We start from the raw sequence: 132,308 nt of genomic DNA, 5'->3' as shown, positions 1-132,308 counted from the left end.
TTTTCTCACCAAAAATATAAGGCAGTGGCTTAACAACAAAATATAACATCCCTACCTAAAAATAATTGGGCTTCCTATATTTATAACCCCTTTCTGCAATTTTTAAGCTTATCTGGCCTTTATACCCCCTCTTGGTTCCATCTCCACAGTCGCTGGGACATACTTACACCACTGGTACTTGGCTTTCAAAAAATGAATTATTATAATTTACCTGATACCGATTACTTAAAATCCAAGCAATGGGCACACGAACTATTTATAAATACATTAGGGTTGAAACAAATACTGGACAGATAAGTCTGACATTTATTTATCACGTAGAATCTGTCTATTGTTGCGCAAAGCGTAGAATCATTGTATCTTAATATTAATATGCAACTACATTTTTCTTGCAAGTAAGCGTTATAATTATAATTAGGACGTATATATATACATACACATATTAAATTTGAATGAGCTAAATTTATTGTTTTAGAGTATACCCACAACACCTCATTCCATTCATAAATATTTTCTTATATTTCTCCATTTCTAAATAATTAGTTATTAATGAACTTCAAAATCACATGATGAAATATGAACATTTAATTTAAAGAACTGAGTATGGCCTTAAAGGGTTAATATTCCTGTAACGTTTCTTCTTCTTTCAAACACTTTTCAACCTACCGTCATTTTTTCGTTTATTGGCAGACTGACTTGAAACTTTGTAAGGTTGGACCTTTGTCCAACAGTTTTATCTTTCTTTACTTAAGCCATTTTAAAATGATTTTATGGAGTGAAAGGTCAAGTAACACAACAATGTATATTTTGAGCTCCTGTGCGGTCATATTTACAGCAATGAAAATTGGCAAAACAGATGTTTTCATGCGCCCAACACATTGACCAATAATAATAAAAAAAAAAAGAGTTCGATTTGAACATTTAGTTTTTAGTCGAGCTACAGCTCACAAAAAACATTATTTTTGAGTTTTTGGTCAAGTACTCTGTCATACTTTGATTTATTTACACGAGAATTGGTACAATGATACACTTTTGCAGATCCAGTGATATATCAGTTTTAGATTTTTCTCTATCACAATTTTTGGTGTCAGTATTTGTCATGTTGGGTTTGCGTTGTGGAGACATGTTTTCACCCACGAATGTTGGCCTCTCTAATTATTTGTTTTTTTCCATTTGCCACTACAGATAATAAAATAAAATGTTCTTAGAAAACGAGGTATTTTTACATCTTAGCTAATTCACTTTAATTTTAAAAAGTTTTACACAGCTGTCTGACATAAATTGAACGAAATTAACACCAGTACTATGCTATAAAAAAAAGACATAAAAATTAAACTTATTACAATATACAGACTGCTGTACATGTATCTTGGACGGAAATTATGTAAATTCATGATAATGAAAGCTTATTTTAGTACATGAAAAGTCGTTTCCTTTATATATAATTAAAAAACACTAAAACGTCCATAAAAACAGCAAACTACAAATGTGAAACCGTAAATATGAGTTTATCTCCCCATGGACCCAACAAATCTTCATGCCAAATTTGGTGAAGCTCCATCAACAGGGGCAAAGTCGTGGCAAAAAAAACCCAACAAAACCCCGCAAAAATACTCGTAGAAACCGCTGTTGTTTTGAATTATGCACAAAGCTATACAATGGCCTATTTGTGCTCTGCCCACCACGGGTATCGAAACCTGGTTTTCAGTGTTGTAAGTCTGCAGATATATCGCTGAGCCACTGAGGGGGGCAGTAGAAACTGCAAAATGCAAAACTGTTTTTTTTTTTTGTGTAACTCCCCATGGACCTAATGAACCTCCATACCAATTTGGGTGAAGATCCATCCACACATTTACATAAACATATAGCAAACAGTACTATTATATTTATATAGGTGACACCAGTAATTAAATATCTGCACCCTGAGAATGGAAAAAAAAAGTTAAGTTCTCTGTGACAGAAAACAGAGATAATTCAGAAAAATAGTGACTTCTATTGCAAATCTACATGCACACAGGAGAAAAATTTTGCAAAGTTGGGGGTTGCACATCGCATAATAAAAGAGTTTTCCAGTATCATTCAAGCAAGTGTTCCGTTATAGCATGATATGACTTTCAGTTTATCGAAGTATTTTACAAATATTTCAACGTGTATACACCATGAATAGTACATAGTACATGCTGACTGAAAAGTGTGTATTTTACAAAAAATGGAGTACATGTAAATTTTTTTACAACATGTGATAATGACGAAAAAGAATTATGTTTGTATGTGCATTATTAGTATTTCCTATAAAAAGAATAAAGTCACTATGATATTGTTAGCCTAAAATAAGTGCTAATATAAGTTGTAAATTGCTTGTTTGGCATTTAACTATGCCCTATCTAGAATTTGTATTTGTTAGCCTAAAAAACTGGAATTACAATCAACGTTATCGGTTGGCTGTCATACGTTATGTTGGGTGTTTAATGTACTGTCAGTTTATGTCAACATTTAGTGAAGTAGAACTGTTGGCTGACGAAAGTGTTATCTCAGAATCTGAGTATCCATTATTTTGATCTCAATACAACAAACCTAGCACGTAACTCTTATCTTGCCCTCAACAAATCAAAAGTTACAACCTATGAAGAGTACGTGGTGTACGTGAGAAATTTCAGAATGCAGTCGCCCTTGAAGGAAGAAGCCCTAACACTTGGCATTGTGGCAAGAGTTAAATATAGTCTAAATGAGTCTCACGGCCACGGAACGAAAAACATAGACTTTGCATTGATCTAGTTGGACTATGTTTCAGTTATTTTATTACTTTTGCTTATTGTTACCACATGTGGTAGTTTTAGGTCGTAGTTTCAAACTACGTATTAGTACTTCAAGTATTACTGCATTGTTTACAATTTCTCTATAATTTATTTAACAAATAGTATATATGAGAATGTTTACGACTTGGCATAACGAAACGTTTTAGTTCATAGTCATTTATAGAAAGAAAATTAGAAATGTCTTTAATTACAGTTTATTTTCCTAAAATCCCAATACAATATGAACTGCACTAAAAAGAATGACGGTCTATTCCATGAAAGGTGTATACCACTGGTTGGAGGATGAGTGTTAGCAAGAGAGAGTCCAGACTATGATTAATGCCAAAAGTGGGTCCACTTTTCTCTTAAAATGAAGTCCTGATGGTTTTGACTACAGTTAATATCCTCCTTTCTTGCAATATGTTGTTCCATTATATTTGTTAATAGATTGTACATTCATATGGACAAATAAGCAGTCTAGGGAATGAAGTATGTGCTAAATTAATAAGAACATTCAAGTTCATACGTTACTGGCCAAGACGATATAATCTCATACAAAGTTATTAACCACAATAGCACCAACCGCAGGTAACATTTACAACCTCTTAGTTCCACCATTTGAATGGTTTTACATGTGACTTGAATTGTTTCGCGTTGCAGAATAAGTAAAAAGTGTACTCTTATTTGAACATTACGTAACGAACAATTACTAGCTGAAACTATGATTAAAAGTCGAAGCGTCCGAACAAGAATAATACTATTCCTTTGCTCTATTTGACCAAAATAATGTTTATAGCTTTAGGAAACATCAAAATCACTTATGGAAAAAAAGCTAAATAAATATTTTTTTTCGCAGGAAATTAAGGATATTATTACATTGAATCAATACTTATGTGCTGAATTACATTTTCAATCTTAAACTTCTACAGTTCTTCGTTGTTTGATTTTAACGTTTAGTTATTAACCAAATAAACATATCAATTTATTTATCATATACAGCTACGTTTAATGTATACTGTTATATAAAACAAATCCATCAAAACCAGACGAGAGATGTTTCTACAAAACTCCAAGACTTGTCACTTAATTATCTATAACGAATAATTGTAATATTTTTCATCTACAAACAATTTTCAATACAGTCATACAAAACAATCGCCAAACATTTAACACAAGAGCCAGTGGTTTAACTGAAACACCAAGAAAACTAAACTGCCACTGAGAGACAAAAAAAATAAATCAGAAAAGATTCTCTTATCAAATATAATGTTAGCTGTTTTCAAGTTACACACTGAAAAGAGTAACAATTACAAGCTTTTAAAACGATTATATAAAATATCCATGTATCTCAGAACGGCTGGTATGGGTATTACACTTTTATTGATAAGGAGAGAACAACGTTTTGACCTTCCTAGGTCATCTTCAGGTAAAGAAAAAGTGGGTTTCTCGTCATCAAGAATAAAAAATATCCATGTGTAAGTATCAGAACTGCAAAGTCAGGATAAGTCAAGTATTTATCTTCAGTTTATATTGTCATTTAATTCTATTCATTAATTTTCTTATCCTAGACAAAATTATGAGCATTATTACTTTAATGACTAATTATTCAAATTAATTTCAAGGTGTTTATTTTTCTTAAACGTGCGTGTGTGTATTTTCTTATAGCAAAGCCACATCGGGCTATTTGCTGAGTTCACCGACTTTCTTAAGTTAGAGCATATTTAAACAATCTGGATATGATCAGACATTGATGGAAAGGAATTATTCTTACACTAGTATTAATTACTAGTCAGCCTGGGGCAGTATTTCCACTATGGAGGAGGGAACACCCATTTATTTACAGGTAGGCAAATGTTGAAAACGTAATTAAAATCAGTTAACTCGTAATTACTTCTATTACACGTCAGTGTACATAAACTAATAAATCATATCAGCAGATTATTAAAAACATTTCCATAAATATACTTCCCGAATTTTTTTATTTATTATTAATATTATTACTTATTATAATTATAAAAGCACTGGACATATTTAAGTTTCAGCTACTTATTACTATTATCCCATTTTAATTTAATTAATTTTTCATTTCTACTTGCTATAGATTTTGTATGTGAATTTAGAATTTAAAAGTAGAAAAACCTCAAAATCTAAACTGGACAGGAATGGCCCTCCCCCATCCTTGTGGCTCCAACCATGCCACTAGTTCGTCATATGCAGAAAGTGATTTGTGACTTTTTTATATTATGTTTCACGCAATATGAAAAAGATCATGTAATGTAGCCTACTTTAGGTTTACAATGAAAAATTTGCGCTTTTCAACATCAAATAGTATTTTTAGTAGTTAAAATGTTTGCTCACAAAGATATGTTGTTGGAAAACGCATTAACATTGTCAAAGCTCTGTTACTTGTTTCAGGGTATTCCATGGCCATTTTAATCCAAAATTATGTAATTTCTTCCTGCTGAAATTTTGTTTTTAGGGTGTAATCAGTTGAAATTTCTATAAGCTGTTCTTTCTCTTTCAGAGGCAAATCGTTGGTATTTGCAGAGTCAACAAAGGGATTTTGAATCGACAATAAATTTTCTAAATGAGAAGGGAAGTACTCCTCAATAATTGTACACAAATAAGATATGTTCTGCAAGACTGAAACTTTTGCATCTTCACTCAAGAAAATTTCATTCATAAGTAAAAAAAACAACACTGAGATCTTTAAAGCAATCAAATTCTTCCATAAGTATACATTCATCTCAAAGTTTTAGCTTACGTTGAAGTGCTTCCATTTTACTCTGAGCTTTGTAGTACGTTACCCTGGTATTCTGCATTGTAGCATTCATTTCATTTAGGTAAGCATATATACTCTTCAAAAAAAAGAAACGCAAAAGGCAAAATTTGAGACATATTGTTAACAAGTTTATTCCGGGTAGTTCTGTATGACATGTGTGAAACTTTGCACATTCACTGCTGAACATCCAAAGTCTGCAAAGGCGAAGTCCACACTCACTAGTTGACGTTTAACGTTACTCAACGTCAGTAACGAGTATGCCCCCCGTGAGCATCAATAACTGCTTGGCATTTCCTGCCCATTGAAGCGATGAGATGACGAATCACATTCTGTGGAATGGCTGTCCACTCAGCCTGCAAAGCTGCTGCAAGCTGAGGTAGAGTCTGCGGTTGAGGTTGTCGCCGTCGCAGACGTCGGTCCAACTCGTCCGAAAGATGTTCGATGAGGTTTAAATCTGGTGATCTGGAGGGCCAGGGAAGAACATTGATGTTGTGGTGTCTCAAGATGAGTCGGGCTGTGTGAGGACGGACGTTGTCGTTGACGTTCACCATGATGGGTTGCACATGGGGCCTAAGAATCTCGTAGACGGTTGCGTACGGTCTGATCGGAAATCCTACGCAGCCCTGGTATGGTTGAGACAGTAGACGTCGCAGTGGTGGTCCTATCCCAGAGGTGACGTAACCGAATGTAGCGATCTTGTGCGGGCGTGGTCACACGAGGTCTGCCAGATCGTGGGCAGTCACAAGTTAATCCATGTTGTTGGTGTGTATTCCATAGCCTTGTGCTGGTGCTTGGGTGGGCATTCACAGCTCTGGCAACATCTGATCGAGATTCACCTGCTTCCAAGCGACCAATGGCGTTGTTTCGTTGTGCTTCAGTCAGTTTTGGCGTGACTGTATTGCGTGTCAGTGGCTTAACACTGAGCTATGGAAACCGAGAACCCGCCACTTTTATAGGGATTTTGCACATGTTGCACTTGCAGAACATGCAGATCTCTCAAACAAATTTATTGGACACGCATGCGTTTTGGCGAAAAATCCGATGTTTTCCTCCGTTTTCAAAGTGCACAACTTTTATTATCATTTTGGTCTGACAATCAGTGCCTTAACACGTGTAATATCACATACTCTGAGCTTGTAACGTTATTACATATATTTCTTTTTAAAATAACAAAAATATCCCTTTTGCGTTTCTTTTTTTGAAGAGTATATGTCCGAAAGGTAAGCTACTTTCTATATTCAGCATTTGCCCGTTAATTTGTATGCAAGTTCAAAATGGCATTCAGATAAAAAGAAACCTATCTCCTCACGCATTTCGTAAAACCGAGCAAGAATTTTTCCCCAAGAAAGCCATCGGACTTCAGTATGAAGCAACAAATTTTTATGCAAACTTCCCATATCCTCACAGATTAAACTGAAGATCCTTACATTGAGTGGTACTGATTTTATAAAATTAACTGTTTTATAATATAACCCCATACATCTTTGAAGTCTTCTGACATTCGTTTCATTGCAAGTACATAACAATAAATACTCTCGATGTCAGGGTTTTTCTTTTTTGCTTAGCGTACAAATTGCTTTAATGTAAAGAAATGTCAATAGTAGGCAAAAATGTGGAAAACTATCAAATTGATATTAAGTGGTACTGTATCCCTGTAATATGTCAAATATTTATAATTATTCTATTTTATAAAATTCACATTAATTCTGTAAAAGACATTTAATATTTATTTTATTGGTTTACATCCTTAATTTCAAAAAGTAAAAGATATTGCAATAAAAGATTACCGTAGTTTTGGTATTAACAGAGTTATAAAAAAAATGAGTAATTGGTTTTATTAAATAGGTTGAAATGCACAAAAATGATTCTTAAGATGAAAGTTGTCGGTAATGAAATTAAAAAAAAATGATCAAGGTGATTTTAAAGTTAACAATCGGACATGTACTATATTTTGTTTAGACAGTTTTGTTTTATGCCGCTTTACGTTAAAACAACAACATACATATATTGTTCTTGGATAGCCCGTTATGTAGTTTCACGTTCAAACAACAAAATAAATTCTTTGATAGATTGTTTAGGCAGAGTATTCATGATGAAACTTTGTAGAATGTACGGCAATTCCCTGTTGTGGAGACAAAAGTGTAGAGAACGACGTTTCGAAAGTCTTCTGCCTTTCGTCTTCAGTTCACTGACCACTTTCGAAACGTCGTCCTATAGACTTGTGTCTCGACAACAGGCAGTTGTCGTACATTCTACAAAGTTTCAACAAAATACATTGTTTTTGAATATCTGTGTAAAATTACTTAAAAGCTCTCTGTGAATTTCTTTCTTTAGACAAAAAAACATGAACATCATATTGGACTTTTTTGTGGCATGGTTTAGTTATTAGTGCACAATCGAGCACTGCACTATGGAATTATAGGTGCATTAGAATTGTTATGGTTGAATCCCACTATTCGGTCAGATACGACCAACCAAACATTTGGCGTTGGGATATGCTGACTGACTACTCCCTATTATACTATAATTTCAAAACTCATAGCCCTTTGTTTTAGTTTGAACGAAAATTCAAAAACAAACTAAATTCAGTTAAAAAGAAGTAAAACAACTGTTTAATTAAAAGGTAGGAAATAACTTAGATTAGAAAAAGTTGAAAGCTAATTACATTAAGAAAAATGTCAAATAACTTTTTAGATGGAAATCTTCAAAAAGAGTAAAATAATTTTATTTAGTTAACAAATTTTATTATGCAGCTAAAAACAAGATATACATACAAAAATTAAACTTCTTTATTTACCTGTAATTTTATGTATTCTGATATATATATTTTACTAATTTTCAAAGACTGTATGTGTCAGTCTCTTTTACCTTTAGGTGTTAAAAAGGAAAGGTAATTATTCAAACAAAAAATGAAGGCTGTTCTTTGAATAGACAGTGAGAGAGGGGGCTTTGATTTAGTTTATTTGTTGCCAAGAAAAAAAAAGTCACACAATGAGCTTTTTGTGCTCTGCATACTGCAGGTATCGAAACCCAACTTATAGTATTATAATCCATCAGATTTACCTCTGAACCATTGGATAATTCTCTAAGAAAGATGATGTTTAAGGCGGTTCTTTGGAAAAAAGAAAATGAGGATAGGTTTTAGAAATGTGAAAGTGGAAAGACGTACATAAATGAAAGATGGAGGAGTTTTTCTTAATCATGAAGGAGAGTGATAGTTTAGAAACATTTTTTCACTGCGCAATGCAAACAAAATAAACAGTTCTTCTTACCTTATCTTACGTGCTGGGTGATTAGAGTACTTGACTCGTAATCTGAGGGTCGCAAGTTCGAATCACAGTCAGACTAAACATGGTCGCTCTTTCAGCTGTGGGGGCCTTATAATGTGACGATCAATTCCACTATTCGTCGTTAAAAGAATAGCCCAAGAGTTGGCGTTGGGTCATGATGATTAGCTGCTTTCTCTCTAGTCTTATACTATAGAATTAGGGATGGCTAGCGTAGATAGCCCTCGTGTAGCTTTGTATAAAATAAAAACAACAACAACAACCAAATAAACTTGTCTTATATTCTGTTGATATTTCAACCTGCTTTAACCAAATACGAAATTCGATTAATACCCTCCATTGTTTTGTAACTGATAGGCCAGCTGGTTGGGGAGTACCAATTTTGGGAGTAAATTACGAGTTGTGTCACTTAAAAGAGTTTTATGAATATTCAATAACAGTTTCGCGAATGTAGCTTCTTTGCTAAAATAAAAGCTGGCTGTCAGATGAAAAATGAGCAATATATTTGTTCCTATGCCATCAGATTTAATGGTCTAGGAGCTATCTTCTTGGTTTGGAGAAAGGGAAATAATATCACTGTCAAAATTACTCATTAACGTTCTACGACTACCATTTTATTGGTCAATATCGTAAAAGATATCATAAGCTCATACATTTAATAAATCATTATTAAAACTGTATTGGCATTGATAATTGTTACATGTCCCTTATGAAGACTAAAATAAGATGTTATATTTTCATATACATAGATAGACAGTATTAGCATCTTATTTTAATTTTCATGAAAACTACACTTTGAGCTGTTTGTTTTGTGGCCACCACGGATATCTAATCCCAATTTGTTGTATTGTAAATTATTTCTGAAAAAAAATGAACAAAATACCACTGTTACCCTTAGATACATCCAATCAAAATGTAAAACTTTTGTTTCAGTATAAAACAATTATTCTTTTAGTTTTGTTTTAATTGTTGTTTAAAACGGACTTGCAATGATCATCTATGTATAGAATTTGGGGAGAGTTGAAAATTATAAGTGGCGAAATTTCATATAAAGTTACATTATCGAATCTATTGTTTTGTTTTTTCTCACCAAAAATATAAGGCAGTGGCTTAACAACAAAATATAACATCCCTACCTAAAAATAATTGGGCTTCCTATATTTATAACCCCTTTCTGCAATTTTTAAGCTTATCTGGCCTTTATACCCCCTCTTGGTTCCATCTCCACAGTCGCTGGGACATACTTACACCACTGGTACTTGGCTTTCAAAAATGAATTATTATAATTTACCTGATACCGATTACTTAAAATCCAAGCAATGGGCACACGAACTATTTATAAATACATTAGGGTTGAAACAAATACTGGACAGATAAGTCTGACATTTATTTATCACGTAGAATCTGTCTATTGTTGCGCAAAGCGTAGAATCATTGTATCTTAATATTAATATGCAACTACATTTTTCTTGCAAGTAAGCGTTATAATTATAATTAGGACGTATATATATACATACACATATTAAATTTGAATGAGCTAAATTTATTGTTTTAGAGTATACCCACAACACCTCATTCCATTCATAAATATTTTCTTATATTTCTCCATTTCTAAATAATTAGTTATTAATGAACTTCAAAATCACATGATGAAATATGAACATTTAATTTAAAGAACTGAGTATGGCCTTAAAGGGTTAATATTCCTGTAACGTTTCTTCTTCTTTCAAACACTTTTCAACCTACCGTCATTTTTTCGTTTATTGGCAGACTGACTTGAAACTTTGTAAGGTTGGACCTTTGTCCAACAGTTTTATCTTTCTTTACTTAAGCCATTTTAAAATGATTTTATGGAGTGAAAGGTCAAGTAACACAACAATGTATATTTTGAGCTCCTGTGCGGTCATATTTACAGCAATGAAAATTGGCAAAACAGATGTTTTCATGCGCCCAACACATTGACCAATAATAATAAAAAAAAAAAGAGTTCGATTTGAACATTTAGTTTTTAGTCGAGCTACAGCTCACAAAAAACATTATTTTTGAGTTTTTGGTCAAGTACTCTGTCATACTTTGATTTATTTACACGAGAATTGGTACAATGATACACTTTTGCAGATCCAGTGATATATCAGTTTTAGATTTTTCTCTATCACAATTTTTGGTGTCAGTATTTGTCATGTTGGGTTTGCGTTGTGGAGACATGTTTTTCACCCACGAATGTTGGCCTCTCTAATTATTTGTTTTTTTTCCATTTGCCACTACAGATAATAAAATAAAATGTTCTTAGAAAACGAGGTATTTTTACATCTTAGCTAATTCACTTTAATTTTAAAAAGTTTTACACAGCTGTCTGACATAAATTGAACGAAATTAACACCAGTACTATGCTATAAAAAAAAGACATAAAAATTAAACTTATTACAATATACAGACTGCTGTACATGTATCTTGGACGGAAATTATGTAAATTCATGATAATGAAAGCTTATTTTAGTACATGAAAAGTCGTTTCCTTTATATATAATTAAAAAACACTAAAACGTCCATAAAAAACAGCAAACTACAAATGTGAAACCGTAAATATGAGTTTATCTCCCCATGGACCCAACAAATCTTCATGCCAAATTTGGTGAAGCTCCATCAACAGGGGCAAAGTCGTGGCAAAAAAAACCCAACAAAACCCCGCAAAATACTCGTAGAAACCGCTGTTGTTTTGAATTATGCACAAAGCTATACAATGGCCTATTTGTGCTCTGCCCACCACGGGTATCGAAACCTGGTTTTCAGTGTTGTAAGTCTGCAGATATATCGCTGAGCCACTGAGGGGGGCAGTAGAAACTGCAAAATGCAAAACTGTTTTTTTTTTGTGTAACTCCCCATGGACCTAATGAACCTCCATACCAATTTGGGTGAAGATCCATCCACACATTTACATAAACATATAGCAAACAGTACTATTATATTTATATAGGTGACACCAGTAATTAAATATCTGCACCCTGAGAATGGAAAAAAAAGTTAAGTTCTCTGTGACAGAAAACAGAGATAATTCAGAAAAATAGTGACTTCTATTGCAAATCTACATGCACACAGGAGAAAAATTTTGCAAAGTTGGGGGTTGCACATCGCATAATAAAAGAGTTTTCCAGTATCATTCAAGCAAGTGTTCCGTTATAGCATGATATGACTTTCAGTTTATCGAAGTATTTTACAAATATTTCAACGTGTATACACCATGAATAGTACATAGTACATGCTGACTGAAAAGTGTGTATTTTACAAAAATGGAGTACATGTAAATTTTTTTACAACATGTGATAATGACGAAAAGAATTATGTTTGTATGTGCATTATTAGTATTTCCTATAAAAAGAATAAAGTCACTATGATATTGTTAGCCTAAAATAAGTGCTAATATAAGTTGTAAATTGCTTGTTTGGCATTTAACTATGCCCTATCTAGAATTTGTATTTGTTAGCCTAAAAACTGGAATTACAATCAACGTTATCGGTTGGCTGTCATACGTTATGTTGGGTGTTTAATGTACTGTCAGTTTATGTCAACATTTAGTGAAGTAGAACTGTTGGCTGACGAAAGTGTTATCTCAGAATCTGAGTATCCATTATTTTGATCTCAATACAACAAACCTAGCACGTAACTCTTATCTTGCCCTCAACAAATCAAAAGTTACAACCTATGAAGAGTACGTGGTGTACGTGAGAAATTTCAGAATGCAGTCGCCCTTGAAGGAAGAAGCCCTAACACTTGGCATTGTGGCAAGAGTTAAATATAGTCTAAATGAGTCTCACGGCCACGGAACGAAAAACATAGACTTTGCATTGATCTAGTTGGACTATGTTTCAGTTATTTTATTACTTTTGCTTATTGTTACCACATGTGGTAGTTTTAGGTCGTAGTTTCAAACTACGTATTAGTACTTCAAGTATTACTGCATTGTTTACAATTTCTCTATAATTTATTTAACAAATAGTATATATGAGAATGTTTACGACTTGGCATAACGAAACGTTTTTAGTTCATAGTCATTTATAGAAAGAAAATTAGAAATGTCTTTAATTACAGTTTATTTTCCTAAAATCCCAATACAATATGAACTGCACTAAAAAAGAATGACGGTCTATTCCATGAAAGGTGTATACCACTGGTTGGAGGATGAGTGTTAGCAAGAGAGAGTCCAGACTATGATTAATGCCAAAAGTGGGTCCACTTTTCTCTTAAAATGAAGTCCTGATGGTTTTGACTACAGTTAATATCCTCCTTTCTTGCAATATGTTGTTCCATTATATTTGTTAATAGATTGTACATTCATATGGACAAATAAGCAGTCTAGGGAATGAAGTATGTGCTAAATTAATAAGAACATTCAAGTTCATACGTTACTGGCCAAGACGATATAATCTCATACAAAGTTATTAACCACAATAGCACCAACCGCAGGTAACATTTACAACCTCTTAGTTCCACCATTTGAATGGTTTTACATGTGACTTGAATTGTTTCGCGTTGCAGAATAAGTAAAAAAGTGTACTCTTATTTGAACATTACGTAACGAACAATTACTAGCTGAAACTATGATTAAAAGTCGAAGCGTCCGAACAAGAATAATACTATTCCTTTGCTCTATTTGACCAAAATAATGTTTATAGCTTTAGGAAACATCAAAATCACTTATGGAAAAAAAGCTAAATAAATATTTTTTTTCGCAGGAAATTAAGGATATTATTACATTGAATCAATACTTATGTGCTGAATTACATTTTCAATCTTAAACTTCTACAGTTCTTCGTTGTTTGATTTTAACGTTTAGTTATTAACCAAATAAACATATCAATTTATTTATCATATACAGCTACGTTTAATGTATACTGTTATATAAAACAAATCCATCAAAACCAGACGAGAGATGTTTCTACAAAACTCCAAGACTTGTCACTTAATTATCTATAACGAATAATTGTAATATTTTTCATCTACAAACAATTTTCAATACAGTCATACAAAACAATCGCCAAACATTTAACACAAGAGCCAGTGGTTTAACTGAAACACCAAGAAAACTAAACTGCCACTGAGAGACAAAAAAATAAATCAGAAAAGATTCTCTTATCAAATATAATGTTAGCTGTTTTCAAGTTACACACTGAAAAGAGTAACAATTACAAGCTTTTAAAACGATTATATAAAATATCCATGTATCTCAGAACGGCTGGTATGGGTATTACACTTTTATTGATAAGGAGAGAACAACGTTTTGACCTTCCTAGGTCATCTTCAGGTAAAGAAAAAGTGGGTTTCTCGTCATCAAGAATAAAAAATATCCATGTGTAAGTATCAGAACTGCAAAGTCAGGATAAGTCAAGTATTTATCTTCAGTTTATATTGTCATTTAATTCTATTCATTAATTTTCTTATCCTAGACAAAATTATGAGCATTATTACTTTAATGACTAATTATTCAAATTAATTTCAAGGTGTTTATTTTTCTTAAACGTGCGTGTGTGTATTTTCTTATAGCAAAGCCACATCGGGCTATTTGCTGAGTTCACCGACTTTCTTAAGTTAGAGCATATTTAAACAATCTGGATATGATCAGACATTGATGGAAAGGAATTATTCTTACACTAGTATTAATTACTAGTCAGCCTGGGGGCAGTATTTCCACTATGGAGGGAGGGAACACCCATTTATTTACAGGTAGGCAAATGTTGAAAAACGTAATTAAAATCAGTTAACTCGTAATTACTTCTATTACACGTCAGTGTACATAAACTAATAAATCATATCAGCAGATTATTAAAAAACATTTCCATAAATATACTTCCCGAATTTTTTTTATTTATTATTAATATTATTACTTATTATAATTATAAAAGCACTGGACATATTTAAGTTTCAGCTACTTATTACTATTATCCCATTTTAATTTAATTAATTTTTTCATTTCTACTTGCTATAGATTTTGTATGTGAATTTAGAATTTAAAAGTAGAAAAACCTCAAAATCTAAACTGGACAGGAATGGCCCTCCCCCATCCTTGTGGCTCCAACCATGCCACTAGTTCGTCATATGCAGAAAGTGATTTGTGACTTTTTTATATTATGTTTCACGCAATATGAAAAAGATCATGTAATGTAGCCTACTTTAGGTTTACAATGAAAAATTTGCGCTTTTCAACATCAAATAGTATTTTTAGTAGTTAAAATGTTTGCTCACAAAGATATGTTGTTGGAAAACGCATTAACATTGTCAAAGCTCTGTTACTTGTTTCAGGGTATTCCATGGCCATTTTAATCCAAAATTATGTAATTTCTTCCTGCTGAAATTTTGTTTTTAGGGTGTAATCAGTTGAAATTTCTATAAGCTGTTCTTTCTCTTTCAGAGGCAAATCGTTGGTATTTGCAGAGTCAACAAAGGGATTTTGAATCGACAATAAATTTTCTAAATGAGAAGGGAAGTACTCCTCAATAATTGTACACAAATAAGATATGTTCTGCAAGACTGAAACTTTTGCATCTTCACTCAAGAAAATTTCATTCATAAGTAAAAAAAAACAACACTGAGATCTTTAAAGCAATCAAATTCTTCCATAAGTATACATTCATCTCAAAGTTTTAGCTTACGTTGAAGTGCTTCCATTTTACTCTGAGCTTTGTAGTACGTTACCCTGGTATTCTGCATTGTAGCATTCATTTCATTTAGGTAAGCATATATACTCTTCAAAAAAAAGAAACGCAAAAGGCAAAATTTGAGACATATTGTTAACAAGTTTATTCCGGGTAGTTCTGTATGACATGTGTGAAACTTTGCACATTCACTGCTGAACATCCAAAGTCTGCAAAGGCGAAGTCCACACTCACTAGTTGACGTTTAACGTTACTCAACGTCAGTAACGAGTATGCCCCCCGTGAGCATCAATAACTGCTTGGCATTTCCTGCCCATTGAAGCGATGAGATGACGAATCACATTCTGTGGAATGGCTGTCCACTCAGCCTGCAAAGCTGCTGCAAGCTGAGGTAGAGTCTGCGGTTGAGGTTGTCGCCGTCGCAGACGTCGGTCCAACTCGTCCGAAAGATGTTCGATGAGGTTTAAATCTGGTGATCTGGAGGGCCAGGGAAGAACATTGATGTTGTGGTGTCTCAAGATGAGTCGGGCTGTGTGAGGACGGACGTTGTCGTTGACGTTCACCATGATGGGTTGCACATGGGGCCTAAGAATCTCGTAGACGGTTGCGTACGGTCTGATCGGAAATCCTACGCAGCCCTGGTATGGTTGAGACAGTAGACGTCGCAGTGGTGGTCCTATCCCAGAGGTGACGTAACCGAATGTAGCGATCTTGTGCGGGCGTGGTCACACGAGGTCTGCCAGATCGTGGGCAGTCACAAGTTAATCCATGTTGTTGGTGTGTATTCCATAGCCTTGTGCTGGTGCTTGGGTGGGCATTCACAGCTCTGGCAACATCTGATCGAGATTCACCTGCTTCCAAGCGACCAATGGCGTTGTTTCGTTGTGCTTCAGTCAGTTTTGGCGTGACTGTATTGCGTGTCAGTGGCTTAACACTGAGCTATGGAAACCGAGAACCCGCCACTTTTATAGGGATTTTGCACATGTTGCACTTGCAGAACATGCAGATCTCTCAAACAAATTTATTGGACACGCATGCGTTTTGGCGAAAAATCCGATGTTTTCCTCCGTTTTCAAAGTGCACAACTTTTATTATCATTTTGGTCTGACAATCAGTGCCTTAACACGTGTAATATCACATACTCTGAGCTTGTAACGTTATTACATATATTTCTTTTTAAAATAACAAAAATATCCCTTTTGCGTTTCTTTTTTTGAAGAGTATATGTCCGAAAGGTAAGCTACTTTCTATATTCAGCATTTGCCCGTTAATTTGTATGCAAGTTCAAAATGGCATTCAGATAAAAAGAAACCTATCTCCTCACGCATTTCGTAAAACCGAGCAAGAATTTTTCCCCAAGAAAGCCATCGGACTTCAGTATGAAGCAACAAATTTTTATGCAAACTTCCCATATCCTCACAGATTAAACTGAAGATCCTTACATTGAGTGGTACTGATTTTATAAAATTAACTGTTTTATAATATAACCCCATACATCTTTGAAGTCTTCTGACATTCGTTTCATTGCAAGTACATAACAATAAATACTCTCGATGTCAGGGTTTTTCTTTTTTGCTTAGCGTACAAATTGCTTTAATGTAAAGAAATGTCAATAGTAGGCAAAAATGTGGAAAACTATCAAATTGATATTAAGTGGTACTGTATCCCTGTAATATGTCAAATATTTATAATTATTCTATTTTATAAAATTCACATTAATTCTGTAAAAGACATTTAATATTTATTTTATTGGTTTACATCCTTAATTTCAAAAAGTAAAAGATATTGCAATAAAAGATTACCGTAGTTTTGGTATTAACAGAGTTATAAAAAAAAATGAGTAATTGGTTTTATTAAATAGGTTGAAATGCACAAAAAATGATTCTTAAGATGAAAGTTGTCGGTAATGAAATTAAAAAAAAAATGATCAAGGTGATTTTTAAAGTTAACAATCGGACATGTACTATATTTTGTTTAGACAGTTTTGTTTTATGCCGCTTTACGTTAAAACAACAACATACATATATTGTTCTTGGATAGCCCGTTATGTAGTTTCACGTTCAAACAACAAAATAAATTCTTTGATAGATTGTTTAGGCAGAGTATTCATGATGAAACTTTGTAGAATGTACGGCAATTCCCTGTTGTGGAGACAAAAGTGTAGAGAACGACGTTTCGAAAGTCTTCTGCCTTTCGTCTTCAGTTCACTGACCACTTTCGAAACGTCGTCCTATAGACTTGTGTCTCGACAACAGGCAGTTGTCGTACATTCTACAAAGTTTCAACAAAATACATTGTTTTTGAATATCTGTGTAAAATTACTTAAAAGCTCTCTGTGAATTTCTTTCTTTAGACAAAAAAACATGAACATCATATTGGACTTTTTGTGGCATGGTTTAGTTATTAGTGCACAATCGAGCACTGCACTATGGAATTATAGGTGCATTAGAATTGTTATGGTTGAATCCCACTATTCGGTCAGATACGACCAACCAAACATTTGGCGTTGGGATATGCTGACTGACTACTCCCTATTATACTATAATTTCAAAACTCATAGCCCTTTGTTTTAGTTTGAACGAAAATTCAAAAACAAACTAAATTCAGTTAAAAAGAAGTAAAACAACTGTTTAATTAAAAGGTAGGAAATAACTTAGATTAGAAAAAGTTGAAAGCTAATTACATTAAGAAAAATGTCAAATAACTTTTTAGATGGAAATCTTCAAAAAGAGTAAAATAATTTTATTTAGTTAACAAATTTTATTATGCAGCTAAAAACAAGATATACATACAAAAATTAAACTTCTTTATTTACCTGTAATTTTATGTATTCTGATATATATATTTTACTAATTTTCAAAGACTGTATGTGTCAGTCTCTTTTACCTTTAGGTGTTAAAAAGGAAAGGTAATTATTCAAACAAAAAATGAAGGCTGTTCTTTGAATAGACAGTGAGAGAGGGGGCTTTGATTTAGTTTATTTGTTGCCAAGAAAAAAAAGTCACACAATGAGCTTTTTGTGCTCTGCATACTGCAGGTATCGAAACCCAACTTATAGTATTATAATCCATCAGATTTACCTCTGAACCATTGGATAATTCTCTAAGAAAGATGATGTTTAAGGCGGTTCTTTGGAAAAAAGAAAATGAGGATAGGTTTTAGAAATGTGAAAGTGGAAAGACGTACATAAATGAAAGATGGAGGAGTTTTTCTTAATCATGAAGGAGAGTGATAGTTTAGAAACATTTTTTCACTGCGCAATGCAAACAAAATAAACAGTTCTTCTTACCTTATCTTACGTGCTGGGTGATTAGAGTACTTGACTCGTAATCTGAGGGTCGCAAGTTCGAATCACAGTCAGACTAAACATGGTCGCTCTTTCAGCTGTGGGGGCCTTATAATGTGACGATCAATTCCACTATTCGTCGTTAAAAGAATAGCCCAAGAGTTGGCGTTGGGTCATGATGATTAGCTGCTTTCTCTCTAGTCTTATACTATAGAATTAGGGATGGCTAGCGTAGATAGCCCTCGTGTAGCTTTGTATAAAATAAAAACAACAACAACAACCAAATAAACTTGTCTTATATTCTGTTGATATTTCAACCTGCTTTAACCAAATACGAAATTCGATTAATACCCTCCATTGTTTTGTAACTGATAGGCCAGCTGGTTGGGGAGTACCAATTTTGGGAGTAAATTACGAGTTGTGTCACTTAAAAGAGTTTTATGAATATTCAATAACAGTTTCGCGAATGTAGCTTCTTTGCTAAAATAAAAGCTGGCTGTCAGATGAAAAATGAGCAATATATTTGTTCCTATGCCATCAGATTTAATGGTCTAGGAGCTATCTTCTTGGTTTGGAGAAAGGGAAATAATATCACTGTCAAAATTACTCATTAACGTTCTACGACTACCATTTTATTGGTCAATATCGTAAAAGATATCATAAGCTCATACATTTAATAAATCATTATTAAAACTGTATTGGCATTGATAATTGTTACATGTCCCTTATGAAGACTAAAATAAGATGTTATATTTTCATATACATAGATAGACAGTATTAGCATCTTATTTTAATTTTCATGAAAACTACACTTTGAGCTGTTTGTTTTGTGGCCACCACGGATATCTAATCCCAATTTGTTGTATTGTAAATTATTTCTGAAAAAAAATGAACAAAATACCACTGTTACCCTTAGATACATCCAATCAAAATGTAAAACTTTTTGTTTCAGTATAAAAACAATTATTCTTTTTAGTTTTGTTTTAATTGTTGTTTAAAACGGACTTGCAATGATCATCTATGTATAGAATTTGGGGAGAGTTGAAAATTATAAGTGGCGAAATTTCATATAAAGTTACATTATCGAATCTATTGTTTTGTTTTTCTCACCAAAAATATAAGGCAGTGGCTTAACAACAAAATATAACATCCCTACCTAAAAATAATTGGGCTTCCTATATTTATAACCCCTTTCTGCAATTTTAAGCTTATCTGGCCTTTATACCCCTCTTGGTTCCATCTCCACAGTCGCTGGGACATACTTACACCACTGGTACTTGGCTTTCAAAATGAATTATTATAATTTACCTGATACCGATTACTTAAAATCCAAGCAATGGGCACACGAACTATTTATAAATACATTAGGGTTGAAACAAATACTGGACAGATAAGTCTGACATTTATTTATCACGTAGAATCTGTCTATTGTTGCGCAAAGCGTAGAATCATTGTATCTTAATATTAATATGCAACTACATTTTTCTTGCAAGTAAGCGTTATAATTATAATTAGGACGTATATATATACATACACATATTAAATTTGAATGAGCTAAATTTATTGTTTTAGAGTATACCCACAACACCTCATTCCATTCATAAATATTTTCTTATATTTCTCCATTTCTAAATAATTAGTTATTAATGAACTTCAAAATCACATGATGAAATATGAACATTTAATTTAAAGAACTGAGTATGGCCTTAAAGGGTTAATATTCCTGTAACGTTTCTTCTTCTTTCAAACACTTTTCAACCTACCGTCATTTTTTCGTTTATTGGCAGACTGACTTGAAACTTTGTAAGGTTGGACCTTTGTCCAACAGTTTTATCTTTCTTTACTTAAGCCATTTTAAAATGATTTTATGGAGTGAAAGGTCAAGTAACACAACAATGTATATTTTGAGCTCCTGTGCGGTCATATTTACAGCAATGAAAATTGGCAAAACAGATGTTTTCATGCGCCCAACACATTGACCAATAATAATAAAAAAAAAAAGAGTTCGATTTGAACATTTAGTTTTTAGTCGAGCTACAGCTCACAAAAAACATTATTTTTGAGTTTTTGGTCAAGTACTCTGTCATACTTTGATTTATTTACACGAGAATTGGTACAATGATACACTTTTGCAGATCCAGTGATATATCAGTTTTAGATTTTTCTCTATCACAATTTTTGGTGTCAGTATTTGTCATGTTGGGTTTGCGTTGTGGAGACATGTTTTTCACCCACGAATGTTGGCCTCTCTAATTATTTGTTTTTTTCCATTTGCCACTACAGATAATAAAATAAAATGTTCTTAGAAAACGAGGTATTTTTACATCTTAGCTAATTCACTTTAATTTTAAAAAGTTTTACACAGCTGTCTGACATAAATTGAACGAAATTAACACCAGTACTATGCTATAAAAAAAAGACATAAAAATTAAACTTATTACAATATACAGACTGCTGTACATGTATCTTGGACGGAAATTATGTAAATTCATGATAATGAAAGCTTATTTTAGTACATGAAAAGTCGTTTCCTTTATATATAATTAAAAAACACTAAAACGTCCATAAAAACAGCAAACTACAAATGTGAAACCGTAAATATGAGTTTATCTCCCCATGGACCCAACAAATCTTCATGCCAAATTTGGTGAAGCTCCATCAACAGGGGCAAAGTCGTGGCAAAAAAAACCCAACAAAACCCCGCAAAATACTCGTAGAAACCGCTGTTGTTTTGAATTATGCACAAAGCTATACAATGGCCTATTTGTGCTCTGCCCACCACGGGTATCGAAACCTGGTTTTCAGTGTTGTAAGTCTGCAGATATATCGCTGAGCCACTGAGGGGGGGCAGTAGAAACTGCAAAATGCAAAACTGTTTTTTTTTTTTGTGTAACTCCCCATGGACCTAATGAACCTCCATACCAATTTGGGTGAAGATCCATCCACACATTTACATAAACATATAGCAAACAGTACTATTATATTTATATAGGTGACACCAGTAATTAAATATCTGCACCCTGAGAATGGAAAAAAAAGTTAAGTTCTCTGTGACAGAAAACAGAGATAATTCAGAAAAATAGTGACTTCTATTGCAAATCTACATGCACACAGGAGAAAAATTTTGCAAAGTTGGGGGTTGCACATCGCATAATAAAAGAGTTTTCCAGTATCATTCAAGCAAGTGTTCCGTTATAGCATGATATGACTTTCAGTTTATCGAAGTATTTTACAAATATTTCAACGTGTATACACCATGAATAGTACATAGTACATGCTGACTGAAAAGTGTGTATTTTACAAAAAATGGAGTACATGTAAATTTTTTTACAACATGTGATAATGACGAAAAAGAATTATGTTTGTATGTGCATTATTAGTATTTCCTATAAAAAGAATAAAGTCACTATGATATTGTTAGCCTAAAATAAGTGCTAATATAAGTTGTAAATTGCTTGTTTGGCATTTAACTATGCCCTATCTAGAATTTGTATTTGTTAGCCTAAAAAACTGGAATTACAATCAACGTTATCGGTTGGCTGTCATACGTTATGTTGGGTGTTTAATGTACTGTCAGTTTATGTCAACATTTAGTGAAGTAGAACTGTTGGCTGACGAAAGTGTTATCTCAGAATCTGAGTATCCATTATTTTGATCTCAATACAACAAACCTAGCACGTAACTCTTATCTTGCCCTCAACAAATCAAAAGTTACAACCTATGAAGAGTACGTGGTGTACGTGAGAAATTTCAGAATGCAGTCGCCCTTGAAGGAAGAAGCCCTAACACTTGGCATTGTGGCAAGAGTTAAATATAGTCTAAATGAGTCTCACGGCCACGGAACGAAAAACATAGACTTTGCATTGATCTAGTTGGACTATGTTTCAGTTATTTTATTACTTTTGCTTATTGTTACCACATGTGGTAGTTTTAGGTCGTAGTTTCAAACTACGTATTAGTACTTCAAGTATTACTGCATTGTTTACAATTTCTCTATAATTTATTTAACAAATAGTATATATGAGAATGTTTACGACTTGGCATAACGAAACGTTTTAGTTCATAGTCATTTATAGAAAGAAAATTAGAAATGTCTTTAATTACAGTTTATTTTCCTAAAATCCCAATACAATATGAACTGCACTAAAAAGAATGACGGTCTATTCCATGAAAGGTGTATACCACTGGTTGGAGGATGAGTGTTAGCAAGAGAGAGTCCAGACTATGATTAATGCCAAAAGTGGGTCCACTTTTCTCTTAAAATGAAGTCCTGATGGTTTTGACTACAGTTAATATCCTCCTTTCTTGCAATATGCTGTTCCATTATATTTGTTAATAGATTGTACATTCATATGGACAAATAAGCAGTCTAGGGAATGAAGTATGTGCTAAATTAATAAGAACATTCAAGTTCATACGTTACTGGCCAAGACGATATAATCTCATACAAAGTTATTAACCACAATAGCACCAACCGCAGGTAACATTTACAACCTCTTAGTTCCACCATTTGAATGGTTTTACATGTGACTTGAATTGTTTCGCGTTGCAGAATAAGTAAAAAGTGTACTCTTATTTGAACATTACGTAACGAACAATTACTAGCTGAAACTATGATTAAAAGTCGAAGCGTCCGAACAAGAATAATACTATTCCTTTGCTCTATTTGACCAAAATAATGTTTATAGCTTTAGGAAACATCAAAATCACTTATGGAAAAAAAGCTAAATAAATATTTTTTTTCGCAGGAAATTAAGGATATTATTACATTGAATCAATACTTATGTGCTGAATTACATTTTCAATCTTAAACTTCTACAGTTCTTCGTTGTTTGATTTTAACGTTTAGTTATTAACCAAATAAACATATCAATTTATTTATCATATACAGCTACGTTTAATGTATACTGTTATATAAAACAAATCCATCAAAACCAGACGAGAGATGTTTCTACAAAACTCCAAGACTTGTCACTTAATTATCTATAACGAATAATTGTAATATTTTTCATCTACAAACAATTTTCAATACAGTCATACAAAACAATCGCCAAACATTTAACACAAGAGCCAGTGGTTTAACTGAAACACCAAGAAAACTAAACTGCCACTGAGAGACAAAAAAATAAATCAGAAAAGATTCTCTTATCAAATATAATGTTAGCTGTTTTCAAGTTACACACTGAAAAGAGTAACAATTACAAGCTTTTAAAACGATTATATAAAATATCCATGTATCTCAGAACGGCTGGTATGGGTATTACACTTTTATTGATAAGGAGAGAACAACGTTTTGACCTTCCTAGGTCATCTTCAGGTAAAGAAAAAGTGGGTTTCTCGTCATCAAGAATAAAAAATATCCATGTGTAAGTATCAGAACTGCAAAGTCAGGATAAGTCAAGTATTTATCTTCAGTTTATATTGTCATTTAATTCTATTCATTAATTTTCTTATCCTAGACAAAATTATGAGCATTATTACTTTAATGACTAATTATTCAAATTAATTTCAAGGTGTTTATTTTTCTTAAACGTGCGTGTGTGTATTTTCTTATAGCAAAGCCACATCGGGCTATTTGCTGAGTTCACCGACTTTCTTAAGTTAGAGCATATTTAAACAATCTGGATATGATCAGACATTGATGGAAAGGAATTATTCTTACACTAGTATTAATTACTAGTCAGCCTGGGGGCAGTATTTCCACTATGGAGGGAGGGAACACCCATTTATTTACAGGTAGGCAAATGTTGAAAAACGTAATTAAAATCAGTTAACTCGTAATTACTTCTATTACACGTCAGTGTACATAAACTAATAAATCATATCAGCAGATTATTAAAAAACATTTCCATAAATATACTTCCCGAATTTTTTTTATTTATTATTAATATTATTACTTATTATAATTATAAAAGCACTGGACATATTTAAGTTTCAGCTACTTATTACTATTATCCCATTTTAATTTAATTAATTTTTTCATTTCTACTTGCTATAGATTTTGTATGTGAATTTAGAATTTAAAAGTAGAAAAACCTCAAAATCTAAACTGGACAGGAATGGCCCTCCCCCATCCTTGTGGCTCCAACCATGCCACTAGTTCGTCATATGCAGAAAGTGATTTGTGACTTTTTTATATTATGTTTCACGCAATATGAAAAAGATCATGTAATGTAGCCTACTTTAGGTTTACAATGAAAAATTTGCGCTTTTCAACATCAAATAGTATTTTAGTAGTTAAAATGTTTGCTCACAAAGATATGTTGTTGGAAAACGCATTAACATTGTCAAAGCTCTGTTACTTGTTTCAGGGTATTCCATGGCCATTTTAATCCAAAATTATGTAATTTCTTCCTGCTGAAATTTTGTTTTTTAGGGTGTAATCAGTTGAAATTTCTATAAGCTGTTCTTTCTCTTTCAGAGGCAAATCGTTGGTATTTGCAGAGTCAACAAAGGGATTTTGAATCGACAATAAATTTTCTAAATGAGAAGGGAAGTACTCCTCAATAATTGTACACAAATAAGATATGTTCTGCAAGACTGAAACTTTTGCATCTTCACTCAAGAAAATTTCATTCATAAGTAAAAAAAAACAACACTGAGATCTTTAAAGCAATCAAATTCTTCCATAAGTATACATTCATCTCAAAGTTTTAGCTTACGTTGAAGTGCTTCCATTTTACTCTGAGCTTTGTAGTACGTTACCCTGGTATTCTGCATTGTAGCATTCATTTCATTTAGGTAAGCATATATACTCTTCAAAAAAAGAAACGCAAAAGGCAAAATTTGAGACATATTGTTAACAAGTTTATTCCGGGTAGTTCTGTATGACATGTGTGAAACTTTGCACATTCACTGCTGAACATCCAAAGTCTGCAAAGGCGAAGTCCACACTCACTAGTTGACGTTTAACGTTACTCAACGTCAGTAACGAGTATGCCCCCCCCGTGAGCATCAATAACTGCTTGGCATTTCCTGCCCATTGAAGCGATGAGATGACGAATCACATTCTGTGGAATGGCTGTCCACTCAGCCTGCAAAGCTGCTGCAAGCTGAGGTAGAGTCTGCGGTTGAGGTTGTCGCCGTCGCAGACGTCGGTCCAACTCGTCCGAAAGATGTTCGATGAGGTTTAAATCTGGTGATCTGGAGGGCCAGGGAAGAACATTGATGTTGTGGTGTCTCAAGATGAGTCGGGCTGTGTGAGGACGGACGTTGTCGTTGACGTTCACCATGATGGGTTGCACATGGGGCCTAAGAATCTCGTAGACGGTTGCGTACGGTCTGATCGGAAATCCTACGCAGCCCTGGTATGGTTGAGACAGTAGACGTCGCAGTGGTGGTCCTATCCCAGAGGTGACGTAACCGAATGTAGCGATCTTGTGCGGGCGTGGTCACACGAGGTCTGCCAGATCGTGGGCAGTCACAAGTTAATCCATGTTGTTGGTGTGTATTCCATAGCCTTGTGCTGGTGCTTGGGTGGGCATTCACAGCTCTGGCAACATCTGATCGAGATTCACCTGCTTCCAAGCGACCAATGGCGTTGTTTCGTTGTGCTTCAGTCAGTTTTGGCGTGACTGTATTGCGTGTCAGTGGCTTAACACTGAGCTATGGAAACCGAGAACCCGCCACTTTTATAGGGATTTTGCACATGTTGCACTTGCAGAACATGCAGATCTCTCAAACAAATTTATTGGACACGCATGCGTTTTGGCGAAAAATCCGATGTTTTCCTCCGTTTTCAAAGTGCACAACTTTTATTATCATTTTGGTCTGACAATCAGTGCCTTAACACGTGTAATATCACATACTCTGAGCTTGTAACGTTATTACATATATTTCTTTTTAAAATAACAAAAATATCCCTTTTGCGTTTCTTTTTTTGAAGAGTATATGTCCGAAAGGTAAGCTACTTTCTATATTCAGCATTTGCCCGTTAATTTGTATGCAAGTTCAAAATGGCATTCAGATAAAAAGAAACCTATCTCCTCACGCATTTCGTAAAACCGAGCAAGAATTTTTCCCCAAGAAAGCCATCGGACTTCAGTATGAAGCAACAAATTTTTATGCAAACTTCCCATATCCTCACAGATTAAACTGAAGATCCTTACATTGAGTGGTACTGATTTTATAAAATTAACTGTTTTATAATATAACCCCATACATCTTTGAAGTCTTCTGACATTCGTTTCATTGCAAGTACATAACAATAAATACTCTCGATGTCAGGGTTTTTCTTTTTTATGTGTGCCACTGCGCCTGAACAATTTTCCAATCATAGCTGCAGCCCCTCCAGTGCAAATACTTGAGCAAAGCTGCCATTGGATCTCATGTTTTTCTATAAATATATGTCGATCTGTTTAAATATTTCTTCGCCCGTTGTTTGAGTAGGCAAAGGTTTGCAAATTAGCATGTCTTCTTCGAAACTAGCTTCGTGAATATAACGAACAAAACACAAGCAACTTCCTATAACCTGCGACATTTGTTGATTCACCCATTTGAAGCAAAAAAGTTGGACTCGCTTTTACTCGCCTTATTAACTCCGTTAAGCAATTTGCTGACATATTCTTGATTCTTCGAGAAATTAAGTTGCCAGAAAGGGGCACAGAGTTAATGTTTTAAAGAAATTTCTCATCAATCGTACAATCTACCAAATCTTTTTTGCATGGTTTTATCAAATTTTCTGCAATTGTATGAGATTCATCTGCTTATTCAATATGGTAACTAATACGTTTTGATGCAATAAGAGCATCTTTGTTGTCCTGATGGACAGACGAACGAAATGTAGCTTTCCTTGCATTTACTTACAAACACTTTTTTTTTTTGAAATACTCGGAAGTTGGATTTCTTAATTGGGAGTTTCTGGTTTCTAGATGCCATTTTAACTTTGCTGGATGCAAACTTCTGTTACTTAACACTGTTCCACATTTAACACACAACCCACTAAATCCATCTTCATTACCTGTCCATATAAAATCATATTCAATAAAACTTTCATCATATTTTCTTCTCTTTCTTGTTTTGGTACTTCTTGTATCATCCTGTGTTGAAATGTTTCCACGAGACGATAATGCCGATGAATTCGTATTAGGCCTAGGCCTAGAAAGATTTTTGCTCGTATCAGATTTATCACTGATATTCAGCCACTTATCCATTATAAGGGTGACAACCAATTATTAGTTTGTCTGAAAACGTATTATTATATCTTTGGCAATATAAAAGTATTTTCACGGACACGGAATAGCTTCTTTATGAAAACACGTTCAAGCACTTGAGTTTTATCATCATACAATAACATGCTGACCTAAGATCAGTGTTGTCATAACGAAGTCAGGAATAAAGGTTTGTGAAAAAAAGGTTAGGTCACTAGAATAATATATTTTTCTAAAGGAAAAGGGTAACCTATTATTTTTACTTTTTGTTTTTTAACAGGAAAATGTTAAGCTAAGTAACAAAATATAAAGACAGATCTGGCGTATGTCTAAATCTTGAACGAAATTAAACAAAATGGAATATGAGGTCATGCAGACATATGACGTCATAGAGCCCATTGGTATCAAGTTTATCTAATTAGACTACAACGAATCTAACCTAACCTAACGATTACCAATTATAATTTTCATAAATATAATTATACTTTATTTTGATATACTTTGAATTGAAACAATTGATAATGCATTTAATTGCATCACAATGTTTTAGATTTGGTCAAGTTTCAGCTATGACGTCATATTTCATTTCGTTCGAGATTTAGCCGCTAATCCAGATCTGGCTTTTAAAAAGACAGTTGGCATCACTACCCAGTGTTAACTGAGGTTTCGTATGAAAATTAGAAGACTATCCTGCATCTCCAATGACACATGCGATCTGGAGATGGTACCATATCTACTAGCAACCAGTGGTGCCACTGTCAAAGTTAATTGAAATTGTATTTATACTTTCACCGCGAGAACTTTCCCTGAGCTAAATAAAATAGTTTCGCGTTAGGCAGAAGAAAATATTAAAATACCCAATATTAAAGACGTATTTTACTTTTTAGCACAGTGTATTCTGATTCAATGTTATAGTTTTAGGAAAAAATATTAACATTCTAAAATTTCCTCGTGAATCCCAAGATAACTGGAGTTTTATTCCCTGCGGTGGATAGAGCGAAGATAACCCATTTTGTAGCTATTTGCTAAAACAAAGACAAAGCAAAAACAATATCATATAAAATGTAAATTATCTCTCATTTCATGATCTGAAATACAAATGATTGGTCATTAAACTTTGGTACGAGTGCTTTCAAAAGATGATAATACCTAGTTTGTCCCTGAAAAAAAGGTCCACCTTTCGAAAGCGCTCAGATAATACAGTTTTTATTCATTTCTATCAAGACTTCTTGAACCTACATGTTTTTTCTAACATCGTGAAACTTATGGTACGTATATTGGTCTTACACTTCTCTTTTCACCTACCATTATAAAGTGAATCACACAATTTAAAGTGCTCCAAATCGTTTATGAATTGTGGCGAAAATCTTAAAGTATATAGTGAGCATGTAGTACTCACGTGGAGAGCCATTGAACGAATGGAAACCGACCAATAACCGCAAATTCTTGCAAACTGGTTTCAACTGTCTCAATATGTAATTAGTAGAATATGTCAGTTGCTGGGACACCTGGACGGATCATATCATAATTCACGATATAAACAAACAGCTGTTGCAGCCTCAGGGTACTAAAGCAGTCAGAGAAGTTTTTGAAGATTGTTTTTTATCAGTATTTTATTGTTCATTGCTCCATACCTATATTAACTAGCATTACATTGTAATGAAAGCTCAGTTATACATTCAAGGCATTGCTTTGAAATGCTGTGATATCATTGTGCGCATTAGTACAAGCGAACATAAGGAGTAGGGCGAAATGACGAATATATTTTTCTTCGTATTTTAAAGATATTTAAATTATACATGTTTTATTTAGAATATACGTGATAACCATGCTAAGAAAATATCATAAAGAATATCTTTAATATCCCTATTTTCAGTACTGAAAAATTGCAAAGAAGCTTTATCTGCTAAAAGTAGCATTATAATGAAACATTTCTCATAAGCTGTATTATAGGAATTTTAATACAAAAATAAAGGTTCACAATTTGACTGAAATTATCACACACTCATCTCACGGAGAGGGCCATGTCCGATAAAAAGCGGCCTGCAATTTCAGGTTTTCTATTTTACCACTTCATTCTGGACGTTTGAAAGCTTTACTGATATTCTTTCAACTTCCCTTAACCTTGACCATCATGCAGACAGTGAACCAACCCTAGATTTTGAAAGCATATCTTCGCTTGTTCACTCGTGCAGATCATTGATACTTGGGTTACGTGTAACTCGTAATCTCATATTTCTTTCTCTTTCACTTTGTCAATCTTACCACCAAGTATTTTGCATTTCTCTTCTAGTCCATTTGCCTTTCTTTAACTACGTCAGTATCTTCATCACGTATTTTATCTTTCACTTCCAGTTTGCCTTTTTAAAAATTAATCTAAACTCTTCATTAAATACGGTATTTTATTTCCAACCTGTCTCTTTTTTCTAATTACGTGGATCATAACAACAAGTATTTTGCCAAAAATAATAAAATTGCTTTTGTTTTTTGCCTTTTTTGGTGCTTATTTAAAAAAAAGAAAGATTTTTTTTGCAATCATTTTCTATCTCGAATTAGAAGACTTCAAGTTATATTAAAACTGGTATGTCACAGAACTTGTAGTTGCTGAAACTTCTAGCACATAAAAACTACATTATTAAAAATTAGTATGTGAATGCATCAATCTATATTTCTTGACGATGCAGTTACGAAAACTGTAACTTCCGGAAAAAAATTGTTCGATAATGTATCAAAACTAACTCATTAGTTTGGGTACGTGTGTGTGTGTGAAAGAGTGTTTCATAAAAAAGCCTATTCTGCGAACTTCTAAATTAAATATTAGAATAATAATTCCCATATTTAACTCAAATTTAGGAATATCAAACAAATAAAGAGAAAAATTTTTAAAACAGTCTTATTCAACCTCGATTATTCCTATTTTCAAACCTAATCCTCACTCATTTTTAGTTTAAAAATATTATTGAGACAGTTAACTTGAGTTTACTAAAATTATTGGAGCCAGAACTCATGATTGACCTCAGCTAAGCAATATTCTTGAAAAACAGCCCTCACACTCAACCTTAGTTTAACATTATTCTTAAAACCAATTTCCACACTCAACCTTGATTTAATGTTACTCTTCAAATCAATCTTTATGGAAAGAAATAAAACTGAAAAGAACAAAACATAAGATGCAATGGATTTAATTCAGGCAGTAATTATGAGGTTTTATGGAAAATTGATTAGAATTTACGGTTCTCTATTTACGTTATGAGAAAAACAGACTTAGAATTCGTAATTATATTCAACAAGCAGTCACGGCATCTGAAATGAAAATCCTGCCAGCATTGAATGATATAAGACTTTTGCCAGTAGAGAACTGCATATTTCTGCATGTGAACAATTGGAATCTCAAGTGAGTTTCATGCTTGTTGAAGTCAAACCTAAAAATGTTTTGAACAAATATCTGAGTTCTTCTGCCGACTCCTCAAGTTTTGCCAAGAAAGTTTCAGGTAAGCGAACAGGAAGAGCTGGTAATATAAATCACTGAGATTGATGCTCAATGTGCTTTTCTTTTGGTAAACAGCTTAGTGACATCATAACAGAAGAAACTTCTCAAAGAATTACAAACACAAAGAAGCCGAATAAAGAATTAAAGTGAAACATCATATCCAAGAGACAAGCCATCAGTAGATAAAAAAACAAAACAAAAAACAACTGCCTATATAGACTACTGCTGGTGCAACTGAAAAATCCAAACTGTAAAAAAATATCCAACTTTAAATTATGAACACTTATAAAGAGAACCAGATTAATAGCAACTTACTCTTCTCTGAACGATTTATTAAAGCTCTGAAGACTAAAACTATCTAAATTTCTTGAAGTGCACCATATTTAGTATTTCATTCTCAAAGACGGTGTACAACTAAGGAACAGCAACATGTCAGACTATTCCCATGAAGTTTCTTAAGGTTCAGAATTGTGCTTTGAAGGACGATCCCAACTGTGAAACAGTCAGGCTATTTAGCCCACTTAGACCGTATTTCCGGGTTATCGGGAATTTCAGATTTGACTATCAGCCGAATTCCAGTATAGTGGAAATGGCAAATGCCCATATTTAAACGAGTTCAAACTAAAATTAAATCAGCCAATCAGAATAAAGGTAGCATCTGAGTGCGGTGTTAATATTATTTTGCAAATTGCAGCCTCCTGTTAGCGCCAATTTCGTTGTTTTTGTAAAGATATTTGCTAATTTTTTACCATGAAGCGTATATAACAAAAAATATAAAAGAGGAAAAACATAAATAAAAAAGCCAACTCAAGACAATAAATGGACATTGTCCTGAAAAGAATTGGAGTACTGTGGGTTACTCTGGCCTTAAAGCACTACAACTACAGCATAGTAGTAGCCGACATGAAAGTTAGGGATGGACGAAGAGGTCTTTTGCACCTGACTCCCCTGGGTATCTAAATCCAACATACCCAAAAACCCACAAAAATCGAACGAACGAACCACGAAGCGTAGCTCTCTGGAACCAAGCAGTTCGAGTGAGAAAAGACAAAGATCTAGTATGTTTACAACTGCTGAGGTATTGAAACAATTAGATGAATCAGATGAAGATGAACAGGAATTCGATCAAACGTATCCTGAAAATGACTTGGAATCAGTTGAAGATGAAGAAAGTTTAGAAAAATGAATTTGAAAGTGATGATGATATGTCTCAAGCCAGGGGACGTGATCCTCGGTCGGCTAATGTTCTTTCAGGTAGGAATAATATTTTTTTCTGCAGCAGAGATTGCTCTACACTTTGATGGTAATAATGCGTGTGTTGTGTGCCATGAAAAACATCTCAGATATAAAATAAACAACCCTGACGTACTATACAAAATCATTTCCTTCACACTGGTCAAGAGCTCAATTTAGTGCTCCCTCTAAAAGAAATATCTCTGCATCAAACGCGGGTCAACAAGCTGGGAAGACTGGCACACCAAGGTCCATTATTGGTACTAGATTAAAGGTGAACCGATTACAAATAATATCCTCAAATTTTATCCGTTTTTGTGTAGTAGTTTTCATGTAATCTCTGTTTCTGTGGCACATGTGTTTTTATGCATTTTTGCTGTGGAACTCAGGCCAAGGGACAATTTGGCTCCCTTGGGTCAGGGCTAATAGAGTTGAAGAAGAGATATCGTTTCCTATATTCTGATATAATCATATTCATTAGCCAGGAAGAAAGAGCCGCCGCACAGAGGCAAGCATTTATTGTGATGTATCAGACTGTATGAGCATAATTAGATAGTTGCAGAACGGAATACGTTGATTACACTAATCTACACTGCTTGGTAGATTACAGAAGATGGTCAGGTAACTTATTCTGGAAAAAGATTCATTGCAACTGGATCTGGAAAGTATGACTCTTCGTTCGCCAGCTCTTATACAACTGATTTCCACAGAGCAGTGGAACTACTAGAATTCAAATATGTCTGCAAAACGGACGGCTCTCTGCTGAAACATATGCTGATTGTTTATAAAGAACTTGATGAAAATTTCCAATATACGAATACTTTGGTGGTCTGAGTAGATTTTTTTCCTGGTCAACTAAAGAGCTCGCCAGTCTGCTTTTAATGCAGTAGAGACAGAAATGTTTCATGAACTCAGTGAACTGATTCTTCTCTATGACACTTTTAGAAACCATCAATTGACAAAGAGATGTTGATGAAGTACTGGCTGATTAACAGTGACTTAGGAGTCACCAAACTCATTTCACCCGACTCCACATTGCTTGATCTATGCAGTTAGAAATAAAAGTATTTGGGTAGTTGAAAAAACAATAAACAGACAAAACACAAAGAAAATGATTTTTTTATGATTTCAAATCGTTCAGTATAAAAAAATACAATTAAAGTAAAGATTCAGCTTCATTATAAAATAAAATAAATTATGAGAGTTTAAAGTTTTTATTGCAAGCTGGAGAGTTGCATTCATAGTTTAAAAGATATATAAAACATGACCTATTACTCCAGGAAACATAGTTGATTTTGTTTAAACCAAAGATGCGCTTTTCTTATAGCAAAACCATATCAGGCTATCTGCTAAGCCCACCAAAGGTAATCGAACCCCTGATTTTAGTGTTGTAAATCTGTAAATCCGTAGACTCACCGCTGTACTAGCAGGGGGTAAGCCAAAGATAGGCTAACTGATTTATTCTTATACAAAAGGTTTGATTTGCCCCAGTGAAACTTTAATGTTCTATTTTTGGCTAAAACAAAATCAACTATGTTTTCTAGAGTAATAGGTCATGCTTCATTACCCGGTTATATAGGAACACAGGATAATTAAAAATCGTTAATTTGAAAAGTGAAATAGGGATCGTCAAAAGAAGTGCAGAACAAAGTTGAATAAAAATGCAAATATTATATTTTCAAGCCTACAACTAGGAACTTTAAATGAGAAAACAAACCATACTGGAAATTGCGTCAACATTATTTTCTCAACCTACAAATTCTTATTTGATTATATGTTCACAGTTCTTATTAATTTTAGGGAAGTTAATATAGTCGATTTATATTTAACTTCTTTCTTAAATTTTCATCTCATGCAGAATAAATGTTTAGTTACGTACGTGCATATGCCATTCATTTCAGTGCTACATTTTCAGCAGTTTTTTGCTGCATTGGCGGAAAGTGAAGGATTTAGAGAAACTCTTCAAGCGATAAAAACTAAGGGACTTGAATTAATTGAATAAATATCATACTGACTATTGCATTCATTACTATTGTCCAGGTTTAAATAAAATATTCGAAGCCGGTTTTATTGTAGCGGCTTTTAAAATTATAATTAGTAATAATAAAGCTATAGACACTGTTATAAGTATACACAATGTTTACTCTTATAAAATGAAGTGTTTCCAACTATTATATACAAACGGAGCATTTCCGACTGAATGACTTCTATATTTCTGCAACACTCGAATGACTTTAAGAGCTCATGTTGGTAACGAAGAATAACTCTCAAGAATCATTTTCAAAATAGCCCTACTACCTTCGCAGGAGTTTATTTAGTAGCTGTGTGTAGAATTTGGTGTAGTATATCTAGCTGTTTTTTGTTGTAGACTTTGGTGCTTAAATGACTGCAAAGAAATAAACGGCCAGTAGCAATTAGAAAATGAAAAAAAAAAATCACTACTTTTCTTTCAAGAAGAAACATAAAAATAGTCCTATGATCTGTACATGAGTTTGTTTTTAGTAAATTTGCCCACGTTTGAATAAAATATTCAAAGCTGTTTTTTTTTCTGTAAGCTTGAGAAACAAATGGATGGATTTTGTCTAACAATCGAAAAATCTACTTTTTTACTATTATCAATATGTTAGCAGCCTTACCCATTAGCATAGAAAGTCATGGGTGCTGTTTCAAGAACAAGTATTCCTTTTAAGATAGTTTTTGCCCCATGTTCAATTGGAAATTTTGTGAAATTAATTATATACAGTAATAATTAAAAATGCAAGATGAATTTTTTGTTTTACTTGTGATTTGTTCCTTGAAATTAATTGAGTTTATTTACATTTTCTATCTAAAGAGCTGTGATAATGAGTAAAAATGTTTGCTGTTTGGGCACAATCAATATCAGTTATACTGTGTCAACAAAATGTTCAATCACAGCCCTGACTTTAACGTGTGCAGAGTTCGAAGATGTTCCTTAATGTGAATGTTTATAGCGAAAAACCAAGTTGCAAACTTTTATTATAAACAATGCACAAAAAAGCGATTGAAGTTTTCCACTGAATACTCGAAAAAGCCTGATCTTCAACAACATTTTTTCGTTAGTGGAATCTAAAACAGATCTTTTTTAACCAATAAGATAACAATGTTTGGAAGAAAAAAGAGAAGGAATAAAAAAATCATTCTGCCCAATGTTAAATATGGTAATGATTGTGTGATGATATGATTTGGTTATGTCTCCTCAGAAACTGGCGACCTGTTTTGTTTGGAAAAATCAATTACTGCTGCAAAATATCAAGAATTATTTCACTCTTAATTGTTACCAACTTCCAGAAGGATTATTAAACAGAATTTTGTATTCCAGCAGGATAATGACCATAAACGTTCTGCAAAATCTGTAGTAAAATTTTTAAACAAAAATAAGAATACAGTTATGGATAAAGACTTGAATCTTATCAAAATGTTATCGATTGCAAAATAAAGTTGTACGTGTTGAAAAATAGGAAAAAAAATATTTCTGGAAAGTTGCCAGGAACTAGTTTCAAAACGAAAAAACAAACAAACAGAATAATATTATAAGCTGTACAGGAGGCGTCCGTAGGTTTTTATAGAAAAGCCAGAGCGGGCTATCTGATGTGTCTACCAAGGGGAAACGAACGTCTGATTTTGGCCTTGTAAATCCGTAAACTTACCGCTGTGCCAGCGAGTCACTAGAGGAAGCAAACAGTAAATATAAAGTATTAAATCAAGACTACCCAAATACTTTTCATCAAAATATTAAGTTAGACCTACGAGTTACTTTTCAGTTTATGCATGTTACTTACGAATTGTAGCTTTATTGTGTTTTTCAATAAAACAATAACAATTTATAGAAATTACTTTATCGTTTACGGGTGTTTTTTGTTCTTTTGAACTTTCTAAATACTTTTGTCTGCAAATGTATTTAGAGAATAAGAAATGAATCAAAGATCATGTTCAGCAGAGTCATCTGTGGATAAATAATATTAAAATTACTAGAAAAGTTTCTTGGGAAGATTATACAGTTTAGCGAATAACCGCGTGAGCACATGGTGGTTATTAGATAGTTTCATATTTGCTCATGATAGTTTGAGATGTGGTCATGGTGTGTACGTGGTGGTCAAATTACACTTTTAGATTTGATGATGGTAAATGCGTGATGGACAGAAAATGGGTAACTTTGTCATCACGAAATATATGGATGAACCCTAAGTACGACTTGATTTACTGTACTTAGTTAATTTGTTTGTTTTGAAATTTCGCACAAAGCTCCTCGAGGGCTATCTGTGCTAGCCGTCCCTAATTTATCAGTGTAAGACTAGAGGGAAGGCAGCTAGTCATCACCACCCACCGCCAATTCGTGGGCTACTCTTTTACCAACGAATAGTGGGATTGACCGTCACATTATATTGCCCCCACGGCTGAAAGGGCAAGCATGTTTGGCGCGATGGGGATGCGAACCCGCGACCCTCAGATTACGAGCCACACGCCTTAACACGCTTGGCCATGCCATACTTAGTTACCTTTCGTAACTTTATATTTTGGAAACTGACCAATGACATTTGTAACATTTCTGTGAAACACATAGTTTAGTTGTGTTTTTAAGTCATAAGAGACTTTTATGTGTAAGGTTTTGCTGAGGAACAATCAGCCACAAATTTTTTTTTTTTCAGTTCAATGAAACCGAGTCAAAGGCGATTTTAAAACACCATACTAGGTGTTATACTAATGATTTGAATCCTTTTATCTCGATTAAGTTTTAGTTTATAAACGTACGGTTGAAACGCTATTTCAAATAATTTTCAGATGTTCCTCAAGTCTGTGCACATTATATGTCTAGATAATATCACGTTTTGTTCACAAAATTTTGATTTTTTTATTTGTGACAGTGTATTTATTAACCAGTTCGCATGTGTTAGTTTTCTAACCTTTTGCCGTGTAATAACCACCCGTTTTTGTTTTATCGGTCACGTAATAGTTAGTTATCTATCATTCGACAATGTAAAACGTGCGCTATCGCGATAAATGTAAGATACCCGTTTATTCCAGACATGTAATAGTTTTACAACTTTCTTTTGTCAGCCAAGCATTTTATATCGATTCCTCATTTGTTAAGCCATATGATGCTTTACAATCCAAGTTATCAGAATGATGTTCGTTTAAATAAATTAATACTAAATAGTACATCAACGACATAGTACATAGTATTTTCTTCATAGTACATCAACGAGATACTTCCAGTTCTGTTTGCCAGTGATATATTAACTTTCTGGATTGTTATAACATTGTTATATTAACTTCCTAGCCTTTCATTTTTCGACAACTGCCCGTTTGGCAGTCGTATCTTAATGTTCTTGTTTTCATGCTGTCAACGATGTATTTCTATTTCAGAGTTTATAATTCGTCTTTTTATCGTTTAAACTTGTTTCTATGTGTTTATATTTCAATCTGATAATTTTTTGTTGCTGTGCACAGTTACAATAGGAGTTATATGTGTTTTGCCCACCGAGGGTATTGAAACCCGATCTTTAGCGTTATAAGCCCTTATACATACCGTTGAGCCATTGGTGGCTCCTTTTCTGTTTGATGGCATGTATCATCCTTCTTTCAGAGATAAAAAGTTTTCTTTTCCCATTTTCGTCTGCCACGCTAGGTTTTGTCGCTATATGATCAAGTCTTTCTTTCGTGAATGGCAACTTGTGTAAAAAGTATTCACTCATTGCTCGTGTTAATTCTTAACCATACAATAATTTTATTTTCAGTTCAACTAACTTTTCTCATCTCTTTTTGTCCCCCGCTGGGACAGCGGTAAGGCCTCGGATATACAAACCTAAAATCAGGGGTTCGATTCCCCTCACTGGGCACAGCAGATACCGGGATGTGGCTTTGCTATAAGAAAAGACACACACACATCTCTTTATATATCTAGTGCACCACACCAAGTTTCACAGAGCAGTGATGTTTATTTTCTAACAGTTCAGTAGAAACTATTTTCTCCCTTTTTAACTTTTAACGAGTGTTTTATAGTATCTTGTCCTTCATTAAAAAACAGTGTTTATTCTTATTCTTATTTCGATTAAAATTACTTTTAATGAAATTAATAACTTTTGTTTTTTTATATACTTTTTACTTAAAGAGACAAGTTAAATTATTTTCGGCCCGGCATGGTCAACTGGTTAAGGCACTCCACTCGTAATCTGAAAGTCGTGGGTTCGAATCCCCGTCGCACCAAACATGCTCGCCTTTTCAGCCGTAAGGGCGTTATAATGTTACAGTTAATCCCACTATTCGTTGGTAAAAGAGTAGCCCAAGAGTTGGCGGTGAGTGGTGATGACTAGCTGCCTTCCCTCTAGTCTTACACTGTTAAATTAGGGACGGCTAGCACAGATAGCCCTCGGGTAGCTTTACGCGAAATTCAAAACAAACCAAATTCTTTTTTCTTGTCATGCATATAATTTTTTTGGAGGGGAGGTGATTTAAAGAGATATTTTGTGGTCTGTTTTTCGTTAAATGAGTATTTCAGGCAATAGTCAACTTGCAGTCCCCCTTGTTTCATCGTAAAAATGGTTCTTGTTATAGCGGTTTGGCTTGCCATTGCTGACTCAGTAGTAACGTTGAGGCTTATAATATCATATTAAAATTAATGATTCGAGCCTCGTGGTGGGTACAGCACAGATGTCCCCTTGGATAACTTTTTGTCTACAGCAATTAAAATTTGTTTAAATGTTCAAGTAGAACAAAATACTAATAAGGAAAAAGTTAAAAGTGACAATTGAAAACTTTCGATGTTTTAACACTGTAATTTAACATGCTAGTTAAGAGAGATCCTACGTTTTAACACTGTTGATAACCTCGAACTTAGAAAAAGGTAAATTTAAAGAACGATAGCAAAACGATTTTCACTGTGAGAAAGGTAATTACAATATCTTACGTTTAACTAAACGTACTATACAAAAACGAAAAAAAAAGTTTCATAAAGTTAATTCTTCTGGAACTTTATTATTTGAAATACTACGATTTCAAAGGGTACCAAAATGTTCCACAACGCCAGTGAAAAACAACAACAAAAAGAGGTGTTCTGATAGCTTAAGGCCAGTGACTGACATGTCGCCCTTGAACATATTCATACAAGTCTTGGTGAACAAAGTACCATTCATCAAGACATACATTTAACAGTCACGTGCCTCTAAGCTGAACCAATCAAAATTCTTTTTCATTGAATATACCACAAAATGGAATTTAGATCATATGATGGCACACCCACGAATCACACACCTACACAGGGTCAGTGGAACGACTCGTATGAACTGTTAATATTTAGCCTTTTCTGTAGCTCTGGTGTCTGTCATATCCTGACGTCGTAACTAAAAAGAGTGAACTGAATAAGCAAAATCTCAAAGTAAAGGTCTAATTTGTCTTGCATCAGAACACCAATTATTTATCTTTTTGGAATGGTGCAACAATTCATTAATTTATGCAATTCTTCTCTGTGAAAGGTCAAGGAAACAACTAGTATAACATTTTGCAAGTTTTGTACGATAAATTCTTGTAATTGCCATAAAAATTAATTTAAAGCTAAAAACATATAAAAATATTATTCACTATTTTAATAAAAACGTGTTACATCGATTAACGTTTACTTTAATCACCGAGAAAACTGTTTTGTTCGTTTTATTGTTAAGCGCAAAGCTGTGCAATAAGTAATCTATGTGCGCTCACTGTTTGGATTGAGCCTCGGATTTTAGTCTTATAAACCCAGAACGTTATCCTTAGCTATTGAGGGCTCGAAAGAAACGAAAAGTATGATACACAAGTGATATATGTTACTACATAGTTTTCATACGAGTTTCATGAAATTTCAAGCAGCAAGTGATTAGTTTGTATGAAGGTGTGTGTAGTAGCCCTTATTTATGCGACTAATTTAGGCTTTATAAATAAAGTAGTCGTAATAAAAAAAATATAATGAATTCAACATTAAACGATAGTTATTAAAAAGTAATATTCAAAGACTTATAAACTCATCATCATTCATATAGTATTGCGTTATTCATCAACATTACGTTCAAGTTCAATATTGTACTATCGCGGTCCACAAACATGATTAAAAATGAGTGGGCTTTGAATATTAGTAGTTATAAAATAAGATACAACACTCTACTTTTTATTAAACCATTTATCCACCGAATAAAAATGAAACAAATAGCAATACTACTTTACGGCTTTCTTTCACTGTTGATTTTTGGTTTTTGCATAAATGGAGCTAAAACTCCAAAGTCATAAGGGCCAATTACCATGATATCAATATGGTATCGAAACTAAACATTTTTAAATGAAATAGAATAACTACGCATAAAATAAATATTCATTTCAATTTGTGGAAAGATTGTCAAGTGAAAAACAAGTTCATTTGGCTAAAGAAAAGTTCACTGATTGGCCACCTAATTAAGACTTCTATCTTATTCTCTGTTAGACCACTTTTCACTGCGATGATAGCTTGGGCTCAGCACGACTTTGACTCTATAAAATGATGTAAAAGCTCATCTTTAAAATGATAGATCGAATTAAGATTAAGTCACTGTCAAACTCTTTGAATTAATTCCGAACAATAAGTAGATTTATTAATATTCTTTTTGCATTCTACTTTGGAAGAATACTTTCTCCTTAGGTAAAACTACACCGCTGATAAATAAAGATGATTAATAACAACGCTCAGATGCATCATAGATCATATTTAGCCTTCTACGGAAGCCAAAGGTATTCAATCCCTACCAGGAAGTTCCACACTCCATTACATCTCCTTTAGCAGCAGGCAAAGTAAGATGTGTTATGCACCATGTGTTTGCCATTTTCTGTGCTGAACATACGGTATATAACATTTTTATTTTACACTGGTGCAGTTTCACCTAAAGAAAAATTATTCTTCCAAAGTAGAATCCAAAATGAAAAAAATCCACTTATTGTTCGGAATTCATCCATATCTACATTTGTGATAGGCAGATTAAGATTACCACTGGTGCTGTGCCATTGTGGCTACAGAAATTTTCTGGAATACTCTAACCATAACGCTATTAAATCAAGGTTCAGAATTTATTTAGCTAATTTAACAATATTGCCGAACCGAGAAACCAATGGACAGAGATGAAAAGATTCCATGGGAGGGACGAGGCTTAGTTTGAAATAATTTTCAGACAAATGGAAAATAGAAAAATAAGCTACTAATCTTGTTTCCAATTTAAAAGAATCAGTTTCAATAACATTAAGCAACCTTCAAGTTGAGATCTATAATAACCAGCAAGCGCTAGTAACTGCTTTATCCAATTGGTTTGAAGTAATACACCAATAGGAAATATCCAAAGTTCCAAAACAATGTGCGGAAAAAATAAGAAACCTTAGTCAAACCTACAGAATATTTGGTAAGGCTTGCCCAATTATCTTATCTGAGTGATCCTCTTGAACTGATTGATTTGTTAGGGCATGATTATTTCTAGGCCATAACAGAGGAGATTATCAGAAAATTATGTCGAAATAAAATAGGTGTACATATAAAAGAAGCTTTCTAGTTGGCGATGAGACTTGAATCTGTCAAAATCATAAATAGCGAAAGGCACCATTTAGAAGTTACGGAATCATCAGCTTAAGTATTACGAAAATATCAACTGTTGCTGCTGATAGTCTAGAATAACTGAAATTATTAGCTAGACAACTAGTTATACAGAATGGAGAAAAACCATAATACAATAAATGTTTCAAGTGAAATTTGAAAGAACATACTGCAAGGAATTGTTGATTAAAGCATGCAAAAAATAACAACTCTTCCCACATGATGTAAATAAGAGAAAAATGTGGGAAATCTGTCTACTACAGCCGAGGCTGTAAGAAGTAAACGGCTATTAATATACAACGGAGATGAACCTTCAAGACCAGTCACATCAAAAGAGCAGTACAAAGTTAACCATACCTCTGATAAAGAGAAATTAGCTGGAGTTATGGGTCGAAGTTCAGCTGGGAATACTCCTATCACAAATTACAAAAAAAGTTCATTATCTAAGGGAAACATTTACGATTTCATAGGTTATTGATGGAAAACCTTGAAGTACATTGTTTTGATACCTGTTCAACAGTTACAACTGTTCAAACTAATTTGATAACTAAAAGTGGAAAATTACCACCAGACACAAAGAAAGAAAATAGATTTATTTGAACAGTAGGTGGAAATAAAGTTTTAGCAAGAAGAACGTTGAAAGTTATTCATAGTGTAGAAAGCTTCTACATGATGTGCGAGTAATTTATTTTAAAGGAAGCATGTGTTTTGGGAACTGACTTCAGGCAGAAACATGGATGCGAGACTAGGCTAGCTTCAAATAGCTTTACAGTCTTTGATCATGAAATGTTGTGCATTACATGAAAAAATTACTACACCAGTTCAATTTGAAGTGACAACCAGGAGAGTAGTCACTATACTACTGAGAAGCAAAATACTCATAGCAAAAGTTATTTGGAGTAAACCTGCATCTAGTTTATGGGGTATAGTGGAACCAAACACTCTAGCATATCCCGAGAAGTGATTATTGGAAGATCTCTTGTGGATCTGAAGAATAAATATGCTATACAAGACTTTAACAAGAAACAAATTAAACAATTCTTAGATAAAAAGTCACTATGATGATACTACTGATAAGGGAAAGGTCTTACTTTGTATTTAAAATAATCGGTTATGTAGTTTACAGAATCTAGAAGAACTGGTTGTCCAATGTAAAGGTTATCTACTACGGTCATCTTTGAAAGTACACTGAGGAGAGGACAAAGTATTTACCAAAACAAAGTTAATCTGCTTAAGAATCCAGGGTTCATGTAAAAACATTGCCAGAGGATTACAAGGAGTTACAATCAACCAGTGGATTTGCAAGGTGTACTATTGTAACAGGACAGGACAGCAAGTAACGACAAGGGATAGGAGGCCATACCATCCGTGTACCATACTTCTCAGACAAACCCAAAAAAAAAGACAGACTTGATGAAAGGTTAGTTTAACATACCATTTTATTTTTGAACATGGGTTGTTTAAAGGACATTATAATTTTTTCTAAGGTAAAATGCTTTTAAGTTATATTTTCAATGTTTTAATTTATATATACTTGCTAGAGGAAGCTGATAATTTTGATGACGTAATAATCTTGAAATTTTGTGGAATCTGAAAAAATACGAGTATATTGTAAATACGAATAATCTGTGTGTGACGAAATCAATAAGAATTTAGCACCTATTGAGTGATGTAGTTCGGTATTTGTAATGAAAGTTATCACATCTACCAATTTAATCGATCAATTAACAGAGAAATTCTGCAAGTTTATTTGTCAGTTAAGATCATCGTTGGTCTCAACACTTCTAATGAAACGTTGTTAGTGAACTAATGCCCACATAAGCTTTAGAGTTTATAAGTTTATTTATATAGTTAGGCCTAAAAATTAACACAAGTATAGCAAAAGTTTGTTGAATAAATAAATTGTTATTGTTACATGGACTAGGCTTGTTATTATTTTAAACAAGTTATTCAAAAGAACTCGTCCAACGATATAATACGTTACAATCACATGTTCGTTGAATATTGACCATTGTTGAAATAAATGGTGAATTGGGACCTGATCTGGCGACTGTTGCATTTTCTAAGTAATTTCCTCGAAATTTACTTAGTGACAAACGACTTTCCTTTCGATTGTTATTGTTGATGTATACTGCTACAGCAAATGTTTTAAAATAGATAGTCAAAGAAATAGTCTATTTTAAAGACTTCTTTTAGAGAGGCACTTACTAGGACGCTCCTTTAAAATTAAAAATGTCGTTATCTAACCTATTTGCTTTAGATTAGCCATTGTACGACTAGATCTCCACATTTACAGAGCTCAATCAACAATTTCGTAAATCCCGTGTGTGTGTGTGTAGAAGTTCTAATAAAGTGGAAGTGAGCGTGATCTAACGGTTAGCCAGCTCAGGCTGTGAATCAGATAGTTCACAGTTTAAGTTTGTTGCGCAAAAAAACCTAAACAAACAAAAATACAACAACACATTTCCTTCTGTGGGGCTGTACTATAAGAAGAAAGGTCAAAACGCTATTTGGTCAAATAGAAGCCTAAGAGTTGGTAATGGAAACTGCTGACTATTTGCTTATCCTAGGTCTATTGGTTCAAAATTTGGAATAATTATGGGCTGTTAACTCTTTGTTATAACATTGTTACGGTGGTTAAAGAATTCGACTCGCAGTCTGCGGGTCTGAGGATCGATACACGTCACTGAACATCTTTCTCTGTCAGTCATGTGTACATGATAATGTTATAATCATTCTCAATATTCGTTGTAAAATAGTAGTACAAGAGTTGGCGGCAGGTGTTACTGACTAGCCACATTTGATCTAGTCTATCACTTGAAAGTTAAGAAAGACTAAGCTCGAAAATCAACAAACAAACCTTTGGGTGGTGTTGTGCGAAAGTTGTAAATCATAAAATTTTAATAAAGTGGCCAATCAGTGTAAAAAAACAAACAAACAATAACAAGTAAACAGTAAAGTAAAACTCAAAGATCAACGTACCTTTATATTTAAAAAAAAATTATACGTTATCTATGAAATGGATATTTTAAATTTCACATAATTAGCTATGTATTGATATTCTTCTAATAAAGGACTGCGCAAAGTTCTGAATTTTGAAGCGTTACAAGAGTGGCAGTTAAACTCCAATTTTTTTATTACAATAGCCCACAGGTTGGGATTGATTGGTGTTGATAAATCGCTTTCCGTGAAGTATATTAGTTCAGAACAAGGGACAGACAGCTCTTGAGTAATTTTGCGTGAAACTCAGCAAATTTATTGAAATAATAAAAAATGTCGTTTTGGAGAAAATTTAGTTGCAGGTTATAAAGAGGCGGATATTAAATAATGAATTTGTAATTTGCCTTTGTCTTATTGGATGTTATTTCTGTACGACAACACGGTCAGATAAAAGTTGTCTTCACTCTAATTGTCGTTAAATTTTCCTATTCCAATGAATTTTCATCTAAGCAAGCATATAATTGATTTTTTCAGAATAGCGTAGAGAAACAATGACAAACCTTATAGTTATAATAATTTAACAGAACTCTTCCGGCTGGAGTCCCAATATATATATATATATATACATACACACATAAAACGGGCGATGCAATACTTTGGGCATATAGCTATATACGAGGCTAGGTAGGTTGGTAAATATTCTAATGAGTAATAAAATAGAATCTGGTATACACGAACCCCACGTTTAGTACTTGTGCACAAAATATGGCTAATAAAAAGGAAGCAACTATAATTATAGAGACAAGCTGTAATTTGCAAGATATCCAAGGTACATCACTGTAGTTATTTTGCTCTGAGCCACATTATTTGTTTGTTTGTTTGGAAATTTCGCACAAAGCTACTCGAGGGCTATCTGTGCTAGCCGTCCCTAATTTAGCAGTGTAAGACTAGAGGGAAGGCAGCTAGTCATCATCACCTACCGGCAACTCTTGGACTACCCTTTACCACGAATAGTTGGATTGATCAAGGTTGAAAGGGCGAGCATGTTTAGTGTGACGGGGATTCGTATCCGTGACCCTCAGATTATGAGTCAAACATCCCAACCATGCCGGACCAGCTCATTATATACATGGAGGTTTAAGTCATCAAATGATATACTAATTTTAAAACGAAGATGTTTATGTATGCTCTTGTGAATTTGTTTGTTGTGCACGTTATTAATGTTAAGCAAGTTTAATTTTTGGTTAATATTTTATAAAATATGACAAACTTGTCAAAATTTAATTTGAATAATAGGACGCATTAAACAAAATCTACTTATTTTTCAATGTACTTTGAAACAGTAAATAATATACTTCTCTCAGTCTTTTAACAATGTCTGTTTGCTTATAATTAAGCACAAAGCTATACAATAAGCTCTCTGTGTATTGCCCACAATGTGTATCAAAACTTGAGTTCTAGCGTTGTTTTAAATCCAAAGACACACTGTGCCACTGGAGAACTTTCAGCAATGTGTCACTGATCCTCCTAGCAAATTTACACATCTCTTTTAATCACTTGATACACTGAGGTGACCAAAAATTGGAAACAAAGTTGACAATTTACTATAAGCAAACTAACTTTGCCTTAAAGTAACAAAAGTGGAATACAATTGCAGTTTTATGTCTTTGTATACCAATACTTACATATATGCCACTGCAGAACTTTCAGCAATGTGTCACTAATCCTCCTAGCAAATTGGGACCTCCCATTTGTGAGTTAAAAAAATAGAATCAAAACTTGTAATGTATTGGTTATATTTATCTCCTATAAAGTGGAACACAATATGTGAGGTTGACTGAATCAATACATAACAGATAACTAATCTTTCTTCTTTTTTTTTTGTCTAAATTGTGGTTAGTTTCCTCTGCTGTTTCAGATGGCACACTTTCTAAGGTCTAGTCCACTTGTATAAAACATAAGATGTTGTATATGAGTATAAAATGTTTAGGATTTCTTGTAATCCTGTTATCAGTGAACTATATTTCATACTTGCTTCTTCAGAGTTCTGCAGAATTTTTCTATATAAATAAAAAAATCTTAAAAGATTATGAAAGGAATAAAGAAGTATCATTGTAGGATTCAAGACATTTCTAAACAAATCTCTTGCAAATCCATCAGCAAACACACTGCACACTTAAGGCTAAAAGCTGTCACATAATCATGAACCACCATAGTAATTCATAATAGGGAGCAACCAGATTTTGACAAAATACTAATAGAAATAATTGAACACATGGCAAAAACCACCTTAGAAAGTAAACGTGTTCCTAAACGAACACTCATAATATTCCTTTACAATGATAAATGCCATACGCATTTAAAACATTCAGAAAAATTAAACTATCCAATACTTAGAATGACTCTAAAATCCATTCATATTATTATTTTTTTCTATTGCCAGCCTACAGAAAAATACCTTGTGATATAACAAAACGTTTTGTAGAATACCAACTAAGGTACTGTGAAGATCACATGTGTATTGAATAGTTGATTTATTTATTTTATATTTTACATAAAGTAAAAAATACCACAATTCAAGTGTAAATGACATTATCATTACCCTGTGAAGTTAGCTTTCTTACCAGTAAGTGGTGTTCCTGTAAAAAAAACTTACGTACAGGGTGAAGCAGGAATTACTTGTCAATAATAGATTAATATTACATACATTTACTCAATTGTTTGTACACTCTACAATCAATGTTATTAGGTAAGAAACTCCTATATCATGAAAAAAAAAGTAGAAAACAAGGCTGGAGATACTGTAGGTATTATTCACTTGAACAAAAAATTCCTATTTTGACTCCACCATTTGTCATGCTAAGTAACAACATGGATACACTACAAATTCATAGTTTCTGTAAATAATGTCTTCAGTACCTTCAGCCTTGTTTCCATACTTTTTTACAATCCCTATTTGCATGTTTTCAAATGTGCAGTGTTTTATTTATATTGTATGGTGCAGTTTTATTGATAAAGTTAGAAGACTATAAAATTTCCCTATTTCAATGAATTTTCATCTAAGTAAACATGTAAACGATTTTTTCAGAAGAGCATAGAGAAAAATGACAAACTTTATCACTCTAATAATGCAACAGAACTCTTTGGCTGGGATCCCAATGATCCCTTTCTTGTAGGTAAAAGGATACTAGTAGTATATATACACACACACACACAAGACGGGCGATGTGATACTTGTGATAAAGATTCTAATGAGTAATAAAATCTGGTATACACGTGCCCCACGTTTGGTACTGCTTGCACACAAAAATATGACAATTAAATAGGAAGCAACTATAGTTTAAAAAATTATAGAAACAAGCTGTAATTTGCATGATATCCAAGGTACATCACTGTAATTGTTTCTCTGAGCCACATTAGGGATGACATTTTTAATATTAAGTAACCCAGTTTTGTTGTTTTGACTTTCTTGTTATGTCAACATAAAACTGCAATTGTATTCCACTTTTTGGTCACCTCAGTGTATCAAGTGATTAAAAGAGAGGTGTAAATTTGCTAGGAGGATCAGTGACACATTGCTGAAAGTTCTCCAGTGGCACAGTGTGTCTTTGGATTTAAAACAATGCTAGAACTCAAGTTTTGGTACACATTGTGGGCAATACACAGAGAGCTTATTGTATAGCTTTGTGCTTAATTACAAGCAAACAGACATTGTTAAAAGACTGAGAGAAGTATATTATTTACTGTTTCAAAGTACATTGAAAAATAAGTAGATTTTGTTTAATGCATCCTATTATTCAAATTAAATTTTGACAAGTTTGTCAGATTTTATAAAATATTAACCAAAAATTAAACTTGCTTAACATTAATAACGTGCACAACAAACAAATTCACAAGAGCATACATAAACATCTTCGTTTTAAAATTAGTATATCATTTGATGACTTAAACCTCCATGTATATAATGAGCTGGTCCGGCATGGTTGGGATGTTTGACTCGTAATCTGAGGGTCACGGGTACGAATCCCCGTCACACTAAACATGCTCGCCCTTTCAACCTTGATCAATTCAACTATTCGTGGTAAAGGGTAGTCCAAGAGTTGGCGGTGGGTGGTGATGACTAGCTGCCTTCCCTCTAGTCTTACACTGCTAAATTAGGAACGGCTAGCGCAGATAGCCCTTGTGTAGCTTTGCACGAAATTCGGAAAATCGTGAATAACAAAAAAATTTTTTAATTTTATAAAGAAAAGTAGAGATCGATATATGTAACCTAACTAAGTATAATAATATAGATAATATTAAAATGCAAAATGTATTGAAACACGAAAGTCAAAATTACAAAACTGGGTTACTTAATATTGAAAACATCATCCTTAATGTGGCTCAGAGCAACATAACAAGCAGTTGGTCTTGGTTAAGACCAGTTCTTTGTATAAATATAGTGAATATTACAATTTTATTGTTTTTCAATAAACATTATATCCCTTTAATAAATTATATTTTCCTCATGAAGGATTTTAATAAATCAAAAACAGTAATTCTATGTCAACAAGGAGACTCTTGGTATAATGCAATTGTAGCCTGGAAGTTGTAATTAAGTACAATTTTTTTAAGGACAGAACATTAATGTTCACTTGAGACTTTAGCAGCAATCTTTATGTGTAGGAAGCACAACAGTTTTCCATTATGGTGTTACTATAAGTCTGTATTATTGGAACAAATACATTTCCATTACATAATTTGAATGAAAGAATCATCTGCAGGAGTAGTTTACAATAACGAATGAGACTAGTATGATTTATTCTGTATATTATAGACAGTAAAACAGTATTGTGTCAGTGAAGGCCATCTATATAAATAATTTTGTGACATACTGCAGTTATTTTATTTTACAAACATTGTCTGTACTAGTGCACCACATGCATACAATTAATTCAACAGCAGTGCTCTGTTATATGGTGTATATTCACTATGTTTTTTGTAACAGCAGTCTATACAGTGAAGGACATCATTAATTCTAATATTTAATAATACAGTTTTACAATCATTAAACTTGTCCGACCAACAGTTTTAATTCTTTATAAATATACTTGCTATGTAAAGTTACTAGTTAATTTCATCATTGCAAAACACTTATATCAGTTAAGATGACAGAAACTTCTATGAATTTGTGACATTCTATCATGACTTACTAAGACGTTTTTACAACATCTTTTTTGTACCTTATCTTTGTAATACAGTCCAAAACTATCTGTCACAGAGTTTTTTTTTAAATGTTGTTCATGTACTATTATCTTAATTAGGTAATATATTTAAAATTTGATTGCATTTGTGTAAAATCTTGCAGATAAAAGTATTTTGGTAAATATTTTGTTACAGTTTAATTTTTGATCCAAGATCAGTGAAAGTGGTATAATTTAAAAGAAAAACAATCTTTATAAAGTCTCTATCAGAGATTATTGTTATTAATTTCTGTTATAAAGATAATCATACTATAATATATATATATATTTTAAATCTTGAATTGTTAAGATAACACTGTATTTCTCTCTTAGACTACCTATTAAAAAACCCCAGTAAATTTACAAACAAAAAAATATTTACTTTTACTGTCACTTAATTTGCAGTCACCATACAACATGATCTATCACTGTTGTTTGCAGTTGTTAATATCTCCCTCACCTGACACTTGGACTTTGGGAGCAACTGCTTTCTTACCACCTCTAATAAGTGGTGCTCCTAATTTTTCCTCACTCAACTTCTTTGTTTCCTTTTGGCCATTTTCATCCATAATTGTTACTGTGTCATCAACAGAAACTTTCTTCATGCTGATGAGTTTTTCTTCTTGTTTTACACTGAAATTACTTTCCTTCAGAACAGTAGAGTTTTCTTGTAGCTTAACTGAATCTTCAACAGTGTTCTTCTTTTCCAGTATTTTCTGATATCCAGGGATCTTTTCAGTTTTAGTCACAAACTTCTTAGCTGTTTTTAAAGATTCTATAAAACATACCAGTCATTACTACCTTCAATGTTTTAATATAAATTAATATATTTACCAGAAAAGTTCAACTAGATGTAAAGTTGCATGTATTTAGTAGCTAAAGTCAATGACAGAGCACACTGAATAATAGTTTACCCATTTTAATGCGCATTTACTTAGTTCTTTGACAGCCCTTCTCTATTCATGGAAATGAACTTTTCTTTTTAGGTAAATTAACATTATGGAAATTGTGATATAGCAAAAATTGTTTATACAATACAATATTTTAAATACAGCTTTCAACAAGTCACATACAAATATATATTTCCTGAAAATGAAATCCGAGCAGTAATTTAAGGATAAATTCATAGGATGCTCAATCGCTTGACAATCCTTAAATCTGTAAAAATACTGGCCTTTAGGTATTACAGTACCTTTACATATTATAATAGTGTCTTTTTGTTTCTATAATATTTGCCATGATGATCATATTTTTTGTGACCAAACCCACAACCATGTAATATTTAATAATCATATTACTTCATCTTTCCAACAGGGCTACAAGTCCACATGTACCTGATTAGCTATTGAGCAAACATCATGTTACCATACCAACAAAGCAGATTCATATCCATATTGTTACTGAGACTACTCTTACATTGTTGCACATATTAATATCATTGTATACCTTGTGGTTTTGCCAAACAGTTGTGTCCTATTGGTTTTAACCCTTTTGGTGTGGTTGGCGACCGCAGTTGACTTGAAGGCTCAGCGCAGCAGGCGACCTTTCTTTATTCTTATGTATTGAATTTAACATATATAGTATTGGGTACAATCAATGAATATTTCAGGGACTTTTGTTGAGTTATTGCTGAGATATCATGCTTTTAGTACTGATACCGTAATTAGTTGAAGTATCAAACATATATATTCAGTGCCATGCCAAACATTAAAAATTGTTATTCAGTGCCAAAAGGGTTAAACATTTTTACAGTGTAAACTCAATTATATTTGTCATAAGACATAGTATTGTTTCATTACTTCATGGGGAAAAAAAGGCAAGACAACTGTTTCCCCTTCAACACAATTATTTAAATATTTGCCATAAAACCAACATTTTTTTCTTTTTCTTTTAGAGTAGAAGGAGGGGATAAAAAATGCCAGTTTTGTGTCTTACACTTATTATGATTATCCAAATGCATAAAAAAAGAAATACCACATTTTCATAATTAACTTTAGTTGCATAAAAGCAACACAAGTAGAACTTTCTGCATATGCAACACAAAATGTTTTTTTACATATGAAATAAACACTCCCAGTAACATACTGTCAGGTTATGCCAGCACCAATTTGTATGTAATCTTCATTTGAACCTTTTTACCACTTATATAGCAACTGCTACATATTGGCAGCACAACAATCCTTACTGAGTTTTAAAGATTCTTTTCCATTGTCTCCTATTGTTAATTCAAATACAAACCAGGGGAAATTTTCGTGTTGTTTTAGGTTGTCCCTGTATCCTGTAATATCAAATTGTTTCAAAATGATAATCAATTTCAATGCAAACTTTAAGAGGAATGGATCAGTATACCATAGCACATCAGTAAGAGTTGTAAGAACTTTTGTTATAGGCTATCCCTGTGATGGAAGAAATCCAACCCCATATGACCTGAATATATCACATTCTGTCTTTTGCATTATTCATTTCTCTGCAACAAGGCAAAACATCACTGAGAAAATTTGGTCCTTTTAAAATTTAACACAAAAATGCATTAAATTTTTTCTGTGACTGTATCATATTTTAGTGACAAGTAAATGAATCAGATGCTATGGATAAATACATTATAGACCTACAAAATTTTATTTTTGTGTACACCAGTATACTTGTAAGTAAGTTATGATTAGAAATGATGTTAAGAGTTTTCAGCACATAGCACCAACATGATAGCCATGTACACCTACATGAAAAAAGGCTTAATGCAGAACTTGTTGAAATCAAATATTAATGTACCAAATACATTTACAACTGTATATTTCCAAGCAGTCAATAAATCTCATAAACTAGTGATAAATATATGATGTCAAAAAATGTTTGTATTACAATATAAAAAAATAAACAAAAAATATTATATGCACCCTATTAAACATCTACCTGTTGTCTGGAAGGTATCTACAATTTTTCTGAGCCTCCATCCGACCTTTACACACATTCTTCTCTCCAGATACTTGGCATTTTGCTTTACCTGTTAATGTCATGATTATATATTTTATGCTAAATTTATAGGCCACTTTGCTTAATGTATCACCAGAAATAACACATGGCATCTATGTATCTCTCCGAGATGTCCCTGGCTGGCCAAGGCCTAGTTGTTATCTGTCAATTTGCCATATGGATTTATTGTCTAATTTTGTTAGATGTAGTTCACTGATTAAACTTTCAACACTTTGATCCAATGTTTCTTTCATTTAATATATTTCTTCTGATTTCATATCTCAGCCTCACCTGAATTAACCATGGTTGGGCATGCACCTAAACGTTCATCCATATTAACAGTTTAACAAATATGTTCAAACTAGCCACTCACATGTTGCATACTGCATATTAGGAAAAAACAAGTGTGGGATAAACTTTCACAAACCAAAATGTATGTGCTATAATGTTACAAACTTTTCATACGATGACTATCTTTGTCAACATTTAATGGATTTTTGTGAGGTAAAAAATCTCTGTCCATAATTTAAAAAAAGTTACACATAAGTTAGAATGAAACAAGATGTAAAAAGTACTTTTTTGTTTTCTAAATTCATAATACAATTTAAAAAAAATACTGGCCTAAACATAACAGAATGGAACAGGATCATTCACTTGTGTATAATGTATGCTTAAAACTAAAAAGTGAAATATCTGTGTCTTTGCACACAGCATGCATATTCAGTAATGGTTTATCTGTATTATCTTATAAAAAAGATAACTATTAGCTTGTAGTAAGACAGTTGTTTTCCTTTGTAAACAAAATGGATAATTGCTAGGGACTATAATTGCCTTTCTGTACATTATGCTACAAACACAATTTAAGGACTGCTTGCTGAGTGTAGAGCCATGTGCAGGTTTGGTTTTCTTTAATATTGTTTTCAACAATAATGAACTTGATTTTAATTGGATTTAGTTTTAATTGGTAAGTTTCTGTTAACAATGACTTGCACTAAACTTTGAGAAATGTAGAAATTTTTTTAATAGGCAGTGGTATAACTTTGAGTTAAACCCATACCTTAGCTTAGATTTCATTCTCACTTTGTTAAGCTTAACTTTGGGGTTTCCCAAATTCTAAGAATTGACTTATGAAAAATGGGTGGGTGGCACAGTGAACTGATAAAATGCTTATAAAGTTTGACACATATCTTGTCCCATTATTTTGCATTGTGTTGTTTTTGTATTAATAAAGTTTACTGAACTTTCACACTTGTGCCCTTTTTTATTTTTTGCACAACATACTTGAGTTTGAGTTTGGGAAGAAGCACTCTGTGCTAAGATTCCAGTTAGTGGGTTTAAGTGACTACTCTAAAGTGCATCTGTGAGCTGAAAAATAACACATACTCATTCTGATATTTTATTATTGAATTTTTGGCAATAACTGATGAATAAATGCTGTTTATTAATTCTGAAGTATTTATAGTAAACATCAGTTTAGGAAAATTCTGAAACTTTCATATTCATTATCTTATCAACAATTATACAAATTTATATTTCCACAAAATGGGTCTTGACTTTATTTTATACTAACAATATTATTCTAACATTAGTCACATGATGCTTGCTTACGGGCATTAACAACTTCCTAATCTAAAAATGAATTTCCAAGATATAACTACCTTCCCAAACAGAAAACTATACCTTAATGGATCTGCTTGTGATATTTGTATGCCACTAATCCTAAGCTAACTCCCACCTAAAATTAATGTACTTTGTTGTGAAAAGCTCTGGTGCGTGGGACAAAATCCCTCCAGCAAAAGGAGAGTAACACAACCTCCATGTCCAGTAGCATCCCAACAGCACAATTGGAAATATATTTTCATATTCAAAAAATGTTAACTTCCAACATAATAACTCACCTTTACACATAGAACAGCTAGAATCCTATGTTGTACTGGTAGAGAGGCAAAGTTAAACCTAAATGAGCTTCTTTTAGAAAGCCTGTGGAGTGTGACATTTGTTGGCAGAGACTCCATGAGAGACTGCATCTCATCTTGACCAAAGTATATTGTTTACCTACTCTGTAAATGGGGGATAGGAGCAAAAGTGTCATAAGGATGGATAAAATATAAACATGGCCAAACAACCACCTGCACACAAGCAGTTAGTGAACCAGTATATGTAAGATGATTGGAGTGCAATCATACCATTTGGTATGTACTCACTTCAACTCTAATGGGCAGAATGACTGCATGAGTAAGGCACAAGTTGTTTGAGTGGGTGACTTGTGATACTACACAGAGAGTTTTATCATCTCCCCCCTTCCCTTCATATTGCACTTAGCCCACCCAGTGAGGAATTTTCCAAGGACCACCACACTAGAAGTTAGGAACTGGAAGTGGCAAGGGAATCCCATGCTGCACTTGAAAGGGGGGGAGGAATTCATGTTGGAGTGACCTGAAGAAGTGCCTGGACCCCATTGGTCTGCCTGCCAAAACCCAATATTTAGAAACCTGAAAGCATAAGCCAAAAAAGAGGGCAGTCACTTCCCTAGTGTCAACTTTTTCCATGATAAACTCTGCAAAATAAGGTCTAGATTGGACAATTTAGTAACATACTGTATACTATAAGAAAACCTTTAATGGTCTTGTGCAGTACTACATCCAGACAGCAGATACTAGTGTAGCCTAATATAGATTTTGGGAAATAAGCAGACTTTGAGAGGTAAAACTAGCCATTCAGTGGAATTCTGTTAGATGGAGAGAGAGAGATAAAAAAGAAAATATATCCAGTTATCTGAAGAATGGTGGGTTGACTGAAGGTTGATAAAAAGGGTTTAAACAAAATCCTATGGGAGACAAAACAACCCAAAAATGAAGATAATGAGAAATGAATATGGAGTTTGCTGTATGCATGCCTGAAGAATCTTTTCCAAGGGTTGGTGAAAAGTGTATCTTGACCCAAGAATTTCCAACAACAGAGAAATCAAGAAAGGAAGGACAGACAAGAAGAAGTGGTATAACTAAGATGATAAGGAGAAGAGGACAAACTTTTCTGGAGTACAATAAAGTGTCTGAGACAAGAGGTGGAGGAAGAAGAGGGAAAGTAGGAGGGTAGTGAGAAAAGGATCAACACATGGAACAGGAAATGAGAAAGCAAAATAGGGGACAAGTAGTCTACACTCTAAGCAGGCAAAAAGAGATTCCAAAGATGGGAATTTTGAAAATGAAAGGAAAAATAGCTATAAATCAGGACAAGAGATAAAAATGGAAGGGGATGAGGCATGCAGGCAAAAGTGTGGAGTTGTTTGAGAAAAGGATGAAGCATAAATCATAATATTAGGCAGAGGAGGAGGAAGGACAAAATAATCCCAAATTCATGGAGTTAAAAAATAACAAAGAATAAAAGATGAAAGCTAGAGAAAAAGAAAAAAACATACCTGAGAAATCATATCCAGAAAGTGGAAGGGCAAGGATAAGGAGTTACTCCTTCTGTTCAGGAAAACCAAGACGGTGGAACAGTAAGTAAAAGTTACTGTCCTTGTTGTTCACATACTGAGAGGAAATGACATCAGAAAAAACAGTATAAAGAGGAGGTCCATTATGCATGAGGGAACACACAAGATCTAGTAGAATTGTTATAGCATTCTCCAAAGTTAACAAGTCTCAAGAAGCCAAAGTAGAAATAGATTCTGTGCTTGTAACTCAGTTACTTCTACAAGGCAAATTTGACATCACCAGCACTTGAGAATTCATTATGGTAACGTTTTTGAAACAAAAGCAAAGGCAAGACAAAATCATAAGTTTCACTGATTAATGCATATATCAATAAATTAAATATACACTTGAAAAATTTAACATCTGTTCAATGCAATGCCAAGGAAAAGAAAGAAGTGATTTTTGAGTGAAAGTGTTCAAGGAGAGTTAATGGGTATGGAGGTTGTGTTGTTCTCCTATTGGTGTGGTCTCTTGTTGTATGATGATAATTTTAAACTTTTGAAAATAATATGATTTCTGAAACTTGAATAAAAATAAAAATCCCAAAATTTTACAAACACACTTATATAATTATTAGATTAATATTTTTTAGCCACCTTTATAGACAATATTGTTCTCACTTTATTAATTGACACAAATAACTTTTAAACTCTAGACTTAAACATACAAATAATCACACATCCAAATACTTTATTCATTGTTAAGCATCTAGGATTACTGTAGACTTTATTTTTGCAGATTTTACATATTTATCATCAAGAAAACTTCTCCAGTGGGAACATGTTCAAACATTAATCCTTAATAACAAATCCTTAGTCATTTCTATTTATTTTATCAACAATGATGTATTTAATGTTAGTACAATTGGGATAATGCATTGATAGACCCCAAAGTAATACAAAGAACTTATAAAATGTTATAGCTATAGTTGATCAGTACAGAGGAGCTCCCCCTGAGAAAATTGCACTGAGTAATTTGATGTGTTAAAACACCTCTGGTCATCAAAGTGTTTTACTTTCAAGTTTTAATTATTTTAAACTTTACAATCAATAAGAGATTTAACATTGTACACACAATTTCCAATTCCCATAAAAGTACATATAAATAACAAAATATTAAGAGTGATGTTCACTTACCACCTTTGTCATTCATGACTTCTTCTAGTCGCAACTTTAACCTCATCACCTCACTTTTTAAGCCTTCTGTTTGGCGTTCTGCTTGATATAAACTTTTCTGGCACTGTAGAAGTTTGTCACTTTCAGCAACTTTAAGCATTCTACTTAGTTGGAGTTCTTTTTCAAGTTTGCTTACTTCTTGTCTAAAATATTTTATACATAAATGTACATACTCTGACACTTAGACATTCTGAGAGGTTTTCAACACTTACAAAGTGACCTGTATTGATGGCTAGCTCAACTGTTTAAATTTACATAACTTCCTGCACTGATTAATCTATCATATGTATTAAGCATTTTATTTTTATTGAGATCAAGAGTATAATTTTTTCAAAGGGATTAATAATTTTCTACAAAACATCCTTCATTCAAATAAAAAACTAAATTCTATCCATTGATCCCATCAACTATCACCTGCATTCTTTTGTAATATTCAAAATTTGTATTCACCAGCGAAAATATCACTTTAAAGGTCAAAATTACAAATACAACTGAAGGAGTAAACAAAAGAAAACTTTCTACAGTAGCATATTAATGTAGTAAAATGAAAAATATTGTATATATTTCAGGTATATATATATTAGTAAGCACTGAAAGTCAAGTCAATTTTAAACATGATTTATTATCAAAAAACTATTGTTTTGATTTATATTTATACAGTGTGAATATTCTCAAATTTACAGATAACCTTAATGTCAAACTTGGAAGAAAGTTCCACCTCAGCAGTTATAAAAATTAGAAACTTTCCCAACTATCTGAAGCTTGACTGAGAGCTGAACTCGTAAAACAACGTTTTTAACTCTGAAAGAATAAAATATTCAGCACCTTATAAACAGTTGTGACAAACCCATTATGTGTTTCAAACAGGTTATTATCCAACATATTTATAATGATTATCATATCTAGCAGTAGTAATAAATAGTAAGTTTAGCTTTTTCTTGTTGCACATGGTATTATTAGAAAGCAGGTTTTTGCTGAAACAAAACAAAACCGGTATAAAAGTTAGAGATCAACCAGACAAGAATACAACAGTAGTTTACATTTTTCTAATTATTAACTTAATTATAAAGCAAATCAAGTAAACAGTATTACTTCAATATTAATGTACCAAGTGATCATTTGTCCATATTAACTTGTTAATGCTTTTGTTGGAAATGTGGCTTATAGTAAGTGTCTCAGCTGTTATTTGCAGGAGATACATGTATCATTATAGAAAATTGTTGCAGTGAGTTGAGAAAATAGAGAATACGCACCCCAGTAAATACTTTTTAACATCTTATAAAATTAATCATCCTTCTGATATTATAATTGTAAACATTGACAATAATGACAGTACCTAACAGATAAATCCATGCATTGTTATTACTAAGAATACTACACTAATTGAATCGTATTGTAAATGATAATGTATTCATAAATCATTTTAATTTAATAGTTTGATATGTTGTGACAATACTGTATACTTGTACAAATATCATCCTAACTACTGATATTAATCAGTTTACAAAAATATACTTTTTACAATTTAATAAGTATTTTAGTTTCAATCAGTAAAGAATTTTCAATTAATGCTAGATTTCTCTCTTCATTAAACACAATACATCTTCATGTTCTATATGTCTGAAGCTGGAAGTGTTGAAGAAAGAAGTTTAATGACACTCTAAAGAATATGCAAATTTGTGACTTAGAATACTGTCGTCTTATGAACAGGGATAGCATGTTGCAAGTGAAATATTTTGAGGAAAAAACATTCATAACTATGTGCCAAATTTAAAATTTTTGCACTAAGGGTTCAGCCATTTACCTGTCACAAACACTTAAAATATACATAATTGAACATAAATGCTTTGTACAATAATGTAGTCATTCTTAAAAATAGGAAAACATTTTCACTTATGAAAATCAAAATACGTTTTAGCAATATTCACAATGAATGAGCTATTTTAGAAATATTAGTCTTCTGGAAGCCTGCAATATTGCATTCTTCACAGCCACATGCTTATGACTGCAAGTAAAGGTAAATGCATACATCACATAATTAGCTTGATTAATCAAAATATAGCCATTATGATATCTCTATTATTTTCAGTTTAATTGACTACTTTCATGACTCACAAAGACAATCAACAAATTAAAATTAATGCTTCCAATTATTAGTATTTTTTTATTATTCTAACTATCCAAGTAATTAACTCTTACTATTTCAGTTGACATTCTGCTTATACACAACTCATGAATGTGAGAGTGTGGCTTAGTGGCAGCTGGCTATATAACTAGCCACAGTAATGTCTGCTATTTGTATTTATCTTATATGTCTAAATAATAGTGCAGCTTTAAGTTATTAAACTGCAAATGTAACCAGTGTTAGTTAGGATAAGGTCACTTTCATTAACAAAGTTGCAGTGAGTTAAAATACATTATTTTCACTGATATATATTATCACACACTGTGACATGGATCTTTGCTAGCTTTATAAACAAAGTGTAAGGATAATTATCTCAAACAAAGAATTTTTCTGTTTTTAGTTTCAGCAGTAATCTTGCAAAAGTTTGTAGGGAAAAACCATGAAACAGGATCAGTCATATTTTCAGTTCATTACAAGTTTAATACTACATTGCATATATGATACATTTTCATGAACATTTTAGGTTTAAAAAAATAGCTTAATCCCCAACTGTTGTACACAAAGATGTTTACCATATGAAATTGTGGGTAGTTTGAAATTATATTTAAAAGAAAACCTAAAGAATGCCAAAAATAGGAAGGTCATTCTCATGTGAGAACAACTGATTAATGTAACTGAGTAATGATTTCAATCATTAATCAATTAGCAGATTATAGTAAGTGCCCATCTTTAGCTAACAACAGCAATATATGAAACAACGTTAATACTAATCATACAGTAAAACTTTGATTCTAATTCTGTTTTGAATATAAATATATATCTACAAGTTAGGCTATTTCAAATATCTCTGATTTACATGGCTTTCCAAAGTTTTATTAAAAACTGGAGCACTTTACATTCCTAAGGTGTTGTTTACTAAATTTCAACAACTTTTAAAGTTTATAATCCATAATAATATGATTACAAGCTCAAAACTTTCATCAAATATAAATTTTATAAAATTAGTTTTACATTGGTTAATCTTTTATGAATATGAATTAGAAAATGAAATAAAATATCTTACTATAATGGGATGAACAAATTGCATCTATCTATACACCTGGGTATCTGCCTATCTATGTATATTATTGTATAATTATTCATATTTATAACAGCTTTGAAGGTTAAACCACTGGAAACAATTTTCCCTATGTTTGTCACAACAACTGAAAATTAAAAAAAAAACAGTTTGACAGGTGCAGTTGTCATCCACTCCAACAACTTATAGGTATAATTATCCCATTCACCATGTCTCAAATAGATTTCAACGATATGAAATCTATAGATCTAAGATACCCATCATTGTGATAGATATAATTCCTTGTAATGATGAAAAATTATTCACTTCTTAAACCTGCTAGTTAGCCTCTGATATTATATTATTATGAACCAGAAAACAATGCATGAAAGAGAATATTTAATTCAGAAACACCCTCAGACAGGTTGTTTATGTTTGTTTGCATAAAGAAAGTGGTAAAATGAAAAAATCTAGAGACATTCCTATTCCAAAGTTTATAATTGTTTTATGATCACACACACTAGGAATTGACATAAGAAGCTAGATAAAAAAATATATTATATAAAGTGATCACTACTAAGAGTTCCAAGTCAATACTAAATTAGACTATGTTTCATCAAAATAATAGTCTAAAATTAGGATAGCACAGGTTCAAGAAAGTGTCTGAATCAACTGTAGGCTATTTGTTATGAAATAGGATCAGCAATTGGTTAAGAGGTGGTTCCAAAGATTTGGAGGTAGTGAAAGCAATGTTCAAATTAATTTCAAACATATCTGACTAGATTGGGATTTAGTGATTATGAAAGCAATATGAAATAGCTAAAGTTAACATTTTTCTTTCTCAAATTACATTGCCCTTTATCAGCACAAATTTTCAGTCGCCACTAACCTTCACACTCCCACTTACCCTCATGTATGATAATGTGATATATCTGCATACTAATTTGAAATGATTATGAGTAACCCTCCACTAATAGGAGTGCAACACTATCCCTATGGTAACCACCTTTAGATTGGTCAGATAAAAAAACTGCACCAAAAGTGGGGAGGACAAGTGCAAAATGTGAGAGGAGGTAAGTATATATCAGACATACATTTTCAGTTCAAAATAATTTTAACTTCCAATACCTCACAAAAGCTAAAATCCCACACTGAACAGGAGGAAAGTCAATGAGAAGATGATCCCCCTCTTTAGGAAGCACCCAAGAGAAAACCATGTGATGTGAGAATGATTTAAAAAACAACAATGGGAGACCATACAAATTCTGAGCCAGGAATACACTTCACATTATGAATGTGTCACAAATGGGCAGAAACAAAGGGACCCCATAAAAAAATATAGTAATTAAGGGACCCCTTGTTGTAGAGTGGCTGGAGTGAAACAGACAGTAAGTGTGAGTTTGATTTTGACCAACATCAAGTGGCATCTGGAATTGTATGTTAGATCTTCAATGGAAAGAGGAGCCTCCACACCAAGAACCCATTTCCACATGCACACACCTTCAATCTAACCAAAACAAGATTTACAGGGAAACAACATCAGGTGGCCAGTGAGATGGTGGAACACCTATGTGAATGTGCATCTTCCTCACAAAAGCTGGTGACATTGGGAATGTTTTTGTTCAGTCTGCAGTAAGAGGACACACAATCATTCACACGTGAAAATTCATGTGTCTTTTACTGATACAACCAACACCAGAACTCTGCAGCACCAGAGATAGTGCAATGGGTGACCATAATATCCTATCTTGAAAAATAGAGCAATCATGTTGATAGAATGCACCATCCAACACCTGGTGGCATCTGAAATTGTATATCAAATCGGTGGTAGGATGAGTATCAAACACCACAGATTATCAGAGAAATGCAGTAATCTCTGTAAGTTAGTTACTTTACTCATGTAAGTTCATGAATGCATGGTTCAAAACAAACATATTTATAATGCACAACACCATGAGGTATACCATCTCAGTGGTGGCCATAACATAGCCTGCTTAAGTTATACTATAATGTATTCAATATATTTAACAGGTCTTACAGTGCGAATTTAAGACTAAGTATTCTTGGGTAGGCAACATTTGCAACTGAGAAAGATCCAAATATGTGAGAAAAGGTCCTACAAAGAAAAGAAAATTAATGGAATATATACACTATTGGCAGACAAATGTAGGAGCAAAAAATGGTGATGCCAAAGGGCAGGAAACAGTTAAATAATGAAGATAATGAGATGTAACTGTATGCAAAGTGGCTCATGCAGTGGCATTGATGATGTCCTCTAAAAGAAAGTAGAAATATGCAGCTCAAAAAATCTGAAGATCCAGAGCAGAGATCATACTGTAGATGGAATTTTAGCATGGTGAGATAAATGATCTGTGACAAGATTCAGGGCACCTGCAATATAACATGCCAACAAACTGATCTGATGGCTGTGAGCCAAATACATGAGATCCAATCTTTCAAAACAGAGGGTTCTTGATTGAGTGTCCTCTTGCCTGTATTTGTTCAAGACAAGTGAAAAACTGTCAGTGTACCATCACCAGCCAGTATCAAAGAGCATGGAAAAAGTGAAGTAAATCTGATGAGCCACAAGGAGTTTCAAGAGACTGATATAGAAAAAGGACTCCAAAAGAATCCATTGCCCCCAAACCTCTTGGGATCAAGAGATGCCCCTCATCTGAAAAGAGAAGCACCTTTATGAGAGTAACATTGTCCAAATTCAACCACCAACAAAAGCTGGTCTGAGAGGAAGTAGAAGGAATAAGAGGAACATCCAAGAGATTCCAAGCAAATCTCTATTTGACAATCAAAATCCACTAATTATGATGTATGTGGGCATGACAAAGAGGAATGAAGGTTTCAGAGAAGCCCCCCCCTTCCCCCCAAAAAAAGAACATTTTGCTGAAGGGAAGAAGGTTGGGCCTAACTGATAAAGGAATTGAGAAATACCCTGAGATGAACCAAAAAGTGTGTGGGTGTTCGAAAATATTTCTCTACCTTGACACTGACAGCTTCCTGAGAAAGAAACAGATTATATAAAGTACAGTCTTCCTGTAAAGATGCTAAAGGCAGCCAGTTATCCATATAACTGGAAACAAAGGTTCCTAGAATGAAGAAGGGAGGTAAGTGTCCAAACTATCTGACAGAACTCACAAGGAGCTGAGGTAAGTCTGAATGGAAGTGCCCAAAACTGAAACACACACACACCTGATAAACAAAACAAGTATACTGTCTGGATACAGGAGCTGTAGAGGCACACATCTGACATATCAACACTCATTACCAACAAATCTGAAGTAAAAGCTCAATGAAAAGATAAATACAACTCCATTTTGAACTTTGGAAGGACTAAAAAGCAGTTCCAATGTGATAAGTTTATGACTAGGCATGAATCCTCCCTTCTTTCTGGGAACAGAACATACAAGAATAAAACCCTGGACAAGAAGAATCTCATTTGATAACACCCTTGTGATATAAGTCCCAAACTGCTTTAGAAGGATGCTGGAATGAAACAATATTCCATGAAGGAGGCAAAGAAATAGGATGGTGTGATATTTGGGAAGGTGAATGGAATTGGAAGACAAGACATTCTGAGACAACTATCAGAATCTTGGGATCCACTGCAAAGGAATCTCAAAGGAGGGCAAAGTGAAGGTGTCTAATCCCTGTTGGCCCAAACCATACAACACAGTCACTGATACAGGATGCACTAAAGATGAATTTCTGATGCCTGAAAAGCCAGAATTGGCAAGGGATTGGAAGGAAAAAGTCAAGAAACAGGAAGCTGAGATAAAGAAGAGCCCAAGGATGAAAGAAAGGTATATAGACAGATTGACTAAAGCCTCATATTTATTGAGTTGGGAACACCTCTAAATACCTTCTGATGCATAAAAATGTGTCATGCATGATGAGGGAGGTTGACAAACCCTTAATAAAAAAGTAATGTCTCTAGTAAGAGACACATCTGTATTAAGATCTGACCCCCACAAAGGGATAAGCAACTTCAAACACTTCACACCAACCAAGGTAAGTCAGAACAATGATAAGCAAAAACATGATCATCCAAAGCAAGTGGGGGAGTCAACGCATTCTGACCCTCTAATGCAGTTAACCCCCAAAACAACTTCTATGAGCTCCAACATCTGAGGAAGAAAGAAATCTAATTACTGACCAAAAGGTTTGTCCCTGGAAAGGGCAGAAATGAAATAACAGGGGAGAAAAGGACAGTATATAACTTACCTGATTAATCAATTACACAAAAGAAGGCAGCATCTAGAACAATTTCCCCAAAATGCCATGTAACTGAGAAGGTTGTGGGGGGGGGGGGAGAAAAGCTGACAAAATCTTGGTCTTCCTTGTTCACCAAAACTTGAGAGTACATGCTAGGACAGTCATCAGTTTGTTTAGAATGTTGTCTATTCATGGACTGATAATTTTGGTTCTAACCCCATTAATGTGATCAATAAATACACTACAGCAGTTCAGCAACTATAGTAATGACAACCTGAAACTTTGAGAGCATAACTCTGTATAGTGAAATAGGAGAGAAGAAAATCATAACTCTTCAAGAAAATTAACAAAACCTTACACAACAAATGTTACTGATCAAGAAAAGACGTTTCAATGTCTGAAAAACAATATAGTAAAAATTTTCATGCAAGTCAACCAAAACCAGAGCAAAAAGCATGTCTGTACAACAAAACTGCTAATCAAGAAGTTACTAAAGGTTGTAAGTTACAAAAGGGGTAGTGTGGCACTCCTATTGGCAGAGGGTTGCTGCATAATCATTTGCACATTAGTACGCACATATCTCACATTAACATCCATGAGGATAAGTGTGAGTATGAAGGCTAGTAGTGGGCAAACATTTGCACCGATAGATGGCAGTGTAAGTTGAGAAAGCTTTTTACAAGAAGCGGTTAGATGTCATGTCACATGTAACTGCTATGTTCTTTGAGCTAGTTTTAGAAGTAGGAGTTTGTTGTAAGAATCCCTTGTTCATTATAATGGTAATACAGCATTGAAGAGTGGACACACGTGGCAACAACATTCAGAAGCACTCTTGATATTATTCTCTCTCTTTTTAAAGAATACAAAAGCTCACAACTGTTTCTGAAAATACTACAGTAGTTTGCACTGTGGTAACAACATAAGCAATGTTAATCACCCATGTAGCACACTTTTAGCCACCCATGGTCCATGATATTACTGTAGGTACAATGAAACTATGCTTTCATATATACACTCAAGAAAAGTAGTTTCCAAACTTATCAGCTGCCATACAGCTGTTGTGTTATTACAATTTCATGGTATGCTGAAGGGATCAGTCAAATGCTATGTTTCAGAACTCTCGCATAATTTTCTTTTCTCTTAATATATATACAAGGACACATCAAGGATATTTACTGAATTTTTAAGGCTTCTATCTTATAGTTAAAAAGCCACAACCATTATAAGTTATAAGGTACTGATTTTTTGTGTGTGTTATTATTCTGTATTCTTATATGCATTACTTAACTAAATAAAAAAAAAATAGTGTAGTTATATGACTGACATAGAAAAATATGATTGAGCTTCACTTATGTTTGACAGCACAAAATCAGGTAATTACTGTATTTCATTTTTTTCATGTCTATACTTATTATAAAAGTAATTAAAATGTAAAGAAGTAGAAACTTGTCAGGTTAGATAAGATTATGTTAGGAAAGATAATGAAGAAAACAAAAATATAATATACGAACATCTCAGATATGGTAACATGAGATGCATATATACTGAGTGATTTACAACTTGTGTTAAGATCATTAGTTAGACATAGTTCATAGACCAATAAAATAATAAATTAAGCATAAATAGATGTATACTGTTATGAGTTTTAAGATAATAAGGATAAACAATTTTGGTTTCCTGCTACAATTTGTAACCATTCTGAAAAGAAAAAAGGGTCACTAATATTTAATTCCTAATTTTAATGGTGGTTATAAGGTCAATCAAGTTGACCAGATATATATAGTCATGGTAGAAAAAAAAGGTACAGTAATAATTTATCTGAAGAGAGAAAAAAGGTTGAGTTTTATAGAAGGTTTTTGGAGATTATGCAAAAAGAAATCTGAAATTTCTCAGAGGAAGAAAAGTATTTTTAACCTTAAAATGAAAATCATTTTGCACTTAGAGCAGTCAACATTGACTCCATGTAATAACAGATAAATTTTTAGTTGTAATACTCGACTGAAAATTCTGTTTTTTGTCTGCTAGTCTTGTAATGTTTACTGAAAGCTCATCAAATTTTATGAAGCTACTTGATGTACCTGCAGTTATAGTACTTATACCTTCATTGTTACACAGTGGCTACAAGATACTGTAAAATACAAGAGTCTGTTGCAAAAGTGTTAACTTATCTTCGACATGTTATTTTTGTGTAAAGATTGAGCCAAAGTTTATCATTTCTCAAGAAAATCCTATATAATTGCATCCAATGTTCCAGAACTGTAGCATTAATTAACTCTTTTGCATACTCACTGTGACTGTTCCAGCATTGTCCTTAAATAATTATACTTTCCATTAGTATTCTCTACAGATGACTGACATGAAGATAGCTGAACAGTTCCCATTTGGACAGAAGTTACATGTGACCCTTGCTGCTTCTTAAATGCTTCAAGTCTCTTTTCTGTCTGCTGTAGACGTTCTGTTAACTCCTGGATTTCAGCCCGTGCCTGAGACAAAGACTGTTCTACTTTCTGAACATAGGCAGCATCACTTTTGTGACTTGTCATACTCAGCAATGTTGCCATTTGATGCTATAACATGTAAGAAGATAGTGTGTTTTTTTTCACCATAAATGAACCAACCATGATACAACAAATTAAAATTAGTGAAATTATTCTTTTTAAGCTTTTATGCAATGTAAAAAATGTACACAAATATACTCAAATTAAGAATGATGTATCATCAGAATTGTTAAAGTATTTTGAAATAGTCTTTACATATACTTGCACTACTTCCTTCTGCAATATGCTGCTCATTCAGACTCTCTGCAGAAGAATCATAATTGGTGAGAAACTCTTTGAGTTTACTACTACTCCTACTAAGAACCTGGAATGGTAAGGGTTTCTCATGGCACACTTGAAAATCAAAGGTGGAAAATTTTGCATTGGGGAGACACAGGAGAAGTGCCCAGACACACTCAAACCTAACCACTGTAAAATCTAATTTGAAGAGCTAGAAAGCATAAGCCAGCAAAGAGAACAGAACTCTCCCAGTACTGACTTTTTCCATAACAGTTGATGGTAGGTACAATCTATATAGTGAAATATATATAATTTGCAATAAGCAAAAACAAGCCTAAACAAAAATGAAAAATGCTGCACCAAACAAAAAAATCCTCAGGGTACAGGCTATATTGTGGGATACTACATGTACCTGAGGCTTAGGAGGTGCCTGCAGAAGCAGGACTCACATTGCAGTTTACAGGCAGTGAAGAGTGATATAGATGTGGAATGTTATGGGCTGCAACATAATGAATTGTTACAAAATAGACCTTGATTACTGAGGATGTTGTCAGATCTGGATAGAAAAAATGGATTTAAACTGTAAGGACCTAATTTTGCCATCCTAACATTTTGTTACAAAAATAAAACTAATGGATGAAGTTGTTCAAAATCTGACAAGAACATTTCTAAAAGTATGTTGTTTCAGAAAAATAAAGTATCTTAATTTTTATACATTGTTATCTTTGAAATCTGAAGAAATTACAATATGATTTTCTTTTACAAGAAATAGCTAAAACACTTATATTTGTTTCAGATTTGAACCTCTTACTTTTATATTTTAGTTCATTATTTTAAAAAATTCTAAAAATGTTTTATTTTTCCACAAAATTAAAATTTTATCTGTTTTTATTTTTTAAAATTTCATACTGTCCCTAGGTTTTCATGAAATGTACAAGACCAAAAATATTTCTAACTAAACCCAAACAATAAGTGAATGTGTACTTTTTCATTCTGGAATAGAATTTCATATCTGTGTATACATAGATAAATACATAAATTTTAATCTTGCTTCATAAATATATTTATCTTTATTTCAAGCTTACCTTTATTTCAACCAACTGTGTTGATAAAACAGTGTGAAGTATTTGTACAATATTAATACTAAGTATTTAAAAATTTTTAAGAAATGGAATCTTATCTTCCATATAATATATGGCTTACAGAAATACAGCAGATCGGAGAATTTCATAAGTAACGTGGATCAGTGGGGTAGATTTTTCACACCGATGGGGAAGGGATGATTTTTGCAACCACTTATGTGAACTGTTCAATTTGCAAATTGGTAATCTCTGATTACGTGAACCTGAAAGCTGTAAACATGCAGTCACAGAGTAATCTTGTTGCCACAATACTTACTTGCATATATACTTAGGCCTACTGACTGATACTTACAAACTATCGCTTAGACTGAAAAGCTTAGAAGCATGCCTATATTAAAGATGTACATTTTGGCTACTGAAAAAGCCTACATCTAGGCCTAATTATGTAATTCAATTGATAAGAACACAAGAATCACAAGAACAAACACACAATTTGTAGGCTTATGATGCAATAACACAATTCAACAGACCAAACTGCAGGGGGGGATGATTGTATGCACCATACCCCCCACCTAAAATGAAAAGGGGATGTATCCCACTCATCCCCTCAGGATCTACGCCCCTGACGTGGACACTATCTAGCTAGCAACATTACCAAAAAGGAGGAGGAAAGCTCAAAACCCATCAAATGAGTTAGTTAGACATACATTCCAAGTCTTGACTCGAGAAACACTGAAATTAACTGTACAAATTCCAGCAACAAATAGATGCAATGAGCTTCAATAAAGCAGCAATTGTTTGGTTAATAATAAGTGGTGAAATATTTGTGAAAAGACCAAAGTTACATGATTTGTCTTTAATACTCTAAGATAATTGTCTCAGGTATTTACACCAAAGATATCAGATAATAATAACAAGTTAGTTCCATAAAAACTGATTAAGCAGTTATAGTTATGGTTTGATGGAAGATTTCAGTTGTATCAATTGAAATGGAATTATTATTTGCAATAGTAGATCTGTCAAACTTCTTGAAAAGTCGTAAAGAAATAGAAAAATGTGTTTCTGATCCCCCTTCCACTCTCTCCTACTTGAACTTGGTCTGTTTCAGTTGAAGACTGAAGGTCCTGACCAGTAGATCACAGCTATACTCCAGACTATACATGAAGTTTGTTGTACAAACTCCTTGATAGTGATGCTCTTTTTGATCTTTTCAAAGAGTGTTTCACTTAATATAATGTTTAATAATGTATTGTGCCTGAAAAGAGAAAAGTGAAAAATACTAACTGTGTTCAAAAAATAATAAGACTAATTATGGTTATAAATTGCTAATGAATATATCAGAAGAACTGTTAATACAGTTACTTAACGAACATTAAGACTAATAGACTGTCTCATATTATTTTTGTAGATTACATATCTAGTGTTGTGTCTATGTTAATGAACATAGTAGAAAGTTTAATTCATGAATATATTATTCAGAATGAAACGTTTGAGAGCTTGCACTTATAACTATTCCAAGTTAACCTTGGAATTTTTATATTAACGAATTGCTTTGCTGTTTATGAATAAAATCTATTTTATTGTCTCTGAGTAAGTTCTTTGTTATACTTATAAGTCTCTCAAGTTGATGTCTTATGTGCTTGGCTCATGAATGTATAATCTGGATTTAAATAAATTTGTAACTGGTGTAAAGTCAAACTAAAGATTACACCCTCAAGCTATTCTGTTACAAGTGATATAAACAGCATGAATTGTATTAAATTGCCATAATCATATCTCACATCTGTTCAGGGCATCTGTCTTCTCACTGACTTTAGCATGGACACATTTGAATATGACTGTAGACATGTTAGTAAATAAGTGCACATGTGCTATTATGTATACTGTACTCGAATACAATATTTTTTTATCTTTAAAACATGTTTATTTAAGCAAGTGCTCTTGTATATGGCTTCACAATACAATGTACAACTTTAACTACCAGTGCTAAACATACATTAGCACTGTGATTTTACAGCAGTTAAAAGATTAGTCTAAGTCACATTTTTCTTATTTTAACTGTCCAAAGGTAAGATTAACTTTGAAAATTGAAACTCATGCTCTCTTACGTATTTCCACCCCTTCTGCGGTAATTTACAGTGTATACATTCTGTTAAAGTGTCCTCCATTCTTCACATCTTTTCACAGCCAACATGCAGTCAAATCTATACAAGATCCTTAAGTGAATAATAATATAGATATTAGGAAAACGTCAGTCATATAGGAGCCTGTTGTCTACAGACCTAAGCACTTGAAATCTCATCTAAGGTAAGATGCAGGATATTCACAGATGGTATATTTCTTATTATGAATATTTAAACAGGATCCCTTTACTGGAATTAGTTTTGTACATATGCCACTAACATGTGGAATGATATCTTCCAATAAAGTGTTATGTCAGAAGTATTTACACTCTAAGGTATAAACAAAAGAAATTGTTTATACATACAAGTTATACTTACCACTTACACAAAATATTAATTTTGTTGCTTATAAAATATCTGGGATAAAAATGACTATTAAAGTATTTTTCTTTACAGTGTGAGCAGTGAAAAACTAAATTATATAACAGATGAATCTGACATAAGGTAAGATACGTTTTTATTTAAATCACGTGTTTTTCATAAAGTTTCACAAGTTTTTATCTTATGAGGAATAATCAAATGGAATTCATTAGTCTAACTTCATTGAAAGTTGTTTTCAGTGTATTTTGTGATTTTATATTTATACACATACATAAAAAACGTACATTGCACAATAAGATGTAAGAAACATTTACAAAGTTATAGACAAAATGAAGAAAAGTTCTTAAATGTACTAGTTCACCTTGGCTCTTACAAAATATTAATTCTTTGTGTATATCAAATTTCTTGGATAGTAATAATTAATAAACTATTTTACTCTACAGATAGAACATCATTTTGTATATTTTTATTAGATGAAGTTTTCCAAGACTTGTAAGGTAGATTATTTTCAATTTCTGAAACCGATATATTTTGTGAAACATATCTGTTTTTGTTACAAAGTGTTAGCGTCCAGGCATGATGGGTAAATATGGTTTAGATATTATTTAATACAATTATGTTTTAGAGAGTATGTGTACACTATGTATGCTGTTCCAACAAATTATACACGACAGGTGGAGTGTAACAATTAATACATTTTGTTTAGCCTGTCCAAATAATTTTAAGTACGAAAAACAATAAAACTAATTGTTAAGTGAATTTGGTAAAAGTATTCTTACAACTTTTATGACAAGGTTCAATAGATCAATTATATATGTATATCATGGCTTCATTATGTCAAATGAATATTAATAACACACTAAAAGTTTCCTAGATGACCCCAAATAAAGTTATAGATTATTCAAAAAAAGGAATCTGTCTGTGGACAGAGCACTAATTTTTTTCACTTTCTCTTCTGACGAGAAGCTTCTTTCTTCTAAGTCAGGAGAAGAAACTATAGCAGCAACAGTACAACCTGCAGAACCAGATTGCTGGATTCACTTTATTTGAGGAGCCTAACTTACAGTTACAGGAAGAAAACTTTTCTGTGAAGTTCTTAAAGATAAACAGCCCAAATTATTGAGAGAATTCACCCAAGGAGAGCCTTTTCTTCCATCAAGCAAGCAGTTGTCACTCTTTATTTTTTCCAACTGCTTTTTACTCTCAGTATTCTTACCAAACTTGCTGAAGAAACAAACAGATTTGCACACCAGTAATGGAACACCAAAATACTGATGTCAGAAAGAAAAGAAGAAATTTTATCTTTTATTGGTGTAACTACTGCTATTACAAATTACTGATCTAATGCTCCTTTTTATTTACCCTTATTTTCTATAATATCTTCTAGAAAAATATTCCTAACCACTGCTCACTTACTGTATTTCAATGACAAGACTAAGAATCTACCTAAAGTGACGCTATAAAGTCAGGCCTGTGCTAAATCATCTGCTAACAGCTTTTTCATCTCCTGAAAACCCTTCTAAGACCCTTTTTTTATCAAAGAAAAAAGCTGGGAACAAAGAACAGAATTTAATTTAAGCAATAGCTACTTAATAAGTCTACCAATTGGAAAATCAAATAATGAATTCTGGCATTGTGATTGAATGTTGTCTAAATTTTAAAGTGCACTATTAAAGACGTATTTGTACTTTTCAAGAGCTTTACTAACACAGATTTAATAAATGTGCTAGACTGACAAATTTATACTTCTCCAACTCTATTTGATAAGTTGCTTTAATTTGGCATTTATACCAGTAGTATATGTAGGAAGGACAAGGTCCAATTCAGGGATGGCCGAAACAACCACTGAAGTACAAGTATATTGCATAGAATATGGTGGTATCAAAACTGACACCTTAAAACCAGAATTGGTTAAACAATTTTCCACCAACTTTGAACACACCTAGATACTGTTTTGTGAAGAAAACAATAACAATAAAAAGGTTTAAATACTGCTCCTAGATGACAGAACAAGTGCTAAAGTGCAAAAAAAAAATTGAAAGAATATATTTCAGCCTTTGAAGGTGTTTCTTTGAAGTCTAAAACATATTTTGGATTTAATTTGTTAAAAAAAAATCAAAGCCCCTCAAGGTGGGGAAAAAAGTACACTGTAGTTATTTTGGTGTCCTTTGTAGGAATTGAATTTTGTTCCACTGATGTCAGACAGAAATCAACAATACTTCTAACTATACACTAATTAAAACCCTTTCAGGAATAAGATGAACCTGCCAATCAAATAACAGGCAGAAAGAGTGATAAATAGATTATAAACTACCAGGTAAAGAACTTAATTGAAACTTTTAATATCACATTTTTGTATTGGTTGAATAGTTTTTGTCCCTGCTTTACATAATTCTGGATTCACCATATTTAAATACACATACAAATGTTTTGAAAAAAAAATAAACAGGGGTTTAAAAAGAAAACATAATATAAAATTTCTCCAAGAGTAAAAAAGATAAAGAATTGGCATATACATCACCATCCTAAATAAAGAAGAGTATGTTTCAAATCAACCTCAGCTGAGGAAGTTACTAACATCTGTAGAACCTCTCAGTTTAATATACTACTCAGCATATTACCTGTCTGGAAACATATATAAACACAATACATGAACACTCAGTTTACGTACAGGTTCACAACAATTGCTATGCAATACAGTCCAACAGATGGCTAACTGACAAAGGGAGTATGCAATTAGAACACAAAGCAAGAAAGGATGTGTCTTGGAGAAAGTCTCTATACCTGATGATTGTAAAAATGTAACAATGACTATACCAAAACTAGCTACAATCATGCAAAACTGATCCAGTCTTTAAAACTGGACTACCAAGGTTTTAAAAAATATATACAAATATATAAACATTTGAATTCAAATCAAATGTCTAAGCAAATGTACAAGAACACAAATAATGTGCAAGAAATGATATATTCTCTCTAAGAAATCAAAATAATTGACCATGCACTGAAAAGACAAGAGCAAAAAATGGGAACTACTACAATCCCTGCCTAAAGCAAAACAGAAACTCAACATTGATATAAACTTTACCCTTATTTCTCAAATGATATAAGTGTTAAAAAAACAAAGAATTAAAAATACCTTCATTTTCTGAAGTTGTTTTAGATTAATTAGATATTTTTCTTCAGTGCTTTGATTTTTCACTCGTAATGAGATCAACTCTCTTTCTAAAGATTTTCGTTTGTCCTCCACTTCAGCAAATAAAGAGTTCCCACGGCGATTAACGTCAGTTTGCTGCAGTTTCGTAAACTCAATCTCAGCTTGTTTTTCTGCCAATTCTTCACTAGATTTCTAAAACATAGAGTAAAAGTTATTTAGTAATTTAATTTCTAAAAGTTTAGAATTAAAGTTTCAAGCATGTACTTACTTCTAAAATTCTTTCCTTGTTGAGTTATTTTCATGTTGCCATAACCAAGTTTCTTAATTGCAGCCACAATAAAAAAAAAAGAAAACAAAACATTCTCTAGTTGCAGAAAGATGGTTGGATATGTAATTCATTTCAATTGTAAAGATATAAAATTCAAATTATGCAGACCAGCCTCTGAAATATATAAAACCAGAATACTAACATTAAGACAAAAAAAGGAAATTGAGAGAGTAATAGAACTACCAGGTCACCCAAAACTTGGCTTTTTGGTGAGAATGTTAGAACCTAAACCATAACTAATGAAATAAGTGATAAGGAAGAGACAGAATAGTATACAGAACCACAATAAAGTAAATGAACTGGATTCATGGAGGAACACAGATGAGGACCAGCTTAACAAAAGGTTACACCAAATGAGAACCCAGAAAACATCATTCTTCTCAGCAGGGTACTTCACTGCCCTAGACACAATTTAACTGATATACAAAATGGAGTTAGGCAGCAAACATGTACCTGTGGAGTCATAACATTCTCAGGTGTGGTCAGAAGCAGTCAGTTCTGAGAGAAATGCTTTGTCATGTACTTGTAATGCAAAATACTTGGAAGAATAGATTAGTAACAATTAATAACTGGATATGCTACTGGGGCTAAGCTCTAATATCCATAATGGAAAAGGAGGACAAAGTCACAAAACCAAATTAATCAATAAACATGCAGGGAGAACTGAAAAGACTCAGGAATTCTCAACGATGGCTTCAACAATGAAGACTAAGGAATGTGAACAAGGTAAAAATAAAACATTAAGGTGTTCCTTTTCCCAGTGAAAGCAACAATACTTCACATGGAGGACAGCTGTCTTGTTTCAGATGTTTCAAATGCTATGCAAAGATATGTATGTCCAGATGGGTTAGGACTTGCTGAAACACATGCAAGTCCTACCGAGCAAGTTGGCTGAAGTGGAAGTTTTTGGCACAAAGAACCTTGGCTACCTGTGCTGAACAGTTGGTATTAACCCTTTTGAAATGGGCTTAGTGTAATATATGAGTTTGTCTATACATTTGCACACATTAAGTATTTGCACTACAACTTTTGATACAGCATGTGTATATTCACAAATTTGGTAGTTTTAGTAAAGACTACAAGTATTTTGTATACCAAAAATCTGATTTTTTAATGAAATATTTTTACTAAAAAATTTGTTTGTTAAAACAGTCTGTTTCATTAATACTCTGAGTGCAAAGTGATTTTATGCTACGATTAAAAACACTATTCTTCATCCGAAAACTCTCAAATATTATTTGCATAATCTGTAGAGCCTATTCAATACATTTCAAATGCTTGTTTTCAATAATACTTTATATTTTATGTTATTTTCTACACTTTAACTATGTGGGGTCTGTCACATGACCAACCTCGTAAACATCATAAATATTCGGAAATAAACAAAAATTATAATTTTTTTGTGCTGAAATGACTACATATTATAAGACAAAAATAAAGGTTCAGGTAGCTTAAGTTTCATAATACTATATATTTACATACATATTTATTATTTTTTATACATTGACCTCTCAGTCATGCCTAACTAACATAACATAGCTTGCATTGACATGGTGCATGTGCACTCAAATCACATTTCTCGTAATATAAAACTGATCTTTAGTGTTCCCTCTCTTGGCTGTGTGTTAGTGGACAAATATTTTGTAATATACAGTCATATTTCAATTATTATATATTATATGTACGTATATAGATTATTGCTATTTAGAAATGAATTATTAAACTTATTATTTTTTAATACAGAACAATAAATCAAGAAGCAAACAATTATTTCTTGTTACTACAACCTTCGTTCTCAGTTGCTGCTACACATAGGTTGTTAAGCATTTTAAAATTCTGCACCTGGAGAATATCAAAAATGTGTTTAGGTTAACCAGAAATTATAAATAACTACACTGATACCACAAAATTTGACTTTAATTTATTGAGCTTAGAAACTAAGATGTATTTGGATTTAAAAATATATAAAAACTTTGGGAAGATTAACAACAACAATTTCCTGGTTGAAATCTTAGATCTAAAGAACATTGTAGCATTTTCAAAGATGAAAATGCTGGGGAAAATATCTCTGTGGACATTCTATATTGTTGATTGGTTATTCACATTTCATATATTGAAATAAGTGTATATAAGGGACCATTTCCAAAAATGGAAAAAGGTGAATAGAGCCCACTTCATTTGATTCAGTACATGAGTCATATCTCACCAAAAATAAAAAAGATACAAGGTTCTAATTTTACATTCCAGCTTCATAATATTAGTAATTTGAGTTCCTAATTTGTCCAAAACTATATACTTAGTATTCTAACATCATAAACACCTAATTTTAAATGGTGCTGTATTCAACATATCAGGTGACTCACTGAAATCTATATTTGGATGTGTTCTTTCAGTATTTACTTTTAAATTCAGAAATTACCTCATGTATAATATTAAAGTTCAAATTGTAATCTACAGTGTAATCCCAAACTTATGGACATAAATTCATCAAATGGTAGTTCAATAAAATTTTGAATGCAAGTAAACAAACATGATGACGCTGCCTCTGACGTGACCCATCATGAAAGGGTCAATATTGAAACATAAAGAAACAAATGTGAAATATATCCAAAAGTAGAATGAATAACTAAAACAATACACTAAAAGAGCACAATATGTTTCTTATAATATGGTTGAAAAATCAAATTGAATTCAAAAGGTCAACGGCCCACAAAAAGCTAAAACATGATCAATCTGGACAGTGGCACATCATTAACATTGATACTGTCTATTGTCAAAGGTCAACTCTTAGAAAAAAAAGATGTCTAAAATAGTGCTGATGCTGACAGTCATAGTAACACATAAGTAAAATATAGAAAATTGTGATTTAAGTATCACAAAAGCCACAAATTTCAGATCTATTTCCTGTAGAAGAAAACAATGTGTCACAAAACTTTGGACAATGTTTAGCCTAGACACAACTTTCTCCTTCCAATATTTATTGAAACTAGACAGCCAAATAGTAACAGAAGGATTTATTTGGAAAAACTTGTTTTAGGTTGCTTACTCCAAATCGATTGCAAACTTGCTCGAAGCTGCATATTAATGATAGGCCTGTAGTGCACAGAAGGGACAGACAGGGGTGTGAAAACACCAGAGCAGACAGCTTTATGCATCAGGTGCATACCCACACATAATAACATGGTCAAGGATCCAGAAAAACATAATAGTCATAAATAATAAAAAGAAGAAGGATAGTTATTTCTGAAAATGCAAAACAACTGAATGAACATTAGCTATCAACAAAGTCTTGGTAGAATTGACCGACCACATTATCTTTGTACTCATTTAAAATTGTTATAGCTTTTGTACTACTAACTAATACATGCATCTTAATAAAATCTGGCAGCCTTTTAGTAAATATTACAAGTAAACATTCAAAGTACCTCTTCAACAAATTGTCATGATAGATCTTGGTCTTCACAACCACTTTCACTTTATAGTCCATTCTGTTGATCACTTTCCCTACTTCAAAAGGTCCTTTCCGTAGCAGTGCATGCTGTTGTCTGTTGGTAGTAGAAATAAAAGCTGTGTGACATTCAAATGTTGATCCTTGACCTTCTTGTCATGGAAGTAATTCTTACTACCTTTAAATGCCTACAAACACTCCTGAGCACGTTGAAAGGTCTTTTTAAGTTGGTTACTGAGTCTAACATATACTGGTACAAGTTCCTTACTTCTGACTTTTCTTCTCCTGTCAACAGTTCTTTCAGTATCTGCATTAGACCTCATACTGTTCTTCTGTACAGCAACTTGAAGGATGAAAAACCTGTACTTGCTTCTGGGGCTTCTTGATAAAGCAAATAACACTGCCTATAGGTATTTGTCTCAGTCATATAGTCTCTCCAAGCACATCTTCTTCAGCATGCTGTTTAAGACTCCATACACTCTCACAAATTCCATTACATCTAGGGTTGTATGGGATGGCAAAGAGTTGCCTAGTGCTGATGAGTCTGAACACCTCTTGCATCAGTTCAGAAGTAAACTGGGTCTCCCTGTTGTTTCCAACTTCTTGGGGAAAGCCTACTCTGTACAACACTTCAAGGAGGGTTTCTGCTACTATCTCTGTCTTTGGCAGTGCTATGGCTTCTACTTAACATATGATCTAGTCAACTACTTCTAGCACATACTGGTTTCTTTTGTCAGAAACTAACTGGTGGTCTGATCAAGTCCACAGTTACTCTGCTGAATAACTCTTCTATGGTAAAAGTGGAACAATAAGGAAAACCCTAAGCAATGAAACTTTGATCCTGGTTACTGCCTTAAAAAGAGAGACAAAAATGAAGAAGTTCCCCAAGACTGACACAAGGCATCCACTGCCAAAGAATATGATTTTAGAACTGGATATCAGTAGTAAAAGATGATGTTTGAACAATGTAGCAAAGGCATCAATCATTGAGCAACCATCTGAAAAACTATTACAAAAACCACAGTGAAGATCCATTTTGCAGAGAGAAGTTGACAATCTTAAAAAAAATAGTCTGTCAAATTTTTACTTCACTAGGAATGTGCCAGAATGAAAGGGGAACAAGTTAAGAATGAAGAGAAAGTAATGAAATTACAGCTGAGGAAAGGCTACAAGAACAAGAACTATCACAGAAGTAAGGTCCCAAGAGAAGTAAACAAATGTTGATATTGATAAACAAATTTGTAGCAGTAATAAATATAGTACACAGTGATCAATTTTAATAGGATGACTGTTAACAAAAAAAAATCTGAATTATGATGAATATGCATAGCTTATAAACATCTTCCTGATATGGGGGCAATAGGTCACATGTAAGGTGGGATGACAAACAATACTGGGTAATTTGACAAATGGTGTCAAAAACAATCAGAACCTTATACCAGTGTTTACTGATGGCATGAGTATGGTTCAACAAAGAACGGTTTTCAAGCTTCAAAGATTAGTTTGATTGTTTTTAATTTGTTTGTAAACTGAATCATTAAACAGATACAAAAACTAATATCATAAACTTTATAAAATCTTACAATATTAAATTTTAGAAACATTTCTATAAACAAAAATAAGAAGTGCATAAATCTATGTGAAAAAAATGTTTCTTAGAAATTAACTGATAAACTAATGACCTAATAATTCTGTGTCAATATAGAAAAATCAATTTAAATTACTCCTTCAAAATGATTTATCATAATTTATTTTTGTTTGTTGTTGAGCATAAAGCTATACAATGAGTTATTTGTGCTGTCCTCACCATAAATATCAAAATCCATGTTTTAGCAGTGTGAGCCTGCAAACTTATAACTGTATCATATATGTTAAATGGATAGTCCATAAATGATTAAAAGGCTTCAGAGCTTACCAGGATTTTTGGTTGTTTTTTTCATACAAATAAATATACATTTCATAAGATGAATCAGTGTTTTGTTCTGTATAAAAAGTTAAAAGTTTGTTAAGAATACCTGAAATGAAAAATATTAAGAGTGAGAACAATTCTTGATTTCAAAAGCTCACCTGTAAAGCTGCAAAATAAGAAGCAATTTCCTGGTTTTTCTCCACAACATCTTGTTTAGCTGTCTCATACATCATCAACAAAGTCTGTTCCCTTTTTTTTGCACTCTCTAGGTCTCCTGCTGTACTAGCAACAACTTGTTCTAAGCTTTGCTAAAAATAAATACAAGGTTAAGAATTTCTCCTGAATACACTCTTTACTAAATGTAAAAGTAGTTAGCATAATGCATTATAGTAGTTGAAACAGATATGAAACAGGATATTGAAACTTAATGCACTGTTTGAGTTTCAATGTTATTAAGTTTGCTTGTTAATTCTAGACATTTCTATGGTCAATTAAGCATATGCAGCAGCTACAGACACTAAAAGATTACAAAATTTTGGTAGTGTTTTGTATATGTATGATCATATATCTCTTCAGGAGACAGGTAGAGAAAACAAACAGTGATGGTATGACCCAAGGAAATATGGATGCCTAATGCCTCCAAGGAAGTGGAAGTCATCAAAATAGAGCCCATTTGCAATAGTAAGAGAGTGTTGTTCAGTGGTGGCATTAATTTTTATGCTGAAAAGTGTGCTGACACTCAAAACACAGTGCTGAGGGACTCCAAGTTCTTCTAGGAAAGAACAAAAGAATGTTGAACCCACACAAACTTGGAATCATCTACTCATTAAAAAATTGTTAATAAAAATGAGCAAATAGCCACATAATCCAAATAAGTGGAGGTCTCACAAAATGTGATACCTCCAAGTAATATCATAAGCTTTCTCAAGATGACAAAATATTGATACAAGATGTTGTCATTTGAAAAATGTTTCTCTGATCAAAGTTTCAAGTTGAATCAGATGGTCCATGGTGAAGAGCTATCATCAGAACCCACACTGGGTGGGCAAGAGGAGGTTGTTTGATTCAAAAAACCAAATAAGATGAGCATTAACCATTCTCTCTAAGGTCTTACAGAAACAGTTTGTCAAAGCAATTGAATGATAGTTTGAAGGAATCTTGGGATCCTTTTCAAGCTTAGAGAAAGGCAAGACAATAGCTTGGCACCATGCATCAGGAAAAACATTATCCTGCTAGATCTGGTTAAGAACAACCAGAAGAGCAGCAAGAGAAGTAGGATATAAATGGCATATCATTTCGTAGTGTATATCATCAGGTCCGACCAATGTATTGCCAGACCAATGAAGGGCCAGTTTGAGTTCCACCAGTGTAAAGGGGAGATCATAGTCATAGAGACAATCAGCCCAAAAGGAAAGAGATGATTGCTCTGCCCGAGTTTTGATGGTTAAGAAGGTGGAGGATGAGGCAGAAGTGCTAGATACGTGGCACAAGTTTTCACAGAGAGTATTGCCGATGCTCCAGGCATCAGCTACTTCCTGGTTATCAGAGAGTAAGATCAAAAGAGGACAGAATTATACTGTTCACTGAATTTTTTAGTCTTGTCCTATATGACTTTGGAACTGGTCGTAGAAGAGATGTTGGTTATGAATTGAATCCAAGATTCCTTTTGGCTTTGACGTCTTACTTGCCGAGCATGTGCACAGGCCAATTGGAACGCGATGCTGTTCAAGAATGTGGGATATCTATGAAGGTTTCCCAGGCCTGTATTCGAGTCTTCTGTGCCATGTGGCAGGCAGGATTCTACCACAGACAAGGAGATATCATGGAAAATATATATGCCTGGATAATATAGTCAGTTACTGTTACCATACAATTGTCTATCAATGACTTACAGACTATAGCAGGAGCGGTTTTGTGATAGTAGTAAAGAGGGCCAGTTGGCTTGATCCAGCTTCCACCAGGGCACACGGGTCAGTTGGCATAGACCACAGCCAGTCTTTCTCAAAATGAAAGGAAAATTATTACTGCCTCATGGGTTACTGTCAACCCTCCATGAAAAGTGGGAGAATAGTGAAGGGAAGCAAACCGAGAGATCAATAGTAGTAAAAGACTTACTACGTGCATGAAAATAAGTATAAAAACCAGTACTGAAGAGAGAAAGGTTGTGATCCAAGAGCATACACTCTACAGAGTGATCCCTCCCATCAATATCAGCACCTCACCAAAGGGAAGTATGTCTAATAAAGTCTCCCGGGATTAAAAAGGGAGATGACAACTGTTCAACGAGAGCATCAAGGTCTGATTGATCATAGGTCTCTTCATGAAACCGGTAGAGAGGACAAAGAGTGATGCTATGACCCAAGAAAATTTGGATGGCTAATGCCTCCAAGAATGTGTTGAGTGGCAAAGAGAGAGTGGGGACATGCTGATCAATCAACAGTGCTACCCCTCCATGCACTCATCCATTACACAGCCTGTCATTTCTCTACAAAGAAAACTGCCAAAAGGTGACTGTATTGGGAAGTTTAAGAAATGTTTCCTGTAAGGAAAGACATACAGAATGATAAGAATCAATCAGAGCTTTGATGTCATCCAGATCAGAACATAAACCTCAACAGTTCCAATGTATCAAAGTGGCCATTTTTATTTATGTGAAGGCAGATTGGGTGAAGAGCCCTTCTGTTTTTGACCACATCTCTTTTCTTTATTCGAGGGAGGTCTATCAACCTCCATGGATCCTGCTCTGGTTTGATTGAATAGGGCTCTGTTGTTGAAAAAAGATTCCAGTGACTGAGGGATGTGGACAAATGATCATTTTACATCTCATGACCAGGGATGTACCCAAGAAAATGCATGTATTGAGAACCAAAGGAAATAGATCTGGGGATTTGCTAGAATGAATGGTAGAGACAGAGGTGTGTGTGATTCATCAACTTCCTTAACCATGAAGGTTAAAAAAATTTTTTAAATAGTTTGAGAAGGATTCTTTCGGAGGCACAGAGAGATCCATCTGCACTCCTACTGTAGCACTGAAATGAAGTGCAGCAGCATATATCCAAGGTGAAGTGGTGAACAATAACGTTTGAGTCTCAGGAAAGAAATGTTTTGAATGATTTTCAAACAATGTACCTCTTTTTCCTCTACCCACCTAGAACAAAAGCAGGATAGGCATCGTGGTCCTTGCCACTGCAATGAGCACACTTCAACAAAACCACAACATGATGTCTTCGAGTGACCAAACTGCTGACACTTGAAACATCGGAGAGGGTTCAGAATATATGACCATACCTTGCAAATAAGATAACCTGCCTTGATGGTGGCAGGTGGGCATGGTGACATAAACGTAAAAATTAGGACATTAGTCGGCATCATAATTCCATCTTTGCTAGTGGAGATACACCACACTGCAGAAACTGCTTGGGTGGAGAAGCCAGCAAGGATCTCTAACTTGGTAATGTTCTTCAAATCCCTTTCAACAATAACTCCTCGTGACAAATTCAAAGTAGTATGAGGAGTAACCTCAATGGGTAAATCCCCAATGGCCTTCGAATGCAAGAGAAGTTCACTGTGTTTAGGAGTGAATGTTTCCACCGACATGTCACCAGAGCAAAGCTTTTTGACTGACTTAGGAGAGCCAGCAAGTCCCTCTAGCCACATCTGAATAAAAAAGGGAGACATTTGTTTTAAAGAGAATGTACTCGAAGAAAATGAAGTACAGATGTTACAGAGGTTGAAGAGTGCTGCTCAGAATCTTCAAGAAGTGTGTGGTCATTAACCTATGGCCTGCTTTTTTATTATTTTATTTAAATTTTTATTTGCAGGATCCATAATAAAGAAAGAATATTTTGGTGCCCACTAACCCCACCCATCATGAAGCCCCACAAGGGGACACACTGCAGTGCCAAACAAGAACACTGCAGCAATGTCAGGGTTTAATGAGCACTATACCCAACACCAGCTGCTAATTTACTGTCTTTGACTGTTACTAATTATTGAAGTATTTTTGTTTTTGATTCCAAGAATCACAATGAGTTTACAAAAACCATCCAATTAAGTGCCATATCTACTTGACAGTTAGATGTGTACATTTGTAAAGTTATAAGGATTCCAAAACATTTGGTATAAAAACTCCTGTATTTGGAAAGAGAGTAAACCTCCCCAGCACTGAAGAAGAATCCATTGATGCTGCTTAAAGATGCCAGAGATGATGAAGACTCCAGTGTTTCAAAATTTTCAGAACACCTCTTCAACCTTGATATGAGTAACAATCAGAATTTCTTTTAGAATTGAATAGCACAGTAAAGTTTGAATGTATCATGTTTAATAATGAGTTATGTTTGAACAGATTTCTTTCAATGTCTCAATTAATAATTTGCTGGTAGTGTTAAGTAATTGAATGGATGTTATAAGAAGTTTAACTGAATAATAGCTATCAGCTTAAATTGATGAATTTAATAATGAGCAATGAGCCCAGCTACTTTTGGAAATTATGATGTAGTCAAGTATTTTAATATATTGCATTAAAGAGTTGTTGTATTTCGAATCTCAGTCTCAGAGTCAATTTTCATTTTAACTGTAAACTTCGAGTTAGTGACTTGTGTACTTCATTCGTGATTGTATACCTGGATTTAACATCAGTCTATTGTAACTGGATTTAAAGTCAAACTCTGATGAATGGCTAACATGACAACTGTTACAGGTTTTCAACCACAGACTCAAATATTCAATCACATACTAAGATGAAGTCAATACAGGTCTGCCACTTATGCTGTTCCAACTCCTTCAATGTAAAGTTTATTATCTTCTCATTATATAGGCTGAGCAGCCTATTGATATGAACAGATGGATGTCTGGACACACTTGAAAGGGCCTGTTGGTTCGGTAGGTTAGATTTGGCATCTATAAGCTGGAAAGTTAAAGTGCATAACAAGAGCAGACCTGAGCCTTTTTTTAGTAAGAAGGATACCTTGTATAAGTTCTTCATATCAATAGAAAGACATCAGTGTGAGTTTCTAACTTCAATGTAGGAGTCAATAGATGTACTTTCCTTCTTCCTGACAATTACTATTAGAAATGACAAAGCACTCTGTGAAAGCTGTATTTCTTTTTTTAATATCATTTGTATTTCAGCATTGGTCTTCCCTAAGACTCTAGGGAAACATGTGCAATAATTTTTTAATCAGGCATGCATTATTTTTCATCTAATATAATATTTAACACAAAAGGCCATACCATCACAAATACATTGGCATATTCCACATCAAGTCACTGAGTTGTTGCTGCTGCTGTTGCAATGAGATTAGATTGTCTGTAATATAGTAATATTATATGTGTTAGCATCTATGTCTTAAATTTCAGGTGTGGCATGACTTACCCAACCTAGTATTACTGCTAGCAGTTAATTTTACTTTGCTTACTGTGCTAGCTACCATTTTAACATCCAGTTGGATAACTAATCATCCATAATTGCATAATAAAACCAGCACATCATCTCTCCTTGAAAAGATAATACAAACTGATGGAAGCATCATCTCCATTCTCTCTCCAGAGTGACCACTATGAGAATTCTCAGGCACCAATGTTCCCCTTACACTGATATTAATCCACAGTAAAAAAAAAAACATTCTGAGTGCATTTTTCTAACCAAATCTGTAGTTGTAGCAAAATATCTGTCATAGACCTTTGTAGTATCACAAAAGTGCTACATCGATGAGAAAACTTTTCCTTGACTAGAGAACTGTCTCAGACAGCCACTTCTCCTCAGTGGCTGATCCTTCCTCTTGATTGTTTTTCCTTATAGTTGTGGAAAATGTCATTTTCTAAATTAAGAAGCCTTTTTCAAAATTATATTACTCAAAGATAGTAGCAGAAGGTAGTACTTAATTCAAAAGATATAGCACAACTAAAATATGATATTGTGCAGTTACAGCATCAAAATTTTCTCTTTCCTATCTATTCTGTGGTATGTTCAGGTAAAAATTAATTTACTTAACAGAAACAGGAAAGGTACATATAACAGCATAATATTCTGTCAAGATACCAGTTACAAAGTAAATAGCTGAAATATGACATTAAATCAAATAATGAGACTTGATACAAAAAGAAATATGAAATACACAATCTTTATTAAAACCTGGTATGTGTGTGTGTGTGTGTGTGTACATGGTGTACAGTAGATTGGACACTTCTTTCACTGGGTTATCTCAAGCTACTTATTCTTCAACGTCCTATTCAAAAATGACTAAAGCAAATTTCTTTTTAGTTCTCAAGAGATGTTATATTTCCCCAGAGCACTGTATTACCCACTTGACCGATCATTCTCATTACAATAAAGGTAAGGCCATAACCTCCAGTTATCACTTAAACAACCATTAGAGGATATTTCTATCAACATCCTTGCACAAGGTGCATTACTGCAGCAACATACTAACCAGAAAATACAGGTACTATTGAGTCAAAAATGACAAGAGCAGCTAAAAGCAAATCAAATTACTTCTATGGTTATGGGGTCAAACCTATTTAAGTACTTTTTATATGAAGAATGATATGCAGTTCAATAATACCAGCTTTGACCTTTGCTTCAAACAGCTTAGGAAAGAAGTCTCGAAGGTACTTGAAGGCTGCAAACTTCTTATGAAGAGCTGTGACAAAACTCATAACACCCAATTTTATGTGCAAATGGTGGGAACAACATCTTCTGGAGGTCCACTTGTAGCTCACACTTGACACTGTGCATCCCCACAGAGAACTCAGTCCATTGCAGTCAGTGCTTTCGATTGCAGTGTACAGTATCCCTGCTGTATAATATAACATCTTACTATTAAAGTAGCAAAAATTGTCCGTCTTAACTTCTAGAGTTTTTTTGCAGTGCTTGCAGGTGAAATGAGGTGCCCAGGGTTTATCTTGATCATGCCAAAATATGCCTTGTAGGCTTCACACATTTTAGCAGATGCTGTCATACAGTACTTTTTTGCTCTTGGTGAGCGGTAAGCCCTTGTATATATATATATTACCATGGAAAGTTCTGGAAAATTCTAAAAGGTTTTTGAAAATTCTCATAAGTTCTACAACATTCTGGAAAATTCTTGTAAGTTTGAGAAAATTCTCTATCAGCTACTCAGCACTGAATCTACCTGGAATGTTCTAGATAATGGGTAAATTTCAAAATTTCGTTACCCAGGTCACAAAAGCAAAGTTTGAAGAGAAAAATAGGTATTTTCCATTTACTTTAGGCATGAGCAATTGGGAAATAACACTTTCTGCCCAGAAACAAGAAAAAGTAAAAATGTTGTTACATAGTATTATCATTAATGTATAATACAATGAATGCTTAAAATTAAGAATAGAAAAAATGTACATACCTGTTAAATTTTTATCAAATAATCTTAAAATAACTTCCATTATTTTTTAAATTGTTAGCTTTTATTTTTCACACAGTTTATTTTTGATATTTTATTTTGTTTTCCTCTAGCATCAATACATACTGCAACATGTCAACTAGTGTTCTTGAGCAACATTGGAACATTCACCTACTACATTAAGTCTGATGTACAAAAGCAGTTTGGCTTGTATTTAACAAAAACTTTTCTTTTAAAATGCTTATTAGAAAAGTTTAAACACATAATTAACTAAAATATAAAACTAAAACCTATATACAATTTAGTTGTCTATTTAAATATAATATTTATAGGTGAGAAACAATGCTAAATTGCTAACAAGGACAATAACATCCATAATGCCAATAAAATCTGATTAGATCTCTAAGGAATTATTCATGCCAATTTTAAAACAACTATTGGGAGATTGTGTTTTAAAATGTGGTATTTTTCCCTCATAAATATCTACCTCAACTAATTATAATCAACTGAAAAATTAAAACTCCATGTGTAGAAAGTAGGTATAGTAATTATCAAGAGTTCCAAGAAATTTATTTTCATTTTATCATATGTGACTTCAGGAGCTTGAATGAAGAATGATAGCCTTATGGTGTAGCCTTTAGCAATAAAAACTATGCTGCAGGACTATTGTTGATATGTACAGTTGTCAGACTAAAAATGAACAAACACTGTGACATTGACTGCAGTGGTGTGATGGAGCTCCAAAGCTGTTTAATGTAAAATACTGAATTTCTGTACTCAGAATGATATCACTGCACACTAATGTGTAACTATAACAATTATTTGATAAAAATGTATTAAGACTAAACCTAGAGCACTTTAGAAGTCTCACTCGTGAAAAATACTTGAGCTAGAAAAAATTTTACTTTCAAGATAAGAAATCAGTTTTTGTACAAGTTTTTGAAGCTGCAATAGCAAAACATAGGTTAGACGTTTTTTAAATATTAAGTTTCATGAAATGTAAAGGCCAATTTTAGTGTGGAAAATGTCTAAATCCTTCTAATGTGTGTGTGTGTGTGTGTGTGTGTGTGTGTGTAAAAATAAATTACCAATAATACACAATGTGATTGATTTTTTTATTTCTAGTTAAGATATATAATATGAAACGTATATCTGTTTAATCTGATGTACATGCTTTGTGAGTGTAATGTAACCTAAGCTTTTACAAAAATCCCAAAACCAAAACAAATTCTTTGAGGTATCTTAAATTAAATAAATTATTTCTTTAACTGATTATTTACAGTACTTTCACATATCTAATGGCTTTGTAGGATGTTACATATCCCCAGTGTCTCGGTATCTTTTACAAAACATTTTTCTACTATACTAATATTACATCTCAATATATGAAGAACCTATTTTGTGTAAAATTTTAATATAAGCACATAGTTGTAATATGAAAAGTTGACTCTTCTGAAGCAATAAAATTTGATTTACTGTATAAATAAGGGTCAACACAGAAACTTACATATCATCAATATAAAGGTACTTCTCTCTGTGAGCAAATACTGTTATCTATGGGCTTGCTAATAAACTTTTGCAAGTGAAGTGAAACTAAACAGGAATAGCTGAAACTATATCTATTTATATTAGCCTAAATGTAAAGATATTTGCTATGTATACACATAAATCTTTCAAACTAATATTGTTCCAGTAACATTTTGTATGCCTAAAATAACGTGTACTTATTTTGAGAGTTTTTGTTTTGTTTGTTTTTGTTGCTGGTGTAAATTTTTCAGACAGAGTTCTCAAAAATGCTTCACCTCACCTTATCTATTAATAATTTGTGAAGTTCAGCCCGCAAGTTGTGAAGTTCTTCTCCTACTGTCTCATTTGACAGAGTTTGTTGCATCTGCTCTTGAGTTTCTTTAAGCTGCTCTTCCAATAGGGTTACTTTTTGTTTAAATCCATCCTCTTGTTGATAAATCTCAAAATAATTCTTTTCCAGTAGTTCATTCTTAGCAGATAGAAATAAATTAAATAAATGAAGACCAAGAATACTTTGTTTTTCATATATAGGTTTCAGTACTCCTAATAGATGATGCCTGTACATTTTAAAACCAAAATCTAGTTCAATAATTTTTCCCTGTATGTTAAACAGTTAATTATCATTTGTTTAATTAATAACAACAGCAAAAGCATTTCAATATAATCATTAATAGTTTTATTTTTTAAGTACAAATCACTGAGAAAGCATGTATTTATCAAGATTAATGAAAGTTTAAGGTATTTTAGCACAAAATGTAATGTAAATTTGTCTTTTTATAAATATTAATACCATATTAATATATATATGCTCATTCCTGTGCTTCACTTCTGTCTATGATTTATTCAAAGCTGACTTATAAAAATAAAATAAAATAAATGTTTGCAGGAATCATAGTGTGCCACTGCATAAAATTATTAAGAATTCTTTAGAATACAAAAAGGTAAATTATGGTTTTCACAAATTAAAGTATATAGTTAGATATATAAATGATTATATTTGGCAAATAAAAAAAAAATTCACTACTTTATAACACAAGAGTTCTAATAATGAAATATAAACAATTCCCAAGCATCAAAAATGCTGCAAAATTATATACCCAGGAATATTTATTGAATAATTATATCATGAATATTGTATCCAAAATTATGCAAAAATGTTTCTGGTTAAAAATAAAGAAGGTATGGGTCAGAACAAAAACATCTACGTTTTAATAGGTTTTAAAGACTTCACTGGGAAGCACATGTTTTAATCATCATTATATAATACTTATTACTTAATTGATTAGCTTTTGATTTAGAAATTAAATTTATTATAGGATATAGCACTCTTTAGTTCAAGAGGTATTATTTTGTCTTTTTAATGATTTATTTATTTTTCATAGCAAGAGTGTTAAAAGTTAATTGTTTTAAAAGAGGAAGTAATGACAAATTTTATTACATAACTCTAAGTCATACATTATGTATTCGGTTTGATTGTTCTACTAGGCTTTTGCAATATTCTTGATGTCATCTTACTTCTAAATCTTTCTTGTTATGAGAATATTATTGTCACTAGAGGACTAGATATTTCTATATTTTTTGTTGTGTGCTATAAATACATGCATGTACAAAGAGGAAAGAAGGAAGTTAGTGCAAGTAAAAAAATAAGTGAAGTTAGCCTGCATGTAAATTTAGGTGTAATAGGTGATTTCTGAAGCAAGTTTTACAGTTTGTATCGTAACGACAGGGATATAGATTGGTTAACACAGTTGTAATGGTGATTTTAAGAGAATTTCACAGCTGATATTGTAGCAACAAAGTTAGAGAAGAAGAAATTGTTGTGCCATTTGGGTTCTAATGTCACTGAACCAGTCTGTATGAGCTTTTTACATAAAAGAGAATTATTTAAAGCTCTATATACAACTGTGATAACCTACAGGGTAAAGTAAGTGAATTTGTAACTAGTTATAATAAATAAAAGGAGAGTAATTTGTTTTTTCAAAGAGTGTTCTAAGTTAATTGATGTGCCTATGTGGACTTTGACTCTAATCAGTAAAAGTTATTTCAGTGAAAAAACTTATATCTGCAAGTTGCAGTTTGATATTTACTGGTGTTATATTGCACATAAGGCAGAAGCAAACAAAATCCCATGTGAATTTATCAATGTTGACACAAAGCTATTCCTCTAATATTTGTTTAAAATGAATACAGAAATTATACTTTAACCTTTCAGTTAACTCTAAATTTAAATAAAACAGTTTGTTTTTATCAATCTGAAATCACATCTTCAGGTTTCAAAGAGAAACTTCCTTCCTAAAACATCACCAAAAGAAATAAGCTATGGATAATTCAAAAGCACTTATACACAGGTTAATATTCTGTAGGTAAATTATATTAATAAATATGTATTGTAAATCAGACCTTACCTGCTCCATAAGATCTTGAATTTTCTTCACTTGTTTATGTTCTTTTTTAAATAGTTGCTCACATTTTGTAGTTAGAGTTTCAAAGCTCTCTTTTAAGCTCTCAATTTCAGATGCTTGAGTTTTTTCAGTTTCACATTTAGCATCTAGTTTTAACTGCAAGTTGTATTTTTCTTGTTCAAGGTCCTAGATCAAATAGATTGTTTTTTGAAAGGCTAATTTTAAAAATATACTTATATCCACTGCAAAATTCCCAGTACTCTCCATCATCATAATTTTGAAAATCTTCATTATATGAATCATGGTTTCTAATTTATACAGCTATTTAAATATTTCAATATTTTTCACTAATGGAACCTGCAATATGTGTACAGATAATATTTTGTACATATAGGCAATAAATGTTTAAATCTTTATCAGAAAACTTTACTGCAATAATGACATTATATAAATTATAGAATTGTTTTAAATTTTTCAGACATTGTCCTCGCATACATTATGAATCATATTTGAGCATGGTAAAACTTTGAAATTTTATTGAAACTTTCACAATGATAATAAATTACTTCACACTGTGAAGTGTTTGATATATGTACACACACACACACTAACATGGAAATTAACAAAATAAAAATTGATGGTCAAGAATTCTAAACTAGATGAAAAACAACCAAAGTTTCATTCAAAGCAAAATGTTTATAACTAAAATGCCTAATGAGGTTAAGGTTGTTCGTATTAAAGAAATAATTTTAATTTAATGAAAATGTATTTCCGTTAGATACTCACCCCACCCTAATATAAATAGCTATTCTCTTTCAGTGCTGCCCTCTCTATATGCAAACATTTTTAATGCATGCTACAAGCCTTTAATCTCCCACTCAATTGGAATTGACCAATTCCACTAAATTTCTCATACAAATCATCATGTGACACCCCTCCTTTTATCAATATCAGCACCACCCCAGAGAAGATTATGTTCATTAAAGTCTTCCAGGAGACAACAACAGAGAAAACACAGTGATGCTACAGCCTAAGGAGACACAAATGGCTACAGCTTCCAAGAGTGTATCAAGTGGCAAAGACATAGTGGGCACATGCTGATCAACCACCAGTGCCACCCCTCCATGCACCCATAAAACACACAACCTGTCATTTGTAGACAAAGAAAACTAATGAAAGGTGACTGTATAAGCAGATTTCAGAAATGTTTCCTGTAAAGAAAGACACACAGGAAGGTAAGAATCAACCAGTGCTTTGATGTCATTCAAATTAGAACAGAAACCTCAACAGTTCCACTGTATTAAAGTAGCCATTTCTTACTTATGTAAAGGAGAATTTGATGGAGATCCCTTCTGTTTTTGACCACATTGTTTCTCTTTACTAGAAAGTCTGTTGACCTCCATGGATCCTGCCTAATGTCAAGGGAGTAGAGGTCTCTGTCAGTAGATGAAGAATTCAGTGATTGAGGGTGTGAACAAATAATTGTTCTGTATCTCAGGGCTGAAGAAGAAAATATACCAGGAAATGCCAGAAGTTGGAGCCAAAAAAAATCTCTGTCAGAGATACTGAGAGATCTGTCTGCACTTCCATTATAACAGTGGAATGGAGTGTAGCAGCATATGCTCAAGATGGAGTGGTGGACAGTAGCTTTTGAGCCTCAGAGTAAGAAATGTTGTGAACCATTTTCAAATGCTGTACCTCTCTTTCCTCCACCCACCTAGGATAAGAACAAAAGTAAGAGAAGTGAGACCCACTACATTTAGCACAATGAGGATCCATTTTGCAGCCACAAGCATCATTGATCTTGCCACTGCAACAAGCACACATCAAGAAACTATGATATGATGTCTTTGAGTGACCAAACCCCTAACACTGGAAACATCTGAGAGAGTTTGGAATATATGGCCATACCTTGCAATTAAGATAACCTGTCTTGATGGTGGCAGAAGGACGTGGTGATGTTAACATCAAAATTAGGGGCATTGGTCAGCATCATAATTCCATCTTTGTGAGTGGAAGATATGCCTCACTGCAGAAACTCCTTGGGTGGAGAAACCAACAAAGTTCTCTGATTCGGGGATGTTCTTCAAATCCCTCTCAAAAATAACTCCTCATGATGAATTCAAAATAGCATGTGGAGTAACCTGAATGGGTATATCCCCAATGGCCTTTGAACTTAAAAGGAATTCACTCTGTTTTAGAGTGGATGTTTCTGAAAATATGCCATCAGAGCAAAGTTTTTGACTGACTTAGGACAGCCAGCAAGTTCCTTCAGTCTCTTCTGAATAAAAAAAGACACTTGCCCTAAATATTTGTCTGATAATGAATATAATATAAAAAAATGAGGTATAGTTGTTGAAGATTGCTGTTCAGAATCTTCAAGATGTAGATGTTTACTTATGGTCTGTTTTTTATTACTTTATTTTTATTTTGAGTTGGAGGATCCATAATAAAGAAAGAATATTTCAGTACTCACTGACCACACCCACCATGGAGCCCTATGAGGGGACACACTACAATGCCAAACAAGAACACTGCAGTAATGCCAGGATTTCGTGAGCACTATACCCAAAACCAGCATCAGACACAAGTCCACAACACCTGTTGAGAACATCCAACACTGGCACTTGGTTGGGAGGGGGAGAGGCATTCCAAGGCCACCTGTCTAGATGAATTCAATGCCAAAGTGGTGTGTTAGGGTTGGACCCCTTCACAGGTCACTGCTCACAGCAAACATGTGGGCATATGTCCTGATCCCAGAAGAGGTAAACTGTAAGTACAGGTCCTTCTCTGAGAAGTCACCACGTAAATAAATCCATACTGAGGGGGGTATGATATCAGATGATGCCATAAATTATAATAAGTTCATTAGTTTGGAAAAGTCAAATCTGACACTGATGAAACTCTATTCAGTTTGTGAAATAGCTATGGTGATACTTCATAAGATGAGCTGAGATGGTGAAGTGGGATAACAGTTTTGAAGATCTACTAATATGTGAGTAACTGTCACATGAAAGCTGTTGCCAAAAAACAGATAGAAACAACACATCACATTCATCACAAGATGGAAGTGCCATTTTCATGATTAACCAGTTCACAACTGATGGTCAGTTCATATTAGCAAATGAATTATTAGTGCCAGTGGCAGTTGGAGCATATGACAAATGTCAAGAGGTTACAACAAATCATAACATACCAGAAGGTGAAGACTATGTTAGAAATAAGATAGTGAAGGTGCTACAAAATACTGGTTGCAGTAATACAACAGTAAAAACCAGTTATTTTTATGATCAGATGACAGGTAAGTTACTCCTGTGTGTGCTAATTGATGGGAAAGTGAACAAATTTTCTCTAGCAAAAATAAAGATATGTACTACATATTACATGGGAGACTTTGAAGCCATGTCTATGAAGACACTAATATATGACTAGGTGATTAAAAATTTACCAGATAGTAGAAATTTGGAGACACTAGACAGAAAGAAGACTAATGAGGCATCCACAGTGACCACAAAAGTTCAAGGAAAGAAGGACAAGCAAGAAGTTGAAGGAAGCCTAGAATAAAGACTCATCACTACAGAAAATTTGGGTCCATGCTCGAGATAAAGTGGAGCACAAGACTAAAAGAAAGAAAACCTACAGAATAGAACATCAAAAAGAAGTACTGTACCAGACCTATCAAAACAGTTCTACTGGTGAAACTAAACACTTGAAGGTCAGTTAAAAAATACTTTTTATGATAAGGTCAAGAATCAACATTTCAAGGTCAAACAAGATGTCTTGGTTCTGCTACCCAAATGCAAAAACAAATTCATCCTCCAGTAAAAAGGACCTTTTAAAGTACAAGATGTGGTCAACAGAATGAACTATAAGGTGAAAATGAATGGAAAGACTAAGATCTACCAAGTTAATCTGTTATAGAGGTATATACAAAAGGTAGAAGACCTAACAGGTGCAGCTACTGAGGCAAAGATGGATGTTGCAAGTGTGGCTGTCATAGATGAAGAACCAGAAGATAGTGACTTTGTCATAAAATATAAAGAACTGCTACATCCAAGACCATTAGGTGAAGATGAGACATACAAAGATTTAAACATAAATAAAGAACTTACTAGCAAAAAGAGAGAGGTACAAGATATATTGTGTCAATATACAAACAGATTAAGACAGACAGACCTCAGACAACACAAGATTAAAAAGAAAGGATCTTATCAAAGTGAAACCCTCTCAGTAGAGACAATAAAGGAACTATAAAAGTTGGTGCAGACTATACAAGGAGGCTAAGTGTATGAACTAAGAACAGTCTTTGTATACAATGAAAAAATATGCCATAAACATTTTTCTTGAAGAGGGGTTTATTGTTGGATATAAAATAGCTGTAACAGATTTTGTTATGTAACTCGTACAAATCGTATGTTGTGTACGCAGTTTAATTGTTGTACTAGGCTTTCATAATATTGTTGATGTCACCTTACTCAAAGTTCCCAAGTTTTCTCCTTGTGCATGAAATTGTCATCACTAGAGAGCAAGATATTTTTAAATTTTTCTGTTGCATGTTATAAATATGTTCAGATACAGAGAGGAAAAGAAGAAAGCAAATTAAGTGGTATATAATTAGACAGATCTTGACTGAGGAATTTGCAGTTTAGCCATGATGGTTGATTTCTGAAGAAGTTGAGTTGGAAAATATGTTAGTGAAAGTGAAGTTGGACTGCATTATTATTAGTTTAGCCATAACAAATAAAATGTAAAGTGAGTTTCACAGAAGTATCATAATAACAGACATAAATGACAACAATGTGCCTTGAAAAAGGGTGCTATAAAGTAATTGAAACTGTCTTTGTGGATTTTGATGAATCGATACAAGTTTAAGACAAACTTTCATTGTAGATTGAGATACTGCCCTACTTAATCAAGAAAATGTGTTAAGCTAAACTAAAGAACTAAATCCAATTATTATTTATCTTACATGAACATTCACCATGAAAGAGCAGGTGTAACATGCAACTTATTCATCATGAAATGTAACCCCTACACACACGGCCAACTAATATCATACACAAGTAAAATAATCACATCAATTTGCTCAAGGACCAATGTTTTGAAATCTTAATTAACTCAGTTTTAATAGTTCATCTTTTCTGCTTTAATACTTTTTGAAGCTTTAAAATTTTCTCTGCCACTATAACTAGCTAGGTTACATATATAGATTCCTACTTCAATTTACAAATTTGGAAAATCAAAATTATTATACTTGTTAGTTTCCTTTTTATTAGCTGTTTTATGCACCAGCCATATTAAGTACATACCTAATTCAATTGTATTACTCAGCAGGATATTTACCAACCAACCCTCAAATATAATATGCTAAAGTAGTGCATTCTTCATTTTATATGTATATAAAATAAGCATTAAGAAGATTTTAGTATAAAATCAATTGTCAGTCCTAGTTTTGCCCTTAAAGTCATAGCAACTAATGTAACACTTAGGACTGATAATAGATTCTTTATTAAAATCTTATTTTATAATAATTTTATTATTGTTTTCTAATGGTGATTTTAATTGCCTAATAATAATTAATGTAACCAATATTATTGAAGCTTTATTTCATTATATATATACACACACACATGCAAATATCATTTTCAGTACAACAAATGAAACATTAGGACCCCATTTTGAAAAATTCTGTGAAATAATTACAGTGATAAGGTACATCATTTTTTCTGTTTCTTAGTCTAGAAAAACAACTTATTTTGATAAAAATTTAGTGAAATTTTAATTCACTAAATAAACATGTACATACATATTGATTTAGATGACTTTATAAGTAAAATAGGCCTTAGTTTTGCTCAGCCAATACTATGAAATAGTCACTGTTAATATTCAAATATTTTAAAGGTGGTTTTAAATGGACAAATTTTATGCCTGCCATTTTATTTCAACACTGTTAAATACTACTGTACCTAATGATATATACATATTATTTTCCAGTTAAGTTGTTTTTGTGCAACAAAATAACTTTCAGCAGTGCTGGAAAAAAAAATTGTATTTTTGTGTGGCTTGATTTTGGCAATCAAAATAAAGAGCCAAAAATGTCATCAACAAATACTGCACAAATAATTTTTGTTCTGAGGAGAGCAATTTGCTCTTCTTAGTGCAGGGGGTTCCCAACCAGTGGGTCGCGACCCCCTGAGGGGTCGCAAAGCCTTGGCAGAGGATTCGTGAAACCTTGTTAGAAGTAGCTTGGGATAACATTAATTTTATTTCATCAATTACATTTTTATGCTCTTACATTTTTTTTGTTTCGGTGCAAAGCAAAACGTGTGCTACGTTAGTTCAATGCCATTAGGTGATATTATGGGTGTATGTATGCGTGCCTGTGAGTGAATGTGTATGTGTCTGCAACTGTATGTATGTGTGTACTAGTGAGTAGCAAATATGTGAGTGCACGCACATGTACGTATGCTTGTGTGTCTGTTTAGCTGTGATTAAGTGTGTGTGTGCTCTCTGTCGACACGTGAGTCACATGTCTGTTGCTGATTGGTGGACGACGAATCGCGCGACTGGCCACGCTCCCTTCCCTCCCAGTACTTACTCCATCATTACTCTACCTGCACCCCCCACGAGTAGTCAGTGTAAGATCTACAGTTGCCAAAGCGTTCATTATTCAAAATTTTTATTTTATTTTAACAAGGAGATAAGTAAGCAGTAGAGGTGAGTTGTGTCCATGGCTAAATGGCGCAGATACTCAGAATGCTACCTCAACATTGGCTTCACCATTGTGCTCGCCAACAACGGCATCGAGAAACCACAGTGTGTTTTGTGCCATGCTGTCCTGAGTGCAAAGTCAATGAAACCATCAAAACTCAAGCGTCATCTCGAGATGAAACATCCAGAACATGCAAAGAAGGGTTTCGATTTCTTCAAACGGCATGAACGGTGTCTTAAAAGCCAAAAAATCGATAGAAGTGGTTCGTTTCAGCAGCAGAGTGCAGCCGTAGTGGAAGCTTCGTATGATATTGCATTCGAAATTGCTAAACAAAAAAAGCCTTAAATGATTGGAGAAACACTTCTTAAACCCTGCATGATGAAAGCAGTAAATCTTATTTTTGGAGAAGCCAGTGCAAAGAAGATGCAGCAAGCATCCCTGTCAAATAATACTATACAGGGGGCGCATTTCTAAAATGTCTATGGATGTGAAGGAACAGGTTTTGACTGAAATCAAGGGTTCCCCTTTGTTCTCCTTTCAGCTCGACGAGTCAACAGATGTAAGTTCATGTTCTCAGTTGCTTGTCTTCGTGAGATACATTCATTCAGGTGACATCAAAGACGAATTCTTATTCTGCAGTGCACTTGAAACCACAACACAAGCTGATGATGTCATGGAAAAAGTTTCAACTTTTTTTCAAGACGAAGATCTTCAATGGGAAAACGTGTGTGGGGTTTGTATGGATGGGGCACCAGCTATGCTGGGATCGAAATCAGGATTCCAGTTGAGAGTGAAGAAGCTAGCACCTCAAGCAAAGGGCATCCACTGCATGATTCACCGATATGCTCTCGCCAGTAAGACTCTCCCTGCCTCTCTGCAGGAAGTGCTTGAATCTGTAATCAAAATTGTAAATTATGTGAAGACTCAAGCACTCAACACTCACCTGTTCAAAGAGCTATGCAAAGACATGAATGCTGATCACGAAGTCCTTCTCTTCTACACAGCAGTACGTTGGTTGTTGAGAGGAAATGTTATTAATCATGTCTTTGAAATGAAAGATGAAATAAAGCTGTTCCTGGAGACTCAAGAAAGGAAAGATCTTGTAGCTCGCTTCGAAGATGAAGCATGGAATAAAAGGGTTGCGTACCTAGCTGACATTTTTGACCAGCTGAACAAGCTCAATTTGAAGCTTCAAGGAAGGGAAACACATGTTCTCCTTTTTCAAGATAGTCTTCGAGCCTTTGTTTCCAAACTGCAGAACTGGCATCGGAAAACCAATCTTGGAAACATCGCTATGTTTGAAAGACTTTCTGGAGTGACGGATGAGTCTCAGATCCAACTGGATCAGTTCCTCAAGGATGAGATTACCGAACATCTTCAGTCTCTAGAAAAGGAAGTTGAGCGTTACTTCCCTGAGCTATCACAGGAACAGGAGGCCCCGGTAAGGAACCCATTTTGTACTGAACTTGATGTATCCAGCATCCCAGATGATATCCAAGATGAATTTCTGGATCTAAGGAACGACTCTTCAGCTCGTGATCTCTTCAAGGTGAAATCCGTGACTCAGTTCTGGTGCGCTATGTATCAGTCATACTCCAAAGTCAGCATGATAGCTTTACGTGTCCTTGTTCCATTTGCTTCTACCTACTTGTGTAAGGCAGGATTTTCCACTCTTGTCAATATAAAAACAAAGAATAGGAACAGATTGGATGTTGGAGATGACATGAGACTGGCTCTAACAAATGCTCGGCCACAAATTTCAAAGCTTGCTGCTGAAATGCAACATCAGGCATCTCACTAGCTGGGTTGAATAGCTGTTCAAACCTATGTTAATATTATTTAAAGAAATAATATGTTCTTTTTTTGAATTCAGGTTGGACCAATGTGATTTAATTTGCTAATAAATAATTACAGAATTTTTAAATATTTTTCTTAGATGTTTCTTTCCCTCTCCTTCACAGTAAATAAAAGAAAAATTAAGCTGCTGATAGTAAGCCCAAAGTAAGGGGGTCACATGGGTTTCAAACTTTTAGGTAAGGGGTCATGAATGCCAAAAGGTTGGGAACTCCTATCTTAGTGCTTTAGAAAGAACAATCTTCAGCTATCCTTGTATTTATTAAAATGATGAGAACTGCCCTTGAAATTACAGATCAGTTAGTATTACTTTTATAATTGGAAAAAAATTTATTGTGTGGCAAATGAAGTTTTACAAAATAATACAGTAAAATATGATTTAAAAAACAACAGCTTGAATTTACCAATTTACATAGTAGTTCATGGATCCATGCAGTCTGGTAAAGGCTTTTTATATGAACAAGATACCTTGAGGAATGGTCTTGTGGAATACTCTATCTCATCAATAAGAATTATAGATCTGCAAGATTATACACTGCAGATTTAAAGTATACCCAAATAAGCACCAGTTACCACTGAGTATGATCCAGAAATTTAGAAATAGGCTACTGTAAAGGTAAAATATATGAAAAGAGAACCTACCCATTCAGAGCTGGTAAAGAGTAAGTAAAATGGCAACAGGAGAAAATTCACATCCAGAAGAAGAGACAACCAGAACAAGAAAAAATGTGCTACAAAAGTAAGTGGGGTAGTCCACATGACTCCTCCAACAGATTATGGAAGTGAAGTGCAAGAAAGAGTAAGGTGTCAGATTCAGTGAGGACTTGAAAGAGTCAATGTTAATCAACATCCAAAGAAGCAGAGACTAAACAGATGGTAGCATGAACCACAAAAAGAAGCAGAGTGGGGTCAATAGTTTGTGGATGGGATAAAAATACTTCTGAACAGAGTGAGATTATTTAGAAATGGAAGGAAAAAAATCTGGGAAGAATCAATGGTATGCACATATCTCCTATGGTCAGAGACAAAAAAATAAGAGGTAGGACCTTGGTGAAAGATGTTATAAAGAACAGAGAGAACAAATGGTCAAGTGTCTCTCTGGTGATTGACAAAGGTTTGATTGATTGATTGATTTAGTGTTTTATGGCACAAAGCAGCGAGGCTATCTGCACCAGACATTCGGTAAAAATGTAAAAAAATAAATAAATAAATGTAGTAATAGACATAAATGGAAATGAAGGTAAAACAAAAAGTATAAAACCAATGTTGACACCTAGTCTACAATGTTAAGATAGAAGGCAGAGTATAAGAAGTTGTAAGGTATTTACTCTAGCAAAAAGGTAATGGTCATAACCCGCCAGGAAGATTAACAGGTAAGTTCAAGAACCACCGTCAGTCACCTCAAGTTGGTCTTTCCAGTCCTGGTTCCAGGTTATGTCATAGCAACCAGTATCAAAATGTAAAAGAATAGAAGTTTTAAAAGATACATAGCAAAATTGTAACAATGAGTAGCCAAATGTCCAGTAAAAAGATAAAGTCAAGTAAATGGAGTAAAATTTGTAAAAGTAAATGAAGGTAAAAACAAAACAGCAATTAAAACAGAAAATGGCATAAAAACCAATGGTGACATCCAGTCTTCAAAGTTGTAAAATATTTACTCGAGCAAAATGGTAATGATCATAACCCGCCAGGAAGACTAACAGGTAAGTTCAAGAACCACCGTCAATCACCTGAAGTTGGCCTTTCCAGTCCTGGTTCTGGATTATGTGTCATAGCAGCTATTATCAAAATGTAAAAGAATAAAAGTTTTAAAAGACACTCCGCAAAATCGTAATAATGAGTAGCCAAATGTCCAGTAAAAAGATAAAAGTCAAGTAAATAGAGTAAAATTTGTAAAAGTAATTGAAGATAAAAGCAAAACGGCAATTAAAACAGAAAATGGCGTAAAAACCAATGTTGACATCCAGTCAACAAAGTTGTAAAGGACTACCTGTAGCAGAATGGTAATGATCATAACCCGCCAGGAAGACTAACAGGTAAGTATAAAAACCACCGTCAGTCACCTGAAGTTGGTCTTTCCAGTCCTGGTTCCGGGTTATGAGTCAATATGGCCAGTACTAAAAAGTTGAGTAGTAAAAGTGTGAAATGATATGCAGCAAAAGTATAATAACAACTCGCCAGGACGACTAACGAGTAGTTCAAACAGTAGCGTTAGTCACCTGAAGTTGGCCTTTCCAGTCCTGGTGTCAAGTTATTTAATGTTCTGGCCATTGTCCAATGTCAAATTGAAGGAGAGACATTAAAACTGTAAAAAAGAACCACAATTAAAATGGTGTAATGAATAAATATGCAACACTTAAATGAGATTAAAAAGGTTAATGGCCATTAAAAAATTAAAAACATTATCAAGGTGGACAGAGTCACCATCACCAATAACTCTGTCCAATGTTACAGATTGACCCTGGGAAAAAATATGTTTAAAATATTTCCGTCGTTGAGAATTGTAACGATGGCAAGAAAGTAAAACGTGGCTGATAGTGATTTGAGTGTTACACAAACTACACATTGGTGCATCAGTTCCAGATAAAAGAAAATGATGAGTTAAAAAACTGTGACCAATGCGTAGTCTAGTTAGAACAACTTCCTCCTTCCGAACATTACGAAAGCTAGATGGCCAAAGTCCAATTTTGGGTTTGATTTGAAAAAGTTTGTTGTCACGTTGCTCATTCCAAGTGGACTGCCAGCTGGCACGGAGCCGAGCCTTGAAGACAACACCATAGTCCATGCGGAATAGGCATAGGAGTGATGGTGCTGAAGCAGACATATTTAGCTGCCATGTCTGCAAGCTCGTTCCCGCAAATACCAACATGGCCTGGTATCCAGAAAAACTGGATTGAGGTAGCTGCTAATGAGAAATGGGCCAGTCGGTTTCGAATATCAGCGAGAATAGGATGTGAGCTAACTTGTAGCGATTACAAGGCAAGTATAGAACTAAGCGAATCAGTATAAATAGTGCAGTTGGAGTACTGCTCAGCTGCAATATGATCCAGGGCAAGAGATATGGCATACAGTTCAGCAGTGAACACAGAAGCTGTAGAAGAGATTCTGCACGCAACTACTGACCCATAGCAAACCATAGCAGAGCCCACTGAATTACCTGATTTGGAACCATCTGTATAAATGGGAACTGAATGATTGTTTGAAAGATATTCATTGAATAAAAGACTGTACTTCCAATCTGGAGTATCTGCCTTTTTTACGTGACTGAAAGAAAAGTCACATTTGGGGGCTGTAATAAGCCATGGTGGGATGGGCCGACCTGTGGAATCTGCAATGTTATCCAAGGACAGACCCAATTCATCCAATTGCTCCCGGATGCGAAGGCCAAACGGAGCAATGACAGATCGTCTGTTCTGAAAAAGTACTGCCCACCAAGGAAGGAAAACACATTTCCAGGTGGGATGCTTTGGTAAGGAATGAAGTTTCGAAGTATATTGTAAAGATAGTTGCAAACGGCGAAGGTGTAGAGAAGGTTCATAAGATTCAATGTATATACTTTGAACTGGAGAGGTACGGAAAGCCCCAGTGCAGAGTCGAAGTCCTTGGTGATGAACGGGGTCCAGCATCTTTAAGGCCGAGGGTCTGGCAGAGCCATAGACCATTGATCTATAATCGAGTTTCGATCTAATAAGAGCACGATATACCTTTAACATTCAACAGCGATCTGCCCCCCAACTGGTAGAAGAGAGAACACGGAGGATGTTCAGTGCTCTTGTGCATTTGACTCGAAGCTGCTTTAAGTGTGGTATAAAGGTCAGTTTACGATCAAAGATAAGCCCCAAGAACTTGGTCTCCGGAACCACTGGCAGCAAAACTTCACCGATATGAAGTTCAGGATCAGGGTGAATACCCCGTCGACGGCAAAAGTGCAGGCATACAGTTTTGGAGAGAGAGAAATTAAAGCCGTTCGCCAGAGTCCACTTCCGTACACAATTGAGGGCGGTTTGTAGTTGCCGCTCAATATATCTCATGTTTGACGACTGACATGAGATGTGAAAGTCGTCGACATACAGCCCATTCGCAACAGTGAGAGGGAGTTGTTTAGTGATGGCATTTATCTTTATACTGAAGAGTGTAACACTCAATACACAGCCTTGAGGGACTCCAAGTTCCTGTACAAAAGAACGGGAAAGTGTCGAACCCACACGAACTTGGAATCTCCTGTCCATTAAAAAATTTTTAATAAACATGGGTAGATGGCCACGTAACCCATATGTATGGAGGTCTCGCAAAACACCATACCTCCATGTTGTGTCGTAAGCCTTCTCTATGTCAAAGAATATTGATACAAGATGTTGGTGGTTGAGAAAGGCTTCTCTGATAGATGTTTCAAGACGAATTAGGTGGTCTGTGGTGGAGTGCTGTCGACAGAACCCACACTGGGTGGACGAGAGGAGGTTGTTTGATTCAAGGAACCAAACAAGACGAGCATTAACCATCCTTTCTAATGTCTTACAGAGACAGCTCGTCTAAGCAATTGGACGGTAGGTTGAAGGAATCTTGGGATCTTTCCCTGGCTTAGAGAAAGGTAAAATAATAGCCTGGCGCCAGGCATCAGGAAAAACACTCTCCTGCCAGATCCGGTTGAAAACAATCAGAAGGACATCAAGAGAAGCAGGAGATAGATGGTGCAGCATGTCATAATGAATATCATCAGGTCCAACAGACGTACTGGCAGACCGATGAAGGGCCATTTTTAATTCCACCAGGGTAAAGGGACAATTATAGTCAAAGAAACAGTCAGTTCGAAAGGAAAGAGGTGATCACTCTGCCCGAGTCTTGATGGCCAGGAAGATAGAGGAACAAGCAGAAGTGCTAGATACCCGGCAAAAGCTTTCACCTAGAGTGTTAGCGATGTTCCGAACATCAGTCACCTCCTGACCATCAGAGAGTAAGATCGAGAGGGGGATAGAATTGTAGTGTCCATTAACCTTTCGAATCCTGTCCCATATGATCTTGAAACTGGTGGTAGAAGATATACTGGTTGTGAACTTAATCCAAGATTCCTTCTGGCTGTGACGTCTTACCCACCTAGCATGTGCACAGGCCCGTTGGAAAGCAACCCGGTTTGAAAGTGTGGGATATCTACGAAAAGTATCCCAGGCCCGCTTTTGAGCCTTCCGTGCTAAGTGGCAAGCAGGATTCTACCACGGACGAGGATATCGTGGAAAACGTGTCAAGGTTTTAGGAATACACTGAGCAGCTGCATGTGTAATACAGTCAGTTACCGCTGCTACACAGTCATCTATTGATAGCTGATTTACGATGGCAGGATCAAGTTCTGCGAGAGCAGTGAAAGTGGACCAGTCTGCCTGATCCAGCTTCCACCGGAGCACGCGGGTAGGGTGGCATCGACCATGGCCAGTCTCTCTCACAAGGATCGGAAAATGATCACTGCCTAGTGGATTACTGTCAACCCTCCATGAAAAAATGGGAGAATAATGAAGGGGAGCAAACTGAGAGATCAATAGCGGTAAAGGACTGACTAGGTGCATGAAAGTAAGTGGAAGAACTAGTATTCAAAAGAGAAAGATTGTGATCAGAGAGCATCCGCTCTACAGATCGGCCCCTCCCATCAATAATTGCACTTCCCCAGAGGGGATGATGTCCATTAAAATCCCCTAGGATTAGAAATGGAGATGGCAATTGTTCAACGAGAGCATCAAGATCTGATTGATCATATGTCTTTCCAGGGGACAGGTAGAGAGAACAAACAGTGATGGTATGACCCAAGGAAACACGGATGGCTACAGCCTCCAAGGGTGTGTTGAGTGACAAAGACAGGGTGGGCACGTGTTGATCAACCAACAGTGCCACCCCTCCATGTACTCGACCATCACACAACCTGTCATTTCTGTACAGAGAAAACTGCCGAATGGAGACAGTATCAGCAGTTTTGAGAAATGTTTCTTGTAAAGAAAGACAAACAGGATGGTAGGAAGCAATCAGCATTTTGATATCATCCAGATTAGAACGTAAACCTCGAAAGTTCCATTGTATCAAGGTGGCCATTTTTAAGAACGGGTAGGTGAAGTGGCTGGAGAACCCTTCGGTTTACGACCACGTCTTTTTTCTTTACTGTCTTTAGTCGGAGGAGGTCTATCAACCTCCATGGATCCTGCTCTGTGTCGGGTGGGCAGGTTTTTGTTATTAGAAGGGGAATCCAGTGACTGAGGACACGAACGAATAATTGTTTTGTCTCTTGTGGTGGGAGAAAAAGATGTATCAGAAGAAATGCCTGTATTTGAAACTGAAGGACGTGGATCTTGAGGTTTGTTGGAAGGTATGGGAGGAACAGAGATAGGTGTGGAAGTCGATTCATCAACCTTTTTAACCACGGAGGTCAAAAGGCTTTTCATTTGTTTTGAAAACGATTCTCTTGGAGGCACAGAGAGATCTGTCTGCACTCCCACTGTAGTTGTGGAATGAAGTGCAGCAGCATATGTCCAAGATGGAGTTGTGGACAGCAATTTCCGAGCCTCAGGATAACTAATGTTATGTGTCGTTTTCAAACGCTGCACCTCTTTTTCCTCCAACCATTTTGGGCAAGAATGAAAGTAAGAGGGGTGAGAACCATTGCAGCTTACGCAATGTGGGTTCATGTCACAGTCATAGGCATCGTGGTCTTTGCCTCCACAACGAGCACATGTCAGGAAACCACGACAGGATGTCTTTGAGTGGCCGAATCTCTGACATTGGAAACATCGAAGAGGGTTTGGTATGTATGGCCCGAACCCTGCAAATGAGATAACCTGCCTTGATGGTGGCAGGTGCACGTGGTGAAGTAAATGTTAAAACGAGGGTATTTGTTGGCAGTGTAATTCCATCTTTGCGGTAGAGATGCCTCACTGCAGAAACTCCTTGAGTGGAGAGACCAGCGAGAATCTCTGACTCGAACGTTCTTCAAATCCCTTTCAACAATAACTCCTTGTGAAGAATTCAAGGTAGCATGGGGTGTAACCTCAATAGGTATATCCCCAATTGCCTTTGAATTCAAGAGGAGTTCACTGTGTTGGGATGTGGATGTTTCAACCAATATGTCACCAGATCGAAGTTTCTTTACTGATTTTGGAGAGCCAGCAAGTCCCTCTAGTCCCTTTTGAATAAAAAAATGGGACATTTGCCCTAAAGGTTTTCGAAAGAGAATGTAATATAAGAAAATGAGGTACGTGTGTTACTGATGTTGAAGATTGCTGTTCTGAGTATTCAAGATGTGGTCGCTTACCCATTGACTGTTTTTTTACAATTTTATTTAAATTTTTAGAGGATCCATAGGAAAAAAAAAATTTCGGTACCCACTGACCCCACCCACCATGGAGCCCTACAAGGGGACGCACTACAAAGTCACGCAAGGACAATGCAGCAACGCCAGGGTTTCGTGAGCACTATACCCAAACACCAGCATCAGGCACAATGTCCACAACACCCGTTGAGAACTTCCAACACTGGTACTTGGTTGACTCTAGCCCAAGTGGACCAGCCGATTGACCCAAGGGGGGCCACCCAAAGGCCGCCCGTCTACAGGAATTCGAGGCCAAAGTGGTGTGTTAGGGTTGGACCCCTCAACCACCAGGATCCTCTCCTCCCCTTCACGGGTCGCCACGCACGGCAAACACGTGGGTGGATGTTTAGATCCCAGAGAAGGTAACCAGATAGAACAGAACCTTCCCTGGGAGGTCCCCTCACCATGTACAGGAATCCACACCGAGGGGGTTTGACAAAGGAGATAGCTGAAAAGATGACTGTATGTATCATAAAAAATGACTACAGCCATCCTAAAAAATCTAAAATTCCTTGTACTGACAAAGTTCTAAGAGGTGGACTTGAAGAGACAATATGTTGTGATGCCAAGGATCCAAATTAACATGAGAGCTGTAATATGCACACAATCTTATAAGGTGACATCTGGAAACAGAAGACTTAGACAGGAAAAAGAGGAATAACCACTATAGGTAGTTTTGTCAAATCACCAAGTGATGCCTTTGGGCATGGAAGGAGAAATGCTGAAGACAAGAGATTCAAATCAAGGATCCAGAGAACTTGCTGTTCACGTAAATGTCTCATATAAGCATAATCTAATGGTATATGGGATTCCATGAAAGACCAATTCTCCATAAGAGAGAAAACCTCCTGCACAGTGAGTTAAGGAGACAATATGGCATGGAGAACCTATTGCTATATTTCTCTTACAATAAGCTTAGAAGGCTCAGCCCTGCAAACATGCAAATGTAAAACACACAAATAAAATAAAAACAAAACAGGCGTGAACTGTGCTTCCTTCAAGACAAACCAACAAACTCAGATGCGTCACCTCCCAAATGAGGAAAAATGGATTGCTGCAGGAAGCTTTCCAGACATCCATTTCAGTCACCTCAAGACCTGAAGTGAAAGGCTACAATAAGATGAAAAACTCCCAATGGGTAAATGAAAGAAGACAAGAAATCAACTGAGACACAAAGGATGCAAGACCTGACACCTACCTACAGATTCTCTTGGAACCATTAAAATATAGGAAGAAAACCTGAAAAAGGTAAGAAACCTATCCAATAGTGATTGTAGTAAATAGGGTCAATGTTGGCAAAAAATAAGATCCCTTAGAGTAAGATAACGGGAACAAGAAACACTGGAGAAGGAGAGCAAAAAAAAGAAAGTTAAAGCTCTCTGAAAGAAATACCAGTACTCAATGGCTGATCATAAATGGAGGTCAAAGATCCATAAACCACACAAAACAGACCCTACTAACTCTACACTGAGCCTACAGTACAATCACCACAAAGACTGATAGTGCCTAAGTCTACAAGTGTTAGAACAACAGATGGGATTAGGAATGGAAAGTGGCAATAGAGACAAAAGGAAGCAGGAGAATGGGAGACAGAAAGAGGCAAAGAAGGAGCACAGGAAAGATAGTAAACTAGTGAGGATAAGGCATAACATTGACATGCAGCCTCAGTATATCACACTAGCAATACAAGCATACCAATAAAATCATACAGGAAGATGAAAGGAGCCAGAAAAAGGCATAGGCAATATAAGGAAGGCAAAGCAAATGAGTAACAAGGGCACCACATCCTAACTAACTCTAGCAAAAGATTAATCAAGATGTGGAAATGCTAAGGAAGATAAACATGCCTCTGTAGAAAAGATAAGTGAACAAGCATCCATCAAAAAGCCTATGGGGTAGGGAGTGATGGATTGCCACAGAAAGAAGGCTAAAGAACAAAAATAATGAAAAAGGGCAGTGTGTTTAAAGTTTAAAGAGTGATACATCCCTGGAACAGATAATACATCCCTAAGAGTTATGAAGAAGGTTAATGATTGAATATGTGAGCTAACTGCTACTATTTTTTGTAAATCTTGAATAATAAGCAGGTATTAGAGGAGTGGAAATTAGCTAATGCCACCCTTCTTTTCAAGAGAGATAATAAAAATTGAACCATTAGTTTTATATCAGTTGTGGTTAATGTTTTGGAAAGTCTGATAAAAAAAAATCCTTTGCAAAACCATTTACCAAAGTTCAGAATTTTATTGGATAGTAAACACTAAGGGAAATTCTTGCCTTACAAATCATTTGACATTATAAGGAAAAGTTACTGCTTATGTAGATTTGGGTTATCTGAATTTTCAGAAGGCATATGACAAGGTGCCACATAAATGGCTTTCAGAAAAAATTAACTTTATACATATGGGGGTCAGTTAGCAATTTGGATAGAAAAATGGATGGGCAGAAAAAAATTATAGGGCTGTAACAAATGGAGTTCTGTCCAACTAGACTGATGTTGCAAGTGGTACACCTCAGGTCTCAGTCTTAAGAACACTGATCTTTTCAATTTTCAACAATCACATGGATGAAGAAATAGTCAATAAATTACTCAAATTTGCTGATGATACTAAGATATTGGGTGTTGCTGGGTGTAAAGAGGATGCTGTTGTTTTACAAAATGATATAGATCACTTAATAAACTGGACAAATAAATGGCAGATGGATTTTAATTGAGAAAAATGTGAGATATTGCATGTGGGTTATCATCATTTGAATTATAATTTGGATTGGAGTAACCTTAATAATGTTATGAAAGAAAGGGATCTTGGTGTAATAGTTGAACAGTCTCTTAAGCCATCCAAGAAGTGTGCTGTTGCCAGTGATAGGGCAAATTGAATTTTAGGATATATCTACAGAAATACAGAATACCAAAGAGGCTATGGTATCATTGTATAGATCACATTTGGTATCCTGTGTTCAGTTTTAGGCTCCATACATTAGGAAAGAGTAAATCATTGGAAAAGGTTCAGAGGAGGATTACTAGAATAATGCCTGAGATAGAGGGATTATCATACAAGGAGAGATTGAGATTTCTCAAATTGTTTTCTCTTGAAAAAAAGAAGTAGAAGGGAATCTGATTGAAATGTTTAAGATTGTGATTGAGATGAATTGATAGTGCTGATGCATCAACTTTTTCATACTTAACAGAACATAAATTTTGGCACGGTAAGAATTTTCAGATAAGAGAGTTTTATTTTTCTAATAGGGTGGTTGGCCTTTGGAATGGGTTACCTTCAGATGTAGAGACAGTAAATTTAAAAGAGTTTAGAACAAAGCTTGACAGGTACATCAATGATAAGGCCTGGCTTTTAAAGTTTTATTTTTTGTTTAAGTTAATTTAGTTCAGAGTGTGGAACAGCTTAAATGGACCAATAGGTCCCATGTTGTCCCAAAACATTGTTAAATTGTTACCAGTAAATTTCAGTTGTCATTACAAGTTTGTCATTAAGTGTCCATAACAGGATGTTTTCATTACATCACTAGTAGGCTCTCTTCTTTTCAATTTTGCTGATGGCCAAAGCAAGAAATTGGTTAACAAAAGAACTATAGGTGTAGGAAATGAAACATTGGCATCTAAGGAGGGCCAAAGTTGGAAGAGAATCAAATTTGCCAGGTGTATGTGCCTGCTAAGACCAAGTGGAAACTAAGTGGTATTCAGAAACATGCTCATCCAGAAAAGATTTCACAATTAAAGTACTAATTTTGACCTATTTTGATACACTGAGAGCCAATGGAACTCTGGAAAAAGAACACAAATAATATCAAAATGAATATAAGCAGATTCATGAGTAACTTGCATCATCTTCTATTGGTTTTACATGAAACCTATCATGACCTGTCCTACAATGAGAACAGTAGAACTAAGGAAGACAAATATAAATGTTAGCACAGTAGAAATTATCTTCAGATAAAACAGTTTTATTTTTCTAACATGGTTGTTACCTTTTGAAATGGGTTGACTTCAGATATTATGAAGGCAGTAAATTTAAGTGAGTATTAGAGAAAGCTTGATGACTATAAACATTATAAACACTGGTTTTAAAATCTCTTTTTTTTCAATTTATTTATTTAATAGTTTTATTTTTGAGGGTAGGACAGCTTAGATAGACCAACAGGTTTTTTGTTGTCCCAAAACATTGTTATTAGTTGTTTATTTTCGTGACAATGGATTTCACTGTAATTTTGATTAACTGATTGGTTTACATGAAACTAATCAACATATTTGTTGCTTATAGGTATTCAATTAAGTATTCCAGCTCTACAGTCATCTTAAAATGGAAGATATTATTTTGCCAAAAATATCATCTGATAATACAGTCATGTGAAAAAGTTAGGACACCCTATGAAAGCCTGTGTATTTTTGTAACATTTCTGGATATATAGATATTTAATCTCAATTTTAACAATACTGAGAGATTATAGGAATATAACTAAACCATTAAAACTGAAAAAAAGACTTTTCAAGATCTTCTGTAAATGTAATTCTACAAAAAATGCATATTCTAACTGAGGAAAAAGTTAGGTCACCCCCACATTTATTCCCATTTAAAATGGCTCAACTCACACACAGGTGTATCACACCAGGTGCACATAATTAGAAGATTGTTACTCAGCATTGTGAATGAGACTTGCCCTATTTAAACCTCAGACATTTAGTTTGGTGTGCTCTTGACTGTTGAAGTGAGAGTGAGCGCCATGGTGAGAGCAAAAGAGCTATCTGAGGCCTTCAGAAAGAAAATTGCAGCAGCTTATGAGTCTGATAAGGGATTTAAAAAGATGCCAAAATATTTTGAAATCAGCCATTCCACTATCCGAAAAATAATCAACAAGTGGAGGGCTTTTAAAACAACTGCCAACATGCCCAGGTCTGGTCGTCCAAGCAAGTTCACCCTGAGAGCAGACCGCAAGATGCTAAAAGAGGTCTCCAAACACCCTAACATGTCATTACGGGACCTACAGCAGGCTCTGGCTACTGTTGATGTGAAAGTGCATGCCTCTACAATCAGAAAGAGATTGCACAAGTTTAACTTCTATGGGAGGTGTGCAAGGAGGAAACCTTTGCTCTCTAAGAGAAAAATCAAGGCCAGACTGAAGTTTGCCAGAGAGAATGTGGACAAAGACCAGGACTTCTGGAATAATGTTCTTTGAACAGATGAGTCCAAAATTGAATTATTTGGACACCAGAACAGAGGACATGTTTGGTGTAAACCAAATACAGCATTCCAGGAAAAGAACCTCATACTAACCGTGAAGCATGGAGGTGGAGGTGTCAAGGTTTGGGGCTGCTTTGCTGCAGCAGGACCTGGACAGCTCACAATCATAGAATCCACTATGAATTCTACTGTGTATCAGAGGGTGCTTGAGAATCATGTGAGACTATCTGTACGAAAATTAAAACTGATGCAGAACTGGACCCTGCAACACGACAATGACCCAAAACATACCAGTAAATCCACTGGCTGAAAACTAAGAAATGAAGAGTCATGAAATAGCCGAGTCAAAGCCCAGATCTTAATCCCATTGAGATGCTGTGGGGTGACTTGAAATGGGCTGTACATGCAAGAAACCCCTCAAACATCTCACAGCTGAAAGAATTCTACATTGAGGAGTGGGGCAAACTTTCTTCAAACTTATGTCAGAGACTGGTAGATAACTACAAGAAGCGTCTCACTGCAGTTATTTCAGCCAAAGGGGGAAACACTAGCTATTAAGGGGTAGGGTGTCCTAACTTTTTCCTCAGTTAGAATATGCATTTTTGTAGAATTACATTTACAGAAGATCTTGAAAAGTATTTTCTTCAGTTTTAATTGTTTAGTTATATTCCTATAATCTCTCAGTATTGTTGAAATTGATATTAAATATCTATATATCTAAAAATGTTACACAAATACACAGGCTTTCATAGGGTGTCCTAACTTTTTCACATGACTGTAAGTCTTTCAATAAAAACTATCTCACATCAAACCTTCTTAAAAATATGAGTTTAGAAAATTGACTTGTATTTAAAAAAATAGTTGACACAGTCTGGAAAAGCAGAAATTTGTTTGGGTGTTATACATGTGAAATACACAAACTTGGGGTATTTAAGTGGCTTAGATCCTCATAACTAATGATCCTCTCCTGAGATCAACAATTCTAAACAAATGTTTTATTGTAATTTGAGTGATCTATTATATCTCAGTGAAAGAAACTTTTAAAATACTAAGTATAAATGTAATGATGTTTTTCACTAACGATTCCATAAATACAGTGTGTACATAAAAATGAGAGAATATTGATCATGACCACTACTTTTCATTCTTCAGTAATATCAAAACATTGGAAAACCAAAAATTAATGCTCTGGAACAGAGTCCAAATTTTAGGATTTCCTCAAATGAAACTGTCCCTAATAGAAATATTCACCTGCAACAATTTTTACACACTCCCTTGGATAATAAGCAATGAAAATGCCAACATATTTGTGAACAGTAATTTCTTATTAAAAGTAATGAGGAAATGTTTTTAAAATATAACACCCATCCTCTGAACAGATATCTAGTAGTTATGAAAAATAACTTTTTAAAAACAGAATTAAAAGTATTAATTTTACAAATACAAATAAGATTTTTGTTCATATATACAGTAATATGTACTGCAAGTGAAAAATGTATGATACAATAAAATATAAAGAAATTGTACCTCAATCCTTTTCAAATAATCTTTAGGCAAAGAGTCCAGACACAAGTTAAGATAACTGTTATTTTCTAATAATTTCTTGCCAATATGAGCAGCAATTTCTAAATCCTTGTTCTTCTCTTCTAGTTCTTTCTTCAGCTGATTTATTTCAGCCTGCAGATCCATAATGTATTTCCTACTTTTGAAATCCTGAAACACAGATATTGTCAAATATTTTACATGAAACCATTTATTTCAAGTTAATAACCAAATGCTATCAAAACCTTAAACATTTGCATATTTTTGAAATATGAGGTGGTTGTAACACCATAATGGATATTTTGAACAATTAGTGGGAGAAGCCATGTGATTTATGTAGATACAATATCTGTATACATGTATAAAGAATTATATAAATTATATTACATTGGTTTCTCAAAACAGAAATGGAATAATCACTATAACACCTGCCTATAACACTCTAACATTGGAATAATTATTTTTAATAAATTGGTTGCCGTGTGACCCTCCAGTGGTTCACAGATCACAATATTGAAAATATAGTTTCTTTGTAGCATTTGACTCTGGAATATTGCAAATGTTTCTTGAAACTTCAGGATTTTAGCAGGTGGATTTAATATAATGCAGCAGTAAATGTGTTAACAATTTCATTACTACTTACATCCTAACGATAATGCTGAATACTGCAGCACATGGCTTTTCCCAAGGAATTATTACTGGGTTATGGTGACAGATTCACATTTTCATAAAACCCCATAACCAGTAATAGCTCTGAAACAGTATTTGTTGAAGTTTATGCATATTCTGACCTTGAGCAATTGACTACAATTCCAATTTGTTAGAACTTTCCAACGAATTTGCTAAAATCTTGTGTAGGCACTTAAACAGTATGTCCTGAGATATGAAACAGTATTGCAGCCATTTTGATGGTATAGCTCTACCACTATGTTCTGTTCTAAAATTAACTTGTTCTTGTGCCATCCACTGCTAATAATAGAATTATGGTTGCAGGCTTTATCCTGCACATACATCAGGCATTGGCAAATTCTGGATGCCAAGATGCCATGGTGACAAAATTTTATTGGGCTGTGGCGAAACAGAACTGGAATTTAGAACAGTTTTGCACTCTTGAAAGTCTTGAATTATTTTCATGTTTTTTGAGTTCTGAATCAAATTTTGTTTCTAGAATTTTAATTGTGGATTCAGTATTTCATTTTTTTTTTTTCAAGAATGGAGCACTGCAGTTGAACAACACATTACTAAAGTTGTCTCTTTTTTTTCTCAATCCAACTAATTAGCACATCTTTAGGCTCATGCAGGGGCAAAAGGCAATTGGTTCATGCAATACTATTAAGTCGTTGTAGATATCATGTGATTATTAGCATGCATTTGTTGCTGTGAAGGTAAATAAATATGTACTAGTACTTCAATTATCCATGCTGGTTCAGAAAAAGCAAAAAAAAAATTCCACATAACAGAAACAGCAGATAATCAAGGCATCATTGTATCTCAATAGTTAGCCTACTGTTTAATCTATATACAAATTCTCAATGTTTAAGTTCCTTGTTTTAACTTAGAATCTTTTAATTATCTGTTAATCACATTATCATGAAAAAATTAAAAAGTTGTCACATTAATTATCATAAAAACCAAGTTTTGGTTGGTCAACCAGTCAACCATGCTTGATTTCTCTGAATTTGTGAGTTACACAAGTCCAATACCAATTTTTCTCCTATAATAGTTCCCCTTTTGATTGCCTGCACCCATTTTAGTTGAAGTTAATTGCTAACATTGGTGTAAGTAGTTCCTAAGTTTCATACATTTCCTACTACAAACACTGAAGTGCATTCCCCCTATCAATGCCTGTGAAAAATAAGACACTAGTGCGAACATCTATGCTTGGGAATTATTATGAAAAAGCATTTCTTAAAATAGACTGAAGATGCTAATTATTTGTAGTAAAAAAGGGCAATGCATAACTGAACAATAACCCAACATACCCTAAAAATAAACCTGTAGTTAAAGGACACCTGCTATGTAGCAAAGAACAGCAGACAACAACGAAAGTTGAGTAAAATCTTTCAGAAATTTTGTATACTATGTTTTTAATTACTCATAAAATAAAGTTAACTAATTAACAAATAGTTTTTATTCCTGTCTTAACAACTAAAAGTAAAAGAGGCAAGACTAGACTTGAAAAGGCCAACTTACAATTGGAATGCACACCAGATCTGATTCTGGATGTAAAAACCCTGGATATATTGCACTATATTTGAACTTTTACAACTAAAATTAACTTCTGAGTAACAATGTTTCCTAAACATGTAAGTTATTGTCTAGAATTGTAATGGCACAATTATTTTCAGAAAATCTGGGGAAAAGAAAAAACCTTGGATAATCAAGAATCAAAAATAAATTACTAGTGTAGCCCACATTTCCTATTACAAACCACAATGAGGTTAGATTAGGCACATCTGGCTCCTGAGTTTTTGGGCTGTCTCCTAGATCTAAAAATATTTGTCAATGCCTGAATTACACACAACTCTAATATGCATATATGGAATCCTCTAGTGCCATTTCCAGAAATCATGAAAATGCACTTGCAATAAACCATTATGCAAGAATGTAAAATTTATTACCAATATATCACACAGTTTGTACTACACTGTCCAGATACACATACTCATTTAAACTGTATAATTATAATACTGAAAAGGAAGGTGCAAAATATTTTGAAGGCAACCAAGTATGATAATATATCACAATACTTTCAAAAACTTCAATCTTAACTGTTTCATAAAACTCATAAAAGTTTGGTAATTATAAGCTAGCAAATTATCTGTTTTTAAAAATCACAAAGATTATTTAAACTTATTAACATAATTATCAAATAAATATATAATTTTTGAATAAACTACATCAAGCCATAATAAATTTATTCTTTTCTTGATGTCAAAACTGAAAATTATACCCATGTGTTGAAAAGTTTAAAAGCATATTTTTCTACCATTAAATGACTAAAAAACATTTTTTAAAAACCTATATAAATAACAGACTACTTTGTGGTGAATAGAGGACAACCTGAGAACTGCATATTGCAAATTATTACTACATCAGGCATGATATTCATGAAACTTTGTAGAATGGATGGCAACTGCCTGTTGTGGAGACACTTGTGTAGAGGATGACATTTCAAAAATTCTTCTGCTAGATCTAAAGACGAAAAGCAGAAGACTTTCAAAACGTCATCCTCAACACTAGTGTCTCCACAACAGGCAGTTGCCGTCCATTCTACAAAGTTTCGTCACGGGTACTCAGCCTAAACAATCTATCAAAGAATAAACATGATATTGTTTGTCAACTTCTCTTGTACAGGGTTAATGATAGATTGAAATTCCCTGTTGCCATGAAGCCAATTTAACTTCAGCGGCTAGTAGCAAATCCAAGTATAATTTGGGCTTATGTATCTTGCTTATAAAAAAATTCACAATTCCAACATCAAGACATAATTTTTTTTTTTATTTACCATGTTTTGCTATAGTTTAAACAATAAATACTGCTTTCATAGAAAAACAAGTTCATTATTTACTTATCAACAATTATAAATCCATGTTACTGTCAGTCATTAAAAAAAGTAATGGTTAAGCTAAAGTGACCAAATATTGATTATGAGAAAAACTTTATTATGGTTTGTAAAAACAATCATGCACATAAACCAAAATATAAAAACTACAGGAATTTAAGGTAGGTTAATAAATAAATTATAGTTTGCAGTCATTTTCAAAACTCCATAAATTCAGGAAGGTGAACTTCATTGAGTTCACTTAAGCTTAATTTTTAAAATATGCAACTTAATATGCGTGTAACATTAACATGAAGTATTGAAGAATAACAAAAAGTGAAAAGGTTCGTACTGATTCTTAATCATAACCTGAATAACCATGAATCATCACGAGATAATCAGAAAACCAAAAAACAATGACACTTACAGCAGTGAAGCCAAATTCAATATAGTACGGCTGCACATAAGCAATTTCAAACATGTTAAACTATTATATTTACACTAATACTAGTCTATACTCATAATCAAATCAACTTCATCTCAGTCACATTTTGACACAACGTTCTTTACACTGATTCCTTGAGATCTGAGAAAAACAATTTAGTATTGGAATGTCAAAATGAAAACAACTTACAAACGCACAAACTTTTAATTTCTTATCTTAATTAAACTGCATTTTTGTTAATTATATCATTAACAACAAAGCCAAAGCTATTGGATTATAACATTTATAACATATAAGCATAATAATAATGAAAACTAACCTTTTATTAATATTAAATATTCTCATACGAAAAGTTTCACTTTAAGTTTCCACCACATATTTTCAAAATTTGCCACAACTAGCCTAACGCCATCTCTAAATATACAATATTGCGTACTTCTTTATTAGAATTTATTTTTCTGCGTCAAAAATGTGTTTGTTAACGCCTAATTAGCCCTTTATTATTGTTTGTTTGTTCGGAATTAAGCAGTTAGCTACACAGTGTGGTATCTGTGCTTTTCCCAGCACGGGTATCAAAATCCGGTTTTTAGCGTTGTACGTCCTCAGACATACGGCTAAATATTTTATTTCATGTTCTGGCCTTTAATGCCATGCGTTCTTATATTTTCTGTCACAATAACTTAATTTGCTCTATTTATTATTTTGTCCATATATATTGTTTACTATTAATCATATATACACTTTTGAGACTATCCGTACAAACTGATGCACTTTTTACTTTTGTTGGGCCTGGCATGGCCTAGCGCGTTAAGGCGTGCGCTTCGTAATCTGAGGGTCGCGGGTTCGCGCCAAACATGCTCGCCCTCCCAGCCGTGGGGGCGTTATAATGTTTCGGTCAATCCCACTATTCGTTGGTAAAAGAGTAGCCCAAGAGTTGGCGGTGAGTGGTGACTAACAAACAAAACTTTACTTTTGTCATAATTTTATATTTACTTTTTAGTCGTATGCTCGCGGAACAAATTCCAGTTAAATTGGTAGTTATTCATTCAATAACAGTATTCGTTTGTTTGTTTTTGGAATTTCGCACAAAGCTACTCGAGGGCTATCTGTGCTAGCCGTTCCTAATTTAGTAGTGTAAGACTAGAGGGAAGGCAACTAGTCATTACAACCCACCGCCAACTCTTGGGCTACTCTTTTACCAACGAATAGTGGGATTGAACGTCACATTATAACGCCCCCACGGCTGGGAGGGCGAGCATGTTTGGCGCGGCTCGGGCGCGAACCCGCGACCCTCAGCTTACGCCTTAACGCGCTAGGCCATGCCAGGCCAACAGTATTCAACACAATACATTGTAATTATTAACAATACCTTATTTTTATGAAAAGTGTTATTTTAACGTGTTCTTTCATTGCGGAGTTCTATTTCGATTATTAGATAAAGACGATGTCAGTTTTTTTCCAGGTGATTATAATAAATTATCTTTCAAAATGAAAAAAAAAAAGATTAATGTTTAAAATGCACAATAAACTTTATTTGGTCAACGGCCAAAATTAAAACATTCTACATATTTCGGTTGTTTTGTGTCATCTACTAAACATCTAACACTACTTTTCCCACAAAGTATACAAACTATAATGGGTTACTCCTGAAGGTAAATTCACATTCTAACAAGCGAATATTCTAGGTGGACTTGCTTTAAAGAGACACGAGATCGAAGGCTTAAAAAACAGACAAATATTGATGTTGTTTGTATTTCTGAGACTCTTTTTATTACTGCGTATATATTTCAAATTTCCTGGATCTTCATCAAAATAATCAGAGTGCTTAAATAATAGGGACTACAGATCGAGGCATAGCCTTAATAATAAAGCAACATTAACTATCACTCAGATGACTTTCGCCACTACGAATGAGTAATACAGTTTTAACTATGGCCGGTATCTACCGCTCTCCATCGAGGACTGTATATAATACCTACTACAGAACATGGACAATCATAATAAGCAATATCTAGTGATAAGAGATCTCAACAGTAAACGTAAAGATTATGGGTGTAATATTACTAAAAAAAAATGTTTTATTGTTAAACTTCAACATTGTTAAATGACGGTATGCCTACACATTTTTGTAATGCAACCAATAAATGTAATATCCTCGATTTGCATATTAATTTGAAAAACTAAGTCATGAGGTTTCACATTTTCAAGTCGGACAGACAGTCAATAACAAAGCAAAATGACTAAAATACATAACTCTATTGGACGAACGGATTCCAAATTCCGTCAGAACTACTTCCTCACGACTGTCTAATATTGATAAATATTGTTAAACAATAACTGAGTTATTTATGATGACGAGAAACAGCATTGAAGTAAAAATGTATGATTGGTATGAGTATTAAAACTTAGAACGTTGAACCGTTGTTGTGTACTTTATTTTAATTAACGTTACAACTTCAGTGAATTAATTTCGGACATTAGATATTGCCATCGGTGAAAAACTTACGTTTGCTCAATGAAGCAGTCTAGCTAGCTAGTCGTTAATAGAAGTGTGCCTGTGTATGAACATAGAATTAATTCGCTCTCCGTGAAACGTCGATAAAATATTCAGTTCCACATCAAATAGAAAACTCAGTACTGTTTGTACGTTTGTAAAAGTTTTGTATATAAATTATTTGTAGTAATCGTTATTATGAATTGTATTGTTTGTATATTAAAATATATTTATGTTAAGAAAGAAAATAGTATGTATTAATCTTGTTAGCATATATCATAAATTTGATACATACTGATATTTAATTAATTTCTAAATTTAGATTACAAGTTAACTTGTTTTCAGGCTATTTGAAATCGCAACACATAACATAATAAATCGGAAACTCGTCCGAGATAAATTATAATACGTAACAATTGTTATTGAGAAATAAAAATTACCCAAAGTACAGAACAGTTTCAGAAAATATCAGCAAAACACCAGTCACTTAGATAGGTTAAAATAAATGAAACCATAATTGCCAGTTTTGATAAAAGAGAATGCACTTACGCATGTTTTATTGATCTGGACAGGGCTTTTCATAAAAGTTGGCACTTATTTCTAAGGTTTCGGATGTCACAGATAAAACTTCTGCAAGAAAGTATTCAATGGTTGTCCAGTTTCGTAAGTAATAAAAATATCAAGTGGATTTAGAGGACGCAAACCCAGTGTATTTCATTCTCGAAGCAGGTGTCCTTTACATCGTCTAAGTAAGTGATATGCCGCTAATTAACGCAAATTTATGTTTCGCCTCGGAGTTCGCAGATGATGTAGCAATTTGGAAGAGTTCTCAAACTTCTTCTATAGCAGCTACAAATTTACAATCCATGATTAATGATTTTGCTGAAAAATGCCAAAAGTAAAGAATAAAAATTAAGGTACCAAAGACAAAAGTCATTATGTTCTCACAATCCAACAAAGCTAGTAAAATGAAACCCGAGATTAATTTAGATGAAACTCTTCTCCAGACAACTACATGAGCAAAACATTTAGGTCTTACTTACGACCCGAAACTAACCTGGAAACACACACGTAAATAAACCCAAAGATAAAATCTGGAAGTGGGTGTACTAGGTCAAAAAAAACATATTAGAAATCTACAAACAGTATATAAGGCAGGTAATAGAATATACCTACTCGGCTTGGATTAAGATAGAAGCACTAATAGTTAAACAGAAAGTATAAACTATGTAAAACTCAGTTCCTACTATAATATATAAGGTTCCATGCACAGTTCAATCCCCTTACATAATTACAGCCCAGAATGGCCAGGTGGTCAAGGCACCTGGCTCATAAACCGAGGGTCGCGAGTTCGAACCCCCGTCACACTAAACACGCTTGCCCCTTTTAGCTGTGTGGGCGTTAAATGTTACGATCAATCCCACTATTGCAGCCCAAAAGTTTGCGGTGGGTGGTGATGAGTAGCTACCCTCCCTCTAGTCTTACACTACTACATTAGGGTCGACTAACGCAGATAGCACTCGTGTAGCTTTGCGCGAAATTCAAAAAATAAACCAAACCAAACCTACACAATTATGAGAATACATAATCACTCTACGAAAGACTCGTGAATGTATCGATCACCAAATTTCGGAAAAACTTGAACAAAAAATGAACTAGTATGCTCACTGTCTTGTAGTTCATAAGTTCCTCTACCTTAGGAATATGTAATATAAGTATAGCAATCAGCCACCTACTGCTAAACCATATCATTCTTTGGTGTATTCATTATGTATTATTAGGGTATTGATGTTAAATACATACTAAATATATTACCGAATGAACAACAATTGGAATATATTGGATTATTTGTGTAATGTAAGACTGTCTACATTCCAAATAAAGCAGAGTGTGTGCCAGTGCAAATACTCAATGTTGAACATAATTAGACACAATCCTGATAGGGGCAACGTAACTCTTATTTGTATTGTGTTTAGTTGTGCCAACTTAAACAGATCAAAACAACATCAATGCGGTAGAGAAGAAGAGGTCTACACAGCGCCTTAATTCAGCGTTACACCCACCACTCTACTGGCACAGATATGTTAACGATAGAACTACTGGGTTTATATCTATAGAACACATACTTAGTTTTTCAACCACGTTAACTCTATGCATCCCAACATTAAGTTCATCCATAACACAAAACTAACCAAATAGCATTTCTCAACCTGAAGATCACAAGAACCGATTCATAATTCAAAACAGAAATCCGTTGAAAAATCACCCATACTGGACATGAAACAAAACAAACACTCAACATATTAAGAAACCAAATAAACACAGCCACAAAACTATGCTCACCCGTTACTATTAATGATGAAATCAACAAAATAAAATAACATTTCATCAACATGAACAAATTTCCTCCAAAAATCGTTTACAAAAATTTTACACGCACATCTAGATCAACAACACGGTCTACAACAAACAATAAATCCCAAGAAACAACAAATAACAAAACCTTACACTGCTGCGTACCATATATTCCCGATATCAGCGAAAAATAACCACATTTGAAAAAACTTATAGCAAAACACAACGTTCCAGCGAACATTAAATTTATTCAAAAACTAAGTACAAAACTAAAGTCAATACTATGTAAAAACTATAAAACTATACTGGCAAACACAATACCAACATAATTTATGAAATACAATGCGACAACTGCCACGACTTCTTTAGTGGAGAAACAAAGAGAAAAATGAAAACCAGATTCAAAGAACTCAAAAACCACACGTTTTTGAACACTGCAAATTAAATAAACACAACATAACCATAAAAAACACCTCAATACTAAATAGGGAAACAAATATAAACAAACACAAAGTCAAAGAAGCCTTACTTATACAGCAACTAAAACCAAAATCAAACCAATATAAAGTAACACCTTTATATCTATACTAATTAATAACCAAACATATACTGCAACATCTCTACAGTTCCTTACACGTTTACATTCTTGTCCATAAGATATGCCCGGCAATGATCAGTTGCAAACTCCGTTTCTTAACTTGTTGATGACCTAAGAAGGTCGAAACATTGTTCTTTACTTTATTTTAATGAAGTTTTAATACCCATACCAACCGTCTTTGGAATACAGTAACTCCGATAGACCACCGTATCATACATGATAACGATAACCATAAGTATTACTCCTCAATTAATGCTTTTGTATGTGAAATATCTGAATGAAGAAACTTTTTCCAGTGGAAAAAGTGATTTTTTGCTATGGAACAGTTTGCAAGTATATACAACAAAATAAAGCAAAATAATACAATAGCACTAAGTGCTAATTAGCACTAATAGTCTATTCATTAACAAGTTTCTGAAGAGGGAAGTAAAATCAGTGTTTTTACTCAATGCTCCACATTAGTGATCAAGCTCTGATTTCTTAGATAACTTCGTAACATTTTTCCATTTATTGATAATAGTTAAGGAGGGAGAGAGATATCTGTATTGAGCCTAACTCTACCAGGTCGTACACAACAACCAAACACTGACGTAACAATGCACGTCTAGAAACAATATCCAATGGATTCTAAATAGCTCACTAAATCACTTCGCAAAAAAATTGGCACAAAAATGAATTACTATGTGAATTAAATCGTTACTGCATACTCTCCCCAGTTAAAAGAAAGATATTAGAAATAGGTATCTATTAAGGCCACTTAATGCTAGACTTTCACCTCTTCAAAATTTTAATTTATTACAAGAACACTGAAAAGTTTCTTGTTTTTTGTTGTTTTTTATATACAATGATCAGAAAGAAAATTTGAAACTAACGATGGCCTGGCATGGCCAAGCGCGTAAGGCGTGCGACTCGTAATCCGAGGGTCGCGGGTTCGTGCCCGCGTCGCGCTAAACATGCTCGCCCTCCCAGCCGTGGGGGCATTATAATGTGACTGTCAATCCCACTATTCGTTGGTAAAAGAGTAGCCCAAGAGTTGGCGGTGGTTGGTGATGACTAGCTGCCTTCCCTCTAGTCTTACACTGCTAAATTAGGGACGGCTAGCACAGATAGCCCTCGAGTAGCTTTGTGCGAAATTCCAAAAACAACAAACAAACGAAACTAACGAAAAGTATGAACGAATACTACTTGAAATGTTTTTGATCTGCTGAACTTTTGTACATACGAATTAAGAGAATGTGTGTTCGTCGTTTAGATGTTACTATAATTATCAATATGGACCTTGAAAGGGGTCAGAGTACGTGTGCGAATAACATAAATTTATAATCGCCTTGTAGAAATTACTGTAATATATTCTGGAACGAATTCAAGGGGAGGAGAAGGCCAAGAGCACCTGACCTCAGCACTTCTACGAAAGACCGAGAACCTCGACCAAGATCATGTTCGTTTAAAACAAAAGTCAATAATATAACTTTGTTTCCTCAGTTATTTCTTAAGTGTGCTAAATTTTGTATTCAACCTGTGAGTGTCATCCATTTTGCACATGATATGATTATCTTCTATAAGGTAGTTTTATAGAAAACAGGTTTAATCTATGATGGTGGTTCCCCTGCTGGGACAGCGGCAAGTCTTCGAATCTACAATGCTAAAATCAGGGGTTCGATTCTCCTCGGTGGACACAGCAGCTAGCCTGATCTGGCTTTGTTATAAGAAAACACCACCAACACCACTGATGGTGATAAAAATATTATACATAAGAGGTTGATATTTCTTTCCAAAACTGTGCATTACCACCAATTACTCTTTCATTTTTATTGATCAAAATTTCTATTGATTCCCTAATTTTCAATTCACCTTAATTATTAGGTTCGTTTAAAATGATTGTTTCATGTAGTTGTATTAAATGACTTTTTTCGACAACGTGTTCAGCAAAATGAGAGATTAGCATCATTTTTATTGCATATGTACCTTAGAAGATATTTCGAATTGCGTTTAGTTTGACAAATATATTTTTGTTGCATATCCAATTAATTTGGTGTGTACCTTTTTATTTGAAATGTCTTTTTATCTTTAGTGCTGTTCTAATTTTTAAATAATTTAAAAAGGGCATTTTGGTTAGTTGTACCTTGTGTATTTGGTAATTTTGTTATAGTTGTAGCATAGTTTTATCTGTAAAATTTGCAATATAAATTCCACAACTAAATTTAGTTCTGACTTCAAATACAACGTGTCCATGTAAATTGCAATAATTACACCTAACTTAGCTTTGATCATAAACAAACGTGTACTCACTATGTAGTTGAATATCGGTATAAACACGAGAACTCTCTCTTCTATAGCTAAATAGCTTTTCTGACACTGAATTAACTGACTGGCATTGAAATAATTGACTGTTAATGAACTAAATTACTCACTTATTACTCAATAACTTTTCATTCACTCATTACTTCACTGATTCTCCTATTTATAATGCACCGTTGTTTCTAAATAATCCATGAATTTTCTCAATTATTACATCATTATGAATTTCCAAGATATTGCACCATTATCACGATTAATAACTTTCTGAAGCAAACAACTAAATTATAACATTGAAAATATAGTTTATAACATATAGTTATCATTGTATGAGGATAAAATGATAGTGGCAAAGTGCAAGTGAAGTGTACATATGTGGACGTATGAAATGTTTCATATCTACTTAAATTTTATGGAAATTTTAAAAGTGCAAGTGAAGTGTACATATGTGGATGTATGAAATGTTTTATATCTACTTAAATTTATGGAAATTTTAAAATTGTTAAGTTAATTAATTTGTATGGAGTTTTAGCTGAAACATGTGTTTCATAAACTTGTTGAGATAGCCTTATACTTTGTTCCTTTGTTCTCTAACGGATATAATATCTATTCTGATCAAGATGATATTATAGTAGCATATAACATCCACAGGCTTATATGCAAAATGTTTTGAAGGGGAGGATCTAATTTGTGAACACAAAAGACAGCACATATCCTGCAAAACACTGTTAGTATGCAAAGCATGTTAATATTATAATGGTTTGGGGACATGACCCCCAGAAAATGTGAAGAAAATGGGTGGTATGAAATTAAATATTTAAGCAATTTTGCATGAACCTAGCTTAAACAAGAGCATGGTTACTCTCATAAAATCCATAAATTTCCAATGAAAAGTCAACAATTCATTATTTTGTAGTAACACACTGCATGGAGAGGTAGTCTTAAATTAGAAGAGTTTTGTATGTTTTATTATAGTACAGGATTAGACTATCTAAATGCAGACTAGTTAATAATTGTTAAATTATATTATCAATTTGAACTACTCTGTACAATAATAATGGCTATGATATATACACATGTATGCATTATTGAAATAACATGTTAGCATACTTCATTCTTCTGGTTGTCCATAAATAACTTACATACAGTTTCAATGTTGATAGAAGTGTCATAATGATTATGTATTAAATCTATATCACTCAGCCTTTCTTTGTGTACACCTCTGGTAATTATTCATCTTGTAGGAAGCAGATACCACTTGTTCGCAAGATCTTAAATTTGGCAAAGTAGTTCAGTGATATAAAGATATGTGGTGCACTGAAGCATGCATTTGAACAGTCAAATAGTATCTAAAGCCCGTCCTGGAGAAGTATATATAGCCATCTTACCTTCAATCGATGAAGTTATTCACTAAAAATATCAGAATTTTGCAAATCTTTCTTGTAAACATCTATAGCCTATCTGATATTAGAAATAGAAATCTCTTGTGTGAGTTTTAATGTCATAAGTTTCTGAATTGATGCTGCTTTCTTTTTATTTGCATCATATCTACTGACTTGTAGCATGCTGTTATCAATATTCTATTATTTGCAACATTATTGTGTTCATTCTTAGATAAGCCATAGTATTTTTTATAACTTCAACAGCTCATTTGTCATTAAACATTTCAAAACGATAATTCGTCTTTCGTCTTATAATTTATGTTCAGTGGGGTATTTAGGTAAGGGTTAGAGGGGGCTCAGCCCCAGGGCCAATGGTCTTAAGGGGAGCCAACTGATAATTTTATTCTATATAAAATTACATGGGATGTAGGGTTACAAAATTTATTAGCTTCTGGGTCCACACAACCTTAACTACGCCACTATTTATGTTCTAAGGTAATTGAACCAGCTTGTACAGTCTTTAACGAAAAATAGTAATTACTTAAAACTTTGGATTCAACTATGATAACCAATACTGTAACGAATATTTGTATATACGTTTGATTTAGAGTAATATATTATTTTAAAACAATTGAACTGTGTTGCTGTTTGTTTATTGTTGAAATTTATCGCAGTAAGTTGCAGTCATCTATTGTAGAGAATCTGACATACAAAACCTGACAGTTGCAATACAACCTCGAACTTTCAATTACAAAGTGTCTGCAGAAGCTATTGCATACAATTACTTCAAGTAAAAAATGTTAATGTTTCATCAGAAGAATTTAGATAAATGTAGAGAATGTTAAGTACTAAAAATGTCTGTCCTATACCTATATAAGTATTATTTTTTACATAAAAATAGGAGATTCGACCAAATCCCCTTCATGCGTCAGTGATTCTGGTTGAAAAGAATAACAAATATAATATCATTTCCTGGCTATGTTAATTTTATCTAAATGTTACAATCAATCAGTGCTGTGTGAAACCGAAGATCACGAGATGATGATCCCCACTGTCTTAAAGAACTGAGTTGAACTGTTAAGTTAAGCCACTCTGTTTTAAATTAGTCCTAATAGATCGTGAAATGAACATCACACTTGGAACCACTATGTTCTAGTTCTATGGAGATCAGTTCTTGTTGTATGGAAATCAATCCTGAGAATACAGTCTAGTTTAGATTAGATTCTGATCCTCTCTGTACGAGTACAAATGCTGCATTTTCTTTTTGTCTGCTCTGTAGTTAAGATTGTGTTAATGTTTGTTAAATTTTCAGTTTATTTAACCTACACACAATTGAAGGGCTCAGTTAATCAGTTAAGTTATCACATTAAGAATCACTCTGCATATTTCGTGAGTAAATCTGCTATTATTAGTGAATATAAGTGTTTGAAACTTGTCGAGAAATGGGTTTGATTGAAAACACCAAATGTAGATATGAAGAAGAAATTTTGATACTCTGACATCAGATATTATTACATAGTTTCAGAATCGAAAATTTACGCATTATCCATTTCTTAGCCTTTAAACAAATACTATTCACTGAAAAATGGCAGCTCCTGGATCTTGAAATAATCATAACCGAGAAAGCAAATTTACTGGTGGAGAGAAATGGATATGCCTGTGAGAAATTGAAACTTAAAAGTTCTCTCCTGGACATAAGACTTTCAGGTTTGCCACAAAGGCTATAACACTGATTAGCCTGCAACTGCTTATTGAGAGAGATGTGCTTGTGTTTAGTCACTATTATCATGGTAGTCATCACCAGTAGTCATGAGAATCAATCTCAATGACAGTGAAGCTTGAACAACTGAAGTTCTTCAGAATAAAAAAGCACCTGTGAAGTTGGAGATCCAATGGGAGGTCTTTAAAAAACTCTTAGGATGTTACCAATCAGAGCACAGCAGCTCAGCTCTGTTAAAGACCATTAGTAGTTACAGGACAGAGGCTGGACATGCCACTTGTCGATGAACTCTACCAGGCAAAGTTATCTCCCCATCAGATGGGACAACAGACACCCATTTGTAAGAACTATGACATATGGGTTGAAGGTAGAAAGATTCCTCACGACATCAGTGACAACTCACATTACTTGTGAGTCATGTAAATTTGTATCACAAGCCACACAGTATAGCTTATCGCTTTGTAACTCTGCACCAGAGACCAATTGCCCATTGAGGTATCAGAATCCTTATCACCAGCTTCTATATAGAACCAAGGTTATTCTCCTATGAAAGAAATAGACTTTGATCCAGCAAGCAGATTATTATAATTGAAATTAAACAGATTATGCTCATAAAGTTTAAGGAGACAGTAAGAGAAGACATTAACCAATGTTTTAGGTATGTCATTGCCTGGCATAGATAGATTTAAGAATAAGTTATGCAGAACCTGATCTTTGGTGGTCAGGCCCTCTATATTGTTGAACATTTAGATGAGGAGCAATAGTATGGCTGACAGACATTTGTGAATGAGCTGTGTCATTGAATAATCCTAGTGGAGGATTAACACTAAGGTCATAGTTTAGGCTCATATGGAGAATGACACGAATTCAACGATACATTTTGAAATTTTTTATTATATCTTCACGAAAGTTGCTAAGATTTTTTCAGGATCACACGGATTTTTATACACAAAAAATGAGAATATTTTATTCAAGTATTTCAAGAAACGTTTATTTTTTCATTGTAGTTATTTATACTCAAACTCTGAATATTCTGAACGTTATGATCTCTATATGTCCCCCGCTAGTACAGCGGTATGTCTACGGATTTACAACGCTAAAATCAAGGGTTCAATTCCCCTTGGTGGGCTCCACAGATAGCCCGATGTGGCTTTGCTATAAGAAAACACACACACATTCATTTATATACAGTATAATAAAATGTTTAAGATTTTAATTTTCCGTCGAATAATCTTAAAATCTTTATTTTGGTTAATTCTTAATCACAAACGTTTACAGTTTCATATATATAGTTTATCTATAGTGTTTTATTCTCTTGTCCAGTCCTTTATCGTTATTAATTATTGCGACACAGATCAATAGGTGTCCACAGGCAATCCTGCAGTGTTATTGGTAAAGGCACTTCAGCGTTTGGTAAAATAATGTTGGATTTACGTAGAACACTAAGCCTCATAAACCGAGATAAAGTTTAGATTATACTTTTAAAATTTCTTAAAACCTTTCAAATATTCATTTTAAAACATAATTAATCAAAGTGTAAGAAATAAAACCTAAGTACAATTTATCTATTTAGCTAACATATTTTTAGGTGAAAAGCAACAACAAGTGCCAGTGAGAGCAACGATGCAAAGAATGTAAACAGTTCTATGCCCCAGTTTTAAAATAACCATTGGATGGATTTAGTTTCAAACGAGCTCTCAGTAGAATTGAAGGTAAAATCGCAAGTCTATGTGTAGAAAGTGGACGTGGCTTATGCCAAGAGCTCTTATGAAATTTATTTTTCCTTTTTTTATAACTTCCTTAAGGAATTTGAAATAAATCAGTTAGCCTTGTTTCTGTCTAGACGTAAATGTATATTGTATGTGAATGTTTATTTAAGGTGCAGAGACCCAGAGTAAATCATTGTGCATCATCGGACAACAAAACAAAGATTAAGAGATTTTTTTCAAGTTTCTTTTGAAATAAAGGAACTAAATCTTTGATTATACCAGACATTATAATGTTAATTTCCTGGACGTACATCAATAGTAAAGTTGCTTAATTAAATTTTGGATATAACTAAGTGAAACTTCGTGATATGTGCATAAAAGAGTATCTGAGAGCTTAGGGTTAAGTGATTTATTGAGCTAATTTCAAGGCTTGGAAGGAGATCAACATAAAACAAGAAGAACAAAGATCCTACCTTGATTGCGGACTAATGGGATATTTGTAGAGAAACTGACATACAGTACTGTGCTGTATAACAAAAACGGAAGAGTTAATGGCTTAAACAGATGGCTCAACAGATACCAATCAACCTATAACATCAGCGTTTTTAGGCAGCAAAGTCAGGGTATCAATAATGTCCATCAAGTTAGCAGGTCCAGAATGACCAGCAACAAGTGATGGATGCTGTGTCAAGTGCTCTAAAAACTAAAGGGGTCAAAGTAGGACTTAACCACCACTTTGCTTGACGACAGCAGACAGTTTGCGCCAAAGAGTTCAGTAGTCAGACCGATTTTGTCATGGCTGAGTTAAGCTTATGTGCTAAAGAAATTATAACCTTGAGAAGCTGAATTCCTCGTAGTTCCTAGTGACTGTTGTGTTCTTTCAAGCCCTCTAAGCGAGTCTACCTTTACAGTCAGTGAGTATTGATTTCATTCTACCAAGTGGCAATGTTTCGACCTTCGAAACATGGTTCTGTACTTTATTTTCATTAACGTTTTGATACCCATACCAGCCGTATTGAGAATACATCTCAAACTTTATTGGTGTTGACACTGCATTCACTAGGGTATGGATGTCTTGTATATCCAGGTTATGCATGTCTTATTTAGAAGTCCATCGACTGCTTTGTTGATTAGGATGTCCTATTGAGCTGCATCTACCACTGCAGAGTATGCAAT

The 132,308-nt window shown here is 33.9% G+C and overlaps 1 protein-coding gene and 1 long non-coding RNA gene across 3 annotated transcripts; one reads left to right on the top strand and one right to left on the bottom strand.

Moving 5' to 3' along the window:
• The first annotated feature begins 42,202 nt into the window (after positions 1-42,202).
• LOC143253147 (uncharacterized) lies at positions 42,203-74,965 on the top strand. The gene is made up of 3 exons (XR_013029404.1): positions 42,203-43,684; positions 71,895-71,942; positions 72,786-74,965. It is a non-coding gene; the product is annotated as an uncharacterized LOC143253147 (long non-coding RNA).
• Positions 50,216-119,010, bottom strand: LOC143253146 (protein Spindly-B-like). 2 transcript variants are annotated; one of them, XM_076506487.1, is made up of 9 exons: positions 118,899-119,010; positions 114,576-114,761; positions 91,952-92,134; positions 89,827-90,015; positions 80,820-80,969; positions 74,959-75,168; positions 67,746-68,023; positions 58,009-58,190; positions 50,216-51,201 (listed from the first exon to the last, which is right to left on the bottom strand). In XM_076506487.1, exons 2-9 carry the CDS (start codon positions 114,735-114,737, stop codon positions 50,852-50,854), a joined length of 1,704 nt encoding a protein of 567 aa, XP_076362602.1. In that variant the 5' UTR covers positions 114,738-114,761; positions 118,899-119,010; the 3' UTR covers positions 50,216-50,851. The 2 variants fall into 2 exon arrangements, with proteins under 2 accessions (XP_076362602.1, XP_076362601.1); XM_076506486.1 differs by lacking the exon at positions 118,899-119,010 and adding an exon at positions 118,562-118,742.
• Between the last annotated feature and the right edge of the window lie 13,298 nt (positions 119,011-132,308).

Source organism: Tachypleus tridentatus, chromosome 6, assembly GCF_004210375.1.
Source record: "Tachypleus tridentatus isolate NWPU-2018 chromosome 6, ASM421037v1, whole genome shotgun sequence".
Lineage (NCBI taxonomy): Eukaryota > Metazoa > Arthropoda > Merostomata > Xiphosura > Limulidae > Tachypleus > Tachypleus tridentatus.
The sequence above is the reverse complement of the archived record's forward strand: the minus strand, read 5'-3'. Positions and strand labels throughout refer to the sequence as shown.

Coding starts and splice junctions, on each gene's coding strand:
- LOC143253146 (XM_076506486.1), bottom strand. CDS start 118,615: ATGTTTGAAATTGCTTATGTGCAGCCGTACTATATTGAATTTGGCTTC. Junction 92,135..114,575: donor ATTATTTGAAAAGGATTGAG/GTACAATTTCTT, acceptor TATTTGATCTAG/GACCTTGAACAAGAAAAATA. Junction 75,169..80,819: donor CTTATTTTGCAGCTTTACAG/GTGAGCTTTTGA, acceptor TCTATGTTTTAG/AAATCTAGTGAAGAATTGGC.